Source organism: Tachyglossus aculeatus, chromosome 8, assembly GCF_015852505.1.
Source record: "Tachyglossus aculeatus isolate mTacAcu1 chromosome 8, mTacAcu1.pri, whole genome shotgun sequence".
Taxonomy (NCBI): Eukaryota; Metazoa; Chordata; class Mammalia; order Monotremata; family Tachyglossidae; genus Tachyglossus; species Tachyglossus aculeatus.
In genome coordinates, this window is record NC_052073.1 from 25354210 (window position 1) to 25455645 (window position 101436).

The following is a 101436-nucleotide window of genomic DNA, read 5'->3' on the forward strand; positions in this document are numbered from 1 at the left end:
CAGAGCACTGTACTAAGCGCTTGGGAAGTACAAGTTGGCAACATATAGAGACGGTCCCTACCCAACAGTGGGCTCACAGTCTAGAAGGGGGAGACAGGCAACGCAACAAAACGGATTAACTAAATAAAATAAATAGAATAAATATGTACAAGTAAAATAAATAAATAAATAGAGTAATAAATATGTACAAACATATATACATATATACAGGTGCTGTGGGGAAGGGAAGGAGGTGGGGGGGATGGAGAGGGGGATGAGGGGGAGAGGAAGGAAGGGGCTCAATCTGGGAAGGCCTCCAGGAGTAGGTGAGCTCTCAGTAGGGCCTTGAAGGGAGGAAGAGAGCTAGCTTGGCGGATGGGCAGAGTTAACAAATGTTATTATTATTATTATAGAAGAGAGTGGACAAGGCTCCCTACAACCCAACATGGATTTGGGGAATGGAGCTTTCCACCCACCAGAGAGGTAGTGAAAAGGTCTGAGATTCTGTGGAAACTGTGAATATTCATCAAAGCTCCTGCAAATCAGGGGAAGGAATAGAGGCACGATGAAGGCTTAGTTGAACAAAGGAAGAGGCCACCGATATGCATTTGCAGGCAGGCTGGGAGTTTGTTGGAGGTTTGGCCTGGCTGGATTTGATGATGGTGATGGTCTGTTTACTGTTATATTGTACTCTTTCCAAGTGCTTAGTGCAGTGCTCTGCATACTGTAAGCGCGCAATAAATAAATGCCACTGATGATAGCAGATGTCATGTGAAGGTTAGCCCTGGCTTTGGGGCAGAGTTTACAGCCTCTTTAGAAGATGAGAGAGTTGGGGATGGCTACACCCTGACACTTGGGACCCTTTTTTCCCCACCCCTACTGTGTAACCCTTTTTTCCCCACCCCTACTGCATCAGCCATGCACTCAAGTCTTCCCACTCCTTTCCTTCTCCCTCCCACAGCATTTATATACATCTCTAGGGAAGCAGCATGGCTCAGTGGAAAGAGCACAGGCTTGGGAGTCAGAGGTCATGGGTTCGGATCCCTGCTCCACCACTCATCAGCTGTGTGACTTTGGGCAAATCACTTCTCTAGGCCTCAGTTTCCTCATCTGTAAAATGGGGATGAAGACTGTGAACCCCCTGTGGGACAACCTGATCACCTTGTAACCTCCCCAGTGCTTAGAACATGCTTTGCACATAGTTAGTGCTCAATAAATGTCATTATTATTATCATTATTATTATTATTATTATTATTATTATTATTATTATTATTATTATCTCTCTGAACTACATTGCTTCCCCCTACCTGAAATTTAGTGTCCGTCTTCCCTGCTAGATTCTGAACAACTTGAAGGCAGAGATTACGCCTATGAACTAAAGTATCCACCCAAACACTTAGTACAGTGCTCTACATAGAGGAAATAATAAATACTGTTGATCGATTGTTGTCCAAGGGGAGACATCAGGTGAGACTAAAGATGTTGGGAGATGGAGCATTGCACGCTCGTGTATGTATGCGTATTTTCTGGGCCGAGGTTCTCGGGTGGGAACATGGGAGGAAGCAGCTGAAACTCATAGAGCATGCCTAAAGAGTAACACAACTGACTGAGGATCTTTAGGTTGACCTGAATGGACCCATACCAACATAAGTATAAAAACCAGGCCAGGCCCATCCTGACCAGTTGGAGCCAAACCTGCTGCATTCATCTGGGCCAGGACAGGCCCAGACCCACCTTGGAGATGAAGGGTGCCTGGGCAGGGTGGCTACAATGGTTCCGCCATCCTGCCATCAGTAGCCTTGCCCCCTCCTACTTCAGCTTGCTACTCTCCTAATAGTAATAATAATAATTATGGTATTTGCTAAGCGCTTACTAGGTGCCAGGCACTGTACTAAACACAGGGTGGGTACAAGCAAATTGGGTTGGACAAAGTCCTACTACAACCCAGCCCAAACACATTGCTCAAGCAGCGTGGCTCAGTGGAAAAGAGCCCGGGCTTTGGAGTCAGAGGTCATGGATGCAAATCCTGGCTCCGCCAATTATCAGCTGTGTGACTTTGGACAAGTCACTTCACTTCTCTGGGCCTCAGTGACCTCATCTGTAACATGGGGATTAAGACTGTGAGCCCCCTGTGGGACAACCTGATCACCTTGTAACCTCCGCAGCGCTTAGAACAGTGGTTTGCACATGGTAAGTGCTTAATAAATGCCATTATTATTATTATTATTATAATGCTAACCTACTCACTGTATCTCAGTCTTCTCTATCTCACCACCGACCTCTCGTCCACTTCCTGCCGCTGACCTGGAGTGTCTTTCCTCCACATAGCCGACCATGACTCTCCCCGCTTCAAGGCCTTTTTGAAGGCACATCTCTTCCAAGAGGCCTTCCCTGACTAAGCCCTCTTTTCCTTTTCAACTTCCTTCTGCATTGCCCTGACTTGCTCCCTTTATTCACCCTCCCAGCCCCACAGCACTTATCTACATATCTGTAATTGATTTATTTATATTAATGTCTGCCTCCCCCTCTAGACTGTAAGATCATTGTGAGCAGGGAATGTGTCTGTTATATTGTTCTGTTGTATCTTCCCAAGCACTTAGTACAGTGCCCTGCACACAGGAAGCACTCATTAAATACGATTGACTACAATTACGTGTGTAGCGGCTCCGTACACAATCTTTCCCCTACCCCAGCATCTGGGCAATCTGGTACTGGCTGTCTAACCATTCTCCCCTCTGTCCAGGATAGAGAAGAAGAGGATGGAGGTGGGAGAGGATTAAAGGTCTCATTCTTGGGCTTTCCTGAGAGAGAAAAAGGAGAACAGAACCCAACTAGCCTTAGCCAACATCATGACCTGAGTTCTGCTAGACCCTTTTGGGGAAGGAGTCTGTCAATTGAAACCTCAAAACTGGAAGCCCCCTGAGGCCAGGAATCATGTCTAATTTATTCTCTATTGTACTTTTTCCCAGTTCTAGTACGGAGCTTAGTACGCAGTAGGAACTCAATAAATACCACTGGATTCTTAGATTCTGTGCCCCCTGCAGAAGAAGCAACATGGCCTAGTGGAAAGAGCACAGGCCTGGGAGTTGGAGGACCTGGGTTCTAATCCGGACTCTGCCAATTACTTGCTTTGTGACCTTGGGCAAGTCACTTAACTTCTCTGTACCCCAGTTTCCTCAACCGTGAAATGGGGATTGAATACCTGTTCTCCCTGTCTTCAGACTGTGAGCCCCAGAGACTGTGTCCAACTTGATTAATTTGTATCTACTCTAGCACTTAGAACGGTGCTTGCTACATAGTAAGGGCTTAACAAATAACACAGTCATCATCATCATGTCTAATTCCCACCCGTATATTCTTTTTTCATGGCATTTGCTAAGCACTTACTATGTGTCAGTCACTGTACGAAGCACTGGGGTAGATACAAACTAACCAGGTTGGACACAGTCCATGCCCCAGATGGGGCTCACAGTCTTAATTGCCATTTTACAGGTGACGTAACTGAGTCCCAGAGAAATTAAATGCTGGCTTAGGGTCACACAACAGATAAATGCCATAGCCGGGACTAGAATCCAGTTCTATCTGACTCCCAGGACTACACTCTATCCACTAAGCTATGCTGCTTTCCTCTCAGTGCTTAGTACTGTGCTCTGCTACTTAATAAATTAATTGATCAACTGTTGGCTGCAGATAATAATGATATTTTTTGAGCACTTACTATGTGCCAGGCACTGTATTAAGCGCTGGGGTGGATACAAGTAAATTGGGTTAGACACAGTCCCTGTCCAACATGGATCTCACTGCCTCAATCCCCACTTTCCAGATGAGGTAACTGAGGCCCAGAGAAGTTAAGTGACTTGCTCAAGGTCACACAGCAGAAAAGTGGCAGAGCTGGGATTAGAACCCATGACCTTCTGGATCCCAGGCCCGTGCTCTATCCACTGTGTCATGCAGCTTTCTTTCCCAAGGGCTTAGTACTCCATTTTGCTCTTAGTCCGGTGTTCTGCACGCAGTAAGAGCTCAATAAATACTGACTGACAGTCTCCCAAGGACAACCCAGAAGCATCCTAAACCCAGGAGAGCATTTTCCTCCAGCCCAGTATGTTCGAGAAGGAGAGAGCTGGTTCTGTGGGATACCACATCAGAGGAGCCAAGGAGAGAGAGAGTGAGAGAGAGAACGGGCATACAGTGACTGTCTGAAATGCCTGGGCTCTCTGCCTCCTCCCCGACTTGCTCAGAATCCAAAATCTCCACCCCCTTCTTCCCCTAAAGACTGGGTCTGTGTCCCCCCTCTCATTGTCCGCCTTTGTGCAAATCCTGGCAGCCCCCAGATTGAAATGATGAATGGCAGAGGCCAGAGCCAGGCACTAAGCATGGAGATTCTGGGCAAACTTCCCCCAAATGTCTCTGCCAGTCCTTTCTTGTCCCCGGTTTCCCCCCTCCCTTCCTGCCACCACAAAGCTTGGCCTCATCAGATGTCCCCTGTGAAGCACCTGGCCGGCTCTGCTCAATGACTTCTTTTCTTTCCGATTCACTTTCATGCCACATTTCCAACAAGGCTGGGAACCTAGGTTTTCAGAAAGGGAAGACATAGGGAGTAAGAGAGCTGCATCTGCCTCCCTAAGTTGATTTAAGTCAGTAAACAGCATGTCCTAGAGGAAAGAACAGGGGTTTGGGAGTTGGGAGACCTGGGTTCTAATCCCAGCTCTGCCACTTGTCTGCTGGGTGGCTTTGGGCAAGTCATTAAACTATTCTGTGCCTCAGTTTCCTCAGCTGCAAAATGGAAGTAAATTACCTCTTGTCTCTCTTCCTTAGATTGTGAGCCCCAAGTGGGCAGGGGCAGTGTCCCACTTGATTACCTTGTATCTACCCCAGCACTTAGTATAGTGCTTGGTACCTAGGAAGTCCTTAAAAATGCACAATTATGATTATTTCTATCCTTCTTCTGAAATTCCACTGCCAGGATGGTGCAAGCCAAAGAGAGTACGGCCCGAGGTCACCTGAGAGTGAATCAGTGTCTTAGTCTGATCACAGCCACAGTATCTGGCTTCAGATCTTGGCAAAAATCCCTCCCAATTTATATGACTGGGTCATATCGCTCCCTGTGTCTTAGCTCTCCATTCTGTAAAATGGAGACAACAAGGTTGATACAGCACAATACAGGAATTAATGAGTTCATATGGCTAAATGTTTTGAGCTCCCTGGACAAAAAGGAAGAAAAAATGACAATTACCACTGACTAAAGGAAACATACTCTAGTCAAAAATAGTAAAGTGAATGCTAGAGAATTTCTAGAGAAAAAAAATCTAAATTCATTCAATCTTATTTATTGAGCACTTACTGTGTGCAGAGCACTGTACTAAGCGCTCGTACTAAATGCTCACTCATCTGGATTGGTGTGAATATGGTCCAGCCTGAAGACTGGAGGACAGATTGAATGACCTCTTAAAACCCTCTCTAATAATATTTGTTAAGCACTTACTACAGGCCAAGCACTATATTAAGTACTGGGGTAGATACCAGGTAATCAGGTTGGACGCAGTTACTACCCTACATGAGACTCACATTCTAAGAGGGAGGGAGGAGAGGTTTTGAATCCCCATTTTGCAGAGGAGGAAACCAAGGCACAGAGAAGTCAAGTGACTTACCCCAGTTCACCCAGCAGACCTGTGGCAGAGCTGGGATTAGAACCTAGGACCTCCGAATCCCAAGCCTGTGACCTATCCACTAGGCTATTCTGCTCTCCTTCTAGCCCTAGAATCCCCACTCTTACCCTAATAGGTAAATAGGTAGGGTAGATTCTCTAGGGCCACATATTCAGAAATCTCTCCCCTCTGCTATTTTCTCAAGGATTTTCCAGGACCGATGGAAAATTGCACTTCAGTGGCATCAGTGTCTCAAGTCAATCGAATTAAAAATGAAATGAATAATGAAGCTGGGGCTTTGTGAGCGCAAACCCTGAAAGCAGCAGCACGTGTTTGTGTTCTCAATAACCATGCTTAACAATGAACACCAAAATCTGGAAGGCAGCTCTTTGGTGTCTCCCTCTCTCTTGCTCTTATGCAGATTATCTAATTAGTTAATTATCTATTAACTAATTGGGACTAGGGTTTGTTCAGATATTGTGGCTGAAGGTCTGGCTAACAAAGCAAAATAGGGTTCGGTCATATCAGACAGACAGGCAATTCTCTCCTCTTGTACAGTTAATAATAATAATAATAATAATAATAATAATAATTGTGGTATTTGTTAAGTGCTTACTATGTGCCAGGCACTATATTAAGTGAATAAAAGTAAATTGAGTGGGACACAATCCCTTTCCCATGTGGAGCTCACAGCCTCGATCACAGCTCACAGGTTGTTGGTTTTTTGTTTTTTTTAAAATAGGGTATTTGTTAAGCACTTATTATATCCCCGGCACAGTATTAAGAGGTGGGGTAGATACAGGATAATCAGGTCAGACACAGTCCCTGTGCCACATGGGTTCACAGCTTTAATCTCCATTTTACAGTTGAGGTAACCGAGGCACAGAGAAATGAAGTGGCTTGCCCAGGGTCACACAGCAGACAAGTGGTGGAGCCAGGATTAGAATAATAATGATAATAATGATTATAGCATTTATCTGGCCTCCAAGAGGCCAGGCTTGTATCTGTTTATTGTTGTATTGTACTCTCCCAAGCCCTTAGTACAGTGTTCTTCACACTGTAAGTGCTCAGTAAATATTCATTCATTCATTCAACCGCATTTATTGAGTGCTTACTGTGTGCAGAGCACTGTACTAAGTGCTTGGGAAGTACAAGTTGGCAACATATAGAGACAGTCCCTACCCAACAGTGGGCTCACAGTCTAGAAGGGGGAGAAAGACAACAAAACAAAACATATTAACAAAATAAAATAAATAGAATAAATATGTAAAAGTAAAATAAATAAATAGAGTAATAAATATATATGACTGAATGAATGAATAAAGACAAGGATGGAGTGGTACGGGACAGGTACAATTGGCTACATTAAGGATGCTTCCGAGTTGGGTTTGGGAGTCAGTCAGTCAATCATATTTCTGGAGCACTTACTGTGTGCAGAGCACTGTACTAAGCACTTGGGAGAGTACAATATAACAGTATAACAGATACATCCCCTGCCCACAACAAGCTTATAGTTCAGAGGGGGAGACAGACATTAACAGAAATAAATAAATTACACATATGACATAAGTGCTGTAGTGCTGGGAGGGAGGATGAATAAAGGGAGAGAGTCACGGCGACACAGAAGGGAGTGGGGGAAGAGGTAAGGAGGGCTTAACCATAGGTAAGAACAGGACACTGAGTTCAGACTGAATTATGTCTTAAGCTAATGCTTGTGACTTCCAGATATCTTATGGCCAAGTCTGTGGGAGGTGAGGAGGGCCAGGAGGAAGAGGAGGAGTTGGAGCATCAACCCCTGATTCTACCCCAGTACTTAGAAGAGTGCTTGACAATAAAAATAATGATGGTGGTATTCATTAAGTGCTTACTATGTATCAAGCACTGTTCTAAGCACTGAGGTAGTTACAAGTTGATTTTATTATTATTATTATTATGGTATTTGTTAAGCGCTTACTATGTGCCAAGCATGGGGTACATACAAGGTAATCAGGTTGTCCCACGTGGGGCTCACAATCTCAATCCCCATTTTACAGAGAAGCAGGGTGGCTCAGTGGAAAGAGCATGGGCTTTGGAGTCAGAGGTCATGGGTTCAAGTCCCGGCTCCACCACTTGTCAGCTGTGTGACTTTGGGCAAGTCACGTAACTTCTCTGGGCCTCAGTTCCCTCATCTGTAAAATGGGGATGAAGACTGTGAGCCCCCTGTGGGACAACCTCATCACCTTGTAACCTCCCTAGCGCTTACAACAGTGCTTTGCACAAAGTAAGTGCTTAATAAATGTTATCATTATTATTATTATTACAGCTGATCAGCTTGGACTCAGCCCCTGTCCCACATGGGGCTCACAATCTTAATCCCCCATTTTTACAGATGAGGTAAATAAAGCACAGAGAAGTTGTGACTTGCCCAAGCCACTCATCTGTAAAATGGGGATGAAGACTGTGAGCCCCCCGTGGGACAACCTCATCACCTTGTAAACTCCCCAGCACTTAGAACAGTGCTTTGCACAAAGTGCTTAATAAATGCTATCATTATTATTATTATTATTACAGCTGATCAGTTTGGACTCAGCCCCTGTTCCACATGGAGCTCACAATCTTAATCCCCATTTTTACAGATGAGGTAACTAAAACTCAGAGAATTTAAGTGACTTACCCAAGGTCATTCAGCAGACAAGTAGTGGAGCTGGGATTAGAACCTATGACCTTCTGACTCCCAGCCCCATGCTCTGTTCACTAGGCCATGCTGCTTCTCACAAGAATCATTAGTGGAAATGCCGGGGACATCTAGTAGGCGCTTGACACATAGTAGATGCTTAACAAATACTTTAAAGAAAAAAAAGAAACAAAACAGCATGGGGTGTTGGGAAAGAGAGGCTGCTGGAGAGAAAAGCAAAGCTGGCTCACCCCAGGGTACTGCACACTCCCTTCCTGCCAGCTGGGCACAGTGGACGTCTGCATCTGGGCAGCAATGGACATTGGCATCCCCATGAGAAAATGGCCCCGCCAAGAGCCAGGAAGGAAATGAAACAGGAGGGAGTTTTCTCACATTGAAAACTGGAAATGGCTGATTTTCATCTCGGGGGCAACAAAAACGAAAGGAAGACGGGAGGTGGAAGAAAACTTCTCTGAAGCCACAGGTTTGAGTTTGGGTGTTGTATGGATGTAGTAAACAGGATATTTGAGAGCCTAAGTTTGTTGTGGGCAAGCAATGTGTCTGTTTATAAGTCTCCCAAGTGCTTAGTACAGTACTCTGCACACAGTAAGCGTTCAATAAATACGATTGATTGACTCACTAGTAGTAATCATCATCAATCGTATTTATTGAGCGCTTACTGTGTGCAGAGCACTGTACTAAGCGCTTGGGAAGTACAAGTTGGCAACATATAGAGACAGTCCCTACCCAACAGTGGGCTCACAGTCTAAAAGAGTGGGCTCGTAATAGTATTTATTAAGTCCTTACTCTGTGCAGAGCACTGTATTAAGCACAGGAAAGAACATACAGGTGGGCTCACAATCTATGACCGAGGGTAGTAGAGAGGACTGGAGACAGACACATCCATAAAACCTGAAAATAACATATGAGAAGGATAAATACACAAAGCACCTTGAGCTCTGCAAGGAGCCAACAATCTAATGACTGGAAAAGCCCTTATTCAGTTCTGGTAAACCATTTCACTGTTTATTGTTCTCAAATTGAATTTTCTTCTTCTTATTAATAATCCTAATAATAATCCTGGTACTTGTTAAGTGCTTACTATGTGCCAAGCACTGTTCTAAGCACTGGGGTGGATCCAAGTAAATCAGGCTTGACACAGTCCCTGTCTCACATGCGGCTCATAGTCTCAATCCCCATTTTTCTAGATGAGGTAACTGAGGCCCAGAGAAGTTAAATGAGTTGCCCAAGGTCACACGGCAGACAAGTGGTGGAGTCACGATTAGAACCCATGACCTTCTGACATCCAGGCCCGTGCTTTATCCACTAGGCCACCCTGCTTCTCTAAGTGTGCCTCTTTTCTCTAGCCTCTTTTCTTCTAGACTGCGAGCCCACTGTTGGGTAGGGACCGTCTCTATATGTTGCCAACTTGTACTTCCCAAGCGCTTAGTACAGTGCTCTGCACACAGTAAGTGCTCAATAAATACGATTGAGTGAATGAATGAATGGTAACCTTCCTGAGGGCAGTTTCTCTACAGTTTCATTTTCCTTTCCCTTCCCAGGCTTTTTCTCCATGGAATGGATGCTTTGTACCTAATTAATAACTCACAACTCCCATTTGGACCAAAGCTAATACTCCAGGCAATATTCACAGGAATTTTTTAAAAAATTCTATAACTGGAGTTTGAGGAAAAATGACCTTTTGCAATCATGCTCAAGTCTAAACTGTAAGCTCTTTTGGACAGGGAGTCTACCAACTCTGCTGTATTGTTCTTTCCCAAGCACAGTGGTCCACACACAATAAGCAATCAATAAATTGATTGATTGATTGATTCTGCCTAGAGTTGACTGACTTCTGTTAGAAATCTGGCCAGCATTCATTAAGCTCTGAGCCCAGTAATTTTTTTTTAATTTAATTTCTCTTGCAACACCAAATCTTGTCCTCTCTACCCACTCATTCCTGACCGTTGACTAATAAACAAATTTACCAAGAGGACCTCATCCTTTGAAATCACTTCAAGCCCACAGTCTGGAGAAATGAGCTCAAATTCTAGGTGAATTCAGAAGAGTAAGTGGGCAGTTTTGGCACTTGGGTCTTACGAAGGACAATCCATTAAGAAGGTAAGCATGAGGCATAAGGGGAAAATCAAACTGTGGGGTTTTAGGAGGTTCTCTATGTGAGGGAGGGCCATGAGTCATAGTTGGGGGAGCAAGTAATGGAAGAGGCAGTGAAGAAAGGGAAGCTCAGGCAGGGGAACGGGAATGGGGTAGGAACTGGAATGGGCCAGGGGTTAAACAAGACAGAAGTGAGGGGGTGGGAATGAGGGGTGCCAGGGTAATAGCTGGAAACAGTCTACATGTAGGTTGCTAAATGGTTTCGCTTCCCAATTGGATGCATATGCAAGTTTCTGTATAACACTGACTTTAAAACATCTGCTGAGAAAAACACCCACAAAAAGAGCCAGGGCTCTCAGAACAGGGCAGCAGTGAAATTCACCAGTGGTGAGTGGAAAGAGTATCTTGGGCCAGCCATTCAAATAGCAATAAAAATAGCAATAAAGAACTTCTCCTTACTGCCCCCCGCTTCTAGCCCCTTCTCTGTTCATCCATCTGCTGCTCTCTTCGAAAGAAGCTGGCTCCGGGAGAAGGCTAGATGATAAGGCGGGGAACGGTGGGAGTGGAAGACAGAGAATTGATCCAGGAATGTGGGAAAGGGTATTGGATCCATATTTATCGTATTCATTGAGTGTTTACTGTGTGCAGAGGACTGTACTAAGAGCTTTGGAGAGTCCAATAGAACAGAGTAGGGGAGACACGATTCCTGTCCACAAGGAGCTTACAGTCTAGAGGCAAATCTCTGGAGGAACCATTTCAGGTGGAAGCTGTCCTGTCTCTCCCTATTGCCTGGGGCAGGGAGGTCTGTGGGGAATCAGGGTGATTTGTTGAATGGTATTTGTTACGCATGCACAATGTGTCAGGCACTATACTAAGCACTGGGATTGATATGAGCTAATCAGGTAGGATGCAGTCCCTGTCCCACATAGGGCTCCCAGTTTTCATCCCCATTTTACAGATGAGGGAACTGAGGCACAGAGAATCAATCCATCAATGGTATTTATCGAGCGCTTACTATTTGGAGAGCACAGTACTAAACACTTGGGAGAGTGCAACACTCATTTATTTATTTATTTTATTTGTACATATTTATTCTATTTATTTTATTTTGTTAATATGTTTTGTTTTGTTCTCTGCCTCTCCCTTCTAAACTGTGAGCCCACTGTTGGGAAGGGACTGTCGTTATATGTTGCCAAATTGTACTTTCCAAGCGCTTAGTACAGTGCTCTGCACACAGTAAGCACTCAATAAATACGACTGAATGAATGAATCAGAAATAGAAGATATGTTCCTTCCCCATATCGAGCTAGAAGTAAAGTGACTTGCCCAAGGTCACACAGCAGACAAGCAGCAGAGCCGGCATTAGAACCTAGGTCCTTTTGATTCCCAGGCCCGCTCTATCCACTAGACCATGCTGCTTCTCCGATGGAAGGGGTGATGGCTTCCCACGGGCCTTCACTTCTGGATTTTCCCACAAGGCATGACTGGCTCGGGATACCCAGCGGTTCAACATTGCCCAGATTCACATTAGCCGGAAACGGTTTGCTCAGGAAAGCTCTGACAAGTCTGCGTGGCATGAAATTCTGAGGCTCGACCCAAGCCTGGTCAAGGTCTACGCCTGAACCCCTTGGCTAGACCCCTTGAAATTCCTCCTGAATTCACTGGCTACCAGGATCAATCGATCAATCAGTCAATCATATTTATTAAGTGCTTACTATGTGCAGAGCACTGAATTAAGAGCTTGAGAGAGTACAATATATAATAGAATTGGTAGACACCTTTCCTTGCCCAAAGAAAGCTAACAGTGTAGAGGGGAAAACAGACATTAATAATAATGATGGCATTTATTAAGTGCTTACTATGTGCAAAGCACTGTTGTAAGCGCTGGGGAGGTTACAAGGTGATCAGGTTGTCCCAAGTGGGGCTCACAGTCTTAATCCCCATTTTACAGATGGGGGAACTGTGTGCCCAAAGTCACACAGCTGACAAGTGGCTGAGCCGGGATTTGAATCCGTGACTTCTGACTCCAAAGCCCGGGCTCTTTCCACTGAGCCATGCTGACATCAATAAATAAATTATGGATAAGGATGTGACTGCCATGGAGCTGAGGGAGGGTGAATAAAGGGTACAAATCCAAATGTAGGGGCGATGCAGAAGGGAGTGGGAGAAGAGGAAATGAGAAACCTAGTCAGGGAAGGCCTCTTGGAGGAGATGTGCCTTCAATAAAGCTCTGAAGGACGGGAGAGTGATCCTCTGTTGGAGATAAAGAGGGAGGGCGTTCCAGACGAGAGGCAGGATGTGGGCAAGGGGTCGACTGTGAGATAGACGAGATCACAGTACAGTGATCAGCCTGGAATTAGAGGAGGGAAGTATGTGGGCTGGGTGGTAGTTGGAAAGTAGCAAGGTAAGGCAGGAGAGGAAGGGCTACTGGTACAAGTCCCCCTGGGAATGTGGTCCGCAGGGTAACCCACAGTCAAACCAAAGTGAGGTACTGGTGATTTTGGTGGCCTTAACAGTGCTTCACTGCTTGCTAGCGGTGCCAATAGAGCTGCAAGGGGGCACCACGGGTCACCTTACCTAGGTCATCAGGAACCAGGTTTCTTTTCCCTGCCTTGCCAGCAGCCCAAGGCGGGTACCTGGAATGGATTCTGAAGATTCCCCTGGCCAAACTTCAAAATGACTGCAATAGTTTCTCTCTTACCTAACCTTTAGGGAGCAAGTAACCTGTTAATCCAGTAGACAGCAACATGTGCCAGTTGAAGAGGGTGGCTTCTCATGCTCAGGTCACAGGGAAACTGAGGTTCAGAGAGGGTCAGTGCCCTGCCCAAGATAATAGGGTACATCACTGACTCAACAAAGACGAGAATTCCATGGAACAAGATTCCTTTCTGACACACCCCAACCTGCTTCGTTACGCTGACGAAGCAGGGCTCCCGGCTCGGTTTCCAAAACACTAGAGGAAAACAACATTACAGCTTTTCAGTGACTTGAGCAGCGCGGTTTCCTGGAAAACTCCCACTTGTCTAGACTTAAGCTCCCTCTAGACTGTAAGCTCCTTATGGGCGGGGAACGTGTCCGCTAATTCTGTTGTATTCAACTCTCCCATGCTGTTAGTACAGTGTTCTGCGCATAGTAAGTGCTCAGTAAGAAGCATTGATTTATCACCTCCTCTCCAAGGAGGGGGTTCTCGTGTGAGGGAAGTGGGGAGGGGCAAGGGGCAGCCCCAGAGGTGGAGGAGTAGACCCTCCCACAGACTGATAACACCCTGGTCAGGCTCTATTTGCCCTACTCGAGTTTGGTTTTTTTTAAATTATTTTTATGGTATTTGTTAAGCGCTTACCATGTGCCATGCACTGTTCCAAGCGCTGGGGTAGATACGAGGTAATCAGATTGGACACCAGCCCTGTCCCACATGGGGTTCACAGTCTTAATCCCCATTTTACCGATGAGGGAACAAAGGCACAGAGAAGGTAAGTGACTTATCCAAGGGCACAGACCAGACAAGTCATGGAGGCAGGATTAGAACCCAAGTCCTTCTGACACCCCGGCCTGTGCTCTAACCACTGAGGTAGGCTGCTTCTGGTTCTCTTTCTGCCCTCAGCCTAGAAGGCCAATGTACTTAGTAAGCGTGGGCCTCCGATCAGGGACTGGGCCAGAGTTGGAGAAGTTCCATGGTATGACCCATTGGTCTGACTTAGGGAGAAATGAAGGGGTTACCATAGCGATCTGAAAACTAAAGACTTGAGGTCCTGCAGGGTCCTATCTGGGGGCCTCCAGTAACCACTATCAGCACCCTCCTATCTAATCAGTTACCTCAGTTTCCACATCTGTAAAATGGGGATTAAGACTGTGAGCCCCACGTGTGACAACCTAATTTCCTTGTATCTACCCCAGTGCTTAGAACCGTGCTTGACACAGAGTAAGCACTTAACAAACACCATCATTATTATTATTTGGGGGGAAGCAGCATGGCCTAGTGGATAGAGCACAGGCTTGGGAGTCAGAAGGTCATGGGTTCTAATCCCGACTCTCCAACTTGTCTGTTGTGGGACCTTGGGCAAGTCACAACTTCTCTGTGCCTCCGTTCCCTCATCCACAAAATGGATATTAAGACCGTGAGCTCCTTGTGGGACAGGGACTGTGTCCAACCTGATTAAGTTGTGCTACCCCAGGGCTTAGAACATAGCCAGTGCTTAACAAACAACATAAAAAAAAACCCTGGGTTCCCTTGATTTTGTGGTTTGGGAAGCTGCAGTGGGGACTTGGAAGTCCCCTGGTGGGATGCTGCTTTGATTCCTTTTAACCCTTGACTTCTCTGCTTCCTCCCCCCCACCCCCAACCTACCTGCTCCAGTTTGGCTACAGATATCCTTTATAAACCTGGGCTTTTCCTCAGGAATACAGGATTGGTGTGATCCAGCACTGCCAGGCTGAGAAGTGGGGAGAGTGACAGTTGTTTCCCAAGAGAAATAGCATGGCCAAATGGATAAAGCACAGGCTTGAGAGTCAGAGGATCTGGGTTCTAATCCCAGCTCGACCACTTGTCTCCCTTGTAAGATTAGGCAAGTTAGTTCACTTCTCTGGCCTCAGTTACCTCATCTGTAAAATGGGGATTAAGACTGTGACAAAGGGACTGTGTCCAACCTGATAAACTTTAATCTATTCCAATGTTTAGGACAATACTAAGCACTTAGTACCATTTCTTTAAAATAAAAAGAGACATCCCCCAGGGCTCCTCTCTGGGGACAGGCTATAGAGAGAAGTTCAGCACCCAAGAGGTTACCTTCAACTGCCAGGATCTCTGACACTGTGAGCTCTAAGGTGACCTTTGACGTTCCTCAAAACGGGGCTCAGACTCCAAGCCAGCTCTCCAAAGGTTGGGGGAACCATCGTCTCCACCGTCCCCTCAATTCCTACAGTCGGGGTCTCAGCTCCTCCCCTCTTCCTGCGGGGGGTGATGGCACTTAGAGGGCTGCAGGTTATGTTTGATTTTGTTGTCAGTCTCCCCCTTCTAGACCGTGAGCCTGTTGTTGGGTAGGGACCGTCTACGTTACTGACTTGTACTTCCCAAGCGCTTAGTACAGTGCTCTGCACACAGCAAGTGCTCAATAAATACGATTGAATGAATGAATGAATCCCACCTCTTGCGGGCAGCAGCTCAGTGGAAAGAGCCTGGGCTTTGGAGTCAGAGGTCATGGGTTCAAATCCCAGCTCTGCCACTTGTCAGCTGTGTGACTTTGGGCAAGTCACTTCACTTCTCTGTGTCTCAGTTACCTCATCTGTAAAATGGGGATTAAGACTGTAAGCCCTCTGTGGGACAACCTGATCACCTTGTAACCTCCCCAGCACTTAGAACAGTGCTCTGCACATAGTAAGCACTTAATAAATGCCATTATTATTATTAATGGGTGAGGGCTCGGAGGAACCTGCCATCCTCCACCGATTCCCTTCCCCTCATTCCCCGGAGTCAGGTTCAGAGCTCTGGAGGGGTGTGGATCCACAGGGAGTTGGGGTCTCAGCAGCCCTCTCAGTGGAATGGTTCTGGTGGGGGAATCTCCATTGGGAATAATAATAATAATAATAATAATAATAATGATAATGGTATTTGTTAAGTGCTTACTAAGTGCCAGGCACTGTTCTAAGTGCTTGGGGAGATACGAGATAAACGGGTTGACCGCAGTCCCTGTCCCACAAAGGGCTCACAGTCTTAATCCCCATTTTACAGAAGAGGGAACTGAGGCACAGAGAAGTCAAGGGATTCACCCAAGGTCACAGAGCAGATGAGTGGCAGAGCTGGAATTAGAACCCATGACCTTTGGACTCCCAGGCCTGTACTCTAAGGGTTGGCTGACTCCCGTATCTCACTGCCGAGTCCTGTAGGTGGGTGGGAGATCCTCCCTGGAGTCAGGGGTCTCCCTCGGCATGCCTGGCTGCCACCCAAAGCTCAAAACTTCAAACGGATTTCTGCTTAAGCGAGAAGTGATGCAGGCAGCTTCTCAAGTTTCTCTGCCCGGAGAAGCAAATTAGAAAGACACGATGAACAAGCAAAACAAACAAAAAAAAAAAAAAAAAAAACCAAAACAAAACAACAACAACAACAAAAAAAAAAACCTTCCCCTCAAACCCAAAGGTGTTAATCAGGTCCTGGCACCAGCCGATTCAGAAAGAGAACAGAGTCCATTTCAAGGGAGTTCTCTTAGTATAGGACTTGATTCCCTTCAGCTGGGACTCATTGTTGGGCTCCGGATACAGAATGTAAATATTTATTTTCAATGAATCTTGCTAAAACACAGTCTCAGTGTGTTGTACTATTGTGTGTGCCTGAATGCCCTCCAATGAGTGATTCAGTTTCCCGTTTTGCTTGGAAGTTCTGGGGAACAAGGATCAGCAATATCACCATTATTTTTTAGTCCCTTTGACAATCTCATATCACTAACCCACAGCCCTGGATCAACTCCACAGTCTGCTTCCTTTTGTCCTGTGCATGAGCCACAGAGCACTGCTGGTGGAAATCTAAGTATCAGGCTGACATTGTCCACCTTAAATTCATCCTTCCGTGCTATAACTCTGCCTGGCAAAATTATTTCTCCATCCATACTGAATCTCATGCTCACTGCCCTCGCCAGTTACAGACGTTTAACTCCCTCCTCAAACCCTCTGTCCCCCCACCTCCCTCATTCCTTGCCCCTAATGACTTGGCTACCTACTTTATTGAAAAAATTGAAACTCTATAGGCATCATCTCCCTATAATCTCCCCTGCTCCTTTCCAGCCCCTCCCTCCTTCTGCCCCTCCTTCAACTCTCCCATCCTTCCCAGCAGTATCTCAAAAGAAGATCTCCTGACTTGTCTCAAATGTACCTTCTCCACCTGCACATCTAGCCCCATTCCTTCATGCCTTATTAAAACACTTGCCCCCTTCCTTCTTCCCTCCTCTTCCCTCCCATCTTCAACTGTTTGCTCTCCAGTGGCTTCTACCCCACTGCTCTCAAATATGCTCATGTCTCCCCTATCCTGCAAAAACACTCCTTTTGACCCTACAGCTTCCTCCAGTTATCACCCACCTTTCCTCTCCAAATTATTTGAGCAAGTCGTCTACACCCACTGTTTCAAGTTCCTCTCCTCCAAATCTCTCCTTGACCCCCTCCGATCTGGCTGCTATCCTTTTTACTCCACAGAAACCACCCTCTCAATGGTCACAAATGTTCTTCTTGCCAAATCGAAAGGCCTCTACTGCATCCTAATCCTTCTCGACCTATCAACTGTCTTCGATGCTGTCGACCACTTCCTTCCCCTAGAAACATTATCCAATCTCAGCTTCACTGACACTGTTCTCTCCTGGTCCTCCTCCTATCTCTCTGGCTGCTCATTTTTAGTCACTTTCTCTGGCTCATTCCTTTGCCATCCACCCCCTAATTGCGGGTGTCCCTCAAGGTTCCCTGGGCCCTCTTCTATTCTCCATCGACACCCACTTCCTTGGAGAACTCATTCGCTCCAATGGCTTCAACTACCACTTCTATGAGGATGACTCCCAAATCTACATCCCCAGCCCCGATCCCTGTCCCTCTCTGCAATCTTGCAGCTCCTCCTGCCTTCAAGACATCTCTACTTGGATGTCCTCCCGTCACCTCCAAGTTAACATGTCCAAAACAGAGCTCCTGATCTTCCCACTCAAACCCTGTCCTCCCCCTGACTTTCCCAGTCAGAAGGCCCTGGGTTCTAATCTCAGCTCCACCACATGTCTGCTGTGTGACCTCGGGCAAGTCACTTAACTTCTCTGGGTCTCATCTGTAAAATGGGGACTAAAAGCGTGAGCCTCATGTGGGAGAGGGACTGTGTCCAACTTGATTAACTTGTATGTACCACAGTGCTTAGAGCAGTAAGGGCTTAGAACCTAACGAGGGCTTAACAAGTACCATTATTGAACAAAAGGGATGCTTTGTTTTGTTTCTCTTGGTGTTGGCTTGTACATTTGTACTTTTGTTGAACAATGACGGGGAAATAGTTGGTAGATAGGATTGCCTGAGTTTATCTTTCCCTCGACATGACTCTTTCCTACCTTTTAATCCCTAGAAATAGCTCTCCTTCCTAATGTACTCCTGCCTCTTCTCTTCACCCAACAATAGCCTTCTCCTCCTCTTTCTTTCATAATCTTGGCTTGTCCTTGTGCTTTATGCTTGACACACTCATATGCCCACTAGAACATAACTGGCAGTTCTCAGGACTGGTTGCAGGGTAGGTTGATATGGCTTGGAGTGCTGGGAGTTAACTGAGGAAGGCTGGTTGAGGAGAGGGCTGTGGTGCATTAGACTTGGGGAGGGAGGGGGGTCCTAGGCTGAGGAAATGGCGTGAGTGAAGTGTCAGAAGTGGGACAAATAAAAGCGAGGGACAGATTATTTTACCATTGATTTTAAAGCACTCAATCAGCTCTCCCTCAAACCGCATGGGCCACTGCTCTAATAATAATAATAATAATGGCATTTATTAAGCGCTTACTATGTGCAAAGCACTGTTCTAAGCGCTGCGGGGGGGGGGGGTTACAAGGTGATCAGGTTGTCCCATGGGGGGCTCACAGTCTTAATCCCCATTTTACAGATGAGGGAACTGAAGCACAGAGAAGTTAAGTGATTTGCCCAAAGTCACACAGCTGGCAATTGGCGGAGCCGGGATTTGAATCCATGACCTCTGACTCCAAAGTGCTCTTTCCACTGAGCCACGCTGCTTCTCATACCAACTCTCTATATCACCTATTTGCTGTACTGAGATCTCATCTTTCTCACTGCCAACCCCTAGCTTGGAACTCCCTCCGCATCCAGCAGACCACCACTCTCCTCATCTTCAAAACTACTAAGCCCTGATGAAGCCCTCCCTAGAGCCCACTGTTGGGTAGGGACCGTCTCTATATGTTGCCAACTTGTACTTCCCAAGTGCTTAGTACAGTTCTCTGCACACAGTAAGCGCTCAATAAATATGATTGATTGATTGATTGATTTTGGATAGCCTATGTCCTTGGGTCTGTACCCTCTAAGCACTTTGATATTCACTTCCCCCCAGCCTCACAGCACTTACTAAAAATAAATAAATGTACATACCCAACTGTAATCTATTTTAATGTCTGTTTGCCCCATTAGTCTGTATGCTCCTCATGGGCCGGGATCATGTCTATCTACTCTCTTTTATTGTACTCTCCCAAGTGCTCAGTAAGTACTCGATAAATACCACTGATTGGTTGATTGATAGTAGGGGAGAAATAAAGGAGAGTGAGCTGGGAAGCAGCAGTTAACAAGAGCAGATATGTAAGATCAGAAGAGTAAAACTGGAAGAGTTAGTGGAGAGTCTTAAAAATATGAGTTTCTGTTGGAGGGAGGGAAATGAGATGCCAGTGGAGATTTTTTAAGGAGCGGAGAGATACTTCAAAAAGTTGATATACAAAGCAGTGTGCAGTATATACTGGACCAGGTGAAAGAAAAAAACCCACTTATAATGATAATAACAGTTATGGTATTTGTTAAGCGCTTACTATGTGCCAGGCACTGTGCTAAGGGCTGGGGTAAATACAAGGTAACTGGATTGGACACAGTTCCTGTCCCACATTGGGCCCACAATCTTAATCCCCATTTTACAGATGAGGTAACTGAGGCACAGAAAGGTAAAGTGACTTGCCTGAGGTCACACAGCAGACTCATGGTGGAGCTGGGATTAGAATCCAGGTCCTTCTGGCTCCCAGCCCCGTGCTTTATCCAGTAGACCACACTACTTCCCTATACTGATATTGGAAGGGAGGACCTGATCAAGGGATTTAAAGGCTACCACAGCAAGGGCTTCTTTAAAGCAGTGAGGAAGCAGCGTGGCTTACTGGAAAGAGCACGGGCCTGGGAGTGAGAGGTTGTGGGTTCTAATCCCGACTCTGCCGCTTTTCAGCTGTGTGACTTTGGGCAAGTCACTTAACTTCTCTGTGCCTCAGTTACCTCATCTGTAAAATGAGGGATATGACTTGAGAGCCCCACGTGGGACAACCTGATTACCCAGCGCTTAGAACAGGGCTCCAGCGCTTAGAACAGTGCTTTGCACATAGTAAGTGCGTAATAAATGCCAGTATTATTATTATTATTGTATCTACCCCCGCGCTTAGAACAGTGCTTGGCACATAGTAAGTGTTTAACACATACCACAATTATTATTATTGTTATTTAAACACCTGGCTGCTCCAGTAAGATCAGGGATTGTGCTGTTGGATGGGCAGTGGGGTAGGTAAAGGGGCGAGGGAAGGTGTTGAAAATATTGAAAACCATGGAGATTGGAGGTGTTTCAGCTCACCTTGCAGCCAGGTGAGGACACTGGGAATGCCACAGGTCTCCCAGACGTGTCCTGTGAGATGAAAAGGGCGGGAGAAGTAGGAGGACACAGGCTGGCTTTCTCTGTCCCCAGCTAGGAGTCACTCTCATAGCCCTGTTGGTCACTGCCTGGAGGCCTGTCACCCTGCAGACTGGGCTCCCCTCTGTGACCTTGGGTAAAGAAGCAGCCTGTCTTAGTGGCAAGAACCCAGGCTTGAGAATCAGAGGTTGTGAGTTCTAATCCCAGCTCCGCCACCTGTCAGCTGTGTGACTTTGGGCAAATCACTTCACTTCTCTGGGCCTCAGTGACCTCATCTGGAAAAGGGGGATTGAGACTGCGAGCCCCACGTGGGATAACCTGATCACCTTGTAACCTCTCCGGCGCTTAGAACAGTGCTTTGCACATAGTAAGCGCGTAATAAATAAATGCTATCAAGTCACTTCACTTCTCTGGGCCTCAGTGACCTCATCTGGAAAAGGGGGATTGAGACTGTGAGCCCCACGTGGGATAGCCTGATCACCTTGTAACCTCTCCAGTGCTTAGAACAGTGCTTTGCACATAGTAAGCGCGTAATAAATAAATGCTATCAAGTCACTTCACTTCTCTGGGCCTCAGTGACCTCATCTGGAAAAGGGGGATTGAGACTGTGAGCCCCACGTGGGATAGCCTGATCACCTTGTAACCTCTCCAGCGCTTAGAACAGTGCTTTGCACATAGTAAGCGCGTAATAAATAAATGCTATCAAGTCACTTCACTTCTCTGGGCCTCAGTGACCTCATCTGGAAAAGGGGGATTGAGACTGTGAGCCCCACGTGGGATAGCCTGATCACCTTGTAACCTCTCCAGCGCTTAGAACAGTGCTTTGCACATAGTAAGCGCGTAATAAATAAATGCTATCAAGTCACTTCACTTCTCTGGGCCTCAGTGACCTCATCTGGAAAAGGGGGATTGAGACTGTGAGCCCCACCTGGGACAACCTCATTACCTTGTATCTACCCTAGCGCTTAGAACAGTGCTTGGCTAACAAATACCATCGTTATCATTATTATTATCTCCTGGGCAGGGATCAGACCAACTGAAAAATGAACCTGGCCACTCTGGTGGGGCATTACCTTTCTAAGATTTTAAAATCAGGAATGAGAATCTTTAATTTAGGATAATAATAATAATGGTATTTATTTTGTTAATGATGTGCATCTAGTTTTAATTCTATTTGTTCTGACGACTTGACGCCTGTCCACGTGTTTTGTTTTGTCGTCTGTCTCGCCCTTCTAGACTGTGGGTAAGAACCGTCTCTATAGGTTGCCAACTCGTACTTCCCAAGAGCTTAGTACAATGCTCTGCACACAGCAAGCGCTCAATAAATACGATTGAATGAATGAATGTGAGCCCGTTGTTGGGTAGGGACCGTCTCTATATTTTTTGCCAACTTGGACTTCCCAAGCGCTTAGTCCAGTGCTCTGCACACAGTAGGCGCTCAATAAATTATTTATTTTATTTGTTCCTATTTATTCTATTTATTTTATTTTGTTAATATGTTTTGTTTTGTTGTCTGTCTCCCCCTTCTAGACTGTGAGCCCGCTGTTGGGTAGGGACCGTCTCTGTGTGTTGCCAACTTGTACTTCCTAAGCGCTTAGTACAGTGCTCTGCACACAGTAAGTGCTCAAAAAATACGATTAAATGAATGAATGAATAAATAAATACGATTGAATGAATGCATGTGAGCCCGTTGTTGGGTAGGGACCGTCTCTATATTTTTTGCCAACTTGGACTTCCCAAGTGCTTAGTCATTCATTCATTCATTCATTCGTTCATAAATTCATTCATTTATTCATAAATACGATTGAATGAATGAATGAAAGAGCCCGGCGCATGTGCTTAGCGCTCAATAAATACGATTGAATGAATGAATGAATGAATGAATGAAAGAATCAAAGTGCCCGGTGCATGCGCTTAGCCCTCAATAAATGCGATTGGATGAATGAATGAATGATTGAATGAATTAATGAATGAATGAAAGCACCCGGCACATGCGCTTAGCGCTCAATAAATGCGATTGAATGAATGAATGAATGATTGAATGAATTAATGAATGAATGAAAGCACCTGGCGCATGCGCTTAGCGCTCAATAAATACGATTGAATGAATGAATGAATGATTGAATGAATGATTGAATGAATGAATGAATGAATGACAGCGCCCGGCGCATGCGCTTAGCCCTCAATAAATGCGATTGAATGAATGAATGATTGAATGAATGAATGAATGAATGAATGAATGAAAGCGCCCGGCGCATGCGCTTAGCGCTCAGTAAATACGATTGAATGAATGAATGAATGAATGAATGAAAGCGCCCTGCGCATGCGCTTAGCGTCAATAAATACGATTGAATGAATTAATTAATGATTGAACGAATGAATGAAAGGATGAAAGCGCCCGGCGCATGCGCTTAGCGCTCAATCAATACGAATGAATGAATGAATGAATGAATGAATGAATGAATGAAAGCGCCCGGCGCATGCGCTCAACAGATGCCATCATCATTATTATAATAATTATTATTAGGGTGGAGGGGGGCGCGCCTGGCGCATGCGCCCGCGGAGCCCGCGTTCCCGTGACGCCGTCGGCACGCGCCCGCCGCGCGCGCTCCTTTTGATTGACAGCGCGGCCCCGCCCCTGCAGGCCCCGGCGCTCCCGCCGCGCGCGCGCCCGCGGGGGCGCGCGCTGGGGGGGCGCGCTCCGTGTCCGGCCGGCTCGCTGGGGGGCGCGCGCGGGGCGCGGGGGCGCGCGTGCGCGACCGGCGGGCGGGCTGGTCGAGCGGCCGGCCGGCCCGCAGCCCAGCGAGCCGCCCGGCGCGGCGCGGCGCGGCCCCGCGGACAGGTGAGCCCCCGGGCCCGGAGCCCCCCGCCCCGTCCCCCCGTCCATCGCTCGTTCAGTCGTATTTGTCGAGCGCTGACTGTGGGCACAGCACTGGAAGTCCAAGTGGGCAGCAGAGACGGTCCCTCCCCACCGGCGGGCTCGCAGTCGCTCCGTCTATAGCCGTCCGTTCCCTCCGTTCGTCGCTCCGTCCGTCCCTCCCTCCCTCCCTCCCTCCGTCCGTCGCTCCGTCCTTCTGTCCGTCCGCCCATCCCTCCGTCCGTCAGTCCGCCCGCCCATCCCTCCGTCCGTCTATTCCCTCCGTCCGTGGCTCCGTCCTTCTGTCCGCCCGCCCATCCCTCCGTCCTTCTGTCCGTCCATCCGTCCACTCATCCCTCCGCCCGTCTATTCCCTCTGTCCGTCGCTCCGTCCTTCTGTCCGTCCATCCCCCCGTCCATCCCTCCATCCCTCCGTCCGTCTATTCCCTCCGTCCTTCTGTCCGTCCGTCCGCCCGCCCGCCCGCCCATCCCTCCGCCCGTCTATTCTCTCCGTCCGTCGCTCCGTCCTTCTGTCCGTCCATCCCCCCGTCCATCCCTCCATCCCTCCGTCCGTCTGTTCCCTCCGTCCTTCTGTCCGTCCGTCCGCCCGCCCATCCCTCCGTCCTTCTGTCCGTCCGTCCATCCGCCCGCCCATCCCTCCGCCCGTCTATTCTCTCCGTCCGTCGCTCCGTCCTTCTGTCCGTCCATCCCCGCGTCCATCCCTCCATCCCTCCGTCCGTCTGTTCCCTCCGTCCGTCGCTCCGTCCTTCTGTCCGTCCATCCCCCCGTCCATTCCTCCATCCCTCCGTCCGTCTGTTCCCTCCGTCCGTCGCTCCGTCCTTCCGTCCGTCCGCCCATCCCTCCATCCGTCGCTCCATCCTTCTGTCCGCCCGCCCATCCCTCCGTCCTTCTGTCCGTCCATCTGTCCACTCATCCCTCCGTCCCTCTATTCCCTCTGTCCGTCGCTCCATCCTTCTGTCCGTCCATCCCCCCGTCCATCCCTCCATCCCTCCGTCCGTCTGTTCCCTCCGTCCGTCGCTCCGTCCTTCCGTCCGTCCGCCCATCCCTCCATCCGTCGCTCCATCCTTCTGTCCGTCCGCCCATCCCTCCGTCCTTCTGTCCGCCCATCCCTCCGTCCATCTATTCCCTCCGTCCGTCGCTCCGTCCTTCTGTCCGTCCGCCCATCCCTCCGTCCTTCTGTCCGTCCGTCCGCCCGCCCATCCCTCCGTCCTTCTGTCCGTCCGTCCGCCCGCCCATCCCTCCGCCCGTCTATTCTCTCCGTCCGTCGCTCCGTCCTTCTGTCCGTCCATCCCCCCGTCCATCCCTCCATCCCTCCGTCCGTCTGTTCCCTCCATCCGTCGCTCCGTCCTTCCTTCTGTCCGCCCGCCCATCCCTCCGTCCTTCTGTCCGTCCGTCCGCCCGCCCATCCCTCCGTCCGTCTATTCTCTCCGTCCGTCGCTCCGTCCTTCTGTCCGTCCATCCCTCCGTCCGTCTATTTCCTCCGTCCGTCATTCATTCATTCAGTAATATTTATTGAGTGCTTACTGCGTGCAGAGCACTGTACTAAGCGCCTGGGAAGTCCGTCTGTTCCCTCCGTCCGTCGGTCCGTCCTTCTGTCCGTTCGTCCTTCCCTCCGTCCTTCTGTCCGTTTGTCCTTCCCTCCGTTCCTCCCTCCGTCCATCTGTCCATCCCTCCATCCATCAGTCCCTCCATCCTTCTGTCCGTTCATCCTTCCCTCCGTCCCTCCCTCCGTCCATCTGTCCATCCCTCCATCCATCAGTCCCTCCGTCCTTCTGTCTATCCATCCCTCCATCCACCCCTCCATCCCTTCGTCCGTCCATCCGTCCATCCCTCCATCCATCCCTCTGTCCATCGCTCTGGCCATCCATCCCTCCATCCATCCGTCTATTCCCTCCGTCCGTCCTTTCCTCCATCCATCCCTCCGTCCATCCGTCTATTCCCTCTGTCCATCCATCCCTCTGCCCATTGCTCTGTCCATCAGTCCGTCCATCCATCCCTCTGTTCATCCATTCTTTCCACCCGTCCATCCTTCCATCCATCCCTCCATCCATCCCTCTGCCCATTGCCCTGTCCATCCCTCCAACCCTCTGTCCATCCACCCCTCCGTCTGACCGTTCTTCTGTCCATCGCTCTGTCAGCCCATCCCTCCGTCTGACCGTCCCTCTGTCCATCCCTCCGTCCGTCCCTCCCTCCGTCCATCCATCCCTCTGTCCTTCCATCCCTCCGTCCGTCCATCCTTCCATTCGTCCATCCCTCTGTCCGTCTATCCCTCCATCCATTGCTCCGTTCATCCATCCCTCCATCCATCCATCTCTCCATCCTTCCCTCTGTCCGCCCGCCCGCCCTTCGGTCACCCCTGGGTTCCTCCCGGTCCGTATCCGGGGTGCCCTTGGCGGTGGGCGGGGCAGGCCCGGCCCCACCTGCTGCCCACTGCCCTCTGCCAAACGCTCAGCCCAGGGCCCTGCACACAGAAAGCGCTCCGTATAGACCACGGAGTGACCCACTCCTGCTGCCCTCCGACTCCGGGCAGCCCTCCATCCTTGTGCAGCCCTCCATCCTTGTGCAGCCCTCCATGTGCTTGCAGCCCTCCATGTGCTTGCAGCCCTCCATCTCTTTGCAGCCCTCCATCTCCGTGCAGCCCTCCATCTCCGTGCAGCCCTCCATCTGCTTGCAGCCTTCCATCTCCGTGCAGCCCTCCATCCTTGTGCAGCCCTCCATCTGCTTGCAGCCTTCCATCTCCGTGCAGCCCTCCATCCTTGTGCAGCCCTCCATCCTTGTGCAGCCCTCCATCCTTGTGCAGCCCTCCATCTCCGTGCAGCCCTCCATCTCCATGCAGCCCTCCATCCTTGTGCAGCCGTCCTTCTCCGTGCAGCCCTCCGTTTTATGCATTCATCTCCGTGCAGCCCTCCGTCCCCGTGCAGCCCTTCGCCTCTGTGCAGCCCTCCAGGCCTATGCACCCTCTTTCCTGGCCATTTTGGCTCCAGAGGAGGAGGAGGAGGAGACAAACCATGGTGTGAATGGGCTGGGGTTGGCTGAGGACTGTTTACAAACAATTGGGTGTAGACCTCGGGAGGAGAGGAGAGGAAAGGGAGGTGATGGTTTGGATGAACCCAAGGTTAGGGTCGGCCTCGGGTTTTCTGCCAGGTTGGCTGAACCAAAAAAAATTTTTTTAAGTCCTTTCTGCAAACCACTGCTGAAGCCACGGTCCAAGAATTTCCATCTCTTGGATCCATGAAAGATCCACCCTTCGACCCCTACCTTGGGAAAACAAAAAGAGGCCACGTGGAGCGGAGCATTCAGTACAGTCCGGGGGACTGGCTCAATTGTCTCGTTGTGGGTTTTCACGGTTGATGGCTGCTTTTCCAAAGAAAATCCCAGGGGAAAAATTGGATGGGGGGGCTTGGAATACGGGTCCTGTTTGGGGGATTAAAAAAAAAAGTGTTTTGGTGGCTTTCAGTTGCATGGCTGTTGTTCTGAAAAGTGTTTGCCCCGGACTTGCGCTCAGAAGCCGAGAACCTGACAGGGTTTAAGGCTGACTACAAGTTATTATTTATATTAATGAGGTACATATATCTCTAATTCTGTTTATTTATATTGATGCCTGTTTACTTGTATTGATATCTGTCTCCCCCCTTCTAGATTGTAGGCGGAGATGGTCTCTGTTGCTGAATTGTACTTTCCAAGCGCTTAGTACAGTGCTCTGCACCCAGTAAGCGTTCAATAAATACGATTGAATGAATAAATGAATGCAGAGGACCGTACTAAGCGTTTCGAATTGAAGTGCTCGTTTCATTCCTTATCATGGCAATGCATAATGCAGAGAAGCAGCGTGGCTCTGTGGAAAGAGCACGGGCTTGAGAGTCTGAGGTTGTGGGTTCTAATTCCAGCCCCGCCACTTGTCAGCTGTGTGACTTTGGTCAAGTCACTTCACTTCTCTGTGCCTCAGTTGCCTAATCTGTAAAATAGGGATTAAGACTGTGAGCCCTACCTGGGACAACCTGACTGCTTGTATCTTCCACAGCACTTAGAACAGTTCTTGGCACATAGTAAGCGCTTAACAAATACCATTATTATTATTATTATTATCTATTTATGAGACAGAGGGTAGGGACCATCTCTATATGTTGCCAACTTGTACTTCCCAAGCGCTTAGTACAGTGCTCTGCACACAGTAAGCGCTCAATAAATACGATTGAATGAAAGGGTAGGAGCCACTTCTCATCCATCTCCTTAATCTTTTGACCAGTCGTCTACGATCCTCGGCTATTTCGGGTCTGTTTTTAGGGACCAGACCCCCCCATCCCAGCCCCACCGAAATGCACTCACTATTATTATTCTATTTATTTTATTAATGATGATGTGTATTTATTATTCCATTTATTTTGATGCTGTTGATGCCTGCCTACTTGTTGTTTTGTCGTCTGTCTCCCCCTTTCTAGACTGTGAGCCCGTTGTTGGGTAGGGATTGTCTCTGTCTGTTGCCTAATTGTACTTTCCAAGCACTTAGTACAGTGCACTGCACACAGTAAGCGCTAAATAAATGCGATTGAACGAGTGAATATTCTTTCTAATAATCTGGTTTCAAATTCCAGCCCTCCAAAACCAAGGTTCATTGATTTCTAAGATGCCTCTGATGGACAATTCCGAGTAGGAGGGTGATGAGCCGAAAGTTTACTCCGGGAGTTGTAACAGTTTATTCTAGTTGGATTTTGTTGTTAGGAGACTGTGGAAAAATCCAGAAGCATCAAAGAGTCGTTGGAAAAAGCGAGGTTTTATTACCACCTGCTAGATGCTATCGTGGTTATTGAACTCGTGTAATGATAAACCTATTAACTAAACTTCATTTGTGACCTTGATAGGGTTGTGCAACGCTTGATTTGAGCAGCGGTCAAGGCCCCGAGAACATCAGGGTGGAGTAACTAGGCTTATTCTTTTTCCAAAGTTTAAATTAACATATACTCTGAACGTTTTTAAACCAGATTTCGGTCTCCAGCGGGTGTCTTAGAGGAGACACCGTCTTGCTGAACGTTGCGCGTAGTTGAGTCTTGTTGCGCAGCTATTTACATCCCATCGGGGCTCAGCTTCTCTTCTGAGCAAAGAAAAGTTGGTAGAACGAGTCCAGGGTGGACACTGGCACATAGATAAAGGATAATAATTTCACTGATCCTCTAAGAGCATAGCCACTTCCATTATTGATTTTCCTCTTTTTTTGTGTGAGAATAGCAGAGGGAAACACTAAAAAGTTAGGCTTTTGCTGTTAAAAAGAGCGTATAAAAACTTAATAGCCTGCTTTGCATTTTTTTTTTGACTTTATACATTTGGATGGACATATTTTTGACACTGGTTTCGCTGCTTTTTTTTTTAATTCAAGCACCTTATTCGTGGTTTAACGTTAGAAATCAATGAAAAGTCTAATGACTGTGTTTTTAAAGCCTTTGGAATTCCTGAAGGAGACATAAACTGGAAAAGCACAATGGTTTATTTGTGCCACCGGATACTTTGAATATATAATTACAGCCTCGATTTGTTTCCATTTAGCATTATTATTTGCGCTTGGCCTCCTAGCTCTTCTAGCCTGCTTGTCATTTTCCCCCGTCTTTTGAGAAGCCCCATTCACCTCTCAGACATCAAATGGACATATTTTAGAGACTGTTTTACCTTGCCAGAATATCTACTGTATTTGAAATGTAAATGCATTTTATTTTCTCCTTTAAACTTCTGGCCTGTAAAGTCGTCAGTTACAAATTACAGTGAATTATGTATTTACAAGGACATTTCTGTTAACTTCATTATTATTTTTAACATGATTGTTAAAAATAACACACACACACACACACACCCCACCCCGAAAATCTGTTTTTCAGAAGTGTATTGTGGGCACCAACTGTTGGGGGAAATTTTTTTTGACGTGACTTTTTTTTTTTTAAATGAGTTGAATATGAAGGTCAGCAACATTCACAGAGTAACGAGGACTGAACTGTTCTCTGTGGGGAGTTACAAAAGAAGAACAGACATTGCCCCTGCTCTGGAGGAATTTCTAATATAAAAGGGGACAAAAATCCAAATAATGAGATGCTCAAAATTCCTGAAAGCAGAAGTGACGGAAGGCCATAGTATTATAAATGATGGTTAAGAAGGCAAGTGACAGTAACATAATATATGTACAGCTATATTTTGCATATAGTTGTATTCGTTCTCACACACATATATCCACACCATTAGACTGTGCATTCCCCAAGTTCATGGACCTGCCTTCTAGTTTTATTCAGACTCTGCTGAGTACAGGGACAACCTGATCACCTTGTATCCCCCCCAGCGCTTAGAACAGTGCTTTGCACATAGTAAGTTCTTAACAAATGCCATTATTATTATTATTATTATTACACCCTGTGATGATAATGGCTCCGTAGAAAGAGCCCGGATTTGGGAGTCAGAGGTCATGGGTTCTAATTCTGGCTCTGCCACTCGTCAGCTGTGTGACTTTGGGCAAGTGACTTAACTTCTCTGTGCCTCAGTGACCTCATCTGTCAAATGGGGATTAAGATTGTGAGCCCCATGTGGGACAACCTGATTACCTTGTATCCGCCCCAGCGCTTAGAACAGTGCTTTGCACATTGTAAGCGCTTAATAAATGCCATTATTATTATCTCCTTCATTCATTCAATCGTATTTATTGAGCGCTTAGATTTAAATTTAAATACCTGGTCTTCCTTTCCCTTAGAATGTGAGCCCTTTGTGGAGCAGGGACTGTGTCTGTTCTTCCTTGACCCCAAAAGGAATTTACAGACTAGTGAGTGAGACGGACATTAAATTGCCGACATGCAAAACGGCAGAGTGTCAAGATTTGTACATGAATGCTGTCTAGCTGGGAGTGGGGTGAATGAATATCTATCCCAGCGCTTAGAGCAGTGTCTGACACATAGTAAGCACTTAACAAACACTGTAATGATTATTATTATGAAAGTGCCTAAGGGGTACAGGTCCAAATGCAGAGAATATAGGGGAGGTGAAGGCTTATTTAGGGAAAGCCTCTTGGAAGTGATGAGGATTTTAGGAGGGCTTTACCCCAGTGCTTATTACAGTGCCTAGCATGTAGTAAGCGCTTCACAAATACCATAAAAAAGTGCCAGAATCACTCAGAAAAGCAGAAGGGGAGCCAGAGGGGCACTAAGTCTCCTAATTATGAATAAGCTTTCTCCTCATTCAACAATTTTGTTTTCCACACTGGTACAGTGAAATTTAATTTACTGTACTTAAGATTTTTAAATTATATGTTACAAATTATTTATATTAATGTCTGTCTCCCCCTCTAGATTCTGTGGTTGTTGTGGGTGGGGAACATGTATACCAACTAGTTCTGTTATTTTGTACTCTCCTGAGCACTTTGTACAGTGCTCGGGACATGGTGAGCACTCAATGTATACCATTGACTGATACAGTGGTCCTGAAATGAACCTTTCTAATATCGTTGACTGTTGAGGTGAAAAATGTAGTTTAAGAAATGCATTTATTTCCTTTTCTGTGCACTGAAATTTGAGAGAGGTGGAAAAATATTTACTAAGGATTTGTAACTTTTTCTGAGACTTTGATTAAATTAATTTCTGCCTTGAAAAATAAACTTCATGCCTCTCAATTTTTTTTTGGAAAATAATCTATTCAAAGCCTTTCAAGATGTTGGAAGCAGAATTACACTGTGGAATATTTTAAAATATTCTTTGAAATCGGGTCTTATGTTCACTGCAAGATGGAGATGTTTACTCTTTTTATTCATAATTTGTCGGCTCTATTAATGGGTGTTGATGCTTTAAGGTATTGTGGGTGTAGGTGTTGAAACATAATGTCCTTGTGTAACTTTAGTGTAGTGATAGCTCGTTGGAGTTGTGATTTTTTTGTTGTTGTTGTAGTTAAGTTGTGAAACTGTCATGGTAGATGCAGCCTGTTTGAAAAAAGTAATCTGTCATCATCAGCAGCTGCATTCAACACCATGTTTCTGCAAAGCTCCAAAGTAGTCACTGAGGAAATCTATAAAATAAGTAAAAGCAATCAGTGGTATTTATTGAGCGTCTACCTCAGCACTTAGTAAAGTGCCTGGCACATAGTAAATGCTTAAGAAATACCATAAAAAATACAAAATACAGTTAAAAAAAGGGAAACGAGGTTGAAAACCTTGAAGCCGGGGATAAATATGTACTTATGAGAGGCTTTTGAAAGCTTTTGAAGGGGAGAAACTGGAGGCAGGGACACTGGGAAGTTGGCTATTAACAGTGCCCAACTGGGAGTTTATTAGGGCTTCTCCTAAGCTTGTGATGGAAGAATACAGAGGAAGGAGCATATCTGTGAAGGGACAAGAGGAAGAACTAGCGCTTAGAACAGTGTTTTGCACATAATAAGCGCTTTGCTAAGCGCTTGGGAGAGTACAGTATAACAGAGTAGATACTGATACATTCCCTGCCCACAAGGAACTAAATCTAGGATGGCAGGGAAAAGAATGCCCTGAAGCATTAAGGGCACCTGAAGGGCATAGAAGCAGCGTGACTCAGTGGAAAGAGCCTGGGCTTTGGAGTCAGAGGTCATGGGTTCAAATCCCGGCTCCACCAATTATCAGCCGTGTGACTTTGGGCAAGTCACTTAACTTCTCTGTGCCTCAGTTCCCTCATCTGTAAAATGGGGATTAAGACTGTGAGCCCCACATGGGTCAACCAGATCACCTTGTAACCTCCTCAGCGCTTAGAACAGTGCTTTGCACATAGTAAGAAGCGCTTAATAAATGCCATCATTATTAAGACATTCTCATGCAGGTTCTCTTCAGCTCTGAGTAGTCAGGCACTGAATACAGTAAACTCCAAAATATCTTTTCATGTAATATCTGTACTTCAGTTTCCCCATAGGCTTTCCTTTTCCCAGATTGTTGTGTATTAAATTGCCGAACTATTATTTCTCTTCCCACTGTAATGCCTACTCCCTCTGTCCCCCATCCAGAGACTAAGTCCCTTCTAAATTTTTGCTTAACTCTAAAACTACCATTTATATGCCAGTGCCCACAAAATACAGCGTGGATTTTCTCTGCAGCCAAACCGAAAACATCCAGGGTTGTGGAATAGCTCCATTTGGGCTGGGGGAAAATTTGTGCCATTTTTTCAGATAGAGCCCAAATCTACTGGTGGAGAATGAAAACCCAAGAGGAGGATTAGGAAGATTTATTCTGGGGGGAGAAAGGTGGTTAAGTGTGTATTATCCTTTCTTTTAATTATTCAGACCCAGGATCTCCTCTGTCAGCATGGGTAATTGAAGGTATACTGTATTGTTCCGTGCCCGGTGGCTCAAAAATCCATGCCTCTTACTGGTAAATCTAAGTTGACTCTCAGATAATAATAATAATAATAATAATAATGGCATTTATTAAGCGCTTACTATGTGCAAAGCACTATTCTAAGTTCTGGGGAGGTTACAAGGTGATCAGGTTGTCCCACGGGGGGCTCACAGTCTTAATCCCCATTTTACAGATGAGGGAACTGAGGCACAGAGAAGTTAAGTGACTTGCCCAAAGTCACACAGCTGACAAGTGGCAGAGCCGGGATTTGAACCGATGACCTCTGACTCCAAAGCCCGGGCTCTTTCCACTGAGCCACGCACTGGAAAAACCAATGGTTGGGTAGAGGGGGTTCAAATGCTGGTGTGCAAACCACCATCACTATCATGTACTCTCCCAAGGGCTTAGTACAGTGCTCTGCAGGCAGTAAGCGCTCAAAAAATACGATTGATGGACTGATCAATTCCTTTGCACAGATTCTGGGTCCTGAGCCCAGATCAAGTCTCATCTGTCGTTGATGGCAGGAGACCCCATCAAATGAAAATGACTAGACCAGAAGCAACAAGCAGGGGTATTGAGGTATGAAATTAAGAAATAAAAGCAGGTAAACAGTTAAGCTGTGGACAGAACACACGGGCAGTGGCAGAGTGCCTCTTGAAGGGGTATTTTTGTCAAATCGAACTAAACCAATGTTCATTGAGTCCTGTCCTTGACAGTTGAGGTGCTCACTAAATGCCTATGTTAGTGATCTTCTGAGATCCAGAAAACAGGTCTTCAGATAAAGATGTAGAGCATTTGGGCTTCCCTTGATGCAAGGAAAGCAGTACGGCTTAGTGAATAGAGCCTGGGAGTCAGGGACCCTGGGTTCTAATCGCATCATTTTCTGCTGTGTGACCTTGGACAAGTCACTTCACTTCTCTGTGCCTCAGTTTCTTCATCTGTAAAATGGGGATTGAGACTGTGAGCCCCAGGTGGGACAGGGACAGTGTCCAACCTGATTTGCTCGTATCTACCCCAGCGCTTAGTACAGTGCCTGGCACACAGTAAGTCCTTAACAAATATCAGAGTTATTATTATAATTCTGTGGGACCTTTAAGCAAGTCACTTAACTTCTCTGTGCCTCAGTTACCTCGTCTGTAAAATGGGGATGAAAAGTGTGAGCCCCATGTGGATCATGGACTCTGCCCAAACTGATTAGCTTGTATTTACTCCCACGCTTAGTACAGTGCCTGGAACATAGTAAGCACTTAACAAATACCGGTAAAGAAATTAAAAATCACTTAGCTTCTCTGTGCCTCAGTTACCTCATCTAAAAGACTTTGAGACTTTGAGCCCCATGGGTGATAGCGACTGTGTCCAACCTGATTAGCTTGTATCTACCCCAGGGCTTAATACAGTACCTGCACATAGTAAATGCTTAACAAATGGTGTTTAAGCATCACTTAACGTTAGTCATTTACCATGTAAACGTTTACAGCATTAATCCCAATTTTAACTTATTTTTCTAATCATTCTTTTCCCTGATGTCCTGATTTATGAAATGCAGGATTATGGAACAAAAAGGAGTAGTGAGGCTATTTTGTCAAGAATGATGCTTAGACTATGGTTGTCAGCTAAGACAATAACCTGAAATAGTCAAACTTTTTTGACAGAAATTATTCCCTTCAAAATATGCCAAAGAAGTCCATTTCATTTCAGTCCAGTATTCTATAGGATTTGTTTTCGCACAGGTTAGTTATCCTGAGAAGCAGCATGGCTTAGTGGAAAGAGCACAGGTTTGGGAGTCAGAGGTCATGGGTTCTAATGCCAGCTCTGCCACTTATCAGCGGTGTGACTTTGGGCAAGTCACTTCACTTCTCTTTGCCTCAGTTACCTCATCTGTAAAATGGGGATTTAGGCTGTGAGCCCCACTCGGCACATAGTAAGCGCTTAATAAATGCCATTATTATCATTATTATTATTATTATTATCCTGATCTTTGGTTCAGTTTTTTTATCCCTAAATAATCAGGTCCTAACTTGAATGTGCCAGTGCTCTGCACACAGTAAGCACTCAATAAATACGATTGAATGAATGAATGATTGAAATTACACAAGGTGAATTTGGTGAGCCAAAAGTTGATCAAAATAAGGCTTGTTTGGGCAGCTGAGGAAAAAGTTTGAATAACTGAGCAAAACCCACTTATATTTGATTATCCAGACTCCTGAACTAGCCTGATTCCAGGTAGTTCAGATGATAATAATAATAATGATAATAATAATAATAATAATAATGGTACTTGTTACGATGTGCAAGGCACTATACTAAACACAGGTAAATAGAAGCAAATCGGGTTAGACACAGTCCCTGTCCTTCATGGGGCTCAGAGTCTTAATCCCATTTTTCAGATGAGGTAACTGAGGCACAGAGAAGTGAAGTGACTTGCCTAAGATCAGAGCCGGGATCAGAACCCAGAACCTTCTGACACCCAGGCCTGTGCTTTATCCACGGGACCATGCTGCTTCAGGTGACTGCTATTATAAAAATCCGATTGAATTTTATCTCTTAACGTTATGTTCTTGTACAGAAACATCTTATTCTTTCCCCAGAATCACCATCTTTGAGTAGGTCTTTAAGAAAAAGGTGGATTCCGTTTTGACATAGCTGGGTTTGTGGACTTATCCCTTGAGGTTCTTTAGTGCTCTTATTTTCTAGGGTCCCTCTTCTATTTTTCTGAGACATCTAGGATTTCCAGTGAGACTAGGGGCCCTGAAATATAGATCTGTGTTTAGTGTGCCAGCTATTCGACTATTATAAGGTTGTATTAGACATGCCCTGAAACTCGTTTCCAACTTGTGGGAAATAATGGAATGCTAAAAGGGCAGATTTCAAGTTCCTTAATTATTCATGATTTGCCTTATGATGGTAATTATGCCAAAGCTCTTGTGGTTAATTAGCAACAGTAGATGAATCATGGCTACCTTCCCTCCATCGAGATACAAATCCTTCTGAAGGTATTGGATAATACCGTTGGGCTGGCACAAAGGAATATATTTACTCCTTCATTTGCTACAAGCAAGGGTTGAAAATTGTCCAGAAAGAGGCAGTATCTGAATCAGAAGTGAGTCATATTCTACCGACAAAACAGCAGAGAGTGCACGTGGCCGTTTAATATATATATATATATATATTCATATATATGGTGACGACAGCAAAGTGCCCTTTTTTCTACCACTGCCTCAGAGCCCGGCTCCGATCCCATAAAGAGGGAGTGGGAACTCATTGCTCTTTGTGCACAGACGGAAGGACAACTAAGCTTCGGTTCCCTCGCATATGATGAAGAACAAAGCCCACTGTCTTAATTGCGGCATCGACGGGAAAACTGAAACCAGGCCCTTGGGAAAACATGCCTGATTTGGGTTATAGGATCTTTCACTAACTAATTTCACATTTGCCGTTTCCAGCCATGGGAAATTTTGAGCTCTGGCTGCAGCAGTTGGAAGTCCCAAAACTGTATTTAGAAGGCAGTTATTCAACAGTATTCCGATATGTCAGGCACTGATATTTTAGCAAGACATTCCAGCCCAGGCAGTACCATTTAGTGGTGGTTCACGGGTTTAAAATAGCTTTTTGTAAGAAATGTGAGATGCATTTATTTTCTTTAATAGCCATTTGGTTTATAAAGATGCTTAATAGTATTGACCACATTTGAGCGCCCATGGTGTGTAATGCCTTATACTATGTGCGTAGTGACACATCTATCAATCAGTGGTATTTATTGAGTGCTCACTATGTGGGTAGCAGTGTACTAGGCGCTTGGGAGAGTACAATATCACAGAATTGGCAGACATGCTCCCTGCCAATTACGCATTGCCTGCTCATTTTCCAATGGTCATGCCAACCCTTAGGCTATTTGAATGACTAGCATATGTGTAGCACAGTGTTGTATCTTTCTCAGTCAGTGGTATTTATGGAGTGTTTACTGTGAGCAGAGTACTGTACTAAATGCTGGGGAGATTACAACATAACAATACAACAGTCACATTCCCTGCCCACAGCGGGCATTAAAATGGACACTTCGGCGAGGGGAGTCCAAGTGGTTAGTGTCACGTCGACACCAGACTAGATCTTTATGCTTCCAAGCTCAGATTACAGGAACAATCATCAACCTTTTTTAATTTTCACCCTTTTATTTATTCATTCAATCGTACTTATTGAGCGCTTACTGTGTGCAGAGCACTGTACTAAGCACTGGAAAAGTACAAGTTGGCAACCTATAGACATGGTCCCTACCCAACAACGAGCTTTTATAATAGTTGTGGTATTTGTTAAGCACTTACTATGTGCCAAGCACTGTTCTAAGCACTTGGGAGTATTCAAAAGAATTAGTAGACGCGTTCCCTACCCATAATGAGTTACCGTCTAGAGGGAGTTTACACTTTGCCCGTTAATTTTCCAATGGTCATTCCGAGTCTTAGGCTGTTTTCATGACTAGCATGTGTTCAACACAATGCCTCATCTTCCTCCTTCACTCCACTGTGAGGAAATTAAAATAGCCAACTTCAGTGCCGGGAGTGAGGGGAGTGCAAGTGGTTAGCGATATGTGCAGATTGTTTGTGTTGCCACTGGACTAGACCTCTATGCTTCCAAGTTCAGATTGCAGAGTTGATCACAAACTTTTGTAGTTTTCATCTTTTTATAATATTTGTGGTATTTGTTTAGCACTTACTATGTGCTGAGCACTGTTCTAAGCACTGGGGTAGATACAGGACAGTCAGGTCCCCATGAGGCTCACAGTCCAAGTAGGAGGGAGAACGGATTAAATCCCCATTTTGCAGATGAAGGAACTGAGGCAGAGAAGCTAAGTGACTTGTCTGCTGTGTGACCTTGGCAAGTGGCGGAGCCGGGTTAGAACCCAGGTCCTCTGACTCCTAGGCCTGTGATTTTTCCACTAGGCCATGCTGCTTCCATCTTTCATCTTCTATCTCTTTATAAAATAATAATAATTATTATGGCCTTTATTAAGCACTTACTATGTGCAATGCACTATTCTAAGCGCTGGGGAGGTTACAAGGTGATCAGGTTGTCCCACGTGGGGCTCACAGTCTTAATCCCCACTTTACAGATGAGGTAACTGAGGCACAGAGAAGTTAAGAGACTTGCCCAAAGTCACACAGCTGACAAGTGGTGGAGCCGGGATTTGAACCCATGACCTCTGACTCCAAAGCCTGTGCTCTTGTATCTGGAGTTGGTGGAGGGGATGGGTCATTTTTTTTCCATATTAAAAATTTTTACTTCTTAAACTCTGTTGATTTTCTCTACCTGTAGTTTATTTTAATTTCTGCCTTCCCCACTACACCGTAAACTCCTTGAGGGCAGGGATTGTGGCTACTAGCTCTAATGTACTCTTCCAAGCATGTAGTTCAGTGGTTGGCACACAGTAGGAGCTCAGTAAGTACTACTAATAGAGCGACTTTTCCTCAGCCTTCAACCATATACTCACTTACCCGACTCCAGCAACCTCTCGGAATTACCATGACAGTGGAGCAAGAAATGGGAAAAGGAAGTTTTCTTTTTCCCAAGGCTCCTTTTCCCAGATCAATCTATTGGCAATATTTATTTATTTTAATGGTGTTTGTTAAGTGCTTACTATGTGCCAGTCACTGTCCTAAGCGCTGGGGTGAGCAATAGTAATAATAATAATGATGGCATTTATTAAGTGCTTACTATGTGCAAAGCACTGTTCTAAGTGCTGGGGAGGTTACAAGGTGATCAGGTTATCCCACAGGGGGCTCACAGTCTTAATCCCCATTTTACAGATGAGGGAACTGAGGCCCAGAGAAGTGAAGTGACTTGCCCAAAGTCACACAGCTGACAAGTGGCAGAGGTGGGACTTGAACCCATGACCTCTGACTCCAAAGCCCGTGCCCTTTCCACTGAGCCATGCTGCTTCTCTTGTATAAGCTAATCAGGTTGGGCACAGTCTATGTCCTATAGTCTTATTCCCCATTTTACAGATGAGGGAACTGAGGCCCAGGGAAGTGACTTACCCAAGGTCACACAGCAGGCAAGTGACGGGGCTGGGATTAGAACCTTGGTCCTTCTGATTTCCAGGCCCATGCTCTATCCACTAGGCCATGCTGCTTCTCATGATTGATTCCCCTCTTCCATTACTGCTCATGTTCTTCACTCCGGTGACCTTTTGCTCTGGGCTGGCTCTTTATTGAGCGCTTGCTCTGTGTATAGATCACTGTACTAAATGGGAGCATACAAGGCAATAGAGTGGGTAGACATGATCTCTGTCTTCAAGTAGCTCACAGTCTAGAACACTGCTCCTGAATCCTGGGGAGCAAGGCAGACTGAGGAACCAAAGGGCAACCCCATTTTCTCCCTCTTCCGCTGCTCCATCTGCTTTTGAGTCATCATTTGGGAGCGGTAGAAATATGATTGGGACTTGGGATGCAAACACTGGCACCTTCATGCTGGAAGAAAATTGAAATGCCATCACTTTAGAGGACAGTCAGGACAAGGCATTATTCCCAAAACCATCGCGTCTAAAGAGAAGTTATCAATGTCATTTTGTTGGGATGCAAACACAGGCACGTTTGTTCTGGAGGTAAATCGAAATGCCATCACTTTAGAGAACAATCAGGACAGGGCATTACTCCCAAAAGCATCGTGTCTAAAGAGAAATTATCAATGTCATTTTGTTGGGATGCAAATACTGGCACCTTCATTCTGGAGGAAAATCAAAATGCCATCACTTTAGAGAACGATCAGGACAGGGCATTACTCCCAGAAGCATCATGTCTAAAGAGAAGTTATCAATGTCATCTCGTTCAGCATCGGCTTTATAGGAGAATGCAAGTGGGATTGCTTATGGGAATCAGTCTTTGCCCCGGTATTTGAGCACTGTACATTGTCAAAGGCAGCATATATTGAGCAGTTGCTTGGGCAGAGCATTGTACCAAGCACTGTGGCTTAGAGGAAGGAATAAAGAGTATGCTCATTGCAATTGGTGGGGTTTACCAGTATCTTGTAGAATTGCATTAAAATTCAAAACGAATTTGGCTAGTTGGAGAAGGGTGTGTAGGTAAGCTGGACTAGAGAGAGGAAATAAAAAGTGGACAAAAGTAAAGTGGTGCAGGACTGATTTGGGGATAAACATGGTAGAGTCCATAGTGGATTGTAAATAAATATGAGTCAGCAAAAGAATCCAGTATTTTTTTTAAGAGCAAACATGATGATACAATTTATAAATAGTAACATGGCTAATAAAAACTGTGATTCATTTCACCCTTTTTACTTGACATTAGTTTGATCTCAAGTGTTTTGGGGGATCCCAAACTTGGGTTGTGAGGAAAAGAACCAAAATGATTAAAAATTTGAGGAAGAAGCCTAAAAGGACTGGATTAATTTAAGCTGGAAGGCTGTTGGCTTGTCACTCGTTTATGAATGCATATTTATGTGACTGTTCTCTGTTTCCACTGGCATCAGGCAAGAAGGAATGCATTTGATGAGCAGCAGGAGGTATTTTTCTGATGAGGAAAAATGTCCTGAATAAAAGTTGTATTACACTAGAATGCCTTTCCAGGAGAGGATGTGTCATCTCTTCCTTTTTTTTATGGTATTTGTTAAGTGCTAATTCTGTGTTTAGCACTGTTCTGTGCACTGGGGTAGGTACAAAGTAATTAGGTTGGACACAGTCTCTGTCCCACATGGGGTTTACCATCTAAGTAGGAGGGCGTAGGATTTAATCCCCATTTTAGAGTGGAAGAAACTGAGGCACAGAAACGTGAAATTACTTGCCCAAGGCTATGCCATAAGCAGTTGGCAGAGCCGGGATTAGAACCTAGGTACTTCTGACTCCCGGGCTTGTGCTCTCTCCAATAAGCCAAGCTGATTCTCTGAATCATTGTTCTGTAAAAAATGCAGGGGCAGATTTGGGGGGCAGGAAGATCAGGTGTCAGAAACCCGAGGCCTTCGTACCAGAGGATTCATTCATTCATTCAACCGTATTTATTGAGCGCTTACTGTGTGCAGAGCACTGTACTAAGCGCTTGGGAAGTACAAGTCGGCAACATAATAGAGACGGCCCCTTCCCAACAACAGGCTCACAGTCTAGAAGGGGGAGACAGACAACAGAACAAAATATGTGTCTCCCCATTTAGCCTTCCCTCTCTTGACCACAGCCCAGGTGTTGCTTCTAGGATTCCACACACTTCTTCAACATCTTGTGTACTGTTCCTCAATCCCCGACTCACCTCCTCCAGGAGGCCTTCCCAGACTGAGCCCCTTACTTCCTCTCCCCCTCGTCCCCCTCTCCATCCCCCCAATCTTACCTCCTTCCCTTCCCCACAGCACCTGTATTTATGTATATATGTTTGTACATATTTATTACTCTATTTATTTATTTATTTTATTTTATTTGTACATATCTATTCTATTTATTTTATTTTGTTAGTACGTTTGGTTTTGCTCTCTCTCTCCCCCTTTTAGACTGTGAGCCCACTGTTGGGTAGGGACTGTCTCTATATGTTGCCAATTTGTACTTCCCAAGAGCTTAGTACAGTGCTCTGCACATAGTAAGCGCTCAATAAATACGATTGATGATGATGATGATGCTCTGAAGTTTGCAGTTTACATTACTCTGTGCCCCAGACTGCTATTTATTCTGCCCTCCCACCTCTGCCCAGCTAGCAAGAGGTCCCAAGAGTGGCACTCTGAGTGCCAGATCTTCATGCTCTTCATTGGATGGCAAAAAGAAGCCAAACAATTGCCAACCTAGACTAGCTCTTTTTTTATATTTGGTATTGGCACAGTGTATTACTCCAAGAAGCGTCATGTCTAAAGAGAAGTTATCAATGACATTGAGTTCAACATCGACTTAATGGGAGAATGCAAGTGGAATTGCTCATAGGAATCAGTCTTTGGCCCAATATTTCAGCACCTGCTTGGGCAGAGCATTATATTAAGCACTGTGGCTTAGAGGATGGAATAAAGAGTATGCGCATTTCAATTGTTGGGGTGACTAGCATCTTGAAGAATTGCCAGTTCAGAGAGGGTCATGGGGAAAATGAGTGAATGGAGCTTTGGGGGAAGGGGAGAGGTCCATTCAAGGGGCATTTGTTTCTGGGCTCTGAGCCCTAGGCTGCTTGGCACTGCCCCTGCCATCCAAGTAAAGGCAGAGTTAGGTAATCAATCAGTGGGATTTGTTGAGTGCTTACTAGACCAGGGAGAGGAATAAAGGCTGCCAAGCCCTGGTGTCTAGGAGGATTTCAGATCTTAAGCCTTTAAAATAAGTAAGTGGGCAGTGATGGGGGAATCTCAAAAAATCACCAGATTGTCACCAGACTGTAAGCTCATCCTCTAGACCGTAAACTCTGGTTTTTTTGTGTGTCTGTGTGGTTTGTTTTAAGCATTTATTCAGATTTCAGATCTTATGCCTTTAAAATACGTAAGTGGGCAGTGATTGGGGAATCTCAAAAATCACCAGATTGTCACCAGACTGTAAGCTCTAGACTGTAAACTTGTTTTTTTGTGTGTGTCTGTGTGGTTTGTTTTAAGCATTTATTCTGTGCTAGGCACTGTACTAAGTGCTGGGGTAGATACACACTGATCAGGTTGGACATAGTCCCTTTCCCACATGGGGCTCACAGTCTTAATCCCCATTTTACAGATGAGGCAACTGAGGTACAGAGAAGGTAAGTGACTTGCCTCAGGACACGTAGCCGAGGAGTGGCAGAGCGGGATTAGAACCCAGGTCCCAGGCCCATGTTCTATTCACTAGGCCATGCTGCTCCACTGTGGGAAGGGAATGTGTCTTCCCAAGTGTTTAGTACAGTGCTCGGCACACAATAAGTTCTCAATAAATACCATTATACCATTTATTAATTATGAGAAGCAGTGTGGCTTAGTGGAAAGAGCATGGACTTGGGAGTCAGAGATTGTGGGTTCCAATCCCAGCTCCTCCACTTGTCAGCTCTGTGACTTTGGGCAAGTCACTTAATTTCTCTGTGCCTCGGTTTCCTCATCTGTAAAATGGGGGTTAAGACTGTGAGGCCCATGTGGGACAGGGACTGTATCCAACCGTATTAGCTTGTATCTACCCCAATGCTTGGCACATAGTTAGCGCTTAACAAATACCATAAAAAATGGGCCTGCCGGTAGCTAGTCACTAAGTGAATTCTTTTTGAATCTTCCTTTGGGCACCCTAGAACTATGAGTTTTGTGTTTGAGGTATGGTGTTTAAAGGCCCTGTTGTAGAGCCAAGCAGCCCAAAGTTGATTCAGCATCCAAACTTGGGAACTGAGAATGTGTGAGGGACCCATTGATCTTCCATAGGCAGCAAGCAATAGGCAGGAACTAATTTCCATGGTACCATTGTCCTAGGATGCTGCTGTGGCCCATTTTTCAAATGTGCCATTTAATTGCTTCTTAATTCAGCGGAAGTTTCACTTAAGACATTGCTAAGATGCTTTTTGTTGTCCACCAAAAGGAGGATGACTCTAAAATTCAGCCAACACAAATTTATGTCCAGAGAGCAGAATTAAAAACAACTCAACGAAGCTCTTGCAGGGAAACTGTTCTCAGCTGTACATACACTGCAGTTCTTGACCTTTATGACTCCCTCGCTCCGTTTTCATGACTGTCAAGCTGTTCCCATCTGTGATCTCATTCTCTCCTTACCAGCTTATTCTTGGGGTTAAGACTGTCCTTGGGTGGAGTCGGTTTGGGTAACTGCCCTACACGCCAATCTGGCTAGCAGGAGTCTGGAGCTGACACTGTGCCTTGGAGCTGGAGTTCAGGCAACTTTGTGCATAATAATAATAATGGTATTTGTTAAGTTTTTACTATGTGTCAGACACTGTACTAAGCGCTGGGTTGGATATGAAATAATTGGATTGGACACAATCCTTGTCCAACCTCCAGTCTCAATCTCCATTTTAATCTCAATCTCCATTTTACAGATGAGGCAACTGAGGCCCAGAGAAGTGAAGTGGTTTGCCCCAAGGTCACACAGCAGACAGGTGGCAGAGTCAGGATTAGAACCCATGTCCTTTTGATTCCTCAGCCCCTGCTCTATCCACAATGCTGTGCTACTTCACCCAAGTGACCAAAACTTTTGCATTTCTTGGCTAACTCCCCTCGCTCTCCGTGATGCTCTGCAAAATGTTGGCTCTCTGGATGTTACATGGCCTTCTTGTGTCCAGTTCACCCACATGTGACTTGCTTAAGGTCCCATAGCAGACGTGTGGCAGAGCCAAGATTAGAACGCATGTCCATCTGACTCCCAGTCCTCTGCTCTATCCATTAGGCCAAACAGCTTCTGTTCTATAGTATCTAGTATATTGTCGTGTTGGGCACCCTAAAACTATGAGTTTTGTGTTTGAGGTATGGTGTTTAAAGGCCCTGTTGTAGAAACAAGCAGCCCAAAGTTGATTCTGCATCCAAATTGGGAACTGCAAATGTGTGAGGGACCCATTGATCTTCCATAGGCAGCACTCCCAAACACTTAGTGCCCGGCACACAGTAAGCGCTCGATAACTGTGATTGATTGATTCTGGTCCCTTGTCCTTCAGGACAAACAGTGCCCAGATGCTAATGGTTAAGAGTGCAAAGCTATGCCCTGCTGCCATCAGGATATGCGCTTGAGTTGTTTGTGAGTATTGGTCATGATTTGTGCTGAGCCATCCATGCCAAACAGCAAAAATAGTACAGTCAGTTCTCCAAAAACAGGTGCTCTCATAATGTGTTTTGGCCAAAATGCTGTTGGAGAAGGGAACGTTCTTCCTGACAACACGCGCCTGTCTGGATAGGACACATGCGATGTTGTCAGAAGCAAGTCTGTGTGTGCACTTGTGTCTGAAGCAGTGCAAGTTTTCCTTAATGTGCGGTTTAATCAGGAATGTAACCCCCATGTTTCTGAGAGTTCTGTTGCGTTTTCCCCTCCTTAACGCTTAGTATAGTGCTCAGCACATAATAAGCGCTTAATAAATATCACTGACTGATGTGTCCAGAGAACTGACAGAGGAAGCAGTATCAGACAGCTCACTGCCCCAGGAAAAGAGTCCTTGGTTATCCACTTCCCCCACCTTCCAGTTGTTCCAAAATTTGGAAAGGTAGGCTTCTCTCCTGAGGTTTTAGGAGGGAAGGGAAAGCCTAGCTGGTCATGTTTTTCTGTGGATTAGGGGTGTCGCTTCTATAGTGGAAATTGGAGTGGTTGCCAGGTGGGTCCCAGGAATTCCAAGTCCCAAGGACACGGGTGATCTGGACTGAGTGGATGCTGGTTTTGCCCCTCTTACCCTCCTGAAGGGACTGGGGGGAGTTAATCAAGGACTCTGTAAGCACTGTTAATCCAAAACAACTACAAGTGGTTTGCAGAGGGCTGCTCTGGGAAATGATTTGCATTCCAACCATATTGTAGATTTTGGCAAGCGTCCTTTAATTAATGAAGTGTCCAAAGAGCCTATCCGCTCTGGTTTATAGTTGACAAGAAATAAAACTTCCACAAGAAAGTCTCCAAAAGGATTGAACCACAGTTGCCCACAAAGAAAGATCTTTTAAGAGGACACCCCCCCTTAGACCATGGGCCCCATGAGGGACAGGGACCCGTGTCTGATCCAAACGTATGGTATCTACCACAATGTTTAGGATAGTGTTTGTCACGTAGTAAACACTTCACTCTGTGGAACCAATACCAGAGCAAAAGCAGATGGAGGTGGGGTGTTCTGGGAGAGATGTGTCCGTGGCATCGCTTTGGGTCGGAGTTGACTCGACAGCATAAGAATCACTTCAGAAATACCACTATTATTGTTACGAATTGTTATTGTTACGAATAACATACTGGAAATAATAATAATAATAATGACGGCATTTATTAAGCGCTTACTATGTGCAAAGCACTGTTCTAAGTGCTGGGGAGGTTACAAGGTGATCAGGTTGTCCTACGGGGGGCTCCCAGTCTTAATCCCCATTTTACAGATGAGGTAACTGAGGCCCGAGAAGTGAAATGATTTGCCCAAAGTCACACAGCTGACAATTGGCGGAGCTGGGATTTGAACCCGTGACCTCTGACTCCAAAGCCCGTGCTCTTTCCACTGAGCCACGTTGGGGCATGGGCCTGGGAGTAAGGACCTGGGTTCTAATTCTGACTCAGCCACTCGTGTGCTGTGTGTTCTTGGGCAAGTCATTTCACTTCTCTGTGCCTCAGTTATCTCATCTGTAAAATGGGAATTAAGACTGTGAGCCCCGTGTGGGACATGGTCTGTGTCCAATCTAATTATATAATTATATAAGTAATTTATATTTACCCCAGCACTTTGTACAGTGCTTCTTGGCACATAGTAAGTGCTTACTAAATGCCATTAAAAAAAAGAAACAAAAACCCAAAAAAACAAAAAAACTGGCTCTCTAGATAGCTAAATGGAAGTTGTATTACTGAGTGTTATGTCTTCTCTGCAGATCAGTGGGCAGTGCCCACATATATTCATCCCCGAATATTCCATAATGACATATAGAAGTCCTTCATGGGGGTTTGGTTAGAGAAATCCCTGTGAATGAGGTGAAGCTGTGAGTACTGTCTGCATCTGACACCAAACTGCATTGACAGCACTAGAAAGTGTATCCGACAACTCACAACCGTCTGGACTTTCTGTGGCGGGGAGGGAGGGCGGGGGTTAGGATTAGGGCTGAAGTCAGGGCCGTGGTTTCCGATGACCGAAAAGACCGCAGACAGAAAGGGTGGGGGAGGGGTCTGCTGCTCTGCCCGACGCCCACCGTGAAATAGATGAAATTTTGAAATCTGTGAATCTTTAGGGACTATTAGGTACCTGGAGTATGAATGTTTCTCAACGTCATGTAATTGCTTCTTTTATGAGAGGAGGTCATGGAGATTTCTGTTGGGCTTCGTTCAGTTGTATTTCATTCAGTCGTATTTCATTCAGTTGTCTTTATTGAGCGCTTACTGTATGCAGAGCATTACACTAAGTGCCTGGGAAAGTACAATATAACAATAAGCAGACACATTCCTTGCCCACAATGAGCTTGCAGTCTACAGGACTTCATTAGCATGTGATGGATGGATGGCATCGCCCATCAAAAGCCAATGGGGAGAGAGGGCCTCGGTCTCCTCACCGGCCCCAAGGAAATGATTGTGGTGTTAGTGTGAGATTCGCACGGAATCCTTTGCACTCTCTCATGTTCTCTCCAGGGCAGCAGAGGAGAAGGTGGGCAAGGGTGTAGCACATTGCAAAATGCATGCAATAATTTAACCTACAAATCCTGTTTAAGGCCAAAATGATAGCAATGTAGCGTCGGTGCTGCTCTTTGGTAGTGTAGACCAGCAAGTGGTTGCCAGGGTAGCCACGTCAGTAGCCACTGTGTTCTTCGCTGCCCACATAGCCAGCTCTTTTACAGAAGTTCTGCTGAGTCCACCTTAGCTTCATCAGTTGGAAACCTTCACCAATAGTGGGATAGCCCCAGGAGGTGTTCCCCTACCCCTGGCCGTTTCTTTCGGTCAGTCCTACTGACTGTGTGCCGAGCACTGTCCTAAGCACTTGGGAGAGAGTTCAATTTAACAGACACATTCCCTGCCAACAGCGGTCTAGCAGGGGAGACAGGTATTAAATAAAATTACAGATATGTACTTAAGTGCTGTGGGGCTGGGAAGGGGGTGACTAAAGAGAGTAAGTCAAGGTAACGCAGAAGGGAGTGGGAGAAGAGGAAAGGAGGGCTTAGTCAGGGAAGGCCTCTTGGAGGAGATGTGCCTTCAGTAATGCTTTGAAGAGGGAGGATGTTCCAGGCCAGAGGCAGGACGTGGGTGAGAGGTCAGAGGTGAAATAGACAAGATCGCAGTACAGTGAGAAGGTTGGCATTAGAAGCGTGAAGTGTGCAGGCCATAGTAAGAGAGTAGTGAGGTAGGAGGGGGCAAGGTGATTGAGGTGGTAAGGAGTTTCTGTTTGATGTGGAGGTGAATTGGCAACCACTAGAGGCCCATGGGGAGTGGGGAAACATGGCTTGAATATTTCTGTAGAAAAATGTTCCAGGCAGCAGAGTGAAGTATGGGCTGGAGTTGGAAGAGACAGGAGGCTGGGAGCTCAGCAAGGAGGCTGATACAGTAATCAAGGTGGGATAGGATAAATGCATGGATTAACCTGGTAGCAGTTTGGATGGAGAGGAAAGGACAGATTTTAGCAATGATTTTTCAGTGAGGTTGAGGGGGCGACGGTGGATAGAGGAATGACATACAATTGGAAGCAAGTAAGGGAAGACAAACTGCAGCTTTTGACCAGTTGTGGCTCTTTTGAAGTCAAAATGCAGGTCTTTGAAGAACACACACGTTGCAGCTGTCTACTGTGTGGTCTGGGCTCACCCCCAACCACCATGCTAAAATTAGCTCAGTTCTCACCTGGCATTATAAAATGTATAAGATAGATTGATAGGCATGCCTAAAAGGTTTTAAAAGCAGATTTACAACTTCAGTTCCCCTCCACCTTGCAGTTAGTTCCAACTAGCTGCTTTTTTAGCTTCTACTGAAAATCATCATCTGTGATTCCCAGGACCAGTAAGTTTTGGTCACTTTTGGCATAGAGGGCAAAGTGAATTTTTCTTTATTGTGAAATTGTTCTCTGTGCTGACATTGTGCTCTGTCTTTCATTTGATCCAGATGTCTGCTTTTCCTTGGGAAGTGAACTAACTCCACTGAACTAACTCAAATGCAGGATTAATTCAAATGCTGAGTTTCACCTGCTTCAAATGATCAAATTGATCTGGGGTATTTCAGTATAAATGATAATCAACTTACACCATGCTTCCAAAACAGTGGGCTCCTATCTGGACACTGCACATGGAGAAATATCAGGTTATTTAGGTGTTCAGACCCCAGGTATTGAAGTAACAGAGAGGATCAGATTTTGGCCCTCCGAATCTCCGCACGTTTTTAAGTGACCCCCAACAGCTGAAAACTTCGAGCTGAAACTCAGTGATTTGAAATTGCTTCTGTTCTGTTCTGGAAAAATGAGTTTGTAAGTATTTTGTTTGTTTGTTCAGGTCAAATTCCAAAGATTCAGTAACCACCTCCATCTTCTGCAGAGAAGAAAGTCAAGATTTGAAGTGCTTAGAAGAATTTGAGGAGACAAGACATTTTGGCCTGGTAATTGTTTCTGTCCCCGTTCCTCACTAACTACTACTTGTGCCTTGTTAATTCCGAGATTACACAACTCGAGGTTTGACACGGCAGTTGCTTCCATGGAGATGAACTGAAATGTTCTCTCCCCGGGTTGTGATATCACTGAATGCATTATACGGGCAAACTGGAAGAAGAGCTTCTGTTTAGGCCCACACCTCCTGCTAACCAGCATTTGGGTTGGCAGAAGAAAATAGTTCTAGTGGGGTTGGAGCCTTCCAAATTTTTTGTGCCATAATACGATGGCAAAAAGTCCTGAATATTCCTATTTGTCTGATCATTCCGTTTTAGGCATTCAAATGTCACTTTTTCTTCTTCCCGTCTTCATTTCTTTCCCCTTTCTTCCTTCTCTTTCCTATGTCTTTCTCCGCTTTTCCCTGCCTTCCTTTTGCTTGTGCCTTACTCCCTCTCTGTAACTTCCCTCCCTCCTCCCGGGTTCTCCTTCACCTTTTCCTCTTTCCTCTCCTCGGCCCTCCTTTAAAGCTTTTTCCCTCTTCCCTGCCACCTTTTGTCCCCATCTCTCTCTCCCCTCATCCATATACATTTCCAAAAACATTAGAAAAGACTGTAGTCCAAATACATTTTATCATTTTGGCAGGTAGTCCAAGTAAAGTGAAATGGAATATTTTCTCTACAGCAGCTGTGGATTGAGAATACCACTCTTCACGTTTTTCGAGGGTTCAGATTTGAGTCTAACGTGGATGACTAGAAAGTAGAAGTATTTGACCCTAAAAAGAGGTTCCCACAATCATCGTTTGAAAGACATGCCTATAGCACTTTGACTCAGTTCTGTATTTTCTAAATTATTTGTCTCTTCATATAGGATTTAGAGAACAAAAGGGCAGAACCAACATAGCCTGGTGGAAAGTGCTCGGGCCTGGGAATCAGAGGACCTGGGTTCTGATTCCGGCTCTGCCACTTGTCTGCTGTGTGACCTTGGGCAAGTCACTTAACTTCTCTGAGCCTCAGTTACCTCATCTGTAAAATGGGGATTAAGACTGTGAGCTCTATGTGGGACAGATACTGTGTCCGACCTGATTAGTTTGTATCCACTGCAGCACTTAGTACAGCGCCTGGCACATAGTAAGTGTTGAGCAAATATTTTTTTTAAAAAGTGGGGGCTGGTTAAGAATAGGTGATAGGTAAATAGGTGATAGGTAATGGAATTCGACCAATCATTTGCGGTTCAGTGTTTTCAGTGGGCCCGCATACTGTTTTGTAACGCAGTGTACCAAGCAAGTCCTCAGACACTCATGGGTAGTATATTTTGCCAAATTTCAGGGTCTCACATCTTCCCCCTGATAAATTCACTTTGATTTGAAAAGTTTAAAATGGAGTGTATGGAAGATGTTAAAATCGGACCAGAAATTCTGTCATTTAATTTCTCTCACCTTTGCAGTGACCTAACATAAACGCCATACGTATTTGGTTCCCAGAACACCAGAAACATTTGCTCATTATTGTGTATTTTCCTAAAAAGAGTCTATTTTGTAAGTTCAGGGTGCCGCATCATTTATGACAGTAGTATTTTCTCATAATGCTTTCTTGATTAAACCAAATATCCCCCCCCACCCCCGCCAGACAATGGGCATTATTATTACTCTTATTATGGGAGTTTGTTAAGCGTTCACTCTATGCCTAGCACTGTTCTAAGCGCCAGGGTAGATGCAAGCTAATCAGGTCCGACACACAGTCCTTAATCCCCTTTTACAGATGAGGCAACTAAGGCACAGAGAAGTTAAGCGACTTGCCTATGGTCACACAGCAGACAAATGGGTGCTCACAGTCCAAGTAGAAGAAAGAACAGGTATGGAATGGGAATTAAGATTGTGAGCCCCATATGGGACATGGACTACTTCCAACCTGATTAACTTGTATCTACCTCAGAGCTTAGTACAGTGCCTGGCACTTAGTAAATGCTTAACAAGTACCATAAAAAAAAATCTGGACCTGCTGCAGCCCACATTTCAAGTCCGGCTCAGGAGGGTTGCAAAATAACAACCGGGCCGTGGGATGGGGCAGGACATTGACAGTCCTGGGCTTTGCTTCTTTCTCATATCAGATTTTCTGCTCTCAGGAAGCCTGGCAGGTTTATGGCAGAGGCTTGGTGATCTCTTGTTTTCTGAGGAACTGAAGGCAAGGCATTAGCAAAGATAAGGAAGGTCAAGTGAGTGTAGAGAAGAATAAAGTGAAAGAGGGAAAAAATGAACTTACCTTCCCAGAAAAACCTTTTGAATTTCTGGGTTTGTGTATAAAAGGCTCCTTTCCACAAATGTGGTCATGAACTAGGCACTTTTCATAACATGGATCTAATGATCCAAGTTTCCTGATTGACCTTAAATCTGTAGTAAAAGGAGAATGTTTTCTGTGGGTGATTGAGAGTCAAGGTTATTGTCGGCATTAGCAATTGTGTGCCCAGTAATGACTTAATAGGCAGGGAATTTAATAAAATCCTACTTAAGAGAGAATGGTTTCTTTTGTGTGGTAGTGTTTTTAAATTTCAAAATGGACCAGTTGGGCCTTTCAGAATTATACAGAGAAGCAGCATGGCTCAGTGGAAAGAGCCCGGGCTTGGGAGTCAGAGGTCATGGGTTTTAATCCTGGTTCTGCCACTTGTCTGCTGTGTGACCTTGGGCAAATCACTTAACTTATCTGTGCCTCAGTTACCTCATATGTAAAATGAGGATTAAGACTGTGAACTCCACGTGGGACAATCTGATTACCTTGTATCCCCCCAGTGCTTAGAACAGTGCTTTGCACATAGTAAGAGGTTAACAAACATCATTATTATTATTATTGTTATGCAGAAGATTTTGAAGGAATTTTAACCAAGATCTATTTTAAAACTCTGTCATCTTATCAATAGTCAGGAAATTGTTTTCCATTTTTCATTGTGTGTTTTAATCACGTCTTGTTGAGAGCTTCCAATGGAAATGATCTCTCGTAATACTTTTTCTTCAGTCCCAAAGTTGTTCATTTATTAGTATAGGCCATTCTTGAGTATGAAAGATCTGATTTTCAAGTGTGTGGAATATCTAGGCTCTTTGCTTTAGGTCTTTCTTCCTTTAGTTTCCCTTCCTCCAGGCTTAAGAAAAATGCAGTAGGGCTCAAAATCCTTACCCTTCCACCTTCTGCCCTCTCTTTCCATAATGGATGCAAGAACAGCAGTCTCTCATGATTCAGATCCTTCTCTTTCCCTTCCTCAGGATTTATCCAGAACAGCAGTCAGTCATATTTATTGAGTGTTTACTGTGTGCAGAACACTTTGCAAAGTGGTTGGGAGAGTACAATGCAATAACAAGCAGACACATTCCTTGCCCACAGTGAGCTGAAGCTTCTGTTCAGCTTTTTCTGCCCCCTTGCCAAAAAAGAACATGGAAGAGGAAGGGTAGTATGCTCAGAACACAGCAGGTCTGTGGCACAAGGGGCTACATCATGACTCCGGCCTGTATCATGACCAGCCCCCCACTTTTCCTCTCAGATTGGAACAGCAATATTGAATGTGTTGATTTTAACAAAAAACACTTCCAAGCAAGAGCAACTGTGAGAGGTCTTGGGCCTCTCACTGGACCTCTAATCAGGACTTGCCAGGCCTCTCTGGAAGAAGGAGGCTGGGAAAAGCCCATGGGTCTCCTCAGACAAGGAGCAGGTGTGTAAGCACACTTCTTTCCTTAGGCTTCTGCAGAGTGGGCTTGTGCCTGGACTTGTTTCAGATCTGGTCCTTGTGATCTGTCCAAAGGAGACTGTCTTGCTCTAGGGAGGTGGGACTGTCAGACATTCCACATGTGCCCGAGGAAGACGGGAAAAAACAAGGCTATTGAAATGCTATTCATCCTGCCGGCTTAAAACATCTCGTGAGATTTATTTGGAACCCCCTTCGGTGATGGATCGAGGAATTTTTTTTTGGCAGCTCCTCCGAACTGTTTTCCCCATCCCTTCCATGTGTGCAGGGTGAACCCGGTTCATTGTGTCCAAAGGAGCTTGGCTCAATCCCTTCAAACAACTTTTACATGTTCCTTTCTTATAATCCATCGGCTAAATAAACAGCCATCCAAATTATCCAACGTTGTTTTGGTTAGTATCTGCGCTTTCCAATTAGCAAACAGATTGCTTGAATTTTATTTTGCACTAGATACTGGTGTGAACCTTTCAGGGATTGTGTATTTTTTTGCCATTTCCTCTTTTACTGGATAACAGAGCATAACCTTCAATTAATATCAATCAATCAATGGTATTTATTGAGCGCTTACTATATGCAGAGCACCGTACTAAGTGCTTGGGAGAGTACAAAGCAACAGAATTAGCAGACTAGTTCCCTGCTCACAATGAGCCTACAGTCTCGAGGGAGAGGGAGACATTAATGCGAATAAATAATTTATAATTTAAAGATATGTACCTAAGTGCTGTGAGGTTGGGGGTGGGCAAGTATCAAACATCCAAAAGTCACAGATCCAAGTGTGCAGATGATGCAGATGTGAGAGTGAGCCAGGGAAAAGAGGGTTTAATCAGGGAAGGCCTCTTGTAGGAGATGTGACCTTAAATCGTATTTATTGAGCTCCTATTGTATGCAGAGTGCAGTACTTGCAGGGCTTGGGATGGTACATCTGAGTAAGAGCCACTGTCCTTGCTTTCCCATTCATGGAAATCATTCTCTGCTTCCAAATCCTTCTTTTCTTTTATACCTGCTCTGAGCTTCACTTGTCTCCAACTCCGAGCCCCTCATTAGGCTTGGGAAATCACTGCTAGAAGTAAGCATGGTTCTTGGAGGAAGCAGGCAGGATAGGGAAAGGAGGGGAACCATAGGTGGGAAAAAGAGATGAAGGGAGAAAGGAAGAAGATCAGGAGAGGATGGGAGAAATGTGGCCTAGTGGAAAGAGCACAGGTCTGGGTTCTTAATGCCGCATGTCTGCTGTGTGACTTTGGGCAAGTCACTTAACTTCTCTGGGCCTCAGTTACCTCATCTGTAAAATGGGGATTAAATCTTATTCCCTCCTACTTAGCCTTTGAGCCCCATGTGGGACAGGGAGTGTGTCCAACCTGATTAACTTGTATCTACCCCCATAATTAGAATAGTACTTGGTGTATAGTAAGCACTTAACAAGGACCATTAAAAAAAAAGGGGAGGAAGAAATAGCAGGTGTGATTTTGCATAGATGATCGGGGCCAGCCAAGTGATCTCCTTGAGCTATTTGAAATGAAATATTTGGAACATGTGACCATGTAAAATCTTTTTCCGCCTCTGATTAGGAAATCAAAAGGTTTGTATTATTGCTGTAGAACAAGCCAAAGGACTAGTCTTTGAGGTTGAGCGGCACTCCTTGAGGGCTTGAAAGTTGTTTCTGTAGATTTGAAGTCTGAAATATTTATTCTGTTCAGATGCAGCATTTGTGAGATTGTATTCTTGAAATATGCTAGTTTCTGCACATCCATTTTTCAAAGAGAACAAAAAAAAAAATGACCAGAGAAATATCTGAAAAGTGCAGGATTTGCATAAATTAACACAATCTTCCAGGGTTTTGCTTTCTTCAGTCATGTGTGCTTTCAGGTTTTGCCTTTATTCAGTATAACAGATTTGTGGGAGACAGTGTACTTTCAGGGAACTTTTTGGCATAAATGATTTTATATGTGATAATCGGGTGATTCGAAAAGGGAATGTCATAGAGTTCAAATTAGTTCTTGTGGTCATTCCTCTACTAGTCTATAAACTGTAATTCTTAGTCAGAATTAATATAGTGCAATAGAAAAGAACACTCCTCCCCCCCCCCCCCCAAAAAAAGAAGTTACCGGCAGGGCCTTTGAGGGATTTATTTTCTTAATCCAAATCACAAATATTTACATATAGGAAAAACTTGCTCCAAGGCATAATTATGTTTCAAGCCAGTGGTTTTCTTCAATTCAACAGACTGGGAAGATACAGATTCCCAAACAATCACTATATAGTTGGTCTTCCATTCACAAATTTGTGGGGTTTTGTTTCCTTGGAGGAACAGTAGTTTGCTTTTTAGGGCACTTTAAGTCAGTGAAAATGAGTCCCGAATTAAGGGTTCATTGACTTTCTCAAAATCAGTGTAATTTATTTGTGGAACACTAAGCGTAGGAGTGCAAGATCTAGACTGTGACTGTGAGCCTGTCGTTGGGTAGGGAGTGTCTCTATCTGTTGCCGAATTGTACTTTCCAAGCGCTTAGTACAGTGCTCTGCACCCAGTAAGCACTCAGTAAATACGATTGAATAAATCTTGGTTCTCAGTTTGGTTCGAGCTGCCCTTAAAGGCACAGCTGAGCTCTTTTTTTTTCCCTCAAGGAGCACATTTGCTCACTATTTTGCCAGTCGCTTTCTATTTGAGAAAGACTATTTACTTCCATCAAGGAGGTTGGTTGAAGCCCATTCCAGTTGCTTCTGGAAGGCTGAAGGCTAGAGACTCCTACTTGCAGCTGTTTTGAAGTCAGAGTGCCACTCTTAGAGAGCACAAGCTCAGTGACTGGACCCTTGCCAGGTTTCATCCTCACCCACCTTAAGGGTTTCACCCTAAATTCATCCCCACCCCACATTCCAAATTAAGGCCATGAGAAGCAGAGCATGGACCCAGGAGTCAGAAGATCTGGGTTCTAATCCTGATCTGCCATAGACCTCTTCCGTCCTCTTTTTCTCCCCTCCTTTCATTCTGTTTTTTTTCTGTCTTTATTGCCAGACTTAATCCCTAACCGAACCACCTAATAGCCCCACCCCTTGTTTAAATGTTACAAAATTCATGCAAAAAAGTGGGGCAGTTATATGTTCAGTGTCGTATAGCAAGTGTATGCTCTATCCCCTCCACAGGGAAAAAGGTGTTCGTTTGACCCAACTAAAATCTCTCCCACTTTAATTTTGGAGCATTAGCAGTATGCTAATTCTTATCAGTCATGGACTTTGACAGAGGGTAGTTCTGGGCTGCACTTCGGACATTCCACGCTCCATTTCCTGTGGCCTAGAGGAAAGAACACGGGCTTGAGAGTCAGAGGACCTGGGTTCTAATTCCGGCTCTGCCACAAGCCTGCTTTGTGACTTTGGGCAAGTCGCTTCACTTCTCTGTGCCTCAGTTTCCTTATCTGTAAAATGGGGATTAGATACCTGTTCTCCCCCTTAGACTGAGCACTATGTGGGGCAGGGACTGGTTCTCATCATTATCAATGGTATATATTGAGCCCTTACTATGTGCTGAGCACTATACTAAGCCCTTGAGAGAATACAAGGCAACAGAGTTGGCAGACACATTCCCTGCCCACAAAGAGCTTACCGTCTGGAGGGGGAAACAGACGTTAATATAAACAAATAATTTATAATATATAATTTAAAGATATGTATTTAAGTGCTGTGGGGTTGAAAGGTATGGAATGAATATCAAACGCCCAAAGGTCACAGATCCAGTTGCTGACATGCAGTATCTCATGCCCCAATCCCTGTCCCATACTAAACTCACATTCTAAATCAAAATGTAAATTGGAACCGATTTTCTCAGTGTTGTACGTGATGGATGGGTTTCTAAACTAAGTTGGATACCCTTTCCTTGTCCAGAATTGTGTACTCACTCGATTACAATTGAGTAATAAAGCTACACTAATATATTAATATTGAGTTGGAGAGGTTCTGTGATTGGGCAGCCAACTTTAACGTCATCAGAAGCAAAGCGAACATGATAAGGCTCCTTGGTGAATCTGCTGGGTGATTAGGTACAACTCCTGGCTTCCCTTGCGCCTCCCTAAGATGATAATAATAATAATAATAATATCTGTTAAGTGCTTACTTGCCAAGCACTGTACTAAGCGCTGGGGTAGATACAAGATAATTAGGTCTCGTATTGGGCTTAGAGTGTAAGAAGGAGAGAGAACAGGTATTGAATTCCTGTTTTATTGTTGAGAGAACTAAGGCACAGAGAAAGAAAGTGACTTGCCCAAGGCCCCACAGCAGGTAAGTGGAGGAACTAGGATTAGAACCCAGAGACCCGGGCTCTTTCCACTAGGTCATGTTGCTTATCCCTCTTTTAAATTTTCCTCCTCACCTCCCCACTGCACCCCCAGACCCCCGTCCTACTGCTGTAAGCAGAAAATGGAGCTAATGCCATAAAAGATGGTTAGTTTTGTAAATCCAGAGCCAATGTGGAGTCCATGAGCATAAATTTAGAAACATACCTTTTGCTGTAGCTTGAGACTTTGTAAATTGACAACTGCCTATAAAGCTTAAATATGATGCTATTTGAATGTTTGATTGACTTAAAGGATTTCAGTTGGCTTCAGGGAAGCTTAGTATTTGGGTAACAACCATTTCAGAAAGTAAGGAAGAGAAATAGTCTCTTATGAATAGATAGTTTCCCTCTGGTTTCCATAAAGTGGTCAGGTAACCGGCCAACTTGTATCTTTTAGGTGACAAGCTATATTTGGGCCTATAGACTATAGCTTGTGGGCAGGGAATGTGTCTACCCACTCTGTTATATTGTGCTCTCCCAAGTGCTTAGTACAGTATTCTGCGCACAAAAAGCACTCAATAAATACTATTGATAATTAATGGTCTCTATTTGCTGATGGAATTATATTTTCCCGTACCTTTTGCAACTGATTTTGGTTACCTTTTGTTTAGGAAATGTTAATAAGAAGATAGTGATGGAGTTGCCGCAGTTACACTTGGATACTACAGATTTCTTTGCTTCATTAGCGGCCTGGTTCCAGCCCTAATTATGGACCAGATTTTGCAAATTCTCAGCAACCACCATCTAGGGATGGAAAAAGGTATGTTGTATTTTTGTTTGTGTACTAGAGATGGATGAAGTGGAATCATCATTCAGTCAGTGGTATTTTTTGAGCACTCAGTGTGTGGAGAGTACCGAACTAAGCACTTGGGAGAGTACAATCCAAAAAGGGTGGTGGAAAGAATAATAGAATGATCCAGGTGAAAGGGCCCTTCTGATCCACTTTTGGTAAATATTTTTATGTCAGTTCCCCCCACTAGAGTATAAGTTCCTTGTGGTGGGGTGCATGTGGGTTTTTTTTTGTTTTTGTTTTTATTTTTTTAATGGTATTTGTTAAGCTCTTACAATGTGCCAGGCACTGTACTAAGGACTGGGGTAGATACAAGCAAATCAAGTTGGACACAGTCCCTGTCCCATGTGGGGCCCACAGTCTCAATCCCCATTTTACAGATGAGGTAACCGAGGTGCAGATAAGTGAAGTGACTTGCCCAAGGTCACACAGCAGACAAGTGATGGAACTGGGATTAAAACCCATAACCTTCTGACTCCCAGTTTCATGCTCTATCCACTACGCCATGCTGCTTTTCCAGGTGTGTTGGGAGCTGGAGATCTGATGAGGGACAGAGATCCAACTGTTCCCTGAAGAATAATAGTAATAATAATAATAATAATAATAATAATAATAATAATAATGGTATTTTTTAAGCTCTTACTATATGCATGCTGGCATGGATACAAGCAAATCGGGTTGAGCAGATCTTAATCCCCATTCTACAGATGAGGTAACTGAGGCACAGAGAAATTAAGTGATTTGCCCAGGATCACACAGCAGACAAGTGATGGAGCTGGGATTAGAACCCGAGGTCCTTCTGACCGAGGTCCGTGCTCTATCCACTAGGACATGCTGCTTCACATTGTTTCCATTTTAGACCACAGATTGAATGCCCTTTCCTTGCCTGGCATACACAACTCCTCTGAGGGTTCCTGTGACGTCTATATACCCCACGCTACCCAGCTTGGCCTAGTGGATAGAGTACGGCCCTGTAAATCGGAAGGACCTGAGTTCTAATCTGGGCTTTGCTACTTATCTACTGCATGACCTCTGACAAGTCACTTAACTTCCCTGGGCCTCAGTTCCCTCATCTGTAAAACAGGGATTAAGACTGTGAGCCCCATGTGGGACAGGGACGGTGTCCAATCTAATTGGCTTGTATCCCCAGTGCTTAGTACAGTACCTGGCACATAGTCAGTGCTTAACCAATACCATAAAAAGTAAAGCAAGTGCTTAAAAATCAAAACACCCCGAATTCACCTTTTTGGGGCCACTAGATCCAGCAGCTTTGGATTTTAGGCTGCTCCAATCTTCTGCTCAATATTTCAGGAGATCATAAAGGTTGGAAGGGGAGGAATGCAGAGGGAAAGTCCGGGAAGAGGAATGTATGCACACCCCATCCTCATATAGAGATATGTAGTGGTCTTTGGTTTCAGAAATGACCCTCCTGGCAGTGATCCCGAGGTGTGTGTGGGAGTGTAACTGAACCCGGGTACGTGACCAATAAGTAGTCCCTGTGGTGCTCTCCCATATGTAAGTGACGTCTTGGGCTTGCAGCTGAAGCTGCCAGTCTTTAAACTGAGGGCTGACAGTGTCAATCAATCCCTCTTATTTACCCAGCACTTAACGTGTGCAGAGCACTCTACCAAGCACTTGAAAGAGTACAGTGTAACAGAGTTGGCAGACATGATCCCTGCCCACCAGGAGCTTAGAAACTAGAGGAAGTAGGAGGGAGCAGGATTTAATCCCCGTTTTACAGATGAGGGAACCGAGGTACAGCGAAGTGAAGTGACTTGCCCTAGGTCACACAGCAGAGTCACTTAAGGAGAGCCACCCCATTCCTGACTGACTGCTTTTTGGGCAGTTCTAGAAATTGTGTCTTCCCAGCAGTCCATACCCATACCGTGTTCTGTGCGGTTCTGCTATGTGATGCTTTTAAATTAATCAATCAATACTAAGTGCTGAGCACTGTACTAATTCCTTGGGAGAGTACAATACAACATAATCCTGCCCTGCCCATAATCAATCAATCAGTAAGTCATATTTATTGAGGGCTTACTGTTTTTAGAGCACTGGACTAAGCGCTTGGGAGAGTACAATATAACAGAGTTGGCAGATGTGTTCCCTGACCATTACAAGCTTACAGTCTAGAGGGGGAGACAGACATTAATATAAATAATTTATAATATATAATTTAAAGATATTCATTCATTCATTCATTCAATCGTATTTATTGAGCGCTTACTGTGTGCAGAGCACTGTACTAAGCGCTTGGGAAGTACAAGTTGGCAACATACTGAGACGGTCCCTACCCAACAGTGGGCTCACAGTCTAGAAGGGGGAGACAGACAACAAAACAAAACATATTAACAAAATAAAATAAATAGTATAGTAAATATGTACAAGTAAAATAGAGTAATAAATCTGTACAAACATTTATACAGGTGCTGTGGGGAGGGGAAGGAGGTAAGGCGGGGGGATGGGGAGGGGGAGGAGGGGGAGAGGAAGGAGGAGGCTCAGTCTGGGAAGGCCTCCTGGAGGAGGTGAGCTCTCAGTAGGGCTTTGAAGGGAGGAAGAGAGCTAGCTTGGCGGATGGGCAGAGGGAGGGCATTCCAGGCCAGGACATGGGCCGGGGGGCGATGGCGGGACAGGCGAGAACGAGGCCCAATGAGGAGGTTAGCGGCAGAGGAGTGGAGGGTGCGGGCTGGGCTGGAGAAGGAAAGAAAGGAGGTGAGGTAGGAGGGGGCGAGGTGATGGAGAGCCTTGAAGCCAAGAGTGAGGAGTTTTTGCCTGATGCATAGGTTGATTGGTAGCCACTGAGATTTTTGAGGAGGGGAGTAACATGCCCAGTGCGTTTCTGCACAGAGATGATCCGGGCAGCAGCGTGAAGTATAGACGGTAGATGTGAAATTCATACTTGCAAAGGATCTTGGAAAATGACACTGGTGGGGTGTTTTTTTTAAAAAAAAATTATTTTAGTGAACAAAACATAGGGAAACTGGGTGGTTACAGCCAAGAGCTTTTGTGACCTCACAAGCCACTCTTGCTCTGAAGCCATAGTTACCATGAGGCTGTCAGGAATTACATGGTTTGTTGTTCTAGGGTCCTGGAAAAATCTTTCCAATCCCCCAGCTGCAGCCAGGAGTGTTCCAACTGATGATTCCAAGAGGATTCTTTCATACACTAACAATTACAGCAATGTCTTTTTTTCATCTTCATTTCCATATGATAAAACTGGTAAAGTTCTTTCAGTGGGAGGGACTAAGGGTGGTTTTATTTGTCCTGATTACTTTTATTTCAATCTTTTGCAAGTAAATTTAGAGCAGACATTGTGTGATTTCTGGGTTTAATTGGAAAAGTACATTAATTGACTCCAAGTTCAAAATGCATAACTGTTCACCATTTGGAGGGAAATTGTCCCTAAAAAGCCATTGTCATGGTATAACTTTTAAGTATTAAAATGAGACATTTCCAATGGGAAGAACTTGGTACTCTCCCAAGTGCTTAGTACAGTCCTCTGCATAAAGTAATTGTTCAATAAATAGGATTGATTGATTGAAACAGTACTCTCGAAGATTTGATGTGGAGTCCAAGTGGCTTCATGTAATTTCTTTCTGAAACCCTCCATTGTGCCAGACACACGGAGATCATTTTTTGACACATTCAAAAGAAGGGAAGAATTTGAATGGCAAATCTCTCCCTTTCCTCAACAGACATGTACATAAAGGCTTTATTAAACTTACAACTCGTTTGTAATTGCTCAGAAATTCAGATTTGAAACTGGCTCTCGAGGTTAGGAGCTGGAAAGCAGCTTTGGGCATGGATTAAATTGCCACCGTTCTGCTTAGGAGCTAGTGATGGACACTATAAACAGTCTGTTAAGCATGACAAAAGCAAGTCTGAAATAAAACAGGCTCATTAAATGGAGGTGAAGTAATGACCAGTGGGTGAATGTGAGTTTTCATCCTAAAATGATTCTGTCCTTTGCCTTCCAACACATGTTGGATTTCCAATTGTGATGGTTATGGGGTTATTTCAGCTCTAGCCCATGTGTTGTTCTAGCACCTGCTCAGAATTTGGAAGTTGAGGCACATTTTTAAGGGGAAAAAATGGTGGAAATTTAGGAACTTCTGAGAGGTTGAGGTAGAATAGTAACAGGGGGTAATGGAGCAGAGCAGAAAGAAGCCTGCAGCTGTAAATAAAAGTCAGTCTATATTTATCCAGGGGCTGCCGCACTTGTGGGTAGTGGAGATGGCTTTTCTACTCCTGCTCTTAGACAGGTGTTTCTGTAGTATAGTTCTGAACAGTTTTAACACATAAATGAGAATCACAGCTGCCAGCGATTGCCGTTGGATAGAGCACTTAGAGGCGTCTCTTTTCAGTTGAAACCAATACTTTAGTAGAACTATAACCCATTTTCACCAAATCTCTTTTGATCTGTCATGTGGGTTTTGTATTAATTTGATAAATTGAATACCTCAGACCTGGGTAAGCTATGTAACTCCTTCCCGAAGGCCCCAGTGTCCCTTCTCCTCTGTCATCTTCTCACTCCCGGTGACCCTGATAAAGTAAATCAGTTATTGCTAGAATGGAAATTATCACAGAGAGCACCCCAAATTCCCTCCATCCAAACCCTCAAATCCAGTTCCTCCTTACCAGCTCTGTCTCAAGAGGAGATGCCCTCATGTACAAGGTTCTTTCTCTGTGCCTCTGACCCCATGCTTTTGTAATTTCTAAAAATACCAGCATCCACTCTTCTGCCCCTCTGCCATTTTCATCTGCTCACCCTTTGATGGCTCCTTCTCTTTGCCGTCAAACACCCTCATGTCTACCCGGTGCTTTTAAACAAAAAACAAACCCAAAACTCCTCTTTAGGTCCCACTGCCTCCTCCAGCAGTCTCCCGATCCCCCTGCTCCAGTTCCTGTCCACACTCCTCAAACGGGGGCATAAAATTACTACCTCCGGATTCTCTCCTACAGGTTCCTCCTCCACTCTCCACGATCTAGTTTTGACACCCCTTCACTACTGTCTATGATCCTGTTGGTCACCCCCTACTCCTGAAAACACTGTCAAACTTTGGTTCATCATTGTGGCTCTCCTCTTTTTTTAATTAAAAAAAACTGATATTTGTTCCTCTTCCTCTGTGCTGTCTTTGATCCTATTGATCACCCCTTACTCCTGAAAACACTGTCAAACCTTGTTTCATCAATGTGGCTTTCGTCTTTATTTTTAAAATGGTATTTGTTAAGTGCTCAGTCAAGTGCTTAGTAAAGTCCTCTGTTCACAGGTGCTCAAGTGTCATTGGTTGATAGAAATCTGTTTATTAAGGGAGATATATATTTTCCCACCTATTTTGTGGTTGTAGTAAATCTTGATAAATCCCTTGGCCAGGCGATAAATCCCCTGGCTGGGTGAGTGACTACAATGAATCCTCAAACCCTGAACCTTGTCTTTCTGACACATTTAAACCTCGGTGGGTGGATTCTGTAGGCTACTTTCCTTCCCTGTTAACTGACTTAAATTTTAGCCACTTTAGTGTGAATCACAAGCCCTACCATAGAGTAGTCAAGGGAAGGGAAAAATAGTTAAGTCCCTATCAATCATTACTCCTCTCTGCTTCTCAGAAAGGTGGTTATGATGGCATTTTGGATGCAAAAGTTGAGTTCAATGGCTTAAATAAGACTTTTGGATAGTTTTGGGATTTGTGGTCCTTGCCAGCATCCTCATCTCCCATAACAAGGTAAATTAAAAGTTAATAATGTTCATCTTCTTCTAGACTGTGAGCCCGCGGTTGGGTAGGGACCGTCTCTATATGTTGCCAACTTGTACTTCCCAAGTGCTTAGTACAGTGCTCTGCACACAGTAAGCGCTCAATAAATACGATTGATTGAATGAATGAATCTTTAGGCTTCCCAGAGTCGTTTGCCTTTTAAAAGAGCTTATTGACTTATTTTCAGTTTGAATGGGATTGGGGCATGTGATCATTTTACCTCTGGGTTCAGCTCTGGGAAAAGGATCGCTGTGGGCATTTTACCTCAAGAACAGTTTTCTTTTGTCTTCAGAGAACTCTTTCCCTGAGGAATTTGATGTGTTTTTAGTAACGTAGTTTATTCTTTCATTCAGGACTGAATTGTAACTGCAGGCACATTGACAAGTAACACTTTCAAGATGCATAAAAATCTGTTTCAAGCGAAGAGGCAGAAAGGAAGAAAAGAATGAAGTAAGAAAAGTTACATTTCTCAATAAGCACCATGCCTCTGAATCTTGGGACCTGACATTAACCCAAATGACCATTACTTTATGGGTTTTTGGGGTTTTTTTTATTGGTATTTGTTTAAGCGCTTACTATGTGCAAAGCACTGTTCTAAGTGCTGGGGAGTATACAAGGTGATCAGGTTGTCCCATGTGGGGCTCACAATCTTAATCCCCATTTTACAGTTGAAGTAATTGAGACACAGAGAAGTTAAGTGACTTGCCCAAAGTCACACAGCTGACAAGCAGCAGAGCCAGGATTTTAACCCATGACCTCTGACTCCCAAGCTCGTGCTCTTTCCACTGAGCCATGCTGCTTCTCTTCCCTTTATGTAAACTGTATTGATAAGAAACGTCAAATCAGTTCATCTCAAGCATGTCCTTTTACATATTATCTGTTTTGGTCTCCTGTTTTTCCCTTCATTGAATTTTTCATGCTGGATTTTTGGGAGAAAAATCTCTATTAGAAATCCCTTCCCAAAAAGCAACGTGAAGAGTGTGTAGGTTCAGTATGTGAAAGTATGAGCAGTTCTTTCATAATGGGTGTTTCACTAGGCGTTCTGGATAGTGGCCATTAAGGGACTTTCAACCATCTCTTTGACAGAAGAAATCGGGCACAGGTGCATGGCATGGATTGAGGCACCTCGACCATTAAAATGGGTTGTCCTTCTTGCAGGATTCATCAGGAAAAAGTTGTAGGCAGACTGAGTCTATTAGGGATTTTATAAATAAATTTTAGTGAACTGAAATTTATCCATCTTGGCCAGGCTGCTTTAACTCATGCCAGATCATACAGGCGTGGCTTAATTTGTTCCTTCTCTTAACTTGAGAAGAGGAGAGCAACTGATCTGCAAACAGGAAATTATTGCAGTTTGGATTGCACTATCCCAATTAAGCAAGTAAGCTCACATTAAAATTTGAGCCACATGTGGGACCAGAGACCGTGTCCAACCTGATTTTCTTGTATCTAGAACAGTGCCTGGCATAGAGTAAGTGCTTAACAAATACCATTTAAAAAAAAAAAAAACCAGCAAGTGAGAGATGGAATTTTGAGTGTATGCCTGTGACTTGTGAGACCTTCTGTTTCTTAACTTGAAAAGAAAACTTCTTTTTTTGCTTCATTAAACCAGTCTCCAAAATACTAAATATCTAAATTAAATGCAAATAGTCCAGGCCTCAAAAATCCCAAACTTTGCAGGCCTGACAAACACCTCGTGACCTGTTAGCCTTCTGGGTCCTATTGGATGATCAAGCAGAAGGAAAAAGGGAACAGAATTCATTTAGATTGTTACACCTGAGGCCATACAGTTGAGGCTAGTGTTTCATAATTTTATTTGCGGCTGAGATGCCAAATACCTGTGAGAGTTCATATTCTGGATTCAACACATCTTTTGTGGGGCATTACGGACCCTACATATGGGATGGTTTAATCTTTGTAAAACTTCATTTTTCACCCTCCAAAAACGTGCATTTTGTATGTGGCTTTAGTGTTCTTAGCTTGCGTTGTGCATTGAAACAAAGCTAGGTTTCTCATAGCAATGCTGCTAAGTCCGTCAACTGTAGCGTGCAGCAGAATCTCAGAGTACTGGAGGTTATCCGTGAACAGCCAAGGGATTTTGACTATATCAGGATGAAACTTGTTCTCCCTGGTCTTCCCAAAACCAAGGATGGAAGAAGCAAGTCAAAAGAATCCCTCCAGGCCATTGAGAGCCACAGAATGAATCCATAGGTTTTATATACAGTGACTAACATGCTCTAAATTGAATTTCACAGATGATTGGCAGTTTTGCCCCAGGTGCTATAGCTGTTTGAACTCATAACCATCTGGTAGCAGCCCTATCTCTGTACCGGCTCTTCAGGTGAGGGAAAGTGGCGTGGCAAAATAGCAGAGGGCTAGTCTAGGAGCCGGAGGACCCACGTTCAAGTCCAAGCTGTACTCTTAAGCTACCTTGTGACCCTGAGTGAGTCACTTAACTTCTGTGTACCTCAGTTTCTTATCTGTAAAATGGGGTTAATAATACCTTCCTTCTCTACCTACCTCACAGAGATGTGAGAGATGAAATGAACTAACATGAATAAAAGCACTATAGAAAATCACCTCTAGGCTGTAAGCTCGATGTGGGCAGGGAATGTGTCTACCAGCTCTTATATTGTACTCTCCCAAGCGCTGAGTACAGTGTTCTGCACATAGTAAGCACTCAGTAAATATCATCAGTTGATTGATCGAAAAGTTTTGTGAAGCCGAACTGCATGTGGCATTTCCTAATTTGCTCCAAGTTTGAAAAGAGGAAAGCAACTGCCCTGAAAAATCAGAATAAAATGAGGAGGATCCTGTCCAATGTGGGAAATTGAAGTATTTCCCAAGCGCTTACTGCTCTGCACATAGTATGCACTCAATAAAAACCATTTATTGTAGGGTCCTCATGGTCAGGGAACATGTCTGCCAACTCTTGTTGTATTGTAGTCAGTCCATTGTATTTATTGAGCGCTTACTGTGTGCAAAGCACTGTATTAAGTGCTTGGGAGAGTACAATACAGGAACAGACACATTCCTGCCCATACTGAGCTTACAAGTCTAGAGGGGGAGACAACCATTAATATAAATGAATGTTACAGACAAAAATCACAGGTATATTGTACTCTCCCAAGCCCTCAGGGCAGTGCTGTGCACACAGTAAGTGCTCAATATATGCCACTGATTAGTGGGTGGATTGATTGAAATCCTTTCTGCCAGACAGAGCCATCAACCCTAAAAGAGTATGGAATACCAGTGCAGTATAGAAACAAATGTAGGGGGAGAGGGGCATTTTTATTGTTTCCCTTCATTTCAGGGTTCAGTAGAATGACACGTGTGGACTCTGAAAACATTGCTTTTCCTCAGTGCCCTGGTCTTCATGTGTCCTGTATCCCAAGCATTCATTCAATCGTATTTATTGAGTGCTTACTGTGTGCAGAGCACTGTATCGGCAATCAAGCTGGGCTCGGCCATAGCTGAGAGGTTGCCTCAGACCTCCATTTTGAGGATCCCACCACTCTCCCCCATTATCTGCTGCTTATATATCTGCAAGCGTGGTCATCTAAGCCCTGGCCACTGATAAATCAAACCATTTCAAACCCGATCCACTTGGGCTGTGGCTCCCTGACATGGCTAAGAGAAAACATCGCCGATGCCACTTCGGTATTCTTTTTCTTAAATATTGAGTCTACTGTTGGCTCCATGCAAAGAAAGTAAAATTATCCAATCCTGCCTGTAGAAGCCAATTTTTAAGCTAACAAAACAATGAGTGGAAACTGGTGGTTTTTGTGAGGAGATCCTGATACCCTCCCCCTCAAACAACTTCAAACGGATTTGTGGAGATGAAGTCGCAGGTCAATGTTGTAACCCTGAAGCAGGAGACAGCAGCAAGAGCTCAAGGGCCTTGCGAAAGCAGCTAGACTGTGAGCCCGTTGTTGGGTAGGGGCCATCTCTATATGTTGCTAATTTGTACTTCCCAAGCGCTTAGTACAGTGCTTGCACACAGTAAGCGCTCAATAAATACAATTGAATGAATGAATGAGTGGTTAGCAGTGGTGACCCCCCCCCCCCCCGCCCCCCAGTTCTGCTCCCTCCAGCCCCTTCCAAGTCTCCTTTCCTTCTATCAATCAGGTAGTGGTATATATCGAACACTCATTCTGTGCAGAGTGACTGTGGTTTTTTTTAATATTATATTAAGTACTTACTAAGTGTCAGGTACTGTACTAAGCAGTGGGGTAGATACAGTATAATCTGGTTGGACGTGTCCATGACCCAAGTGGGACTCACAGTCTTAATCTCCATTGTACTGAAGAGGAAACCGAGGCACAGAGAAGTGAAGTGACTTGCCCAAGGTCATAGAGCAGCAAGTGGTGTTGCCGGGATTAGAACCCACATCCTCTGACTCCCAGTCCCGTATTCTTTCCACTGGGCCATGCTGCTTCTCCGCACCAACAGTGACAGTGGCTGATATCAGAGCCCAAGTGAAGTCCTGTAGCTCCCCAGCTGTCCCTGATTTTGCACTGCTTTTTATCGTTTTTTGTTAAGCACTTATTGTGTGCTAAGTGCTGGGGCAGATACAAATTAATTAGGTTGGACACAGTCCCTGTCCCATTTAGGGCTCACAGTCTTAATCCCCATTTTACAGATGAGGTAACTGAGGCTAGGAGCCCTGAACCTAACAGAATTTACTGCCTTTTCTCCTTTACTTTTATGGAATTGGTCAAATTCAATAATTCATTGTTGTATTTTTTGAGCGCTTACTGTGTGCAAAGCACTGTACTAAATGCTTGGGAGAGTACAATATGACAGTAAACAGACATATTCCCTGCCCACAACAAGCTCACAGTCTGGGGGCAGACAGACATTAATATGCATAAGTAAATAAATTAAAGGTATTTACATAAGGTTTTGGGGGCTGGTTCCAGAGGGGAATGAGAGAAGGGGCCAAGTCAGGGCGACCCAGAAGGGAGTGGGAGAAAAGGAGAGGAGGGTTTAGTAAGGGAAGGCTTCTTGGAGGAGAAGTGCCTTCAGTAAGGTTAAATGACTTGCCCAAGGTCACATAGCAGGCATGAGGTAGAAGCAGGATTAGAACCCAGGTCCTTTCACTTCCAGGCCCATGCTCTTTCCACAAAACCATGCTGCTCCCTGAAGGGAATAGGTTGAGTTAATCGATTTCCCCCTGTTTACCCACTATCAGAAAGGGAGACCACCAACCAGTTTTCTGGGCTGGGTTCTCTGGTACTTGTAAGGTAAGCTTGCCTTCACACTTTAGCCCATTGTGGCTAAGGAATGTGTCTATTGTTGTATTGAATTCTCCCAAACACTTAGTACAGTTGCTTTGTACACAGTAAGTGCTCAGTAAATAGGATTGACTGACTCCACCAGTCAGTAAAGAGGGACCGGATTAGGCTTAGTGGAAAAAGCACGGGGAGTCAGAGGTCATGGGTTCAAAACCCAGCTCTGCCACTTGTCAGCTGTGCGACTTTGGACAAGTCACTTAACTTCTCTGTGCCTCAGTTACCTCATCTGTAAAATGGGGATTAAGACTGTGAGCCCCCAGTGGGACAACCTGATCACCTTGTAACCTCCCCAGTGCTTAGAACAGTGCTTTGCACATAGTAAGCGCTTAATAAATGCCATTATTATTATTATTATTCCTAACAGGTGGGGCAGGAATGGAGGGATGGGACTTGGCAAAGCCCTAGGGTCCCCTCTTTCCCTGGTTTGAGGCTGGCCCACAGAAAAAGTCACAGGCTCGATGGGAGTCAGTCAAAAGAGCATCCTCCCGCCTCTAATAATAATAATAATAATAATAATAATAATGGTATTTGTTAAGCGCTTACTCTCTGCCAAGCACTGTTCTAGCACTGGGGTAGATACAGGGTGATCAGGTTGTCCCCTGTGGGGCTAACAGTTTTAATCTCCATTTTACAGATGAGGTAACTGAGGCACAGAGAAATGAAGTGACTTGGTCACACAGCAGACAAGTGGCAGAGCTGGAATTAGAACCCATGACATTCGGGTGCCTACACCTGTGGTCTATCCACTATGCTATGCCACTTTGTCACAGCCCCCTTCCCCCATCTCCAACTACACTCTTCCTACTAAATTGCCGAGGCATCAAACAGACCAACCAATATGAGGGACTTTGTCTCAAGGAAAGGGTCACTGGTTTTGGAAATCTCCTCGGAGCACTGAAATCACTGAATGTACCAGACGCTAGTCAGCATACATGCCAGTCAGTCATATTTATTGAGCGTTTACTGTATGCAGAGCACTGTACTAAGTGTTTAGGAGAATACGGTATAACAATATAACATAAAAATCCGTGTCCACAACGAGCTTACAGTCTAGAGTGACAAGCCCAGCTATTCATTCATTCAATTGTATTTATTGAGTGCTTACTGTGTGCAGAGCACTGTGGTTGGCATATGCCAGCCCTCTGTGCCTCTGCTGGGAGCTTGGATTCTCTCACAGGAGAATCCACCATCACCACCCCTTCAGCTTCAGCTTTCCAGAGTCTCTCATATGGTCGCCCTGGGCTGCCATAGTCCTTTGTTTGGTTTATCCGTTCTGTGCTGGCTGTCCAGAACTCCAGCAGGGTCCCTCTGGTTCCTCCAATCTGGAATCCATGGCGGGAAGCTCACAGGTCCTGCCCACTTCCTGTGCAGCATTAAAAAACAACAACGACAAAAAAACCCATGGCCGCTGTCTGCTCTGTGCTATCGGTTAATTGTTTAAACCATGGTAATGTAACCAAGGAATCGCCTGAAGAAAAAACAGCATCACGGGTGAGCAATCTGTCCTTTTGCAAAAGGGATTCCGTTGCTTAAATCGCCAGTGTTGAAGACTTTCTGTAGCCGCTGGCAGCCCCTACCCACACTACAAAGTACAGATAACTGGAAGCTGCAGGGAAGCAGGGGAAAAGCTGACTGCCAGTAAGACTGGTTAATTAAGGACTCTCCTATGGGATGCTGTGTGGTTGCGTTCGATCGCTCCAGGCCTCCGGTCTGTTCACTCAGTTCTCACTGTTGTGCACTGCTCTAGCAGCAGAGCTCATCGTTTGAGAGATACCATTTCAAGGTTAAGAAGAAATCTCGTCTCGAGGCTCTGGTAGGGTTAAAGGGAAACTATTAGCCATCTGAAAGCGGCATAGCAGGCTGGTACAAGTTATAAATCTGCCATGTGCTTGGCTGCTGCTGTGAATAGCACCTTGGGTCTGTTTGAAAGTGCCCCCGAGGTGGGGTGTTAAGCGGTGATTTCATTTTTCTACATGTCCTAGCACGTTAAATAGATTTTCTGTCAACTCTCTGGGACCTCTCTCTGGTCTATCAGCGTGTGACAAGAAAGCAGCCTCTGACATTAGCTTCTGTAGTGCAATTAGCAGTTGAATCCTATCTGAACTGTGAAACATTTTGAATTTTCACTGGGCACTGGCATACTAGAAAGGACTACTAAATAATAGAATCCTATACATTAGGCACCAGAAAAGTGGTAGACTACCGCTTCCCTTTACCATTAGCATATCATTACCATTAAGAAACAGCATGACCTAGTCGAAAGAGCTTGGGCCTTGGAGTCAGAGGTCTTGGGTTCTAATCCCAGCTCCGCCACGTGCCTGCTGTATGACCTTGGGCAAGTCACTTAACATCTCTGTGCCTCAGTTACCTCATCTGTAAAATGGGGATCCCATCCCGGTTCTCCTTCCTACTTAGATTGTGAATCCTGTGAGAGACTGGGACTGAGACTGACCTGATTATCGTATATTATCCCCAGTGCTTAGAACAGTGCTTGACACATAGTAAATGCTTAAAATATCCCAATTGCCATTATCGTTATTGTTATTACTATTAACTGTGAGCTCATTGTGGGCAGAGAAAGTGTCTGTTTATTGTTATATTGTACTCTCCCAAGTGCTTAGTACAGTGGTCTGCACACAGTCAGCACGCTCTCAACAAATACAAGTGAGAGAATTAATGAATAATCTTTACCAGAGTTCACTTTCCACTGAATATCAAAGGGGAGGGTAATCTCTTGTTGCTGTTATTATTATTATTGTTCATTATTCCTATTTTTAATGGTGTAAGGAAGAAATCCTGTGCTTTGAGAGCCTGGAGTTAGTTCTTGGAAAGCTTGCTCTATCATAACGGTCCTACCCAAATGATTTCAGGTCAAAATTTCATGCTGTTTTGTTCCCACCCGTTTCCTTTACTGGCTGTGACACACAGAGATTACGCCCATTGCTTGACTAACCCTTCTGACCTTTTGTTACTTGGCTATAAATTGACTTGGGTCTTTTGCAAAAACACAGTCAGAGGGGAAAAATCCATTGCTAAAACGCAGCCAACTCCTGCCTCAACGCAGAACAGTTTGTTCTTCGGGAGGAATGAGCCAGTTCAGTGAGCAGAAAAACATTGCCATAAACTGGCATTTTTCAAGAAATGCAGAGAAGGCCCGGGCCACAGTAGGAAGGATTTTAAGCAAGGCTGCTCATGGACCATCTGATGCTGTTTTGACCTCCGCGGTTTCTGCTTTATTCCGAAGTGGAAGAGGAGCAGTAGCCACTTCAGAACTAACATAGCAGTCATAGGGAAGAGTCATTGTACTGGCAGGAATCGGCACTTTTCATAATGGCAGAATGGAAAACTGGGCTTGGAGGAGGAGATAAATGACACAGAACCCGGAACAGAGGGGGTTCAGCTGCCTGCAGAGATGGAAAGAACACACAGTTCCATTACAGTAAAACACTGGACGCTTCAGCAGATAATTAGCAATGCTCCGGTTGCGTATTGTCCAGTGGGCTGAAACAGTGGAAAATATTTTTGTGATCAAATATTACTCAATGGGCTTGAAACATTTTAGATGATATTTTCCTGAATTTATGTCATGACCTAGTTAAAACAGGTCCCGTCTATAGGTATGTGTAATTGGCCTGCCCAGTGTTTCATGGAAGCATGGCCTAGTGGATAGAGCCCAGAAGAACCTGGGTTCTAATCCTGGCTCTGCCACATGTCTGCTGTGTGACCTTCGGCAAGTCACTTCACTTCTCTGGGCCTCAGTTACCTCATCTGTAAAATGGGGATTAAGACTGTGAGCCCCATGTGGGACAGGAATTGTGACCAACCTGATTAGCTTGCATCTACCGCGGTGCTCAGGACAGTGCCTGGCACATAGTGAGGGGTGAATATACCATTAAAAAAAAATTCCGTTCTTCTGATAAGATCGATCGGTTCTTGAAGGCAGTGGTAAACGTGATCATTGTCAGCACCTCCTCTTCATCTATGACCTGTAACTTTTCTTCACTTCATCACTGAGGTCTGGCTCTCTCTGAAGATACTGTCTCTGCTATTTCTCTCTGCCATAGAGGCTTTACCTTCTCTCATTCCTCCACAGTTGAGAGGGAAAGATGAAGGAAGATGGCTAACCCCTCACCCTTCAGTGCCCTTTCTGGACCCTCTTGCCCATGCCATCATTCACTTTCGTGTCATTTGCAGTCCACCCGCTGCAGCTACTAACTGCCATCTCCCTCCAGGGACCACTGTTACAGCGCTGAACAAACTGCATGCCCTTCTCCCCTTCCTCCTCCAATCCCCATTATTTGCACTGATCCTCAGAGACTTCAAAGTTTATGTTGATGATTGTATTGCCCCTCCACCCACCCCCTGGCTTGTCACTTCCTGCGCACAAATCCACTGATCTCCATCCAACTCCACCCCACATCGGGAACATGCCCTAGACCGCATGATTCCAGATGCTGCAACAACTGTGATAGCATGAACTCCATGCCATTAGTCAATCGTATTTGTTGAGTGCTTTCTGTGTGCAGAGCACAGTACTAAGCACTTGGGAACATACAATATAACAAAGTTGGTAAATACATTCCCTGCCCACAAGGAGCTTATGCTCTAGAGTCCGTAAATCTCCAATTCTGATTCACGGCTTTCTGATTATAACTTCCCATTTACTATCTGTCCCGTGACTCTCCCGGCCCCACCAACTCCAAAATAGTTCTTGGCTTCTACAAAGACCTCCGGTCTCTGAATCTTCTCAAGCTCCAGGGCCTGGTCTCCTTAACAGGCAGCCGCTACTTAGGTGTTAGCAGTTTTTCCTCTTCCTTAGACTGTGAGCCCCATGTGAGACAGGGATTGTGTCCAACCCGATTGTCTTGAATCTACCCCAGTGCTTAGCTCATAGAAAATGCCTAGCAACTACAGCGATTCTTATCATTAATTACTGGGTACAAGGGTCTATATCTTGAACTCTCCAACAACCTCAACTCCTTCATTCATTTGTCCCTCTTTCTCTGTCTCCTTTTTTCCAATGGTATTTGTTAATGATAATAATAATAATAGTACTCGTTAAGCGCTTTCCATGCGCCAGACACTGTACTAAACACTGGAGTAGATACGAGCTAATCAGATGTCCCACATGGGGCTCACAGTCTCAATTCCCAGTTTACCGATGAGGTAACCGAGACCCAGAGAAGTGAAGTGACTTACCCAAGGTCACAGAGCAGACAAGTGGCAGAGTGGAATTAGAACTCAGGTCCTTCTGGCTCCCAGGCCTTTGTTCTATCCATTAGGCCACATCGTTTCCTTCGCTGCCTTCTCCTTCCCAGTCCCTAGCCATGGCTTATCTTCCTCAGTTCACTTCCTGGACTCTTGCGCTCATGCAGTTGAGCATTCTTGGTGGCATCAAGAAAAACCATGCCAACCTCTGTCAATGGAAATTCAGCCCCTCATACTACCGCTCCACTGAGAAGCAGCGTGGCCCCATATTGAGAAAGCCACTCCGTACCCCCACCACTTATCCACTTTTTCATCCATAATCCTTGAACAAGTCAAATACACCAGCTGCTTCAATATTCTTTCCTCTCCACCATTTCCTGTCCTCTTGACCCCTTGAAATCTAGATTTGTCCTCTTCATTCTCCCAAGACCACACTGACATCCTTCTGGGCTAAATCATTAGCTCTTCTCTGTTTTAATCCTCCTCAACCTCTTGGCTGCCTTTGACATTGTTGACCACCCTCTCCTCCTAAAAACTCTCTCCAGCTTTTAGCATACTTTGGTTCTCTTTTATGCGTCACCGCAGTTTCCTTTACTGACTCAGTCAGCCAGCCAATTGGTGGTATTTATCAAGTGCTTACTGAGTGCAGGGCACTGTACTACAGTACAGCAGGGTTGGTAGACATGTTCCCTGCCCACAGTGAGTTTACAGTCTTGAGGGGGAGATACATTAATATAATTAATATAAAATACCTAAGTCCTGTGGGATGGAGGATGAGGTGAATACCAAATGCCCAAAGGTTACGGATATAAAAGAAGCAGTGTGACTTCGTGGATAGGGCACGGGCCTGGGAGACAGAAAGACCTGGGTTCTAATCCCGCCTCTGCCACAAGTCTGCTGTATGACCTTGGGCAAGTCACTTAACTTCTCTGGGCCTCAGTTACCTCATCTGTAACTTGGCAATTGAGACTGTGAGCCCCATGTGGGACAGGGACTATGTCCAACCTGATTAACTCGTATCTACTCCGGTGCTTAAAACAGTGCTTGACACATAGTAAGCACTTAACAAGTACCATAATTATCAAGTGAGGAGTTGGGAGAAGAGGGTTTAATTGAAGAAGGCCTCTTGGAGGAGATGTGTCCTTAATAAGGCTTTGAAGATGGGGAGAGCAGTGGCTTGGCATATAGGGATGGGGAGGAAATTCCAGGCCAGAGGGAGGACATGGGAAAGGGATCGGCGGTGAGACAGATGAGATGATAATAATAATAGTAATGATGGCATGTATTAAGGGCTTACTATGTGCAAAGCACTGTTCTAAGCACTGGGGAGGTTACAAAGTGATCACATTGTCCCACAGGGGGCTCACAGTCTCAATCCCCATTTTACAGATGAGGGAACTGAGGCCCAGAGAGGTGAAGTGACTTGCCCAAAGTCACACAGCTGACAATCGGCAGATCTGGGATTCGAACCCATGACCTCTGACTCCAAAGCCCGTGCTCTTTCCACTGAGCCACGCTGCTTCGAGGCACAGTGAGCAAGCTGGCTCTAGAGGAATGACGTGTGCAGATTGGGCAACACATCTTTAACTGTAGTTGTCCTGCATGGTTGTCGTCTTCTCGCTTCATACAAATTCTCTCAGGGAGCTCATCTGCTCCCCGCTCCACAAACCAGAAAAGACTGGCCTGCAGCTCCTAAGCCGTCATCCCCACCCGTATCCGACCCAAGGCCGGAGCCTCTAGGGACCAGTTGCCCTACTTGCCTGGAGCCACAGTTCAAAGGGGCCGGCCTCCAATCACCCCATCCCCTCCTACTTCACCTTGCTGCTCTCCCCACCCCACTACAACTCAGCCCGCACACTCCTCTAATGCCAACCTATTCACTCAACCTCCATCTAGTCTATCTCACCGCCAACCTCTCACCCCCATCCTGCCCCTGGCGTGTAACCCCCTCCCTCTTCATATCTGATAGACAATTACTCTCCCCTGCTTCATAGTCTTATTGAAGACACATCTCATCCTAGAGGCCTTCCCTGGCTCCCACTCCCCTCTGTGTCTCCCTCCCTTTATTCATCTCCCCTCCCAACCCCACAGCACTTGTGGACCTATCCCTCATTTATTTGTTGCTATTAATGTCTGCCTCCCCTTCTAGACTGTAAGCTTGTTGTGGACAGGAATGTGTCTGTTATAATTGTACTCTCCCAAGTGCTTAGTTAGTGCTGTGCACACAGTAAGTGCTCAATAAATACAACCGATTGATTGCTGCTGAGTCCCCGCTTCTTCCTTCTCCACCTCCCCCAGCCCATCTGTGATACTTATCCCTTGGACTGGAGGGCCTGATTTAAAAGACTGGGTTGACACAACAAAAATCTGGTGTAGAGTCCAGTCCCATTGGAGGATTCTCTAAGATGTCGATTTGAGCACAGTTCTGTTTGAAGCACTGTTACAATTTCAAATTTGGTCTCACCTTGATATTTCTTGGGAAGGTTTTAATGCAGATCTCTTCATCTGGACATCTGGTTTTGTGCCTTGCTATTTGCTTCTGTATTAGGAAACTTTTCCAAATAATGAAGGGTTGAACTCAGAGGGCAGTTATCAGTGGGGAAGAGAGAATGCCATACAGCTGAGCAGCACACTCGTTTCAAAGATTGGACTGACATTCTGTTAAAATATGGCAGAGGAGGTGTGTAGCCAATAGTCTAAAGGTTATATCCTCGTAGTGACCTATTTTTATATCTGCTTCACTTTAGCTTTCACTCACCCCTCTCTAGCCCTTAGTCATGCTTGCTCACTGTGCAACTGCAAGGAAAGTGACTTATCTTGCTGTTTATAGTGCACGGGTTTGTTAAAAAAAACACTTTAAAATCATGACTCGGTGTTTACTTAAGAGTGAAAACAAACAAAGCGTGGTATTCAGGTAGTCCTCGACGTCAGACGTTTCGAATCGAGGCAGACAGCACTCTTGGCATTTCTAAATTTTCATCCCGTTTCTGCTTTACAGCACATTGGTTTGGGGTCTGCCCTAGCTTCCTTTATGGCACGAGTTTTATTCACATTAATGTCTGTCTCCCCCTCTGAACTGAATACTTGTTGTGGGCAGGGAACGTGTGTGCTAATTCTGTTGTACTCTTCCAAGCGCTTAGTACAGCGCTCTGCACATAGTAAGCGCTCAATAAACATGACTGATAGCTTTGGGAGGGCAGGCAGAGGGGACAATATGGGAGGCGTGGGTAAATGGAGAAGCAATTCAAATCATCTCCCCCTTTTCCTCCCACATTGTGGCTTAAGAGATCTGAGGATGAAATAGGTGGGGCCGGGAGGTGGGTGGAGGGTATTTGATCCTCAGATGTAGTTTGTGGGAATCGAACAAACAATCAGTGGTATTTATTGAGCGCTTACTATGTGCACAGCACTGTTCTAAGTGCTTGGGAAAGTATGAGAAGCAGCATGTCATAGTTGTTAGAGCATGGGCCTACGAGTCTGTCTCATCACTTGTCTGCTGTGTGACCTTGGGCAAGTCACTTCACTTCTCTGGACCTCAGTTACCTCATCAGTAAAATGGGGATTGAGACTGTGAGCCCCATGTGGGACAGGGACTGTGTCCAGCCTGATTTGCTTATATCTACCCCGGAGCTTAGTACAGTGCCTGGCATGTAGTAAGCGCTTCACAAATACCACAGTTATTATTATTATCATTGTAAAATCGGGTTGGTAGGTGTGTTCCCTCCCCACTCTACAGGTGACGTCCATTTTACTTCCAATGAAGTAAACTAGTTACCCCATTGTTGAAGTGACGGTGTTGGTGGCTCTGGCTGGTATTTGTACAGATTTATTACTCTATTTATTTTACTTGTACATATTTACTATTGTATTTATTTTGTTAATGATGTGCATATAGCTTTAATTCTATTTGTTCTGACTATTTTGACACCCGTCTCCATGTTTTGTTTTGTTGTCTGTCTCCCCCTTCTAGACTGTGAGCCCGTTGTTGGTTAGGGACCGTCTCTATATGTTGCTGACTTGTACTTCCCAAGCGCTTAGTACAGTGCTCCGCACACAGTAAGTGCTCAATAAATACAATTGAATGAATGAATGAATGTAATAATAATAAATGTAATAGTGTATTTGTTAAACGATTACTAAGGGCAAAGCACCGAACCGACTGCTGAGCTGAATACAAGAAAGGCAGGTTAGACACAGTCCCTGTCCTACATGGCCCTGAGGGAGAACAGATATTTAAGTCTCATTTTACAGCTGAGGAAACTGAGGCACAGATAAATTAAATGACTTGCCCACGGTTACAGCAGGCAAGTGGCAAAGTCAGGAAAGCTCTATTATTTATCCACAGTTAGTTGGACGCCGAATCCTGGGTAATTTTGATAAGCATGGCTTAGCCAACCATGGTCCAGAAACCCATTGCCCGTATTTAACATTATTTCTCTGAGAAAATTGGTCCTCACTTTCAGCAGCGGTTATTGCCCCCTGTCCTGGATAATTAGGGACAATGGAGCGGATGGGGGTGAGAGAGGTGGTAGTAGAAAGAGAGAAGAGATGCTGCTCAAAGGGTGACATCCCTCTCCATCTCTGTCGTTCCCCCCAGCCCTCCAGGACTCTTTGCCTCTCTTGTACTTAAACGTGTCTGTTTATTGTTGTATTGTACTCTCCCAAGCACTTAGTACAGTGCTCTGCACACAGTAAGCACCAGATAAATACGACTGAATGAATGAATGAATTGAATAAACCTCAGGGCAGGAGAAATTCAGGCTACTTTTGCCCATTCTTCCTTTTTCTGCCTCTCTCACCTAGACTGTAAGCTCATTGTAATAATAACGATGATGGCATTTGTTTAGCGCCTACTATGTGCCAAGCACTGTTCTAAGCACTGGAGGCGGAATACAAGGTAATCAGGTTTTCCCACGTGGGGCTCACAGTCTTCACTCCCATTTTACAGATGAGGTCACTGAGGCACAGAGAAGCGACTTGCCCAAAGTCACACGGCTGACAAGTGGCGGAGCCGGGATTAGAACCCGTGACCTCTGACTCCCAAGCCCGGGTTCTTTCCACTGAGCCACGCTGCTTCTCATTGTAGGCAGGGAACGGGTCCATCAACTCTGTTAGGTTGGACTCTCCCAAGCACTTACTACAGTGGTCTGCACACAGTAAGCGCCCAGTAAGTAGGATTGATTGATTTCCCTTTTCCTCCATCTCTATCCCTCTCTATGAATGTACGCCGCAGATGGACATCAGGGATAGTTTATAATGGGTCTGAGGGAAAATGCCTCTTTTCTAGTGTTCTGTTCTGCCAGCAAAGGGAGGGTAAATGCAATCTTTGAATCAACCCAGCACCACATCCTGTAAACTAGACACACATTTTCCAAACCAACTTTAATCTACAAAGCTTCTCTTACACAGGCCCTAAAGCTGAATTGCCGTTTGTTCACTGAGTAAAAATGTTGACTGAAGGCGCTGTTGGACTTAAATTGCAGAAATCTGAGCACACACGAAATTCTAGATAAGTGGACTTTTACTGAGAAGAGTCTCGGTTGTTTGTGTTTAGAATTTTCTACAAGGCCCTGGATTCTAAAAGGAGGCAGGAAGGTTAAGTTTACTGGACCTGAATTTACCTTGACTTTATGTTGCAGGATTGTGAAAAGGCAGAGAAGCCAAACGTAAGGAACAGCATTCATGAGACCTAGTGTAAAGAAAACAACAAAAATTCTCTCTTTATCTGCTATAGAAGCCATCACGGAGAAAGAGAAAAGCAGCATGGCCTAGTGGATAAAGCACAGGCCTGGGAGTTAGAGGACCTGGGTTCTAATCTTGGTTCCTCCATTTGTCTTCTGGGTGACCTTGGGCAAGGCAGTGCACTTCTCTGTGCCTCAGTTCCCTCATCTGTAAAATGGGGATTCAGTACCTGTTCCCCCCTCTCCTTAATAATAATAATAATAATAATAATAATAATAATAATTATGGTATTTGTTAAGCACATTCATTCATTCATTCAATCGTATTTATTGAGCGCTTACTGTGTGCAGAGCTATGTTCCAGGCACTCTACTAAGTGCTGGGGTGGATACAAGCAAATGGAGATGGACATGGTCCCTGTCCCAAGTGGGACTCACAGTCTCAATCCCCTCTTTACAGATGAGGCAACTGAGGTACAGAGAAGTGAAGTGACTTGCCCAAGGTCACACAGCAGACAGTTTGTGGAGTTGGGATTAGAACCAATGACCCTGTGATTCCCAGGCCCATGCTCTATCCACTATACCATGCTTAGATTGTGAGCCTTATGTAGGACAGGGACTGTGTCTGACCTGATTAACTTGTATCTTCCCCAGCGCTTAGAACAGTGCCTGACACATAGTAAGTGCTTAAAAATGCCTTCGTATTATTCATTCATTCATTCAATTGTATTTATTGAGCACTTACTGTGTGCAGAGCTTTGTACTCAGCACTTGGGAAGTACAAGTCCGCAACATATAGAGGCGGTCCCTCCCCAACAATGGGCTCACAGTCTAGAAGGGGGAGACAGACAACAAAACAAGCATGTAGACAGGTGTCAAAACTGTCAGAATAAATAGAATTACATTCCCCTGATGAGAGTCTGAGCTACAGCTTCATGAACCATTCATTCTTTCAATCATATCTATTGAGTGCTTACTGTGAGCAAAGCACTGTACTAAGCACTTGGGAAGTACAAGTTGGCAACATATAGAGACAGTCCCTACCCAACAACGGGCTCACAGTCTAGAAGGGGGAGACAGACAACAAACCAAAACATTTGGACAGGTGTTGTCATCAGAATAAATAGAAATAAAGCTAGATGCACATCATTAACAAAATAAATAGAACAGTAAATATATACAAGTAAAAACTAGAGTAATAAATCTGTACAAACATATATACAGGTGCTGTGGGAAAGGGAAGGAGGTAGGGCAGGGGGGATGGGGAGGAGGAGAGGAAAAAGGGGGCTCAGTCTGAGAAGGCCTCCTGGAGGAGGTGAGCTATCAGTAGGGCTTTGAAGGGAGGAAGAGAGCTAGCTTGGCGGATGTGCGGAGGGAGGTAATTCCGGGCCAGGGCGAGGATGTGGGCCGGGGGTCGACGGTGGGACAGGCGAGAACGAGGTACAGTGAGTAGGTTAGCGACAGAAGAGCGGAGGGTGTGGGCTAGGCTGGAGAAGGAGAGAAGGGAGGTGAGGTAGGAGGGGGCGAGGGGATGGAGAGCCTTGAAGCTGAGAGTGAACCAGCCCAATTATCCTGTGTATATCTCAGTGCTCAGTACAGTGCCTGGCACTTAGTAAGTGCTTAACAAATACTATAAAAACAAACAAACTTGGAGGGTCACTGCTTCTCCATCCCTTCTCCATTGTCTGTTTTCTGGGAGAGAATAAAGAAAAAAATGAAGTCCTGGGTTTAGGCTTGAGGTGGTAGGCTCTTGGGTGAGACCTGGGCAGGACAAGGGGTTTGGATCAGGTTGGTCTTAAAGAAAACCAAACCCTTTGAATTCAGATGGACTTGGAAGGGAGAATCTACTCTCCTGCTGCCCATTTTAGATGTCTCTGTGTTATATTGCTAACTCCTGCTCAGTTCAGAACCCAAACACAGAAACCCGTGTAAGTACGTAACACATATTTAACTCTTCTTCTCTCCCAGGCTGCCATCTTGAATCTCTCACTCCCTGATGGTTCCCTCCTCCCCACCTTCAAATATGTTCATGCCTTTCTTTCCTGGCCTAGAAAAACCTTCTCTGGAAACCACTGCCCCCTTCAACTCTCATTCACTGCATCTCCCTTCTCTCCCCCAATTCCTGTCCAAACTCCTTGAGTGGATTGTATAATCCCTCTGCCTCCATCTCCTGACCTCCAAATCACTTGTCCCTCTTCAATCTGATTTCCACCTCCACTCTGCCGAGACTAGTCTCTCCAAAGTCACCAATGACCTGCTTCTTGCCAAACTTGACATACTGTCCTCAGCCCTAATCCTCCTTGACCTCCCAGCTGCCTTTGACACTGTAGACCCTTTGGTGTTCCAGTAACTGTCAGTCCCTGCAGGAACATAACAGCCAGAGCCAGATCTTGCCTTCTCAAAAGGGCAGTGCCTCATTTAAAGATCAGCCCCGTGGCTGGGGCAAATTTTTACCAAGTTGGATCCAGGCAGTCTCGAACAAGCCTTAGTTTTAAGAGAGAGAGTCTTAATACTTTATTTTTAATAAAGTTTTTTTATCTTAAGCTATTCTGTGGCAGGGGATTCATGAAGACTGTAAAAGGGGAATTCAGTGCCTATGTTTAGATTGTGGGTCTCCTGGCTCCCCTCTGTATTCTTTCCCAGCACTTAGTACAATGCCCTGCATACCGTAAGTGCTTAATAAATACTCTTATTGCTACCACTACTTTGAATGAAGAAGTTAGGAGTGGTAAACCCCTGAACTTTGGGGGGATGTAAAGTAGGGCAACCATCATCCTCATAATAATAGTAATAATAATTTTGATATATGCTTAGTGCCTGTTATGTACCAAGTGCTGGGTTAGAGGCAATATAATCAGGTCAGACACAGTCCCAGTCCCACATATAGAACACAGTCTAAGGGAGAGGAAAAACTGGTATTGAATCCCTATGAGGAAACTGAGGCACAGAGAAGTGGAATGGCTTGCCTGAGATCATAGAGCAGGCAAGTGGTGGAGCCAGGATTGGGACCCAGGTCCCCTGATTCCCAGGGTTGGGCTTTTTCACTAGGCCATCCTAGTTCATAATCATTCAGTTCCTCTAAGCATTCTTCTTGCCAGGGACGAAAGCAAAGCACTGTACAGAACCAGAAATGGCATTGGATAAGGTTGTTAGGTTGTGATCCCTCCTTTGACAGATATGTTGGACAATTTTGGTAATTGCTTTAAATATCTTGAGGTCTTGGGGAGAAAGACCGAAGCTGCTGATGGTGTTCAATGTTAAAAAAAATAAATCAGGTGGATATCCAAACTATCTAATAAGCCAAACTCTTCTCTTCATGTTCAAGTCAGAACCTCAAAGTATCTGATACGCTTTAACGGCATCTAATGGTTTTCTGAAAGATGGAGAGACAAACCTGTTTTTGGATTCATTTTTGCTTTCATAACGTATTTTTGAACCACATTTTATTCATATCTGGATCATTTTAAATACATTTTCTTCACCTTTAATGTAGCCAATTTAGCAAAATCGGCTTGAACAAAGTTAACTGGTGGGGACAGGTTTGAAATTGTACAAGTTGTCTCAGACTGTACTTCCAATCACACTCTAGGTCTGCCAGATATCTCAGGCCTAGCAGAACAGTCCTGACTGAGGCCTCACCGTTTGGCTTCTTTTTAGTTTTCCCGGCTTCTTTTCTTGCTGCCCCAATTTGACCGGCATTTGCAGAACAGATGAGGCAGTAGCGTCAGAAAGGACGGACCGATGTCAAAGTTGAGGAACATCAGATGGGCCTTTCTGTTTTAGTTTTAGTTTTGTTTTTTTATGGTATTTGTTAAGCAGAGAAGCAGCATGGCTCAGTGGAAAGAGTCAGAGGCTTTGGAGTCAGAGGTCATGGGTTCAAATCCCAGCTCCGCCAGTTGTCAGCTGTGTGACTTGGGCAAGTCACTTAACTTCTCTGTGCCTCAATTACCTCATCTGTACAATGGGGATTAAGGCTATGAGCCCCATATGGGACAACCTGATCACCTTGTTACCTCCCCAGCGCTTAGAACAGTGCTTTGCACATAGTAAGCGCTTAATAAATGCCAGTATTATTAGTATTATTATTATTAAGCTCTTACTATGTGCCAGGCATTGTACTAAGCACTGGGGGAGATACAAGCTAATCAGTTCGGACAAAGTCCCCGTCCCACACGGGGCTCACAGTCGTAACCCCCATTTTATAGATGAGGTAATTGAGGCCCAGAGAAGTTAAGTGACTTGCCCAAAGTCACACAGCTGGCAAGTGGTAGGGCTGGGATTAGAACCCAGGTCCTTCTGACACCAGGCCCATGCTCTACCATTAGGCCATGCAATTTCCCAGACACTCACCATTAACCTCTCCACTAAAGTCCTGGTTAGGGGTAAATCAAGTGGTAAATTTCCTCATTCTAGACTGTCAGCTCATTGTGGACAGGGAATAGGACTATCAACTCTGTTGATATTGTACTCTTCCAGTGCTTAGTACAGTGCTGTGCACACAGAAAGTGCTCAATAAATGATTGAGTGAGTGCTGGTGAAGGCCCGGTATCTCTTGAACTCAGACAGGGAACTACTGAAAGTATTTCAGTCCACTAAATGGTAAACTAGCAGGTTTTGGTGGACTGAAGGAGTTAGTCAGTTCATTCAATCAGTGGTATTTATCGAGTGCTTACTATGCACAGTACATTGTACTAAATGCTTGCGAGAGTCCAATTCATTCATTCAGTCATATTTATTGAGCACTTACTGTGTGCAGAGCACTGTACTAAGTGCTTGGGAAGTACAAGTTGGCAATATATAGAAACAGTCCCTACCCAACAACGGTCAATGCAGCAGAGTTGTTAAGACACATTCCGTGCCTGTGAACTAGCCTTCTTAAGATCCTAGCTTCATGTCATTGAATGACTTGGCCATAAAGTCACGCTTCTTCTTTGTACTTTGTATTTTTAAGCTTTTAAGAGACCTTTGTCTCTTCTCCATGCACACGTACATGTAGAATTGATTATGGATTAATTAAGTCAGCCTGGAAGTTAGAGGGACATGGGATCTAATCCCGGTTCCACCACTTGTCTGCTCTGTGACCTTGGGCAAGTCACTTAATTTCTTTGTGCCTTAGTTACCCTATCTCTGAAATGGAGATTAAAACTGTGAGCCCTATGTGGAACTTAGACTGTGTCCACCCTGATCAGTTTATATCTACCCTAGTGCTGAGAACAGTGACTGGCACATAGCACTTAACAAATACCATAAGAAAAGACATGGCCCTCTCCTAGTTTTCATCCTAGCTCCTTGACTGCTTCATCTCAAGTTTCTTTCATGGACTCTTTTTTTTTCCCTCTCAACCTCTAATTGTGGACCCTCTACTCTTCTCGGACATCGGTTATTCGCTCAAGTTTGTGACTATTTTGTGGGTGCGTGTGCTCTTCTGTTTCCTAATGAAATGAAAGAGCCCCAAGGGGTAGATTTTTGCTTAAATGCTTTTATTTTTTCTCAAAGGATGAAATTATTGAGTAAGCTTAAATGCAAACCAAGAAATTCAAAGGAAAAGTACTACAAAAGCAACATATCCCCGAGCGAACCAAGTGGGGATTTTAAAGATGGACTTATGCTGCTTTTGATGAACCGAATGGGGATTTTAAGGTGGAAATGTGCTGCTTAAGAATTATTGGATCATAGAAGGGACCCCAAGAGAAGATCTGGCCAAACCCCTCGCCTCCAGTCATGAAGCCATCCTGAACAGATGGGGATCTGGTCTTTTCTTAAAGATCTCTGGGGATGGGGACTGCAAAACTCCCTTACTTGATCTCTCCCAAAAAGTGTCTCTTGAGTGTATGAGCTCCTTTTTATGGCATTTGTTAAGCACTTACTATGAGCCAGGCACTGTTCTAAATGCTGGGCGAGATGCAAGATAATCAGGTTGGACAAAGTCCCTGTCCCACATGGGCTCACAGTCTTAATCCCCATTTTATTCATTCAATCATATTTACTGAACACTTACTGTGTGCAGAGCACTGTACTAAGTGCTTGGAAAGTACAGTTCAGCAACAGAGAGAGACAGTCCCTGCTCACAACGGGCTCACAGTCTACAAGGGGAGGAGACGGACATCAATCTTACAAGGTAAGCGAGGCATTGCCCAAGGTCACCCAGCAGTCCAGTGGTGGAGCTGGGAATCAATCAATCAATCAGTCAGTAGTATTTATTGAGCGCTTACTATGTGTGGAGCCCTGTTCTAAGCACTGGGGAGAGTACAACACAAGAGAATAAGCAGATATGTACCCTGCCCAAAATGAGCTTGCAGACTAGATGACCCAGATTCTTCTCTCCCAGGCCCATGCTCTATCCATTAGGTTATGCTGCTTCTCCAAGGGAGCCTTTAGGATTAGGAAAACTAGAGAAAGGAAAACTCATTTCCTTCTGTCTAAGGTGTGGTAACCAGAACTGGACACAAGAATAATAATGATGGTATGTGTTAAGCGCTTACTATATGCCTGTTCTAAGTGCCAGGGTAGATTATCAGGTTGCCCCACGTGGGGCTCACAGTCTTCATCCCCATTTTACAGATGAGATAACTGAGGCACAGAGAAGTTAAGTGACTTGCCCAAAGTCACACAGCTGACAAGTGGCGGAGCCGGGATTAGAACCCATGACCTTTGACGTCCAGGCCCGTGCTCCTTCCACTAAGCCACGCTGCTTCTCTAAAGGGAAAGCTATAGTAGAAGAATTACTTGGGGATATTTTTCTGTCCTACTTTTTTTTAAAATGGTATTTATTAAGCACTTACTAGGTGTCTGGCACTGTACTAGCCCTGGGGTAGACATAAGATAATCAGGTTGGACACCGTCCATGTCCCACAGGGGGCTCACGGTCTTAATTCCCATCTTACAGTTGAGGGAACTGAGGCACAGAGAAGTGATGTGACTTTTCCAAGGCCACACAGCAGACAAGTGGCAAAGCCAGAATTAGAACCCAGGTCCTTTTGACTCTGAGGCCCATACACTATCCACTAGACCACACTGCTTCTCAATATATCTCAATAATAATAATGATGACATTTATTAAGTGCCTACTATGTGCAAAGCACTGTTCTAAGCGCTGGAGATTTTATAAGGTGATCAGGTTGTCCCATGGGGGGCTGACAGTCTTCATCCCCATTTTACAGATGAGTAACTGAGGCCCAGAGAAGTTAAGTGACTTGCCCAAAGTCACACAGTTGACAGTTGGCAGAGCTGGGATTTGAACTTATGACCTCTGACTCCAAAGCCTGGGCTCTTTCCATTGAGCCACGCTGCTTCTCTTCTCAATATATCACGGGACCATGTTGCTTTCTTAATAACTGCACCATATTTCTGAGTCATAATCGTCTTCTGTGACAACAAGATCTTTTCTGGGCCGAATATCCAAGTCGCCTCATCCTGTATTTGTTTTTCATCCCTCTTTATACTACCTTGCACTCCTCTGCATTTAATTATTCCTACTTCTGTAGGATCATTTCCCCCATTTTTCAAGTCACTTGGAAATCTAGCCCTGCCTTTCCCAAGCAGTAACAACCTCATCCAAGGAAATGTCTTCCCCAAGACTGATGAGCTGACTCATCCTGTTTATCATTAGATTTGCATTTCTCATCATTTGGATCACTTTTGGCAGTACAGCGATGTAGCAGCGTGTTGACATGATTTGCCTTGAGGCGAAGAGAAGAGTTATGTCTTCTCATGTCGCCGAACACGAACATGCAGTAGGAAACTTGAGATAGCCACGTCATGGCTTTCAGGGCATTATTTTCTTTATTCAAAGTTATCATAAAGTCTAGGACTTTCTAACGGCTTGTGCAGATGAAGACAAACAGTTTGTTTGCTCACATTGCCTGCGGTAAAGCTTCCACGTTCTGCAGTTTAGAAACCAGAGTCAGAAGACTCTGGATTCTAATCTTGGCTCTGCCACTTGTCTGGTGTGTGATCTTGGGCAAGTCACTTCATTCATTCATTCAATCGTATTTATTGAGTGCTTACTGTGTGCAGAGCACTGTACTAAGTGCTTGGGAAGTGCAAGTTGGCAACATATAGAGACGGTCCCTACCCAACAGTGGGCTCACAGTCTAGAAGACTTCTCTGTGCCTCAGTTACTTCATCTGTTAAATGGGGATTAAGACTGTGAGCCCCATGTGGGACAGGAACTGCATCCAACCCAATTTGCTTCTATCCACCCCAGTGTTTAGTACCGTGCCTGGCACAGAGTAAGTGCTTATCAAATACCGCAGTTACTGTTATTATCATTATGATTATTATTGTTGTGTTTCTCTTTTGGGGAGTTCTGCTGGCTGGATGCAGAAAAGGGGGTCTTCCAGAAAAGTGGAGTTCCCCCAACTTGTGGGTGTGGTGTAGGATGGGGGGCATTTATCACTTTTAGGTCTCTCTCATACTCTTTCACTGTCTGCAATGTCAGTTTCAGTTTCCTACCCCTTCCAGTTGGAGGGCTGAGCGATGATGGGGTCAGTCACCTGTCATCTAGAAAGGATGGTGTCAGTCGTAGCTTGTGGGACAGGCAGGCGAAGAGTTGATCTCATAGCCCTGGGCGAGGTTTTATAGCTCAAGGCTCACAGAGATGAGGGCTGGGTATGCCGTGAATTGCTGTGTTCTTTCCTCGTTGGCCTAGTGGATAGAGCTCAGGCCTGGGAGCCAGAAGGACCTGAGTTCTAATCCCAGCTCTGCCACTTATCTGGTGTGTGACCTTGGGTACGTCTCTTCCTTTCTCTATGCCCCAGTTACCTCATCTGTAAAAAGGGGTTTAAGACCATGAGCCCCAAGTGGGACAGGGACTGTGTCTGACCCGATTTATGTATATCCACCCCAGCACTTAGTACAGTGCCTGACACACAGTGAACGCTTAACAAATGCCACAGTCACCATCGTCATTGGAGCAGTTGCCGTCTTGGGGGAGGGGGAGAGGGGAAGAGGAAATCTTTCGTGGCCTGACAGTTGCAGGGAAGAGTCCTTCCAAATCTACCCGGAGATGAAAGTGACTCTGATGATACTAGATTAATACTAGAGAAGCAGAGTGACTTAATGGCGAGAGCATGGCCTTGGGAGTCAGAGGTCATAGGTTCTAATCTCAGCTCTGCCACTTGATAGCTGTGTGACTTTGGGCAAGTCACTTAACTTCTCTGGGCCTCAGTGACCTCATCTGTAAAATGGGGATTAAGACTGTGAGCCCCACGTTGGATAACCTGATAACCTTGTATCTATCCTGGTGCTTAGAACAGTGCTTGGCACATAGTAAGTGCTTAACAGATACTATCTGAGATACTATCTTCTCTGATACTACAGAGAAGCAGCGTGGCTCAGTGGAAAGAGCACGGGCTTTGAAGTCAGAGGTCGTGCGTTCAAATCCCAGCTCTGCCAATTGTCAGCTGTGTGACTTTGGGCAAGTCACTTAACTTCTCTGTGCCTCAGTTACCTCATCTGTAAAATGGGGATGAAGACTGTGAGCTCCCTGTGGGACAAACTGATCACCTTGTAACCTCCCCAGTGCTTAGAACAGTGCTTTGCACATAGTAAGTGCTTAACAAATGCCATTATTATTATTATTATTGTTATTATCATCATCATACTAGAGTGTTGCAGTCCTCTAGGATGTAAGGTCATTGTGGGAAAGGAACATGTCTACCAAAAATGTTCTCTTCCAGTGCTTAGAACAGTGCTTTGCACATAGTAAGCGCTTAATAAATGCCATTATTATTATTATTATTATGTACTTGGTACAGTGCTCTGCATACAGTAAGCTCTCAATAAATGCTATCGATAATGGTGGTGATGAAACAACCACCCTTGTCTGCTTGTGCCCTCCTCTGATGCACCTGCCTTTTTCCAGATCTGTTCTGTTTATCTGTGTGGTGCGCATCAGGCTACTTAGGTATTTTGGTTATTTAGGTTTTTCATTTCTTTTTTTTGTTGTTGTTTCCTCTTTTGCTTTTCCTCCTGCCTAAGTAAGAAAACCCCTTACTAAGCTACTCCGACTAGCGGAGATGGCTTAGGAAACGGATGAGGGCACAGTGATGTGTCAGCTACTGTTGAAGTCTCAGAAGTGATCAGTTTTGGGGCCACAAATGCCACATATGCTACTCCCCAACGCCGTCTCTCAATATGAGCCGCTGAGCATCGGGGAGCGAGGTAGGGGAGGGCGAGGCTCAGTACAAACCATCATCGGGTCTGCAAAAACAACCCAAAAGCACAGCTTCCCCCTTTTAACCTCTGATGTGGTATTTGTTAAGCACTTACTATGTGGCGGGCATTGTACTAAGTGCTGGGGTAGATACAAGTTAATCGGATTGGACACAGTTCTCATCCCATATAGGGCTCACAGTCTTAATCCAAACTGTTCAGATGAGGGAAATGAGGCACAGAGAAGTTAAATGACTTGTTCAAGGCCACACAGCAGACAAGTGGCAGGGTCAGGATTAGAACCCAGGCCCTTCTTACTGCCAGGCCTGAACCCTATCCACTAGGCCATGCACCGCTCACTCTGAAAGGCCCAGGGCCAGAAAAATTTCACTCCTGGATTTTGGGGAACACTAAGCACCAAGAAGCAGCATGGCTCAGTGGAAAGAGGCTGGGCTTTGGAGTCAGAGGTCATGGGTTCAAATCCCAGCTCCCCCACTTGTCAACTCTGTGACTTTGGGCAAGTCACTTAACTTCTCTGCGCCTCCGTTACCTCATCTGTAAAATGGGGATATAGACTATGAGCCCCCCATGGGACAACCTGATCACCATGTAACCTCCCCAGCGCTTAGAACAGTGCTTTGCACATAGTAAGTGCTTAATAAATGCCATCATTATTATTAGTATATGCAAGAGATCCTGAGGGTGAAGTACACCCACGGTTACACTCTCCCCATCAGCGATTTCATCTTCAAACCGAAGTACAAATCTACTACATGTTTTCCGACAGCTTTATCAACCAGTAGTATTTATTCAACATCTGCTGTGTGGCAGATCACTGTACTAACTACTTTGGAGAGCACCTTAATAATAATAATGATGGTATTTGTGAATCTGGGTGAAAGGGAAACGAACAAACCTCGGTCCCGTCCAAGTGAAATGGTTCATTTCAAGATCCCTGTAGCTCTAATGATGTTATTTGTTAAGCGCTTACTGTGTGCCAAGCACTGTTCTGAGCGCTGGGGTAGATGCACGGTAATCAGGTTGTCCCACGTGGGGCTCACAGTCTTCATCCCCATTTTACAGATGAGGTCACTGAGGCACAGAGAAGTTAAGTGACTTGCCCAGGGTCACACAGCACACAAGTGGCAGAACTGGGATTAGAACCCACGTCCTCTGACTCCTGAGCCTGTGCTCTTGACACTAGGCCATGCTGCTTCATGGAAATAGTAGGCCTGATCCCTGCCCCTCAAGGAGTTTGCAGGCCAGCTATTCACTCTTTTAATCTCCTGCTTCAAAATTTCCAAAGTGCCCACTACAAGAAAATAACAATAGTAGTAAGTGCTCACTATGTGTCCTAGTCACTGGGGGTGGGGATGGAAAGCACAGGGGAGAGAATTAGTCATGGCCCCTGGTCCTCAAGAGGATTACAGTCGAAGATTAAGGCAGGGAGGGCCGGGAAAGGCAGGGAAAGAAGAAACGATTAAAAAACGCAAACAGCATGGAAGACCAAAAAAATATTAATAAGAAGGAGACAAAAAGGGACCGTGGCTAGAGGAACAGAGATTCAGGCGCTTCGTGCCTGAAGAGTCACCATTGTAACCATGGTAACAGCCACAGCCTTCCCGTCATTCTAAAATATGGAGGGGAGGGGAAGGACAGGATTGAAGACTCAGGATGATGAGATGGGTCGGGCGTGGGGTGGTCCCCTTGAGGGTCCGGGGGCGGGGGAGACCCAAGAACAAGGTCTCCCTCTATGGCTCTGGGGAATATACTTCACTCTGTGTCCGTAGGAAGCTTCCTTCTAGCCGGCCTTGGATGAGAGGATAACAGATGAGACTGGCCTCAGGCCAGGGTAGGCAGCACTAGAATGATTTCGGCCAAAGAGAACTCAGACCCTGTCTGCCAGGCAGCAAAGAGCTGGCAGGGAGAGGCGGCGGAATTCGTCAGTAAGCCCCTGGACATCTGAGGTTCCTTTTGTCCGAGTTCTTTCTTTATGGAAAGAACACGGACGGCATCATTGGCCGAGTCACTTGAATCCAAAATCTGGGTGAAAGGGAAACGAACAAATCTCGGTCCCGTCCGAGTGAAACGGTTCATTTCAAGATCCTCGTAAGCTCTAAGATCTTTCAGATCCCTGGGAAAATCATGTGACCTCGAAGTTGGCTCCAGGACCGGTTAAATATACACGCCTGGGATCTGACCGAGACGCTAATTGCCGTTTTCTTCCTCCTCAGTTTCAATGGCGGTATTCGGCCCTTCGCCACCAAGTGAAAATCAACTCCTGCAGCACCTTCCTCTTCAACCTCATGGATCACCTGGAATCCGACCGGTAAAGAAGTCGTAGAGAAGAGCTCGGTAGCCTCTCTCGCCTCGGTTAACCGGTCGCCGCGATGGCCAGCAAGAGAAAATCCACCACGCCTTGCATGATACCAGTGAAGACGGTTGTGTTGCAGCAGCGAGAAGCAGACCCGGCTAACGAAGGACCTCACCAGGACCCAGCTCCGGAAGTGCTCAGAGTTAGCGATGCGGCCAACAACCCTAACCGGAGCGGCGCGCCGGCTGACGGACGGTGTGAAGGCGATACTTATCTGTGTAAGTATTGTGATTTCGGCTCTCAAGACATGAGTCCGTTCATGGGCCATATGGATTCAGAGCACACAGACTTTAGCCAAGACCCCTCTTTTGTATGCACTGAATGCAGTTTCCTAGCAAAAACGTGCGAAGGGCTTACTCTCCACAATGCCAAGTGTCACGCGGGCGAAACCCGCTTCATCTGGAACGTGGCCAGACAGGACAGTCACGTCACCGTAGAGCAGAGCGTCTCTGACAGCACCAGCAGCCAGGAGTTCTCGGGTGAGTCCTCTCAGGAGGGAAGCGAGGGGCAGCCCGAAATCATCATCACCAAGACACCCATCATGAAGCTGATGAAGGGTAAAGCCGAAGCCAAGAAAATTCACACGCTGAAGGAGAACCTGCCCGGTCAGACGGCGGGCGAGAGCGGGGCCAACCCAGCGGCCGGGGGCCCCGAGGGGAAAGAGAGCGAGCGACTCTTAGCCAACGGCCCCGGGCCGGTAAGCCAGGCCCCGAGCGTGCCGGTGAAAACGCCGCACGTCGTGAACGGGTCGCTGATCGGGACCGTGCCCGTCTTGCCCGCCGGCGTCGCCCAGTTCCTGTCGATTCAACAGCCGCCCCAAGCCCTTCCCCAGCAGCAGCCGCTGCCTACCTCCAAGTCGCTTCCCAAGGTGATGATCCCACTGAGCAGCATTCCAACCTACAATGCAGCCATGGACTCCAACAGTTTCCTGAAGAACTCTTTCCACAAGTTCCCTTACCCGACCAAAGCCGAGCTCTGCTACCTGACCGTCGTGACCAAGTACCCGGAAGAGCAGCTGAAGATCTGGTTCACAGCCCAGAGGTTGAAGCAGGGGATCAGTTGGTCCCCCGAGGAGATCGAGGACGCCCGGAAAAAGATGTTTAACACGGTGATCCAGTCGGTCCCCCAGCCCACGATCACAGTCCTAAACACCCCCATCGTGGCCAACGCCGGCAATGTCCAGCATCTCATCCAGGCGGCCATCCCCGGGCATGTTGTCAGGCAGCCCGAGGGGCCCGGTGGGCTAATGGTTTCCCAGCCGGTGGTGGCGAATGGGCTCCAGGGGACTGGTTCGTCCCTCCCCGGAGTGGTCACGTCGGCCCCCAAGCCACCGCCGGCTGCCCCACGCAACACCGGATGTTCCAGTTCCGCCGCCACGGTGAAAGTGGTCACTGCCGCCCAGTCTCTGCTCACCGCCTGCCCCAGCATCACTTCTCAGGCGTTCCTTGACGCGAGCCTCTTCAAGAACAAAAAGTCTCACGAACAGCTGTCGGCCCTGAAAGGGAGCTTTTGCCGGAATCAGTTCCCGGGTCAGAGCGAGGTGGAGCACCTGACCAAAGTTACGGGCCTCACAACGAGGGAGGTGCGCAAGTGGTTCAGCGACCGGCGATACCACTGCCGGAATTTGAAGGGAGCCAGATCCGTGTTCGGCGGGGAGAGCGGCGCCCTGATCATCGATTCCGCCCCAGAGATCGCCTTTAGCCTGTCTCCCAAAGCGCCCGATTTTACCTGCCTGGCGGCGCCGGCGACAATACCGACATCCCCCACCGCTCACCACGGGTCGACGAGGCGGCAGTCCTGGCACCAGACGCCCGACTTCACCCCTACCAGATACAAAGAGCGAGCCCCTGAACAGCTCAGAGCCCTGGAGAGCAGCTTTGCACAAAACCCCCTGCCGCCGGAAGAAGAAGTGGATCGCCTACGGAGTGAAACCAAGATGACCCGAAGAGAGATCGACAGCTGGTTTTCCGAGAGGCGGAAAAGGAAGGGGGCCGAGGAGCACAAGAAGGCAGAAGACAGGGCTTTTCGGGTGGAGGAGGAGGAAGAGGAGGAGGCGGGCGGGGAGGAGGAGGGGGCCGAAGGGGGTGGCGGAGGAGAGGAGTCCTTGGACAGTGGGAGGGAGTCCGCTGACCATGGGCTGCCGGAGTCCTCCGGCGGCAGTTGTCCCCCGGGCGAGAGGAAGGTCAGCCCGATCAAAATCAACCTCAAGAACCTGAAGGTCACCGAGGCAAATGGGCAGACTGAATTGACGGGGCAAGGCATCCCCGACCCCGAGGAGGACAGTTCGATCAGGTCCTCGGAGCCCCCGAGAAGCAAAGCCAACTGTAAGAAGACCGCCCAGCAGCGGCATTTGCTTCGACAGCACTTCGTCCAGACCCAGTGGCCAACCAATCAGGAGTACGACAATCTGGTCACTCAGTCGGGCCTGCCCAGGGCCGAGGTAGTTCGCTGGTTCGGGGATAGCAGGTACGCATTAAAGAACGGGCAGTTGAAGTGGTATGAGGACTATAAGCAGGGGGATTTCCCTCCGGGCCTGTCGAACACCAGCCCAAGCCACGGGCAGCTCCTTCAGGACTATTACAGAGCTCACAAGGTGCCCGCTGAGGGGGATCTTCAGAGCCTGTGCGACCAGACCCAAATGACCGCTCGGCAGATCAAGCTCTGGTTTGCTGAAAAGACGGGCGAGGAAGCCAGAACGACTGTGTCCGACGCCGGCAGCGAGGACCGGGGCTCCAGCCCAGGGGAACCGGCGGGAAACCCCAAAGGGACGTTTGATGACTGTTCCGAGGTGGCGGAGAGCGGGGAGGCCTGGGAGCCTAGTGGCCGGGAGGTCCGCTCAGAACCCCTCGGCCCGTTTAGCCCTCGATCTGGAATTCAACTAGGTAAGGCATTGGCGTGTTGGCTGCTTGGCAGGATTCATTAGCTTCCCTAAGCGACGGCTAATCTTGCAGTGAGCTGGAAGCAGAAGTCCTGGCAGTGTTCAGTCTAGTATTTCAAGAAGGGGAGGATGCTTTTTATAGTACTTAGAACTCAGTGTACCTGCAGTGGGAGTGAGCTTGTCCAGTTGCCCCAGATCTTGGCTCCTGACACCAGGCAGCGGCAAATGGGGGCATCACCGAAGACTCAATAGGCTAGTGAATAATTTGTGGATTCTGAACTCAGGCAAGGCCTCAGGTCTGGTGGGGGTAGTTGGTTTTGTAATTAAAATCAAGTGAACATGGAGCAAGGGGGCTGGGGAAATAGCCCTAACAGGGGGTGGGGATCTGGTAACTTTATCGGAGGAAGGCCCGTCACCTTTTCAGGCCCCCTGTCCCCGGGAACCGTTTCTCTCACGCCAGTGGTTTTACGTTTAGACTGGCACTAGAAGACTGCGAGGTGGTCTCCATCCGGACAGTTGAGGCCGGGATTAAGAGTAAAAGAGCAGTCCACCCACGGCCCACAACCCTTCACGGTATTTCTGCAGGGTGGTTTTTCTGCCGCCCTGTCTGTGTTGTGGACTGTGTACAGCTGAAAGAGGCCTGGTGAATCCCGGCCTGCTTCTGTGTACCCTGGAAACACAGCAGGGATATAGACTAGGCTCCTGTCAGTGCTTGGAACTTGGGGGTGTTCTGGTGGGGGACTGCTCTCCCCCGGCCCCCATACACACCCAGGACCCAAGTTTCTTGGAAGTGTATCAGAGAAACAGCATGGCCTAGTGGATAGAGCATAGGCTTGGGAGTCAGAAGGACTTGGGTTCTAATTTTGGGTTCTGCCATCCGTCTGCTGTGTGATCTTGGGCAAGTCACTCACTGCCCTGTGCCTTAGTTCCCTCCTCTGTAAAATGGGGATTAAGACTGCAAGCCCCACATGGGACATGGACTGCTTCCAACCTTATTAGCTAGTATCTTATATCTACCCTGCTACGCCAGACCCTCTAAGACCTGCTCAGCCAGACTTAAAGATCATGCTGAATGTCGAACGTAAGAGAGTACTGAGTATCTCTAATGTCACCCTTGTCTTTCTCTGGAGACCTTCTTCTCGACCATTTCCTTCTTGTTAACTGTTCACAGGATGGTCAGAAAGAGGAGGTAAAATTTATTCAGATGATTTTACTTCTTTCCCTCACAGCTTGGCCCCATATTAGAAGTTGTGAGGACAGGGGTGGGGGAGATATTTGGACAATATGTGCATTTCCATTTTCCTAGATATTTCTCTGTCCCATCAGGAGATGACTTCATTTTTTTCAAAGCCTCTGATCTTCCATCAGAACTGAAAATAAGGGGTTTTCCCCATAGTCATCTGAAGGGTTTACTTTGCTGGACTCTCACGCTTCATTGTACTCTCCCAAGCACATAGTACAGTGCTCTGCACACAGTGAGCACTCAAATATGATTGACTGATGGATTGATTTGGATGGAATTGGCTTAGAGGCTTTCGACCTCCTTGTAGACTTTAGTTTTCTAAGATTCCACGAATGGGATTCTATTGATGAGTGCTGATGCTAGAGAAGTGCCAGGGCTGATGTTTATTATATGTCTGAGCTGGAGCCGTGGTACTTAAAGGTGTCCTATTCATGACGCTAGTCTTTGAAACTGTTAGGTGCTGGTACCTTGAAATTCATGAAATGATTGTGTTCTAGTGGCTGGACGATTCAAGTGTATGATTTATCTGCCAAGTGCTTAGTACAGTGCTCTGCACAGAGTAAGCGCTCAATAAATACAATTGAACGAATGAAGGAATGAATGCTGCTTTGGGGGCTCTCCTGCCTGGCAACTTGCTCCACTAAAAATAGAGCTGGGGGATATACAGAGGAGGAGAAAGGGGAGGAGGAGGTATTTGGGAGTTGTGGCTTTCTCAGGGCTGGCTTTAAATGAATCCAGAGGGTGGTGTCGAAGGGTGAGGAGAGAAGGGCAGAGAGGAAACCGTCATGGGGCAGCATTGGCACAATCAGGCAGTATGGCCTGGTGGATAGAGCATGGGCTTGGGAGTTGTGGGTTCTAAACCTGGCTCTGCCACTTGTCTGCTGTGTGACCATGGGCAAGCCACTTCACTTCACTTCACAGTCTTCTAGACTGTGAGCCCACTGTTGGGTAGGGACCGTCTCTATATGTTGCCAACTTGTACTTCCCAAGCACTTAGTACAGTGCTCTGCACACAGTAAGCGCTCAATAAATACGATTGATTGATTGATTGATTGGGCCCGTTACCTCATTGGTAAAATGGGGATTTTACCAAGACTCTCAAGACTGTGAGCCCCATATGGGACAGGGATGGAATCCTACCTGATTTGCTTGTATCCATTCCAGCGCTTAGTACTGTGCCCGGTATATAGTAAGTGCTTAACAAATACCACAATTATTATTATTGTTCAGTACTTCCAATCTGCTCACTGGCTACCTTAGACCAGGGTGGCAGCTCGGAACTGTGAGCCCATTAGGCCGCACACTGTTTTGAAGCCCTTTGGGCCTTCACCTTCATGGTCATGAAGCGAAGTGAGAGGGGCCTCTGGTATGTAGTCAGTAAGTCAGTCGTATTTATTAAGCGCTTATTGTGTATGGAGCACTGGACTAAGTGCTTGGGAGAGTACAATATAACAGTAAACAGACACTGCCCACACCGAGCTTATAGTCTAGAGGGGGAGACAGACATTATTATAGATAAATTACAGATATGTATATAAGTGCAGTGGGGCTGGGAGTGGGGATGAATAAAGGGAGCAAGTCAGGGTGACACAGAAGGAAGTGGGAGGTGAGGAAAGGGGGGCCTCGTCGTGGAAGGCCTCAAGTTGGGACCTAAATCAATCACTGGGCCAAAGGGAATTCAGACTATGAGGGGTTACTGAAGGCGGCCACTCCTCCCCGGAGGACAGGGAATGGAGTTCGTTGGAGCTCAGAGTTTGTGATGCTCGCTTGGGTCTTCCTCCTGCTCGCCCGCCCATCTGCATCACCTTGGGCCACTGAGCCCGCCTCTCGAAGCCAGCGACGACCAGTCTGCCACGCCGCAGGCTTTGCTGGCAAGAGGCTCTGTCAGCATGTTCGCCTCTGTAGCGGCTGGTCACCGTGGAAGTCTGTTTTGATATGTATATTGTGATTTTTTTTTTTCAGAAGCAGATTGAATTTAAACTGACTACTGTGAAGGATATGCCAAATTTGGGAAGATGTCAGATCCAAAGGGCCGAATCTGAATCTCAACAGCAGGGTATGGTTGACGTGCCCTGCGGTTGTGACTCCCTTTTTAGCAAAGCACACTGGGAAGAGTCTGCGAGAAAGCAGAATGGTCAGCGCAGAGCTCTTCACGGCCAATTCGCTGATTTGGGAAATGCAGGGCTTGTATCAGCATCTCTCTCCTGCAAAACGGGACGCTCTCTTTTGCCTTCCAGTGGACAGAATATTTCAGATTTCATATTCCTGTACAATAGAACCAACTTTTTAAACCTATACAGTTGCCTATACACTTTTAATAAATAGCGGATTAATTGATGATTACGTAGGAACTTTTGATGAGCAAAACAAAGCGGTTTCTTTTTCTGTATTTGTAATGTATCTGTTCTCTGAAGGTGAGGATTGCCGTATTTGCTCTCACCCTGGGCCATGAACCAGCTCTGTCCTAAGTGAGAGGACCTTAAAAAAGGCACACACTAGTTGCCGGCCTAAGGTTGAGAGTAAATCGGAGCGGCTTGGGGCCGTTTTCTCTTGGCAGGGAACGATCATTTTTCCCTGACCCTGAGTATTGGAGGTCGGTTAGAAGAAAGTCCTGGTGTCCTGCTGGTCACCCTCTAATGATCAGTTTTCTTCCCCTTTTGCCCTGTTTGTGGTGCATCTTGGGAGATTCCGGTGCCCTCTTACTTGAATTGTGGAGGAAAAGGGACAACTGGAATCTTTTTATTTTTTATATACTCATATTATGTTTTCAAAGGAAATCCATGGCTTCTCTTTTAGAGTTTTTATGCCCAGTTTTTCTGCCTATCCCGATGACGAAGGTAGATGTTTTTGATCTGCGGGGCTACTGGATCATCAGCCTTGCATTCACTCCCCTTCCCTCGTTTTCTGTAATTGTGTTGGCTTTCCAAGAAATTTCTAGATCTACGTTATTGTTGGTTTGCTTTTTGAAAACCTGAAATTTTCCCCAATTAGATGAAAATCAACGCAGTTGGTAAATGAGAGCACAAACACTGGTGGTATATAGCACCTTCCAACCGAGGATTTTGAAGCACTTTATTACCCTTAATCCATGAGTCCTCGGATTAACTACGTGAAGAAGAGGAAATCGCCCCATCCGCAATTTAGGAAGAGGAACTGAGGCACGGACAATGCCCACGACCGTCCTTCAGCCGCCTTGAGTTGTGATAGACCAGGGGGATAGAAAGCAGATGGAGCATCTCCCATTTGGAATCTGAAAACTCTGCTGCTCTAGGCCATAGTTCTGTGTTGGTTTTCTCTCTCTCTCCTCCTCCCCACTGTATTTGCACTGAATTTTCAAAGTTGAGGCTGATACTCCTTTTCCCCCCTAGACTGTGAGCCCCATGTGGGACAGGGACTGTGTCGATCTGATTTTACCCTGTATCTACCCCAGTGTTCGTCCAGTGCTTGGCACATAGTAAGCACTTAACCAATACCCCAGTAATCAATATTACTTTTACCGTAAACTTGCTATTGAGGTAGTACATTGTACCCACAAAATGCCACCTTGTTCAAAAAGAATCCATCTAGACTGTAAGCTTATTATAGGCAGGGACCATCTCTACTAATTCTACTATATCTTTCTCTCCCAAGCACTTAGTACAGTGCTGTGCACATAATAAGCGCTCAATAAATACCATTGACTGGTTGATAAATGAGTTCTGGTTTGCAAGTAGCTCTTCACCTGCCTGATAGGGCAGAATCATCCGTGCGTTGTGTGTGTGGTAGACAGTGCTGTGTACTGTATAAGCAGGGAAAGAGCAGATTTGAAAATTGGGGGAAAATTGTGGGTTTGGAAAACCTGTCATTCTGACTGGTGAGCAGCACAAGTCATGGGATCCTATGCCCTGGCTTCCTTCTGCCCAAAGTGGAGCCCTATGAGTGGCCTTTAAGGTTAGAAATCGGGTCGACCTATTCCATTGTGCCCTCCCAATCCAGTACAGTGCTCTGCATATAATAGGTACTCAGTAAATGTCTTGGATCGATTGATAGGAGTCAGTCGGATTTATTGAGCGTTTATTGTGTGCAGAGCACTGTACTTAGTGCTTGGGAGGGTACAGAATTCAATAAGTGCACAGATACATTCCCTGCCCACAACGAGATAACAGTCTAGAGGGGGAGAGAACCTCTCACAGGTGGGGTTGAACGAAGCCTGAAAGCAGAGACACCACTGCCTCTGAAGGCCCTGAAGGCCTTCGTGGACACCCAGTGGTGGGAAAAGGGGCCAGGGAGCCCTTTGGACACCTGTTGGCCTTTCCAGTAGTGTTTGGTGCTAAAGGGCTGCTGCCCATGTATCTGATCAAAATCTGCTGGAAAAATAGTGAAAGGCGACAGATGTTTCATTATCAGCCAGCCTGATGGGACTCTCACCCCCACCATGCTCGTGCTGAAGAAGGTGCTTGTCGTTCCGATGTGCCCAAAGGAGACGAGGAAGAGGAGTTATGTAGATTTGGGGATAATACCTAATATAGGTTAACCTCTCTGCTACACAACCGAGAGTTGCTTTTCTGTGTGAGTTTAAACGGATCCAGGCAGAGATGTTTGACCTCTCCAGCTACCTGATTTTATGCTGCATTTCACTTTCCCCATTCTGCTTTTGTGGTTCAGGACTGTCAGCGTGAATGGTCTGTGAAAGATGGGGAGGACAGAAGACTCTTATCCGTGGGGCCTCTTGGCCCCCCACCCCTCCCTGACTCTTTTGGGGACCAGAAGGATTATCACGGGGTGACTCTTTGGTCTTCTGCTGCCTCTCCTGAGGCACTTCTGTACCTATCTCTAAACTCTGGAACTCCCCCTTTGGTTGATTTATTGTCATTTCTGCCTCCCCAGCTAGATTATGTTTCTTGGGAGTAGGGATCACGTCTGCTAACTCTGTCGTGCTCTCCCAAGCGCTTAGTCTGGTGCC

General features: G+C 45.8%; 1 protein-coding gene across 5 annotated transcripts; it reads left to right on the forward strand.

The window, feature by feature from the left end:
* The first annotated feature begins 48983 nt into the window (after nucleotides 1-48983).
* On the forward strand, nucleotides 48984-99437 carry ZHX3 (zinc fingers and homeoboxes 3). 5 transcript variants are annotated; one of them, XM_038750004.1, is made up of 5 exons: nucleotides 48984-49083; nucleotides 57728-57876; nucleotides 64013-64109; nucleotides 92234-95255; nucleotides 98457-99437. In XM_038750004.1, the coding sequence occupies exons 4-5, from the start codon at nucleotides 92390-92392 to the stop codon at nucleotides 98465-98467; spliced, it is 2877 nt and encodes a 958-aa protein (XP_038605932.1). In that variant the 5' UTR covers nucleotides 48984-49083; nucleotides 57728-57876; nucleotides 64013-64109; nucleotides 92234-92389; the 3' UTR covers nucleotides 98468-99437. The 5 variants fall into 5 exon arrangements, with proteins under 5 accessions (XP_038605932.1, XP_038605933.1, XP_038605935.1 ...); XM_038750005.1 differs by lacking the exon at nucleotides 64013-64109; XM_038750007.1 differs by lacking the exons at nucleotides 57728-57876; nucleotides 64013-64109.
* The last annotated feature ends 1999 nt before the right edge of the window (nucleotides 99438-101436 follow it).

Coding starts and splice junctions, on each gene's coding strand:
- ZHX3 (XM_038750004.1), top strand. CDS start 92,390: ATGGCCAGCAAGAGAAAATCCACCACGCCTTGCATGATACCAGTGAAG.